Source organism: Symphalangus syndactylus, chromosome X, assembly GCF_028878055.3.
Source record: "Symphalangus syndactylus isolate Jambi chromosome X, NHGRI_mSymSyn1-v2.1_pri, whole genome shotgun sequence".
Taxonomy (NCBI): domain Eukaryota; kingdom Metazoa; phylum Chordata; class Mammalia; order Primates; family Hylobatidae; genus Symphalangus; species Symphalangus syndactylus.
In genome coordinates this window covers 113,396,898-113,541,076 of record NC_072447.2, presented here as the reverse complement: position 1 = coordinate 113,541,076, position 144,179 = coordinate 113,396,898, and the positions used below count along the sequence as shown (strand labels likewise).

The 144,179-nt window shown below is 39.2% G+C and overlaps 1 protein-coding gene across 6 annotated transcripts; it reads left to right on the top strand.

Moving 5' to 3' along the window:
* The first annotated feature begins 59,393 nt into the window (after positions 1-59,393).
* Positions 59,394-138,643, top strand: ACSL4 (acyl-CoA synthetase long chain family member 4). 6 transcript variants are annotated; one of them, XM_055267150.2, is made up of 16 exons: positions 59,394-59,920; positions 92,157-92,209; positions 104,970-105,209; positions 105,450-105,627; positions 106,964-107,073; positions 107,198-107,336; positions 109,916-110,066; positions 110,216-110,339; positions 113,853-113,924; positions 117,667-117,806; positions 118,569-118,741; positions 121,413-121,487; positions 123,498-123,689; positions 125,246-125,360; positions 127,379-127,536; positions 135,788-138,643. In XM_055267150.2, the coding sequence occupies exons 3-16, from the start codon at positions 104,982-104,984 to the stop codon at positions 135,943-135,945; spliced, it is 2,013 nt and encodes a 670-aa protein (XP_055123125.1). In that variant the 5' UTR covers positions 59,394-59,920; positions 92,157-92,209; positions 104,970-104,981; the 3' UTR covers positions 135,946-138,643. The 6 variants fall into 6 exon arrangements, with proteins under 6 accessions (XP_055123125.1, XP_055123126.1, XP_055123127.1 ...); XM_055267151.2 differs by having other exon boundaries at positions 59,482-59,920; positions 104,973-105,209; XM_055267148.2 differs by having other exon boundaries at positions 59,500-59,920; positions 104,679-105,209.
* The last annotated feature ends 5,536 nt before the right edge of the window (positions 138,644-144,179 follow it).

Below are 144,179 nucleotides of genomic sequence, written 5' to 3'. Positions count from 1 at the left end.
CACTTATAACTGAGAACTGAGGTATTTGATTTTCTGTTTCTGAGTTAGTTCACCCAGAACAATGGCCTCCAGCTCCATCCATGTTGCTGCAAAAGACATGATTTCATTCTTTTTTATGGCTGCAAAGAAGAAATTTTGTGTTTTCGTGTATTATTTTTGCTTACTGTATTCTTTCTTCCTTCCTGATACTTCATGCTTCCTTCTTTTGTCATTTCCTTTCTGTTTAGAGAACATCTATTAGCCATTCTTTTAGGGCATGTCTGCTAGCAACAAATTCTCTTAGTTTCCCCACATCTGAAAATGTCTTTAAAAAATTTTTTCAGAGATGGGGTCTCACTCTGTATTTTTAAGTTCTAATATTTCCATATGGTTCTACTCTACGTTTTCTATTTTTTCTGAAATTTTCTATTTTTTCATTTGTTTCAAGCATGTTTATAATTGCATGTCACCCAGGCTGGAGTGCAGTGGCACAGTCTTAGCTCACTGCAGCCTTGAAATTCTGGCCTCAAGCGATCCTCCCACCTCAGCCTGCAGAGTGGCAGGAACTACAGGTGTGCACCACCATGCCCGGCTAATTAAAAAAAAAATTAAAGATGGAGTCTTGCTATGTTTCCCAGTCTGGTCTCAAACTCCTGGCCTTGAGCATTCCTTTTGCCTCAACCTCCCAAGTAGCTGAGATTACAGGTGCAAGCCACCATGTCCAGTTGAAAACTTGATTCCCCTTCATTCCTAAAGGATTTTTTTTTTTTTTTTTTTTTTTTTTTTGCTGAGTGTAGGATTCAGAGTTGACAATCCTTTTCTTTCAAAACGTGAAAAATATTGTTCCACTCTCTTCTGGTCTTTATAGTTTCTGATGAGAAACTGTCAGCTGTCATTAGAATTTTTTTTTTTTGAGACGGAGTCTCGCTCTCTCGCCCAGGCTGGAGTGCAGTGGCGGGATCTCGGCTCACTGCAAGCTCCGCCTCCCGGGTTCACGCCATTCTTCTGCCTCAGCCTCCCGGGTAGCTGGGACTACAGGCGCCTGCCACCACGCCCGGCTAATTTTTTTGTATTTTTAGTAGAGACAGGGTTTCACCGTGGTCTCGATCTCCTGACTTCATGATCCGCCCGCCTCAGCCTCCCAAAGTGCTGGGATTACAAGCGTGAGCCACCGCGCCCGGCCAGTTCATGCTTATTTTTATCTATCTATCATCTATCTATCTATCTATCTATCTATCTATCTATCTATCTATCTATCTATCGAATGCCATCTAAGGAAGCTACACCTAAGATCTTTTTCCCCTTTTGGAAGTGGAGATATTAGCAATCATTGCATTTACTTTAAAACTGTGCTCAACACTAAAGCAGGTACTTTGATGATAATGATGTGCTTATCACTAAATTTAATTACTAAGGTACAAACTGACTAGTATTTCTGCTCTATATTCTCTCATGCTGTAAGATGTGGTTGGAGAAACAATAGTCCAGCTCATGTTGCTAAATGGTATCTGCAAAATACTAGACACATTGGATACGTACCTGAAGCTCTAATTTTGAAAAGAGATAGTATAAAAAGTGCACTGAAAACAATTTCTAGCTTTCATCAGATTGCACTGCTTATGTGTATACTAGTTTTGCTATAAGAAAATGATACCATTTATTTAATTGGAAAAAAAGGGACAGTCATATGTCTGGTATTTTTTACTGGGCAGCAAGTTCAAATGTTAGACTGTCTTTGTCAAAACCAGACAGCTGGCAACCCTGGAACCTCACCAGGGAGAGCCAGACCCACTGGAGCAGCGCAGGCAATCTGGGAAGTTTCCAGGAAGTTAAATTCAATACACATTTATTGTGCAAAGATAAGACATCTGGACCAGTAGATAGCACATTGGTAAAGTCTAACAACAGGCAATAGGTAAATAAATAATTGGCATCAGCAACATCTAACTAGAAATTGTAGGTGGGTCCTCAGTAGCCTGGAAGAGCTCATTGATAGAGGCATTTGGCTATACCCAAAGCACTGGAATAGATAGTGAGTATTAGGAAATAAGTAGAGGAGATTGAAGTTCAAGCAGAGACAACATCAGGACAGGTATGGCAGGGCCCCAGGCCCAGATGAATCAGGATTCTGAGATTACCAAGTCTGATATGCAAGAATAAGGGAGCAAAGGGAGCACCAAGTTAAAAGAAACAAGGCAAGGGTCCAGTAATCAAAATCTGAGTACAAACAAAACAAAACAAGAAAAAAAAACAGACTCTTCCCTCTACTCAAGCTGTTTTATATGATTTTTGTATACAAACCCACTTAAACCTGTGCTGTGGCTGGGTTAAGAAAAAATGTGGAAGGCTTCTGCACTCACTTTATCTCTGGAATTTCTTCATGTTTGATTTCATTCACCCAATTGTCCTTTGTTTATTACTTTCTGGCTGTTCTTTGTTTGTATTTACTTTGTTTTGTTTTACCCAATTCTGATTCCAGACTTTAGCTCTTGCACTCATATATTAGAATGTTGCCCCTGTGACTGTACATACTGTCCTTTTGTTCATGGGATCCTCTAGGGCACCTCAAAAGCCTGGATATGCTCTCTGGCTTTTCGCACTGTAGCCACAGAGAAATTGTACTCTGTTATGGTTCCATTAGAGTCATCCACTTGGTCCTACACTTTGTCCAGCCCCCATCTGATAGGGGAGAGGGATCCAGTACACACTAACACCACAGTTGGCTTAATGTTGAGACTCTAGAGCTACCAGCCTAGGATTCCTTGTCTCTTTGACGAGGAATACCTTTGGTCCCTGGGACTGAGATGGGATTGTCTGCAGGTAGGGTCTAAATGACCCAGTCAGGCAGGTCATTTCACTTACCTCCTATATTTGAAGCTCAATATCAAATTTAAATAAACATCTGTGGAAATAATAATTATTGTTGAATCACTCTTAAACATTTCTATATATGACGATTACCAGATGATGATGATGATGATGATGATGACTAGAGACGGAGTTTCGCTCTTGTCGCCCAGGCTGGAGTGAAATGGCACGATCTCGGCTCACTGCAACCTCCGCCGCTCAGGTTCAAATGATTCTCCTGCCTCAGCCTCCCGAGTAGCTGGGATTACAGGCACCCGCCACTAGGCCCAGCTAATTTTTGTATTTTTAGTAGAGTTGGGGTTTTGCCATGTTGGCCAGGCTGGTCTCGAACTCCTGACCTCAGGTGCTCCACCGGCCTTGGCCTCTCAAAGTGCTGGGATTACAGGCGTGGGCCAACATGCCCGGTCAATTATCAGATTATTAATGCAATGTTACAAAACGTTTCTCATAGAATGCCCAAGACAGACATAAGACTGCATATGGGCTTTCGTCTTGGTATGTCCAAATGCTGGTAGTAAATGTTGGATGAATGAAGAAGGATAGCAAAAATTGAGGGGTGAGTGTTTATTAGGAACACCAAATGAGCAAAGCTAAAGTCTAAGAATCAGTGAATCAGTGAAAGGTAAATAATTAAAAGCCTGTGCTTTTAAATTCGCCTTCCTTGTCATGTTCCCTCAGCACCAAAGTGCCAGCCAGAATCTTGATTCAAGAAGCTATGCTTTATCTTGCCCACACACCCATATCTCAACTAGGGAGTCCCAAACAGCAACTCTCACCTACGAGACCTCAGTGAAATTTTCTGAGATTGATTCATGCCTTAAAAGGAATGTTAAGCTCTAAATCGCAGACAAACTGGATCGGCATCAAGCTATCATTTGTACCTTTTACCTGTTGCCAGGACTTCTTGCCTCTGTTCTAATCTTTGATCCCATGACTCCTAATCTGGTTTCTAATTCTCGTAACACACTCTTTGTCATCGTTCCAAGTTCATTCTGTCTGGTGGTGTTCCAGAACTGCTCTCTGTTCTAACCTTATACATTCCTAAACCTTCACTCTTGTCTGAATATCTTATTCTGGCCACCATCTTGCTCTGCCAACCTTGGTTACCTTGTCCTGATTCCAGACTTCCAATTTTGTCATAGCTATCTATTTCTGTGATCTTCATCAGATGTGAACCTCCTTGTGTATCCAGCTTTCCTGGACTTTGTAGCCTTGGCTTTCGTTTTCCAGTCCCAGACACTCATCCTGGTCCTTGATATTGTCAGCATTTATGTTCTTAGTTTTGACACAGGGCCAACCTGGATTTGGTTGTGCCATAGGTACATTGCATGTTTGGTACACTACTAAGCCCTTTCAGGATTCATATTGAAGACCTTTCCTCCTGTTCCGGGGAGTCTCACCTCACTCATACCTCACTGGTCCTTCCTGTGTCTGTACTCTTAGGGTATCCCTTGTTTCCAACTTTTCCAGATTGTTTTCTTCCAAAAAATTTTGTGTAGCTTCATGTCCTAATTTCTCACCTATACATTTTTATTCAATTAGTTCATATTAATAGTTACCTGACTATCCCTTTTCTCCCTGCAAATCTGTATGTAGTCTATAAGGGGACCTGATCTGGAAAATGCTTTTACTTGAAAGAGGAACTTTAATTGGATGTAGGGGGATTGTTAGGTACTAAAGTAGGTAGTTGTAGAGAGGCTGAGATGAGGCTTAGCAGATGGCTGAGGCTTTGGGGCCCCTATTTAATCATAGTAGCATATCTACTTTCTAAAAAATTAATTTAAACATTTTTAAGCTGAGCGCGGTGGCTCACGCCTGTAATCCCGGCACTTTGGGAGGCTGAGGCAGGAGAATCACTTGAGGTCAGGAGTTCGAGACCAGCCTGGCCAACATGGTGAAAGCCTGTCTCTACTAAAATACAAAAATTAGCTGGGTGTGGTAGTGCACACTTGTAATCCCAGGTACTCAGGAGGCTGAGGCAGGAGAATCACTTGAAACCGGGAGGCAGAGGTTGCAGTGAGCCGAGATCACACCACTGCACTGTAGGCTGGACAACAAGAGTGAAACTCTGTCTTAAAGAAAAAAAATGTATTGTGGTAAAAGAATACATAACAAATGTTAGCACCTTAACCATTTTCAGAGTACAGTTCAGTAGTGTTATGTATATTCACGTTGTTGTACCACACATCTCCAGAACTTTTTCATCTTGCAAAACTGAAACTCTGGCCAGGCGCGGTGGCTCACGCCTGCAATCCCAGCACTTTGGGAGGCCAAGTCAGGCGGATCACCTGAGGTTGGGAGTTCGCGACCAGCCCGACCAACATGGAGAAACCCCGTCTCTACTAAAAATACAAAATTAGCTGGGCGTGTTGGCACATGCCTGTAATCCCGGCTACTTGGGAGGCTGAGGCAGGAGAGTCGCTTGAACCTGGAGGCGGAGGTTGTGATGAGCCAAGAATGCACCATTGCACTCCAGCCTGGGCAACAAGAGTGAAACTCCGTCTCAAAAACAACAACAACAACAACAACAAAAAACAAAACAAAACTGAAACCATATAACCGTTAAACTGTAACTCCCCTTTTCCCCTTCCCCTAGCCCTGGGCAACCACCATTAGGAGTATACCTACTTTTGAATTGAGTTGGCCCTTGCTCACAAGAGGCTCAGTTGGGATATTAAAGGAAGACCACACTGTTTTTGTTGTTGTTGTTGTTGTTTTTCAACCCAAAATGATTGATAGGGTTTATGGTAGAGATCAGGGACCTGCTCTCCCAATTCTATTCCAACCGGCAGGAATAACCTAAGTAACCATGCCAGTTGGCAATAACTGAAATTTGATGAACTCTAGAGGCAAACATGAGTGCTGTGGAAGACCACTTAAAAAAAAAATGGCTCCTTTGGATCTTGCAAGTTCCATGATCTTTCTCTAAATTGTAATAATTCATGTAATTATCAACCCTGGTCTTCCTCTATTTATGTAGTTGGCATTTTCAGGATATAAATACAATAATAGGATTGACGGTGCTGAGTACATTTCAATAAGAGAAAATAACACAATTAAGTCTATTCAGTGATAGGCATTAACTTGATATAGCCTTTCTATAGGTATTTTTCAGTTGAATTAAAAAGAAGATAAATATCTCTTAATTAGTACATCAAATGCCTTCAGCATCAAGTAAAGAAGAAAATCCGAGAAGACCAAGGGGAAGTTTGCTTGCCCAGAGGGCTTGGCTTTTGAAGCATTAATCTCCTGAAGGAAGCTCTGAATCACCTACCTGTGTGTTTTACCATTCCAGAGGAATGTGAGCACACCTCTAGAACTAAGAAAAGGCTTTAGGTCCATAGGTTTCACTTGCTCATACTTGCCCTGTGGTAGTCTGAAAAAAAGTCCTCTGTCAGGTGTGTTTGTTTTGTATCATTTAAAATAATATAGCTATGACTTGCCTATCATCCCAAGACAATTTTCAGCAATAAACTTCCATATATGATTCTTGTCCATATTAATTTTTCTACCAGCCCACACATTCTTCAAGAGGCTCATTCTGACTTCATCCAAAGCAAAGGCACAAGTGCACTCCAATGTCTATTGTGTTTTCACCATGGAGTATTCAGAGACCTGAAGACTGCCTCCCATGGCCTACACTTCGGGGCATAGGTGGCATCAGGGCAGGGGTCATGCAGCAGAGCAGGAAGGTGAGGGATAAGATATTAAAAGTCAGCAGAGAGAATGGGTTAGAAGACCAAGAAGTTAGACAAGGTGTGAGGGCTTCAGCCATTCTTGGGGGAGCAAGTGGGGAGGGGTCCTAAATCCAGAAAGATGGAATTTAAAGAGCAGTGACTGTGGGAACTTCATGACCTTCTTGTGTCTCATTTTATTATCAGCAAAGTAAAAGAATTAATCAATGTTATAGGTTAAGTTGTGCCCCCTCCCAAAATAATATGTTGAAGTCCTAACTACTAGCACTTCAGAATGTGACCTTATATGGGACTAAAGTCATTGCAGATGTAATTAGTTAAGATAAGGTCATACTGGAGTAGAGTGGGCCCTTAATTCAGTGTAACTGGTGTCTTTATTAGAAGAAAAGAGAATCACACAAAAAGAACTCCACGTAAAGCTAGACACAGAGATTGGAGTTACGCAGCTGCAAGCCAAGGAATGCCTGGCGTTACCAAGAGCTGGAAGAGGTAAGAAAAGATCTACCCCCAGAAGCTTCGAAAGGACTGTAGGCCGGCTGGCACCTTGATTTTGGACTTCTAGCCTCCAGAACTATGAGATAATAAATTTCTGTTGTTTCAAGCCATCACAGTTTGTGGTGTTTTGTCATGATAGTGCTAAGAAACTAATACAGTCAACATCTAAGTTTTCTTTCTGCACTAACGCTTTCTGACCCTGATTTAGAAAAGAATTTCTGATGGATATTGCAGTTTAATTGTGCCAGGCGTATTTAATTTTCAGTGAAATATAGATGACTATTCCAGGTAGCCTGATGAAATGTATGTTGACCGTAAGTTTTCTTTTCTTTTCTTTTTTTTTGAGACAGAGTCTCGCTCTGTCACCCAGGCTGGAGTGCAGTGGTGTGATCTCAGCTCACTGCAACCTCCACATCCCAGGTTCAAGCAATTCTCCTGCATCAGCCTCCTGAGCAGCTGGGACTACAGGCGCGCACCACCATGCCTGGCTAATTTTTGTATTTTTAGTAGAGACACGGTTTCACCATGTTGGCCAGGCTGGTCTCAAATTCCTGACCTCAAGTGATCTGCTCGCCTCAGCCTCCCAAAGTGCTGGGATTACAGACAATCATAAGTTTTCAAAGTTCATTCTGGAGAAAGCCACATCTTGCCTAAAAGGTGACATTTTTATTTGGCTCCCTGTGGAAAAAGCAATGCTTCCAGTTGGAGATGTCATGCTGGAAGATAGCATGGTTGTTCTGGCTCCAAAAAATTAATGAGTTTTCAAAATGCCTATTGTAGTGGGGAAGAAAAAAGAGTAAAAGTCTATATGATGTCTCAGGCTGAAGTAAAATAGGAAGCAAGAGTGAGAGACGCCTCAGTCTGCAGTCAGGAAAAGGAAATCAGAAGCGGTAAGGGAAGAATAGTCTTTTTATTTGAGTCATTAGGTAATTCCTCAAAAGATCAATTCAGGGTCCAGAGAAAGAAGGTACAGCATGTAATGTGTGCAGATAGAAACAGGGACAAAAGATAAGTCATGTTTTACTCTGGTTCATAATAGTAGGTGATAATAATAACAGTTGTGAGAGGCAATCTGCCATGGTCCCTGAACATCCCTGCACGCTTTTGTTGAGTATGCAAAGCCTTGCCTACTGTTTACCTGGGTCATTTCTTCTCTTTCCCTCTCCCCACCTGCTTCTCAAGTTTCCAAGGAAGGGCCATTTCTAAGACATTTGTTTCCAGTGTGCATCAGAGAGGAGACAAGATCTTAAGGGACAAAGAGCAGGCTTGCTAACTGCCCATTGTAAAAGCTATAAATTCTCCAAGCTCAGTGTTCTTCCACTCTGATGCAAACCCACTGTGTACTCAGCATCTACTTGGGTTCCCAAGTGTCAAGCCTCTGGAACTTGAGGGCAACGGGGAACCAATGCAAATATGCTGATGCTCATGTTACTTGCTGTGCTGTGAGTAAAATGCTTTACTCCTGAACTCTCATGTCTTCTGCCATCATCCATTAAACTGTAGAAAGCTAATTTGTTAGCTTGCCAGTGGCATAAAATCCCAGATCCTGACAACAATAAGTTGTCTTCATGTACTCTGATTAATAGTAGTAATAGGTAATAATAATTTCAAAAACAGTAATTATTCCATTTATTGAGGGCTTCCTATGTGCCAGGCACTGATTTATGCACATTACATAAATTACTCATGTCATACACAGGATAATTTTACTAAGAAGTTAGATGACTTTCCCAAGGTCACATACTCTATTTATTTATTTAGAGACGGAGTCATACTCTGTCACCCAGGCTGCAGTGCAGTGGCATGATCTCGGCTCACTGCAACCTCCACCTCCTGGGTTCAAGCGATTCTCCTGCCTCAGCCTCCCGGGTAGCTGGGACTGCAGGCGTGCACCACCATGCCTGGCTAATTTTTGTATTTTTAGTAGAGACAGGGTTTCGCCATGTTGGCCAGGCTGGTCTTGAACTCCCAACCTCAGGTGATCCACCCACCTCAGCCTCCCAAAGTGTTGGGATTACAGGCGTGAGCCACCGCGCCCGAAGGTCACGTACTCTCAAGGCATCCTGACCATTATCATTATTCTTTTTTCCTTGCCAACATCCTTTTTGATTCCCGAATTCTACCTTCTTCCTGTAATTCCGTGTTCACACAATCAAAATGATCATCATGTAAATGTAATGTAAAAATCACTGCCCCAGAGAACTCTTTTGTGTATTTCCTTTCTTCTTCTCAGTACAGTTGTTAATAGGCCAGACCCTGGAGCCAGACTTCACTCACTAGCTGGGTGACCTTGGGGCAAGTTATTTATTCTCTCTGTGTCTCAATTTCCTTATTTGTAAAATGAAGGATAATAACAGTACCTACCTTACAGGGTTCTTGCGAGGCTCAAGTGGGCCAATATATGTAAAGGTTTACAACAGTGTCAAACACATAGTAATAATTGAATAAGAATTAGCTATTCTTCTTCTCACTTTTTTGAAGGTAGAATAGTCTTGAATCATCTTTTCTACCATATAAATGCCTGATTGATGGTGATGGTACCAATCATCTTGAACTTCATCATCATCATCTTCAACTGAGTGTGTACTATTTGCAAGGCAGGTGTTGTGTTTACAACAGAATAATCTATTTCGATCAGGTGCGGTGACTCATCCCTGTAATCCTAGCACTTTGGGAGGTCAAGGCGGGTGGATTGCTTGAGCTCAGGAGTTCGAGACCAGCCTGGGCAACATGGTGAAACCCCATCTCTATAAAAAATGCAAGAAAAAAAAAAAGTAGCCAAGTATGGTGGCACATGCCTGTAGTTCCAGCTACTCAGGTGGCTGAGGCAGGAGGATCGCTTGAGCTCAGGAGGTTGAGGCTGCAGCGAACCGTGGTGGCGCCACTGCACTCCAGCCTGGGTAACAGAGTAAGACATTGTCTCAAAAAGAAAAAGAAAAAAGAATAATGTTCTATTTCAATCAAATAATCCCTCTTACCAGGGACCTAACATTGCCAGATATAACAAGGAATGCACGTGGTGACTCACACCTGTAATCCCAGCACCTTGGGAGGCTGTAGCCAGTGGATGATCTGAGGTCAGGAGTTCGAGACCAGCCTGGCCAACATGGCGAAACCCTGTCTCCACTAAAAATACAAAAATTAGCTGGGTGTGGTGGCAGGCACCTGTAATCCCAGCTGCTCAGGAGGCTGAGGCAGGAGAATTGCTTGAACCTGGGAGGAGGAGTTTGCAGTGAGCCGAGATTGCACCACTGCACTCCAGCCTGGGTGACAAGAGCAAAACTCTGTCTCAAACAAAACAAAACAAAACAAAAAGACAAATAACAAGGAATGCAAGGCAAGTTTAAGGCACTGCCCTAGCTCTAAAGAAGCTTATAATATACCTGAAGAGATGAAATTAACACACATGAAAGCATAAATAATGATTGGTAGATATTGCTCATATAAACTTATATAAGTACAATATAAGTTCAGAGAAGGGTGACAGGAGTGTGGCTAAAGCAGGCAAATACACTTTCATATGGTAGAAGTTAAGAATGACACTGTCTTAAAGTGTGGGCAACGTTTACTTCAGCAGAGGGGGAAAAGTTGAAGAGTCCACATTTGTTTAACACTTTCCAGCTTGTAGAATTCTTTTTTTTTCTTTTTTTTTTTTGAGATGGAGTTTCGCTTTTGTTGCCCAGGCTGGAATGGAGTACAGTGGCACAATCTCGGCTCATTGCAACCTCCGCCTCCTGGGTTCAAGCAATTTTCCTGCCATAGCCTCCCAATTAGCTGGGATTACAGGCATGCGCCACCATGCCCAGCTAATTTTGTATTTTTAGTAGAGACAGGGTTTCTCCATGTTGGTCAGGCTGGTTTCGAACTCCCAACCAGAGGTGATCCGCGTGTCTCGGCCTACTAAAGTGCTGGGATTACAGGCGTGAGCCACCGTGCCCAGCAGCTTATAGAATTCTTTTCCATATATTTATCTTATGTCAAGCCCTTAGGGTAGACAGAGAGGGCATTATTCTAGCCCATAGGTGGACTCTGATGTACAGAATGGTTAAGTAACTTGCCCAAGGTCTACCACTCTGGCTCTGGCAAAACCTCTGCCTGGAAGGAGCCTGCACCTGTTAATCATGACTCTGATAGAGATATAAAATAAACATTTGTTAAAGATTTTATTAACTTACTATTAATGAGAGAGCTTGTAAGATGTTATAACCAGTTCAAAGGAGTAGTCAAAGGTACACATATTTATATGAGGTAATGTTGAAGTGAATTTACAAATGGATGGGAAACTGGCTTTTTCCATGGTGGGGGAGAGAAAAGTCAGTTAATTGAACCCACACCAGACAGAGTTTATATGCATGTATATGGACAATAATTATTTTGCATTACTATCAGCTAACTATAACTTACAGAGTTTTAAAATAACTCAAAGAAAATAAAAGACTGGAATTGGATAACCCAGAAGAATCTGTTCTAAATAATGCATAGTTTCCACTAGGGACACTCAGTAATCTTTTTTGCTTTTTCCAAATTTCCCTATACACTTCAGTTAGACATAAACAGAATACAAACAAGGTAACAGCAAGTAGTACATAATCCCAGGGCTGAGGTGGGGGTTAGGAATACGTGACACCAAACTTTGTACTCCCAAGCTGGTCTGGAGCTTGTGAGGAACCTAATTAAGCACGAGGAAAGCAGTTTAATGTGACAAAGAGTCATTCAGAGAGAACTTCTCTAAGCCAGGCCAGTTGTGAGTTCAAGGAAGGTTCAAAGAAAGGTGAGGTTTCCAAGTTGCTAAGTGGTAGATGGTGGTGGGTGCATTTTAGGCTGGCCAATTATATACCACCCAGATTCAGATCACCATTTAATTAAATTTATATCTAGCACAGCTTTTTTTTAAAAAAAGAAAAAGAATAGGAAGAAAGTAGGCCAGGTGCAGTGGCTCTCACCTGTCATCCCAGCACTTTGGGAGGCCAAGGCAGGCAGATCACCTGAGGTCAGGAGTTCGAGACCAGCCTGACCAACATGGAGAAACCCCGTCTCTACTAAAAATACAAAATTAGCTGGGCGTGGTGGTGCATACCTGTAATCCCAGCTATTTGGGAGGCTGAGGCAGGAGAATCACTTGAATCTGGGAGGTGGAGGTTGTGGTGAGCCGAGATCGTACCATTGTAGTGCAGCCTGGGCAACCAAAGTGAAACTCCATCTCAAAAAAAGAGAAAAAAAGAAAATAGTAATTAATTTTATGAGATTAACATGGATACATTTTCCTTACTGCCAGAAACTGTAAGTACTAGGTAAGCAGAGAAGATGTTTTATTGAGGTCCTAATTAGTGGTTTGTACAAACATATACTTATGAAAATTGCATTCATATCCATATATATGAATAGGTAGCTCATCTTTTTAAATATAATTATGTACTTATATACGGTGATACAAATATTAATATATAGACTTGGCCTTCCATATAGGCAGCCACCTACATGGTGTGATCGTTAGGGTGATCAAAAGCCTCCCTACTTTCAGATGTCCCTTAGTGATCTGTTGTCATTTATGACATTCCCACCATTAATGTTACTTATTTGGGTTAAGAGTTAACTCCAGAAGGCATTTGTTAAAATGCAACAAGATTTTTTTTAAAGAAGATAACAAAAAAGTCGGGGGAAAATGTCTACAATGGGGGCAGAGAGGGCAGGCGTAAGAAGGATGCTATGTGGGTAGCTCTGGAAAGCCCTGGAGGTGCCATGGGAGCCTCTAGGCACCTGGAAGGACTATCAGTGACAAGGAAGGCAGGAAATGAATGCTGGAAGCATAAGAAGAAAAACTTGAATGTACCACAAAGTTGTGATGTCCCTACAACAGTATCCAATAATACAAATACATCAAGAATTACTCCAGCCAGGCACCGTTGCTCACACCTATAATCCCAGCACCTTGGGCGGCTGAGGCAGGAGGATTGCTTGAACCCAGGAGTTCAAGACCAGCCTGGGCAAAATGACAAAACCCTGTCTCTACAAAAAATATGAAAATTAGCCAGGCCTGGTGACACATGACTGTAGTCCCAGCTACTTGGGAGGCTGAGGTGGGAGGATCTCTTGAGCCCAGGAGGTTGAGGCTGCAGTCAGGTGAGATTGCACTACTACACTGCAGCCTGGGTGACAGAGCGAGACCATGTCAAAAAAGAAAAAGAATTACTTCGTAGAATAACTGAGTTTCACAAAGCCAAGTCATGTATTGTATAAGAGACATTTAATTTTCCTAATATTACTATGTTGTTGAAAAGCATTTGGCTGAGAACTGATGCTCTGGAACCAAAGTTGCAAATCAGGTATTACCAGAAAAGAAGAGTGAAAGTGGGAAAACTGGTTTATCATCCAGGGTTAAGGAGCTAAACGCAAATAGCCAAGAGAGATGTTTGTACTGCCATTTGCATCTTCATCATCCTTGGGATTAAAGCAGTCATTAAATACCTATTGGTGCACTGAGCTGTAGCAAATGAGTAAACATGTGCATGATCTCCTGCCAACATGGGATTTATAATGGTGTAGACAGTTCTGTGGTGGAAGTATAGTAAGCACATGTAGAATGTGAAAAATTAATAACTTACATTAATTTAGTAAATTACATATTTTCATTGAGTGCAAATAGGAGGGAAAGTGCATTTACCAGAGTTGAGCAAAGGAGCTAGAACAAGGAATTACTGCCACTTTTTCAAGGCTTGTCTTCTGGTGATAGATTTCAAGAGCTGTTTAAATGATGGGAGAAAAAGCTGGTAGAATTGGGTTGGGTGTGCTTTTGTAGAATATTCGGAGGTGGGAATTAAATAAATGGTTAAATGACAACTTAGGGGAACCAACATTCCCTTAGCCTTGCATGTCCTTGAGGGAATACACTAGAGGGACATAGTCTCTCTCAGTGCCCCTCCATTACATCCTACCGAGTGAAGAAAGACTTCTCTGAGTAATGAGTTTTTGAGAATAAATTGAGAATGCTCTGCCATTTTCATGTAGTCTTTCTAAGGATTTTATTGTGGTCCGCTGTTAGCTTGTGAAGCAGGCCTTAGCTTGTCTCTCTGTTTCCTAATTTTCTCAGAATCTTGTCCCAAATTTCTCAGAGATTAAATTTGGTGAATAGGTGTATGAGGCTCCCTAATTCAGAGGTGAGGGAGGTATTAGAAAGACTGTTGAGGTTGCACATTCTCAGCTATGTCCGCCAGTTCTGTTTTATAACTGACATTTTGAGCTGCTATCTGATTCTGGTGTTCTTGTCTCAGTTGCTTTTAAATAAGAAAGAGGAAAGGGGATGTTACTGATCTCTTACAGCCCAACAGAGAAATGAGCAGATTTATCAGAAAGAAGTGGAGACGGCTGATAAGAAAGACAGAAAACCCCCATGAACCTCATGAAGAAGATCAAACTTCACTATCTTCCATTTTCCTTTCTCCAATGGTCATCACTAAGATATATTATTTAGTCCAGTGCTTCCCAAACTATTTATAGTGAAGGAACAGTTTTCCTTTCTTTAAAATAAAATTCCAATCTGTCATAGACTGATACTGTATTTTAAAAATAATAAAAATAAGTTATTATTATAAAATATTTAATAAAAACCAAAGTTGTAAAAATACAAGCTCAATTTTTTTAAATAATTAGGTTCAACAGACAAGAATATTCTGTTACATTGCTATACATTTTTTAAAAGTCTAACTCTCAGTCTCTGACTAATCTCATCACCGATCAGCACTGGTCTGTAGCACACACTTTTAGTATGATTGATCTGGTTAATTTAAGTTCACAGAATCTTCATCACTGTCCTCTAAAAATGGGACACAGTGGTTAAGGGTACAGGTTCTACTAACAGACTTTCAATTCCCAGTGAATGAGTGGTGAAGTCAATACTTGCCTCATAGGGTCGGTATAAGGATTAAATAGGAATTTGTCTAAAGCACTTGTCTATGTTGAGCCTCTTGTAAGTGTCAACAACTGTTATTATTATTCTGGACCAACATGCATGTTGGGAGGTACACTTCTGCTTAATGTTTGTACCTCAATGGGTACAAATAAATATTTCCATACCCTGTTCTTTAAATGAGTCAGAGAGTATTATCTTCTAATAATTGGGGCAATTGGTCTTTGTGTTTTCTTTCACCCAGAAGCTGACTAAATCTGCGCAAGTGAAGCCAGGGGCTTGAAGACTTTTGCTTTCAAGGCTCTATTGGTTCATCCTTGAGATACAAACATGACTTTTCCAGATACGTTCTAGATCCCACATAAGCTAAATAGTCATAGTCAAAGGTCTAGCCTCAGTAAGATCACTGTCTGTCTCTGTGAACATTTGCAAAGCTAGTGTTGCTAAATACTGCCTCCTAAAATCTCGGTTATGTTTCCTATAAGAGAAGAAGGCCTGGAAGGCATTCAAAGTACTGGAAAAACTTGGAGTTGGGAGGGGTGGGTTGGGGGGTGCCCTGGAGCCCGGAATGTACCTGCTGAGTTGGATCAGGAAGCAAAGTGTGCCAAATGGCCTTGTAACAGGGTTAAGCAAAGATTTATACTTGTCAGAGACGTGGCTAACTGTTCTAACCTCCACCCCCATCTTGGCGTTTCCTATTATGCAATTTTCCAGTTCCAGCTAAATCCACTTCTTTTGATTATAAAAAAGTAATAATAAACCTACACCTGAATGGCACAGAACATTAACCGATTGTTTCCCCATATCAAGCAAACCTACTTTTCATTAAGGCAGAGCTCATAAAAATCCAATTCACTCTCACTGCTCTGGTCTGTTCAGGCTGTAGGGCCAAAACTGAGGCAGTTTGGGTCACGGGGGCTGTTTAGAGCATTGCCTCCGGCCTCACTAGGGTACTGAGTTTCATTCTCTGTGGTGAACCAAACTGACTTCATTTTTTTCCAGTTTAGTCTGGTAAAGCTACAAGTTTCATGTTCCAAATTTACTTCAAGTTGCTGCAAAGTCTATTCCTGTGTAGTTGTAAAGGGAATACTATCTATTGAGAAAGGCAAACCAAATTTCTCAGAGGTTCAATTCGGTTTTTAACAGAAGGAGTAGGCTCAACCACATTTGCAGGGGAGAGGGTGGTTGTAAATTCAGAGCATCAACCGATGATATATTATGTTAATCTCTGAATTTAACAATTATGAGGCCCCATGATTTCTCACCAGTGGTGGGTGTGTGCGGGGCAGGGAAGAGGCCATAAAGGCTACTAGAACGGAAGGAGTTTTGTTAGATTGTTATATTAAAAAGTAAGCTGAGTGATGAGTAAGACATCCTTCCACCTCCAGAAACACGGCCATCTGGCAGGTCCTTGGCAGAATTGAAAATGAAACAAAGAATGTTAATTCTCAAGTCCTCGTTCAAAGTTAAAAGCTATTTTGTTCCTCATCTAATGAGTAAAAATGATGCATATTTACCTGGAATATAAACTGCAAATGCCTGTCTCACTGCCCTTGGATTTTTTGAAATGGGTAGGGAGGATTGCTATTTTAACAATTGAAATTCAATGACTCTGATGCTGCTCTGACCCTCTTGCTGTGTGGTTTATCATGCATTCACGTCGAAATGATCCACTTGTTGGTGGGAAGCCTCACCTGGGAAATTGTGCTCTCTGTAGTCACATAATCAAACGTAGTTACAGAGACAATGAGAAATGTTAGAAGATTCGTTTGAGGAGGAAGTCAGTCTATTGATAAGGCAGAACCAAAGAATGTTCCCCAGGAGGCATCACATTTCCTTGTGTCATTTTCTTTTTTTTTTTTTTTTTTTTGAGATGGAGTCTCGCTCTGTCACCCAGGCTGGAGTGCAGTGGCGCAATCTCGGCTCACTGCAAGCTCCGCCTCCCGGGTTCACGCCATTCTCCTGCCTCAGCCTCTCCGAGTAGCTGGGACTACAGGCGCCCGCCACCACGCCCGGCTAATTTTTTGTATTTTTAGTAGAGACGGGGTTTCACCGTGGTCTCGATCTCCTGACCTCGTGATCCGCCCGCCTCGGCCTCCCAAAGTGCTGGGATTACAAGCGTGAGCCACCGCGCCCGGCCCCTTGTGTCATTTTCTAAAACTGCACAGCGTAGCAAGCCACTAGCGAATGAGAAAATCTTGGTTCTGATTCAGTAGTGTCCTTGGATAGCTTAGGCCGCAGTGAGAAAATACTTGGCTAAAATACCTTTGAAACCTAGAGCTGCTGAGTGCACTGTCAAAATCACTAATGCTCCCATGGCATTTAGCCCCCACCTACACCCCAAATTCCATATGCCACAGTGATGCACCTGGCTTTGTTTCTCCCACAACTTAGGTTTTTTTGCAGGGGAGATGGGGTTCATTCATTTATGCTTCGTAGTAAGTGGCATTTATTTGTGTAGGAATCCTTCTGGTTAACGTGTGACAATCCCCTGAAGTCTTTCTAGTCTTATTTATTTTTGGTTGTTTGAATCTTCTTAGTAAGGAAGAGTCAATGGTTTTAATACTCCTCTCTCTCTCTCCCTCCATACCCCCGCCGCCCCCACCCTGCCCCCTGCTTGCCACTTCTCTTTTGGGTCTGGATATTCTGAAGTTCTCTGAGAATTAATCCAAACCAAACTGCCTAGGTGCAGGGTGAGCCCTCCAGATAGGGTAACTATAGTAGAAAGTGTTCCTAAATCTAACTTGACTTCCAGAGGAAATTTAATGATTTTTTAAGCTATTCTTGGGCCCAAGGATTTGGGATGAGTATATTTAGCGCTCTAAAAACGATTGCTGGAAAACAGAGGCTAACCACCATATTACTTGGATGTAGAGAGAAAATATTTATTGTATGCAACACTTGTATAATGATTTCATTGTGTTTAAATATTGTATTATTAAATCCCCTCAAGCTGTGTGGTGAGGGAGTTGATGATATTCTCACAAGGAAACTAAAGTCAGAAGATTAAATAAGTTCCTCAAATGTAGTATGCCAAACTCTTTCAACCAGAAGGGTGACTTTAGCACCAATGGGAATTTTTTCACATGACTGCATGATACCTGGCAGAACTGAACGGAGAAAGTGTTGCCAGAAACCTGGGGTTCAGAGATTTTAATAAGGATTCAAAATTGCCAGAACATTCTCTCTACTCATCTTTATTTTTTCTTGTCTCTGCTTGGATTCACTCTGTAGACAGTCTCCCTATATATGGTAAGAAAGATGGTGGGTGGTAGCCTACTCATGTACCCTTAGGATTCATGATCAAAGTGAGGGCTACCTTTACTTCAGACACTTTTGGGTAAGACTCAAATTCACTTAGCTTAGATCATGAAATCTCTCTCTTGGACCAATCACTGTTTCCCAGGAGGTGCAGTGCTACTATCACCGGAGGAGGGTGTCCAGGTTCTTGGTGTCTTGAACAAAAAATTGGACAAAACGCACAAAAAAACAAGGAAGGAATGAAGGGATTTATTGAAAATGAAAGTACACTCCACAGTGCGGGAGCTAGCCTAAACATAGGGGCTCAAGGGCCCTGTTGCAGAATTTGTAAGAGTTTAAATACCCTCTTGAGGATTCCATTGGTTACTTGGGGTATGTCCTATGTAAACGAAGAGGATGAAGTAGAGTTACAAAGTTAACTCAGCCTACGCCCTATGGAGAGGATATTTCCTGTCATAGCTGAAGTGTGAATTGGCCTTATGTTCCCTGCCTCCAGACCCTATTTTCCTGCCTCACTATGGTTGGGCCAGGCCTGAATCATGTGCCCACCCTTGTAGTCGGATAAGGGCGGGTGCACCATGATTGCCAGCTTCACCTGGAAGACAACGAATGGGGAAAGAGTTCTTCAAAGGGAAAGGGATGATGTTACTGGACAAAGAAGAATGTATGTGAGGTAGACAAAAACACCAAGTATTGCAGCCCACTACACCCAAATTCTGGAAAGTCCAGGTGGCTCTTTCTAAAACACCGTGTGAAGAGAGAATGAGGTGAAACAAACTGGTCAAACACAAAGGATAGCATTTAAGGAGTTTTAGAAGTTTGTTTTAGAGGCCTTATTCACTATTTTTGAGAAGTCACGAAGAATAGCTAGACCTAGTGAAATGAAAAGTCTGCATACAACCCATAATTGAAAAGAGTGATGTTTGGAAAACTAAGACAGCAGTAGTTCTCAAACATTTTGGTCTAAGGAGTCCTTAGTACCCTTAAACATTATTAGGGACCCAAAAGATATTTTGTTTCTGTGCTATAACTATCTATATTTATCAAGTTAGAAATTAAAACTAAGACATTTAAAAATATTTAGTATATTATTTAAAAATAAAAAACAACCCATTGTGTGTTAAATAGCATTTTAATGAATAATAATTATAACTTCTTCTGCTTAATCAAGGACATTCTTAAGTGAGATGGCATTTCTTTTTCTACCAATATGTGGTAATAAAGCACACAATAACCAGTAGTATAGTTTGGTACCCCTGCCTTAATCCATGCTACAGCACCAGCAGTTTTACCCACCATTGCTTTTTCACTATCAATACAATTACCAACACTCTGGAAAAGGCAAATAATATTTTAGTATTATTTTGAAAATAAGTTCGATCTCTTCAGCTCCCTAAAAGGGTCATAGGAACCCCCAGGCATTTGTGGACAACATGTCGAGAACCAGAACTGCCACAGTGGAGATCATCATGTAATTCATTTACCCATAGAGAGTAGCATCAAGTACTGGATAGCAGTCAGCCCAGGTTCATATAAAGCAAATAATCCTATGACTTTTTTTTTTTTTTTTTGAGATGGAGTTTCACTTTTGTTGCCCAGGCTGGAGTTCAATGGCACGATCTCGGCTCACTGCAACCTCCGCCTCCCGGATTCAAGCGACTGTCTACCCTCAGCCTCCCGAGTAGCTGGGATTACAGGCGGCTGCCACCACGCCCAGCTGATTTTTGTATTTTTAGTAGAGACGGGGTTTCACCATGTTGACCAGGCTGCTCTCAAACTCCTGACCTCAGGCGATCCGCCTGCCTTGGCCTACCAAAGTGCTGGGATTACAGGCGTGAGCCACTGCGCCCGGCCCATCCTATGACATTTTAATTTTCTTCTTTGAAAGAAAAAATAGACCATGGAGTTGAGTGAAATAGTATCATTGTAACGAAATCAAAGCTGTTTAAAAGTCTTGTTAGGTTTTCACAATCAACATGGAAAAGCATTTGTTAATCTTGCAATTCCCCAGAAGAGTTTTCTGCCACTTCTGAGTTTATAATGGGGCCGGGCGCGGTGGCTCACGCTTGTAATCCCAGCACTTTGGGAGGCCGAGGTGGGCGGATCACGAGGTCAGGAGATCGAGACCACGGTGAAACCCCGTCTCTAATAAAAATACAAAAAATTAGCCGGGCGTGGTGGCGGGTGCCTGTAGTCCCAGCTACTCGGAGAGGCTGAGGCAGGAGAATGGCGTGAACCCGGGAGGCGGAGCTTGCAGTGAGCCGAGATTGCACCACTGCACTCCAGCCTGGGCGACAGAGCGAGACTCCGTCTCAAAAAAAAAAAAATAATAATAATAATCTGGCATGATGTTTCACAGGCTGAGTACTGGGGATCTTATATCAAATCCACTCATGATTGCCAAAAAGATATTGATAGAGTAATACATTTGAATGTAGTTTTATTGTTGTTGTTGCTGTTTTGTTTTTGTTTGTTTGTTTTTGAGACAGAGTTTCACTCTTGTCGCCCAGGCTAGAGTGCAAGGGTGTGATCTCGGCTCACTGCAACCTCAACCTCCCGGGTTCAAGCGATTCTTCTGCCTCAGCACCCCCAGTAGCTGGGATCACAGGTGTGCGCCACCACGCCTGGCTAATTTTTGTATTATTAGTAGAGATGGGGTTTCACCATGTTGGCCAGGCTGGCATCGAACTCCTGACCTCAGGTGATCCACCCACCTCGGCCTCCCAAAGTGCTGGGATTACAGGCATGAGCCACTGTGCCTGGCCTGAATGTGGTTCTAACATGGGCACCTTGTTAAATTGGGACTGCATTGTGGAAACAAACCAGGTAATTTTTTAAAAAAACAAATCAAGCCACTGGACAGAGTTTTGGGACATAAAACTTTTTTTTTTTTTTTTTTTAACAGAGTCTTGCTCTGTCACCAGGCTGGAGTGTAGTGGTGCGATCTCAGCTCACTGCAACGTCTGCCTCCCGGGTTCAAGTGATTCTCCTGCCTCAGACTCCCGAGCAGCTGGGACTATAGGCGCCTGCCACCACACCTGGCTAATTTTTTGTATTTTTAATAGAGACATGGTTTCACCTTGTTAGCGAGGATGGTCTCAATCTCCTGACCTCGTGATCCGCCTGCCTCAGCCTCCCAAAGTGTTGGGATTACAGGCTTGAGCCACTGCGTCCAGCCAGGACATAGAACTTCTAAAGGCAGAACTTTGTAATTAAAGATTTGAGTGTTTATTTGTTTAATGTCTGCTTTTCTCATTCACCACAGTATCCACAGAGCCTGATGTAGAGTAGTGTTCAGTAAATATTTGCTGAATAAATAAAGCATTGATTGCTGCCATGGTCCTTTATAGTCTGACCTGTGCCTATCTTTCCAGCCCCATCTCTCACCATACTCTGTCTGGATCTCTGGACTCCAATCATAGTGATCTTATTTTCACCCCTTGCATGCACCATCCTTTCTATTCTAAAAGAACATACGCTGTTCCCTTTGCTCCGAATAGTTATTCTATTGCCTAATAGAGCAACTCACTTGTCAGATCTCAGGTCAAGTTTTAGGTTCACGTTTCTCAGGGAAGCCAACCATGAGCTCCATAACTAGAGCCATCCTCCTCTTATAAGCTTTCGTAAGGTCTAGCATAGGTACAGGTTTAAGTTTGTTCGTGTGATTTTTTGGCTGATGTTTATCCCTATCCCTATCTGATTAGATTGTAAGTTAGGTGAAGGCAGGGACTAGATCTGTTTTCACTCTGCATCATAGATCACAGCACAACGCCTGGGGCATAAGTGCTTCACAATTATGTGTTAAATGAAGGAGAGAATAAAGGAAGTTCACCGTTCCCTTGTCATCTAAGGCATCTACTACTATTTGGGATAGGAGAGGAAGGGCATTAAATGACCCATTGTTTATTCTTACATTTATTGAATTATCCTCATTCCTTATATTCTCTTCCCTAATGTATTTGCTTTCTGTGATTACTCAGCTTAAGTGGCCTTTAGAATCCTGATAGACTAGGATCATCATTTGGAGCAGAGGTGGGCAAATAATGACCCACGGGCCAGCCCACTGCCTGTTTTTGTAAATAAAGTTTTATTAGCTATGCCCATTCATTTACACATTGCTGATGAGTGTTTTCGCCCCATGGCAGCAGAGTTGAGTAGTCACAACAGACATTGTCTGGTCTGTAAAGCCTAAAATATCTCCCATACGGTCCTTTATAGAAAAAGTTTGCCAACTCCTGATTTACAAAAATGTATGGGTTTTTTGAAAGCCTTGTATCTGTGTTTCCAGTATGTTTCTGGACTTCCTAGTTATAAACTTAAAATGGTCACTGTGTATGAGGGCTTGACACAAAATGATATTGAGTAACTGTTAGTCTTTCCACCATTTTCACATAAGAAGATGTTCTTTGATTTGCAGCCAGAGTTGCCTTTTTTAGACTCTGCAAATTTTGAGTCCCTTGTGCAATAATAGCTAACACTTATTGAGCATTTTCAATTCACCAGGTTCAGTTCTAAGCACCTTACATGAATTACCTCGTTTATTCCTCAAAACTCCTCTGTGGTATACATTTATTATTATTGCTTTACACATGAAGACAGTAAGGAACAGAGAGGTTGTACAGCATGCCAGTGTCACCAGCTTGTGGAAGTTCCTGAGCAGGAATTTGATTTGAGCACTCTGACCTCTGACTCCAGACAAGACCTATGCTCTTAACCATTCCACTATTCAGTTTGCATGAAGTCTTTACTTCAAAAGTGCCATCTTATTTCTGATTTCTAAATACAAAGACAGTTTATGTGCCATTGTTTCCAAGTGAGACCACTTAAAGTTTTGCGGTTGGGGGTAAGATATAGAAAGGTTATTAAAATCTCAATGCTTGCCAGAGTGCCAGATACACACACAAAAAATCAATCAACAAATGTCTTTTTTGTTGTTAAAAGTGAGATGATGTCAAGGAGGAAGAGGATGAAGACAACGAAATCTCTACCAGGAGTTTTGTCTCATCCTAGGTCATTGCCAGTGAATGAGGACATAGTTCTAGGTATTGGTTATAGTACTTAGGGATCTGGCTCCCTCTGAGCCTGGAAGAAGTAGTAGAAATATCTGAATATTTTAACTATTTATTCCTTGTAAACAAAAGAAGATAGAAGCAGGCAGTAATTAATTAACTATAGAAATAAATCAATAAGTTATACTCCATAGAGTTTAAAAAGAATAATACATTTCATGAAATGAAATGTGACTGCAAAATCTGACCTATTTTATTCAGTTTTCTGATGTAACAGACTTCATCAGAACAGTTCTATCACAACTACATCCACAGCAATTGGTTAGCTCTATTTTTTTCTTTCTATGTTTTTTTCATTGTTCTTATGAGCTCTGGCTAGTTCAGTAGTATACTTATGTTCCGTCATTCTTTTATTCAACGGCTATTTATCATGTGCCTACTATGTGCTAGGCTATATTATAAGTGCTAAGTATACAGCTGAGGAACAAACCAAACAAAAATATCCTGTTCTTATAAAACTTACATTCTTGTTGGGAGGAAAACTGAAAAACAAATATTGGATGTCAGGTGGTGATTAGTGCTATGCAAAATAATAAAGCAAACCTAAGAGGAGGGAAACAGACACATGGGTGGCAAGCGTTAGGGGTATGTGCTACTTTAGATAGGAGTATTTAGGGTAGTTAAATAGGGTAGTTAGAGAAGGCCTCTGCATCGTATCTTAGGCCGCTGAGACTCAAATGAAATGAAGGATGTCAGGAGGAATTGATCGCACTCTAAGTGAATAGCAGCAATACAAAGGCCTTTGGGTAAGACAGTGCTTGGGTTATTCAAGGAACAGCAAGAAGTCCAAAAAGGCTAAAGCAGAGTGAGGGAAAGTCAAGGATGAGGTCAAAGACATAGTTGGGAACTAGATAATGTAGGGCCAAGTGGGCTAAGTCAAGACCTTTGAATTCACATTATGATAAAAAGTAATCTAGGTTTTTACATTTTTTGTTGCAGAGTTTCCATTTGTAAACTGGAACATTGATTAATATAACTGCTTATTTAGACACTTTGATACTAACTTTGTAGTGGTAGAAGCAGCTAGCTAGAAAAATAGAACAGGAATTAATACATCAATCATGTAACAAAGTTATATCAAGACAGACTAGCTCTTGGTGGATGGCTTCCTTTTTGGCATGATAATGTCGACATTTAAAAAATGCTTTCAGATCTGTGATCTCATCACACTCTCATAACAACCCCAAGAGATACGGGGGACAGTTGGTATTACTGATATTGAAACGGAGGGAGTTTGCTGGCTTACCCGAAGGTCACTCAGCATATGAATCATTATCAGAGGCACAGACTCCTGACTCTGAATGCATTACCCCCTCATCGCCTGCTAAAAGGACTATTGGGTAATCTTTTGACTCAGAGGTCAGAAGGTTGAATCAACCAAATTATTAGCTCATTCCTCCCTTCCACTTCCTAAGGGCATAAAAGTATGCACTACAGAATGAAGTGAACAAAGGTGGAGGGGAAGCCCTTGCTTTTTTCTTTTCCTTTCTCGCTCTTTCTTCCAGAACAGCCTTTATACTTAGAAAGCATAGCTGTATTCTTAGAGAATGGCTAGGCATGTAGGACCACAACCATCTTGAAGACCATAACAGTTGAGGGGCCATCCTTCTTCCCACCACTCTAGAAGGGTACAGCAGTCACTGTGAGTCCTACTTGTTTTGCTCAATATTCTAATAAGTTAAACCTCTCTTGCCATATGCTCAATTTACAGTATATTTATGATCATCTTCCTAATGATATTTGGTAAAAAGCTAAAGTACTCCTCAAAAATGACACAGTTCCCTTTGACAACTGGAATGCTGATTTAAACAGAGGAGAGTTGTTTTGGGGGATGGTGCCAAGTAATTGAGTGGCCAAGCCAAAAAAAAAAAAAAAATTCAGGGTTTCTGAATTCCAGAAGTAGAGAAATAACCCATGTATTGTTGCAACTTCTTTCCCATGACAAATGCTGGCTTTTCCTAAGGTCCAGTCCTCAGTTCTCTCCCATCTCACTCTATATTGTCTCCCTAGCAAGCTCACCCATAACCACAGTTTAACTACCACTGGCATACAGATGAGCCCAATCTATATTTCCATCTCGGACTGCTCCTCTGACTTTTAGGACTGTATATCCAACAGCCTACTTGATCTCTCCTGTAGGATGTCTTAAAGCCCCCTCAAACTCAACTCACTCCCCAAACCTGGTACTCTTCCAGCCTTCCTTATCTTAGTGGCTTGTGCTACCATTCCATCTAGTTGTGCTTAGGAGTCTTTTGATACCTCCCGTTCCTCCCCTCAACTTCACACTTGTGTTTTGCGAAATTCTGCTTATTCTACTTCCTAACAAAATTCAGAATCTATCCACTTCTTTCCGTCTCCATTATCACTATTGTACTCACCTCTCACCTGGAGTACTGCAGCATTTCCTAATATCTACACAGATCTACTCTGGCTCCCCTCCAATCTATTCTGATTATAGTCAGAATGGTCTTTTTGTAAGAAATGCTTTATCATCTTCATACTTAAAACCTTTATGGCTTCCCACCACCCTTCAGTAAAACACAAAACTCCTTAATGTGGCCTACAAGGCCCTGTGTGATCTGGCACCTGTTTAGTTTCCAACGTCACCTGAAACGCCATTACTGTCCACACCACAGCTACATTAATCTCTAAGTTATTCATATCACCATGCTTCCTCCTGATATGGGGAGTTTGCATATTTTGAGTTTTCTTTTTTTTTTCAGATGGAACCCTTTCTCCTTTTTTTCTCACCTAACATTTATTCATGCTTCAGATCACATTTTGAGCAATCTCTTCAGAGCAGCCTTCTTGATCCTCCTCACTAGGTCAATCCAGCTGTTACAAAGTATCATAGCACTGTGTGCTATGCCCTTGGAGCATTTGTCACAGTTGCTTTTTACATTTGTTAGCGTGATTACTTGATTATGTTTTTTCATGAAAAAAATATTTATTGATCAACACCAGGGAGTGACAGCCTGCATGGAAAGTGCCCTAGCCCTCTTCCTTTTCAGGGGCCACAACACTGATTCCTTAGCAACCACCTCCCACCCCCACCCCCTATTTTATATAGTCAGGGTCTTGCTCTGTTGCTCACACTGGAATGCAGTGGTGCAAGCATGACTCACTGAGACATGGCTCACTGCAGCCTCTTACTCCTGGGCTCAAGTGATCCTCCTACCTCAGCCTCCTGAGTAGCTAGAACCACAGGTGCACACCACCACACCCCACCCTTTTTTTTTTTTTTTTTTTGTAGAGGTCTCCTTATGTTGCTCAGGCAGGTCTCAAACCCCTGGCCTCAAATGATCCTCCTGCCTTAGCCTCCCAAATCACTGGAATTACAGGCATGAACCACAATGCTTAGCTTGAAGCCCTTCTTTCTACGTGGCTTTGGGCTTACTCTCTGGAAACATCCAAAGAACAGAGCAATGGGGTCCCTCTGTTATGAGGACTCCTTGCTGCCCCTCCAGCCTGCCTACCACTGAGGGCTTCTTGACTTCGGACAGTCAACCTCCCTTCGGAAGGGCTGACCTTCCAAGGGTATGCCAAGGAGCAGCTGACCTCAGAGACTAGCATCCCAGTTCCTGATTATTTGATTATCATCTGTCACTAAATTGTGAGTTCCTTGAGAGCAAGAACTCACCATGGTATTCCTAGTGTTTACCACAGTGCTCAGCACATAGTACGCTCTTTTTTTTTTTTTTGAGATGGAGTCTCACTCTGTCGCCCAGTCTTGAGTGCAGTGGCACAATCTTGGCTCACTGCAACCTCCGCCTCCTGGGTTCAAGCAATTCTCCTGCCTCAGCCTCCTGAGTAGCTGGGATTACAGGCACCTGCCACCTTACCCGGCTAATGTTTGTACTTTTAGTAGAGACGGGGTTTTGCCATGTTGGCCAGGCTGGTCTCAAACTCCTGAGCTCAGGTTACCTACCCACCTCGGCCTCCCAAAGTGCTAGAATTACAGGTGTGAGCCACCTCGCCCAGCCTGCACATAGTACACTGTTTAATAGATATATGTTGCATGAATGACTGAACATGTTTAAGGACATTAGGTCAGTAATTTTTTTCTCTGGGAGCAAAGTACTAAACATTTTCAGTTTTCTCAACTTCTTTTTTCTTTTTCTTTCCTTCCTTCTTTCCTTCCTTCCTTCCTTCTTTCCTTTTTTTTTTTTTTTTTTTTGACAGAGTCTCACTCTGTCACCCAGGCTGGAGAGCAGTGGTGTGATCTCGGCTCACTGCAACTCCGCCTCCCCAGTTCAAGTGATTCTCCTGCCTCAGCCTCCCAAGTTGCTGGGATTACAGGTGCCTGCCACCACACCTAGCTAATTTTTTGTATTTTTAGTAGAGATGGGTTTTTGCCATGTTGGCCAGGCTGGTCTTGAACTCCTGACCTCAAGTGGTCCTTCCACCTGGGCCTCCCAAAGTGCTAGGATTCCAGGCGTGAGCCATCGCGCCCAGCTGTTTTCTCACCTTCTTTAAACCACTGACTGGATTCCATATCCATGCCCAAGTTCAAATAGTTGTATACATTTTATAACAGTATGTTCTATGATGGTAGAAAAATAGATCTAGTCATGGCTCCCATAAATTTAAATACCAGTTTAAAGAGAAGAATAAATAGAGTTTTGCAGCTGGCATTTCTGATGTGAATCTCTGAAACGAAAGTCACCTTATAGTGCCACTAGAATAATTTAAATTTTAACATTTTTCCATTGTGTTTTGTTTTTCCATTTTGGTTTCCTTTTTTTCTTTTTGGGAGTTTTGTTCTGTCTCCCAGGCTGGAGTGCAGTGGCTCAGTCATGGCTCAATGCAGCCTGGACCTCCCAGGCTCGAGCAATCCTCCCATCTCAGCCTCCCGAGTATCTGGGACCACAGGTGCATGCCACCACACCTGGCTAATATTTATTTGTAGAGATAGGGTCTCATTATGTTGTCTGGGCTAGGCTTAAACTCCTGGGCTCAAGCAATTCTTCTACTTCAGCTTCCCAAAGTGCAGAGATTACAGGCATGAGCCACCACGTCTGGCATTTTTTTTCTATTTTAAATAGATTTTATTGTTTAGGGCAATTTTAGGTTCTCAGAAAAATTAAGCAAGAAAGTACAGAGAGTTTCCATATACCCCCTGACCACCCTGACCTCAGCCTCCCACTATCAACATCATGAGCCAGAGTGGTACATTCGTTACAATTGATAAAGCTATGCTGACACATCATTATCACCCAAGGTCCATAGTTTACATTAAGGTTCACTCTTGGTTTTGTACATTCTGTGAGTTTGGACAAAGGTATAATGACATGTACCCACCATTAGCATAGCATACAGAATAGCCTCACTGCCTAAAAATTCTCTGTGCTCTGCCTATTCTTTCCTTCCTCCTCACTATCCCCTGGCAACTATTGGTCTTTTTACCATGTCCATATTTTTTTTTATTTTCCAAAATGTCATACAGTTGAAATCACACAGAATGTAACCTTTTCAGATTGGCTTCTTTCACTTAGCAATATGCATTTAAGTTTCCTCCATGCCTTTTCATGGCTTGATAGCTCATTAGTTTTTAGAGTCAAATAACATTTCATTGTCTAGATTTGCCACAATCCATTTATCCATTCACCTACTGAAGGACATCTTGGTTGCTTTCAAGTTTTAGCAATTGTGAATAAAGCTGCTATAAACATCCATGTGCAGGTTTTATGTGGACAAAAGTTTTCAATCATTTGGGTAAAAGTCAAAGAGCACAAGTGCTGGATTTTATGGTAAGAATATGTTTAGTTTTGTAAGAAATCACCAGATTGTCTTCCAAAGTGGCTGTACAACTTAGCATTTCCATCAGCAATGATTGAGAGTTCCCGTTGCTCCACATCCTCACCAGCATTTAATGTCAGTGTTCTGGATTCTGGGATTCCAATAGGAGTGTAGTGGTATCTCATTATTGTTTTAATTTGTATTTCCCTAATGATATAAGATGTGGAACATCTTTTCACACGCTTATTTGCCATCTGTATATCTTCTTTGACTAGGTGTCTGTTCAGGTCTTTTGCCCATTTTTCAACTGAATTGTTTGTTTTCTTATTGTTCTGTTTTGACAGTTATTTGCATATTTTGGATAACAGTTTTTAAATCAGATATGTTTTTTCCAAATATTTTCTCCTAGCCTGTGTTGTGTCTTGTCATTCTCTTAACAGTATCTTTTGAGGAGCGTATGTTTTTTATTTTAATGAAATCCCATTTATCAATTATTTCTTTCATGGACTGTACCTTTGGTATTGTATCTAAAAAGTCGTCACCATACCCAAGGTCATCTTGATTTTCTCCTATGTTACCTTCTAGGAGTTTTACACTTTTGCATCTAACATTTAGCTCTATGATTCATTTTGTGTTAATCTTTGTGAAAGGTGTAAGTCGTGTCTAGATTCTGTTTTTTGCATGTGGACGTTCAGTTGTTCAGGCACCATTTTTTTCTTGTTTTTGTTTTTAAAGATGGGGTCTTGCTCTATTGCCCAGGCTTATCTCAAACTCCTGGGCTCAAGCAATCCTCCCTGCCATAGTGCTGGGATTACAGATGTGAGCCACCATGCCCAGCTGAAGCACCATTTGTTGAAAAGACTTTCTTTGCTCAATTGTATTGTCCTTGCTCCTTTGTGAAAGATCAGTTGACTATGTTTATCTGAATCTATTTCTATGCTCTTTAGTCTGTTTTATTCAATTAATCTCTTTGTCTTTCTTTTACCAATACCATACCATCTTTTTTTTAAATTTTTTATTTAATTTTTTATTTTTTATTTTTTGAGATGGAGTCTCTCTCTGTCGCCCAGGCTGGAGTGCAGTGGTGCGATCTCTGCTCACTGCAACCTGCTTCCCGGGTTGATGCCATTCTCCTGCCTCAGCCTCCTGAATAGCTGGGACTACAGGCACCCACCACCACTCCTGGCTAATTTTTTGTATTTTCAGTAGAGACGGGTTTTCACCGTGTTAACCAGGATGGTCTCGATCTCCTGACCTCATGATCCTCCTGCCTCGGCCTCCCAAAGTGCTGGGATTACAGGCCTGAGCCACCGTGCCCAGCCTACCATACCATCTTAATTACCATTGCTTAATAGTAAGTCTTGAAGTTGGGTAGTGTCAGTACTCCAACTTTGCTCTTCTCCAATATTATGTTGGCTATTCTGGGACTTTTGTCTCTCTTTATAAACTTTAGAGTCAATTTGCTAATATCCACAACATAATCTCTGGGATTTTGATTGGGGTTGCATCGAATCTATTCATTAAGTTGTTGGGAAGAACTGATATCTTGACAATATTGAACATGGATTATCCCTCTTATTTAGTTCTCTGAATTTCCTTCATCAGAGTTTTTTTTTTTTGACAGAGTCTTGCTCTGTCACCCAGGCTGAAGTGCAGTGGCACAATCTCAGCTCACTGTAACCTCCGCCTCCTGAGTTCAAGCAATTCCCTGCCCCAGCCTCCTGAGTAGCTGGGATTACAAGCACCTGCCACCACACCCAGCTAATTTTTTTGTATTTTTGGTAGAGACGGGGTTTCACAATCTTGGCCGGGCTGGTCTGGAACTCCTGACCTCATGATCCACCCGCTTCGGCCTCCCAAAGTGCTGAGATTACAGACGTGAGCCATCGTGCCCAGCCTCATCAGAGTTCAATAGCTTTCCTCGTATAAATCTTGTACATATTTCACAAGATTTATACCTGCATATTTCATTTTTGAAAATGCTAATGTAAATGGTATTGTGTTTTTATTTCAAGCTCCACTTGTTTATTGCTGGTGTATGGGAAGGTGATTGACTCTTTTACATTAACCTCACATCGTACAACCTTGCTGTAATTGTTTATTAGTTCCAGGACTTTGTTTTGTTTTTGTAGTTTCTTAAGGATTTTCTACATAGATGATCATGTCATCTGCAAACAAAGTTTTATTTCTTCCTTTCCAACTTATGTATCTTTTATTTCTTTTTCTTGTTTTATTGCTTTAGCTAGGACTTCTGATACAATGTTGGAAATAAGTAGTGAGAAAAGATGTCTTTGTTCCATACCTTTGCAAACAAGCTTCTAGTTTCTCACCATAAACTCTGATGTTAGTTGTAGATGTTTTGTAAGCTGTAGGTTTTTGTAGATGTCCTGCTATTCCTATTCTGCTGGGAGTTTTTTTTTTTAAATCATGAATGGGTGTTGGATTTTATTAATTGCTTTCTCTCTGTTTGTTGATATAATTATGAGACTTTTCTTTTTTGCTTGTTGATGTAATGGATTATATTAATTGATTTTTCAAATGTTGAACCATCCCTGTACACCCGGTATATCCCACTTGTTTGTGGTGAATGGTTTTTCAAAAATTCTTTGTTGGATTTGATTTGGTAAAATTTTGTTGAGGATTTTTGCATCTATGTTCACGAGAGTTGTTGGTTTGTAGTTTTATTTTCTTTTAATGGCTTTGTCTGATTCTGGTATTAGGGAAGAGCTGGCTGAGTTAGGAACGAGTTAGGAAGTATTCCTTCTGCTTGTATATTCTGAAAGATATTGTAGATAATTTGTATACTTTCTTTCTTAAATGTTTGGTAGAATTCACCTTGATAGAATTTACCATCTGTGCCTGGTGCTTTCTGTTGTGGAAGGTTATTAATTATTGATTCAATTTATTTAATAGATTAAGAAATTCTCTATTCTTATTTAGATTGTCTATTTCTTCTTGTGTGAGTTTCAGCAGATTGTATCTTTCAAGGAATTGATCTATTTCATCAAGGTTAACAAATATCTTTTTCGTAGTATTTCTTTATTATCTTTTTTTTTTTTTTTTTTGAGACAGTGTCTTACTCTTTCTGTCATTCAGGCCAGAGGGCAGTGGTGTGACCACAGCAGCCTTGAAATCCTGGGCTCAAGTGATCCTCCTGTCTTAGCCTCCTAGGTAGCTAGGACTACAGATGCATGCCACCACACCTGGCTTCTTCTTTTTTTCTTTCTTTCTCTTTTTTTTTTTTTTTTGTAGAAACAAGGTCTCTCTCTATTGCCCAGGCTGATCTCAAACTCCTGGCTTCAAGTGATTCTCCTGCCTTGGCCTCCCAAATGCTGTGATTACAGGTGTGAGCCACAATACTCGACCTCCTTTATTATCATTTTAATGTCCATGGGACCTTTAGTGATGGTTCCTCTTTCATTTCTGATCTTAGTAATTTGTGTCATCTCTTTTTCCTTAGTTTACCTGGCAGGACGTTTATTAATTTTATTGATCTTTTCAATGAGCCAGCTTTTTGGTTTTGTTGATTTTCTTTATTGATTTCCTGTTTTCAATGTTATTGATTTCTGGTCTAACTTTCATTATTTATTTTATTCTACGTACTTTGGATTTGATTTGCTCTTCATTTTCTAGTTTCCTTAGGTGGAAGCTTGGATAATTGCTTTTAGATTATTCTTTTTTTTTCTTTTGAGACGGAGTCTCGCTCTGTCTCCCAGGCTGGAGTGCAGTGGCGCAATCTCGGCTCACCACAAGCTCCGCCCCCCGGGTTCACGCCATTCTCCTGCCTCAGCCTCTCCGAGTAGCTGGGACTACAGGCGCCCGCCACCACGCCTGGCTAATTTTTTTGTATTTTTAGTAGAGACGGGGTTTCACCGTGGTCTCGATCTCCTGACCTCGTGATCCGCCCGCCTCGGCCTCCCAAAGTGCTGGGATTACAAGCGTGAGCCACCGCACCCGGCCTGGGTCTTGTTTTTTTGACTCATTCTTACAGTCTCTGTTATTTAATTGGTGTACTTAGATCGTTGACATTTAAAATCACTATTGATTAATCATCTAGATTAATATCTGCCATATTTATTACTGTTTTCTATTTGTTGCCCTTTTTATTTGTTCCTATTTTTGTCCTCTACCCTTTTCCTGCCACTTTTGGTTTTAATTGAGTATTTTATATGATCCAATTTTCTTTCTTCTCTTAGCCTATCAATTATACATTTTTCGAAGCTTTTTTTAGTGGTTGCCTTAGAGTTTTCAATATACTTTTACAATTAAATTCAAGTCACATTCAAATAACATTTCACTAATTCACATGTAGTGCAAGTACTTTATAATAAATTATCCCTAATTCTTCCCTCCTGTCCCTCACATTATTACTATCGTTTATTTCACTAATACACAAGTGTATGTAACTATATATCTATATACACGTAAATGTGCATATGTAATCTAACCCTTGTTGCTCTTATTATTTTGAACAACTATTACCTGTTAAATCAATTAAAAATCAGTAAATAAAAGTTTTCCTTTACTTTTTTTTATTTCATCTCTAATGCTTTCTCTTTCCTTATATAGATCCAAATTTCTGATCTATATAATTTTCCTTCCCTCTGAAGAACCTTTAAAACTTCATTTATTTATTTATTTTCTTTGAGACAGTATTGTGCTGTCACCCAGGCTGGAGTGCAGTATAGCGAGCTCGGCTCACTGCAACCTCCGCTTCCTCGGTTCAAGCAATTCTCGTGCCTCAGCCTCCCAATTAGCTGGGATTACAGCCATGAGCCACCACTGCCAGCCTAAGCCTTTTTTTTTTTTTTTTTTTTTTTTAACAAAGCAAATCACTGTCAACAGATTTTCTCAATGTTTTCTTGTCTGCAAAAGTCATTATTTCTCCTGCACTTTTGAAGAAACTTTTTACAGGATACTTAATTCTAGCTTGGTTATTTTTTTTTCTCTCAACACTTTAAATATTTAACTCCACTCTTCTTGCTTGCACAGTTTCTTAGAAAATCGGGCTGGGTGCGGTGGCTCACACCTGTAATCCCAGCACTTTGGGAGGCCGAGGCGGGAGGATCACGAGGTTAGGAGTTTAAGACCAGCCTGGCCAATATCGTGAAACCCCGTCTCTACTAAAAAATACAAAAATTAGCCACGCGTGGTGGTGTTCACCTGTAGTCCCAGCTACTCAGGAGGCTGAGGCAGGAGAATCACTTGAACCCAGGAGGCAGAGGTTGCAGTGAGCTGAGATTGTGCCACTGCACTGCATCCTGGGCACCAGAGTGAGACTCCACCAAAAAAAAAAAGAAAGAAAGAAAGAAAAAAGAAAATCAGATGTCATTCTTATCTTCACTCCTCTATAGGTAAGATGTTTTTCCCTCTGTCTTCTTTTAAGCATTTTTCTTTATCTTTGATTTCCTGATAATATATGCCTACATGTAGTTTTTTGTTTTTTTTTTTAATATTTATCCTGCCTGACGCTCTCTGAGCTTCCTGGGTCTGTGGGATGGAGTTTGACATTAATTTGGGAAAATTCTTTTTTTTTTTTTTTTTTTGAGACGGAGTCTCGCTCTGTCACCCAGGCTGGAGTGCAGTGGCGCGATCTCAGCTCACTGCAAGCTCCGCCTCCCGGGTTCACGCCGTTCTCCTGCCTCAGCCTCTCCGAGTAGCTGGGACTACAGGCGCCCGCCACCACGCCCGGCTAATTTTTTTTGTATTTTTAGTAGAGACGGGGTTTCACCGTGGTCTCGATCTCCTGACCTCGTGATCCGCCCGCCTCGGCCTCCTAAAGTGCTAGGATTACAAGCGTGAGCCACCGCGCCCAGCCCAATTTGGGAAAATTCTTAGTCATTATTCCCTCAAATATTTTCTGTTCCTTTCTCTTTTACTTCTCCTTGTTGTACAAAGGGTCTTCTAAAAGTTCATGGAAAGTGTGTATTATAAAAAACTATACATGACTTAAAAATTATTTGCACCAAAGTCATGCTAACTTGTTCTAACATGTCTGAACAGGTTCTAGTTTGAAGAACTAAGAAGAGTAAGACATCAGTTTGAAAACAGTCTTTATCAGAACAATATGAATTCTGCTAAAATTGAAGCAAGAACTAACATTACATTTGTGATGAAACTTGGGTGGAATAATGGTGATATAATTGATGTTTTATGAAAAGTTTACAGGGACAATGCCCCAAAGAAATCATCAGTTAACAAATGGATAACTCATTTTAAAAAGAGAGAAGATTATATTGAAGATGATCCTGCAGCAGCAGATCATACACATCAATTTGTGAGGAAAAAATTCATTTTTTCGTGCCCTAATTGAAGAGGACCAACGATTAACAGCAGAAACAATAGCCACACCATAGACATCTCAGTTGGTTCAACATACACAATTCTGACTGAAAAATTAAAGGTAAGCAAACCTTCCACTTGATGAGTGTTGAAACCATTGCACCCAGATCAGCTTCAGACAAGAGCAGAGCTTTCGATGGAGATTGTATTACGTTTCTTTAAAATTATTTTTAATTATTGTAGGTACATAGTAGGTGTACATATTTATAGGGTACATGAGATATTTTGATACAGGCATACAATGAGTAATAATCACATCATGGAGAATGGAGTATCCATCCTCTCAAGCTCAATGGAAATTTTTTTTTGACATTTTCATCATATACTTTAATCCCTTCATTTTACTAATGAGGAGAATGCATTGCCTATGTTCTCATAGCAAAGTGAGGACTAGGTTGGGACTAGAACCAGTAAAGGTTGGGGCTACAACCAGGTGTTTTGACTAGTCCTGTATGCGTCCAAGTGCACCATACTTGGTGGTTTTGAATTCTTAGAGCTGAGTCTTGTGTGGTTAAGGGGTCGTGTGCAACTTTGCTAGTAGGGAGTTCGCTTCTTAAAAAAATTTTTTTTCAGCTCCCCACACATCTAAATATTTTGTGAGGAGACGCTTTGAAAGGGTAAGTCTGGCTCCATGAATGTCCCATCTGTATAGCTGTGAAGTATCCTGATTCAGAAGGGTCCTGGGCTCTGGCTCTGTTTACTTTTCTGTTTGTTTGCTTGTTTTTTTTAAATTATACTTTAAGTTCTGGGGTACACGTGCAGAATGTGCAGTTTTGTTACATAGGTATACACGTGTCATGGTGGTTTGCTGCATCCATCAACCCATCACTACATTAGGTATTTCTCCTAATGCTATCCCTCCCCTAGCCCCCCACCCCCCGACAGGCCCTGGTGTGTGATGTTCCCCTCCCTGTGTCCATGTGTTCTTATTGTTCAACTCCCACTTATGAGTGAGAACATGCGTTGTTTGGTTTTCTGTTCTTGTGTTAGTTTGCTGTGAAATTTTAAATAAGTGGGATCAAGATCCTGAAGCATGTCTTTGAAGAATTGTAACAGGAGATGAAACATGGCTTTACCAGTATGATCCTGAAGACAAAGCACAATCATAGCAATGTCTACCAAGAAGTGGAAGTGGTCCAGTCAAAGCAAAAGCAGACTAGTCAAGAGCAAAGGTCATGGCAGTGGGTTTTGGAGATGGTAAAAGCGTTTTGCTTGTTGACTTTTTGGAGGGCCAAAAGACAGTAACATCTACTTACTATGAGAGTGTTTTAAGAAAGTTAGCCTAAGCTTTGGCAGAAAAATTCCTGGGAAAGCTTCACCCGAGAGTCTTTCTTCACCAGAACAATGCTCCTGCTCATTCCTCTCATCAAATAAGGGCAATTTTGTGAGGGCTTTGATGGGAAATTATTAGGCATCCACCTTACAGCCCTGATTTGGCTCCTTCTGACTTCTTTTTGTTTCCTAATTTTAAAAATTCTTTAAATGGCACCTATTTTTTTCTTCCGTTAGTTATATAAAAAAGACTACATTGACATAACTAAATTCCCAGGGCCCTCAGGGATAGACTAGATAGCTGGTATTATTGCTTACAAAAGTGTCTTGACATTGATGGAACTTGTATTGAGAAATAAAGTTTATGTATTTTTATTTTTATCTTAAAAATTGTTTTAGACAGGGTCTTGCTCTGTTGCCTAGGCTGGTGTGCAGTCGTGCATTCGAAGCTCAATTAAGCTTCAAACCCTTGGGCTCAAGCAAGTTCTCCTTCCTCAGCTTCCCGAGTAATTACTACTATAGGCATGCACCATCACCCCTGGCTTTTTAAAAGAATTTCTTTTGTAGATACGAGTCTTGCTATGTTGCCTATTTTTATCTCTTAATTCTATTTTTTCCACAAACTTGTTGAAGTCTCCTTGTGTTTCTGTTATGCATGTGTTATGTCTTTGTTTCATAGTTCTTGGACATTCTGTTTCTTTTTTTCAGTGTTTTTTTTTCTCTTTGCTTTTCAGTTTTGAAAGTTTCTATTGACATATACTCAAGCTCAGAGACTCTTTTCTCAGCTGTGTGCAGTCTACGAATGTGTCCATTAAAAATATTCTTCATTTCTGTTAACAGTGTTTTGATCTTTACCATTTCTTTTTTTATTCTTTCTTAGAATTTCCATATCTCTGCTTACATTACTCAGCTGTTCTTGTGTATTATCTACTTTTTAAATTAGAGCCCTTACCACATTAACCATACATAGTTTCTTTCAATCTACCAACTGATAATTCCAACTTCCCTTCCATGTATGAGTCTGGTTCTAATGCTTGCTCTGTCTTTCAAAGTGTCTTTTTTTTGTTTTTTAGTATGCCTTATAATTTTTTGTTGAAAGCTGGCCATGATGTACAGGTACTGGGTGAAAGAAACTGTTCAACAGGCCTTTAGTGACATGGTGCTAAGGTTTTGGGAGAGGGGAAGCATTCTATAATTTTATAATTAGGTCTCACTATTTTAGTGATGCTGTGCCCCTGGGCTGTAAACTTCCAAAGCGCCTCTCTGTGTCCTCCCTTCCCCCCACCTTAGATGGGATAGAATGGCTGGAGGGGACTGGAGCTGGAGTTGGGTATTTCCCTTCCTACAGGCAGAAGGGTAGAGCAGACTGGAGTTGGCCATTTCCCTTCAGCCAGGTCAGTTAGGCTCTGATGAAACCCCAATAGGTTAGGTTCCAGTAAAATAGATTCTCTTGATGGCAGGCCTTGTTAAGAACAGAATGCTCTGGCATATTTCAGAATAATTACTTTCCTCTCGCTACTTGAAACCCTAAGGAGTTCTTCTCTGATCTTTACTGTGAGAACCTGGTAGAACTCCCAGGAGGTAAAACAAAGAAGTTTTCAGCTCACAGGCTTGTCCACACTGAGCCTCCAGCAATTCATCAATTACATTCTAGGTTTTCCTACCCTGTGCTGGTTCCTGTGGATGTTTCTGCTCAGGTAAGTAAGTTGTGATTCTCTGGATTCCCCTGCCTGTTTCTCCAATTCTGGGGGCAGCAGTTTGCACTGTGGCCTTACTTCCCCGACAGATGTAAGAAGAGTTGTTGATTTTTCAGTTTGTTCCGTTTTTTACTCAGTTAGGATGGAATGGCAACTTTCAAGCTCCTTACATACTGGACAGGAAACCAGAAATGTCTGTTGGGTGTTTAATGCCACTTTTCAATGTAGATGTTATCTCTGCAACTCTTAGATAAACATTTAAAACACAAAAGACAGTAATCTGATCTGCGTTAAAATGTGAATTGCTTACTGAAATATTGGCAAGGTAGAAAGGTAGGCACTTAATTGTGTACTAACTGTACAATAGATTAAATAGCTATTATTCTCCACAGGCAAAGGTTAAGTTTTTTTGTAAGAAAAGAATTTCAACCTCAATAGGTGGAGCATGCAATAGTGGTTTGCTTTCAGAATACACAGACTACACCCCAAAACATTACTTTTTATGTTTACCCAATTTCTACATCATCATCTCTTCCTTTTGTATTATTCAAAGAGACACTATTGGCAGAGACCTCCGCATGTGAAAGAGTGACTTGAAGGGTCTCATTAGTGATGCAGCCCTCTCTATACCAGTGTGCGTAAGAACGTCTAGTAATCATTTCTGTGGTTTTTCAGGGTTTACAGCTCTGAAGTTCTATTTCAACTTGCAGACTGTCTCTCCCAAACTTCCTTATCATTCTTCCCTGACAAGAATCCTCTGCTCCTTTTAGTCTAGTTTCTGGACTCTTCCCAGTGTGCCCTCTTTATTCCCAGTCTCTATCCTTGCTCATATTGTTTCTTCTTCCAAGGATGCATTCTGCCCTACTCTGTGCCATCCAGCTCAAATCCAGACCTCTGTGAAACTCTCCACTATTCTGGCCTTTTTGGACTTATCTTGACTCTTCTAGTCTGCTCCACAGCATTCAGCCTTTTTGTTTTGTTGTATGGCTTCCTTTGTCTGATGTATTCAGAGCCTGTCTCCTCAATAAGAGATTATATCTTGTCTCTTTCATATGCCCCACAGCATTTAGTACAGTGGAAGGCACATAGCAGCTTTTGCTTGTTGATGACTTGCTTAATTGTTGTCTGACACATAGGAGTGTTTACTGCCATGGATGTCTGAAATTCTATAGTTATGAAAAAATTGTCAAAACTTTGCTTTACTTTGACTATATGGCATTTTCTTGGGAATAGGGGCTACCTGTATATAGTTACCCAACTTGTGCTTGCTATGTGAAACCTGTTGGAATGGGTATCAAAACTATTATAATTCCACTTACCTTCATTCAAAGACTTTTCTGGTTTGTCATTTGATTTTTTTAAAATTATTTTTTATTTTTGTCAGGACATAGTAGGTGTATATACTTATGGGTTACGTGAGATATTTTGATATAGGCATGCAATCCATAATAATCACATCAGGATAAATGGGGTATCCGTAATGGTGTGAAGAGGCCTATTTTCTTTTTTTCTTTTTCTTTTTTTTTTTTTTGAGTCGGTGTCTCGCTCTGTTGCTCAGGCTGGAGTGCAGTGGCATGATCTCGGCTCACTGAAAGCTCCGCCTCCCAGGTTCACTTCATTTTTTTTTTTTTTTTTTGTATTTTTAGTAGAGACAGTGTTTCACCATGTTAGCCGGGATGGTCTCGATCTCCTGACCTTGTGATCTGCCCACCTCAGTCTCCCAAAGTGCTGGGATTACAGGCATGAGCCACCGTGCCCGGCCTGAAGACGCCTATTTTTATTGAAAGAAACACTGGTTATTGAAAGGAGCATGTGGCTCCCTATGATAAGTGTTTTTAAAGGGATATTTAGAGGCTCCCAAGGAGGTTAAAGTAAAAATAAGCTACATTACTTTTCTGAAGGAGAAGTATCCTTGTTTAACTTAGGTGACTGAGGAAGGCTAACTGTAGGGAGCTTCCAGAGAATGAGACCTATAGCCAGTTACTATGCTGTTAGACAAGATTGCTCAAAGGATTCTCAGTGGAAACTATTATAGTGTGTCTTTAGACTTGGGAGGTAAATGATGGCTCAGGTATGGAGTAGTATTCTTTTAAGATGGAGACAGGTTTAAGAAATCTCAGATCTTATTAGAATTGAATCCTAGAAAACAAAAATTATATAACCCAAATATTCCAGATTTTTCCTGCTGGTAAAATGAGATCACATGTACACTTGTATCCAAATTTCATCAGCTGCAAGCCCTCACCTGCTCACAGAGGAATTTAAACCCCTTCCAAGGACTCTCTAGTTATTTCTGGCTGTTTTCAGAAGAGTTGTTTGCCACATGTGTTTGTAACAAGTTCACTTACATTCTTATACTCTAGTCTGCTAGGCAAAGCACCTTATCACTGCCTCTGCTGCAGATGCCCTTTGTGAAAACAGCATTGTCTGTGCCAAGGGTACTGGCTCCCTATTTTCACAAAGTTTCCAGTCCTTGAGGTACTGGGATCTAGGCCCCTCACCCAACTCTACAATAATTTTCTAACTTTGTACCTAAAAAGCATTATTTCAGCCCAGAATCACATAAACTCCTTCAAGAAAATGACTTCCTCAGCTTTGGCCATATACCCTTCTCCTCTATCAGGCCTCAAATCCAAAGATTCAGCCATAGCACCAGCACTCTACCTTACCTTCTTTTCTTTCCAGCTTTCATTATCTTTTGCTGTGTGCTCCAGCAAATAACAACAAATGAAAACCAACTTATCACTCCTCCTTCAGCCCAAACCCCAGTCTGCATGCATATAAACTTATGCAAATAGATAAAAGAAGGGATGGGAGAAGTGTCATCTAATTTCTCTCAGACAAGGTTCTGGCACTACCTTCAGCCCAGCCAAGACACTGCTACACATATAATAAAACATAGGCTATGTTTCTATTAGAGCTGGGTGGGAATAGGAACAGCAATTCAGAGGAAGGAAATAGTGGTATAAAAGGAACCACCACCTCAGAAAGAGGATTACACTTTGAAAATGTTAGTGGTGGCCGGGCGCGGTGGCTCATGCCAATAATCCCCGCACTTTGGGAGGCCAAGGCGGGCCGATCACAAGGTCAGGAGTTTGAGACCAGCCTGACCAACATGGTGAAACCCTGCCTCTACTAAAAATACAAAAATTAGCCAGGCGTGGTGGTGCGTGCCTGTAATCCCAGCTACTCAGGAGGCTGAGGCAGGAGAATCGCTTGAACTCAGCAGGTGGAGGTTGCAGTGAGCTGAGATGGTGCCATTGCACTCCAGCCTGGGTGACAGAGCGAGACTCTGTCTCAAAAAATAAAAATAAAAATAAAAATAAATTACGTTAATGGCACCACCTGTCTTTCTTTTTACTGGTATCTTTAATTTTTTCAGGTTTAATTTCAATATTGGGTCAAACTCTTTTGTTTCTTCATATTTAGACCCGGAAGAAGGCAGAAATTCATATTCATGGCTGAACAACTACTAGGTAAAATTTTTTAAAATCACAAAATGCTATGGAGAGTGACTGACAATGTTGGATTTGGCAGACCATTTTGCCTTAAAATAATTCTATTTCATATCTGCAGCTGAAGCCTCTGTTCCATATATTGGTGGAATATCTTTTCAGGGCAAAGCAGTCTTAATATTAAGACAGTATCACTCTTGAACGGAAGTTTTTGCAACACTGATGAAGTGCAGGTAGCCCTTTTTAATGTAATCACAATGTGCAGATTTTCAAGCTGAAAAAAGTAGTTTAACTATTACCTCATGTCTTGAAGTAGAAGAATTTACAGACTTGATTTGTCAGATAGCATTACCTATGAGGGAAATGACATTGAACTCCACTTTAATTGGTATGTAGTGAATAGACAGACAAAAGTGGAGAAGAAGAAAGCTCTGGAAGCTGTGGGTGAGAACAAAGGAGATCTTAAAGTCATAAGAATTCTTGAATATTAAGAGTTGCTGACAACATAGAAGAGAGCTGGGAGTTAGTAAAAATATTATAAAAGGTGGAAAGTGTTATAATGATAAAGCAAATGACTAGATTGACCTAGAACAGTGATTCTTAACTGAAGGAGATTTTGCTCCCTAGGGGAAGTTTGGCAATATCTGAAGACTTTTAAAAAATAAACTTAAAAAGTTTTTACAGTAGTTTTAGAGTTACAAAAATAGTTGCAAACATAGTACAAAGACTTGCATGTATCTTCACTTAGTTTCCCCTATTGTTAACGTCTTATATTGGTATGATGTATTGTTACAACAAGAAAGAGATATTGACACATTATTATTAACTAAAGTTTATACTTTATTTCCGTGTCCTTATGAGAGGTGACAGAGTGCTGGCAGCCCTTGCAGCCCTCGCTTGCTCTCGGCGCCTCCTCTGCCTGGGCTCCCACTTTGGCGGCACTTGAGGAGCCCTTCAGCCCACTGCTGCACTGTGGGAGCCCCTTTCTAGGCTGGCCAAGGCCTGAGCCAGCTCCCTCAGCTTGTGGGGATGTGTGGAGGGAGAGGTGCAAGCGGGAACCGGGGCTGCGGGCGGCGCTTGCCGACCAGCTGGAATTCCGGGTGGGCATGGGCTTGGCGGGCCCCGCGCTTGGAGTGGCTGGCCGGCCCCGGGCAATGAGGGGCTTAGCACCCGGGCCAGTGTCTGCAGAGGGTGTGCTGGGTCCCCCAGCAGTGCCAGCCCTCTGGTGCTGTGCTTGATTTCTTGTCAGGCCTTAGCTGCCTCCCCACAGGGCAGGGCTCGGGACCTGCAGCCCACCATGTCTGAGCCTCCCCCACCTCCGTGGGCTCCTGTGCAGCCCAAGCCTCGCCGACGAGCGCCGTCCCCTGCTCCACGGCGCCCAGTCCCATCCTCACCCGGGGGCGGAGGAGTGTGGGCGCGCAGCGCGGGACTGGCAGGCAGCTCCACCTGCGGCCCCAGTGGGAGATCCACTGGGTGCAGCCATCTGGGCTCCTGAGTCTGGTGTGGACTTGGAGAACCTTTATGCCTAGCTAGGGGATTGTAAATACACCAATCGGCACTCTGTATCTAGCTCAAGGTTTGTAAACACACCAATCAGCACCCTGTGTCTAGCTCAGGGTTTGTGAATGCACCAATTGACAGTCTGTATCTAGCTACTCTGATGGGGACTTGGAGAACCTTTATGTCTAGCTCAGGGATTGTAAATACACCAATTGGCACTCTGTATCTAGCTCAAGGTTTGTAAACACACCAATCAGCACCTTGTGTCTAGCTCAGGGTTTGTGAATGCACCAATCGACACTCTGTATCTAGCTGATCTAGTGAGGAAGTGGAGAACTTTTGTGTGGACACTCTGTATCTAGCTAATCTAGTGGGGATGTGGAGAACTTTTGTGTCTAGCTCAGGGATTGTAAACGCACCAATCAGCACCCTGTCAAAACGGACCAATCAGCTCTCTGTAAAACACACCAATCGGCTCTCTGTAAAATGGACCAATCAGCAGGATGTGGGTGGGGCCAGATAAGGGAATAAAAGCAGGCTGTCCGAGCCAGCAGTGGCAACCCGCTCGGTCCTGTTCCACACCCTGGAAGCTTTGTTCTTTTGCTCTTTGTAATAAATCTTGCTGCTGCTCAGTCTCTGGGTCCACTCTGCCTTTATGAGCTGTAACACTCACCACGAAGGTCTGCAGATTCACTCCTGAAGCCAACGAGACCACGAACCCACCGGGAGGAACGAACAACTCCAGACATGCTGCCTTAAGAACTGTAACACTCACTGCGAAGGTCTGCAGCTTCACTCTTGAGCCAACGAGACCACGAACCCACCAGAAGGAATAAACTCCGAACACATCCGAACATCAGAAGGAACAAACTGTGGACATGCTGCCTTTAAGAACTGTAACGCTCACCATGAGGATCTGCAGCTTCATTCTTAGTCAGTGAGACCAAGAACCCACCAATTCCGGACACACTTAGTTGGTACTTAATGTCCTTTTTCTGTTTCAGGACCCCATCCAAGAAACATTGTATTTAGCTAGACTTCTCTTGGCTATCACAGTTTCTCAGACTTTCTTTGTTTTTGACAGTTTTGAGGAGTACTGATTAGGTATTTTGCAGAGTATCTTTTAGTTAGGATTTGTCTAATGTTATTTTGCTCTGTTGCCCAGGCTGGAATGCAGTGGCATGATCTCGGCTCACTGCAAACTATGCCGTCTGGGTTTAAGCGATTCTCCTGCCTCAGCCCCCTAGTAGCTGGGAGTATAGGCGCCCACCACCACGGCCAGCTAGTTTTTGTATTTTTAGTAGAGACAGGGTTACGCCATGTTGGCCAGGCTGGTCTGGAACTCCTGACCTCAGGTGATCCGCCTGCCTCAGCCTCACAAAGTGCTGGGATTATAGGTGTGAGCCACCATGCCTGGCCAATTTATCTAATGTTATTCTGATATGGGATTTGAGGGGAGGCACCATAGAGGTGAAATGCCATTCTCATTATATCATATCTAAGACTATCAACATGACATCACTGATGATGTTAATCTTGGCCACTTATCCAAGGTAGTGTTTGTGAGATTTTTTTTTTGGGGGGGAGGGACAGAGTCTTGCTGTGTTGACCAGGCTGGAGTGCAATGGTGTGATCTCGGCCAACTGCAACCTCTGTCTCCCAGGTTCAACCAATTCTCGTGCCTCAGCCTCCCCAGTAGCTGGGATTACAGATGTGCGCCACCACACCCGGCTAATTTTTGTATTTTTAGTAGAGGTGGGGTTTCACCATGTTGGCCAGGCTGGGGGGGGGCCGCTCGAACTCGTGACCTCAGGTGATCTGCCCCCCTCAGCCTCCCAAAATGCTGGCATTACAGGCATGAGCCACCGCACCTGGCCGAAGTTTCTTCATTGTAAAGTTATTTTCCTGCCTTTCCATACTCTACTCTTTGAAAGCAAGTCACTATGTGCAGCCCTCACTCAAAGGGTGAGGAATTATGTACTACCTCCTTGAGGAAAGTGTATCTACATAAATTACTTAGAATTCTTCTCTGTGGGAAATTTGTATCTTCTCCCATATCTATTCATTTATCCATCATTTCTTTACATCAGTATGGACTCCTGGATATTCATTACAGTTTTTTTTTTTATTTTTGCAAAAGGACTGGGGTGGGTGCTTCTGGCATCCTGTGGGCAGAGACCAGGGATGCTGCTCAATATCCTATAATGCACAGGACAGATCCCCACAAAAATAATTATCTGGCCCCAAATGTCAATGGTACCGAGAATGGGAAACCCTGCCCGAGAGTCTCTGACTACTCTCTCTGCTACTCTCACAGTCTCATACTCTGTTAGGAGGTGCTGCTTACGGAAATGCAACTCTAAGTTTACAATTGAAGTCAGTGAATAAAAGTTGCGTTTTCAGAAAGCTTTGTTGAAATTTAAAAAGCGAATAATTCTTTTGGTGTTCTGTAGACATCCAGTAGGAGATTTTGTCTCTTTAAGGCTCTATATAAACAAAATGAGCTGAAAAGTTGAGGCAGTTATCCAGACTACTCAAATCCAATGGTATCCTCCACCTACCACCCTGTTATTGAAGAAAAATTTTGGCTCAGTGTGTACAGATTGGCAGTCGGTATTGGCAGAATTTACTGAATATTTACTTAACACCAGTGTATGTGTTCCAGAGGCTGGGGAATCAGGAGAGGCTTTGGAATGAGGCTGGAGGTGGGAAAGGCGAAATTAAAAAGAAAATGCCGCCACCTTCAAAGTCTACCTCCCTACATGGCATCTATTCACTTTCCTGCCTTGCATTAGAACAGTTGTACCCTACCAAGATCAGTTTTGCTTCTATAAGACATTTGGCAATCTCTAGACATGTTTCTTGTGGTCACAGCCTCGGAGAGGGGTGCTACTAGTATTTAGCAGGTAGATATCAGGGATGCTCTTAAACATTCTGCAATGTACAGGGCAGCTCCTCCCAAAATTATCCAGCCCAAATGTCAATAGCGCTGAGTTTGAGAAACGCTGGGCTAGAAGGAAAAGAAAACAATCTTTCAGGTTGATCAAATTAATTTCTGACAACCAAAGGGAAGTATATGTTTTGGTATATCCCCTCTTAAATGTGTGTGTGTGTGTGTGTGTGTGTGTGTGTGTTGTTTGTGTTTCACCAATCCCTTTTATCTACTGCTTTGACCAGATTACTCTTGGTGTTGTAAACATTTCAGAGCATAGGTGAACTTAAATAAAATCAGACTTTTACCCTGGACTATACTACCCTGAAAAACCAGTTCCTCCTCACCTCTCTGACTTCTTTCCATGTCGCCTCTGCCCTTAGTTCTCTAGTTATCTACGATCCGTCCAGTTGTACAAGGCCCAAGCCCAGATTGCCAGATTGCCAGATTGGCTTTATAACTTTTGCTCTTGATGATGTTTTTGTTTTTTTTTTGTTTGTTTGTTTGTTTTTTGAGACAGAGTATCGGTCGGTCTTGCTGCTCAGGCTGGAGTGCAATGGCGTGATTTCGACTCACTGCAACCTCTGCTTCCCAGGTTCAAGTGATTTTCCTGCCTCAGCCTCTTAAGTGGCTGGGATTATGGGCATGAGCCACCACACCTGGATAATTTTGTAATTTTAGTAGAGACAGGGTTTCACTATGTTGATCAGACTGATCTGGAACTACTGACCTCAGGTGATCCACCCACCTCAGCCTCCCAAAGTGCTGGGATTACAGGCATGAGCCACCATGTCTGGCTCTTGATGATCCTTCTGACTAGACCATTCTTCCCCCGACCTGGGCCTGACTGGGTCCCTTTTATTATTCACATCTTAGCTCAAATGTTGACTTCGCAGCTAGGCCTTTCTAAATCACCCTGTTTAAAGTACACCTTAAGGCTAGGTGCAGTGGTTCATGCCTGTAATCCCAGCAGTTTGGGAGGCCGAGGCCGGTGGATCACTTGAGGTCAGGAGGTGGAGACCAGCCTGGCCAACTTGGTGAAATCTCGTCTCTACTGAAAATACAAAAATTATCCGGGCATGGTGGCACCTGCCTGTAATCCCAGCTACTTTGGAGGCTGAGGTGGGAGGATTGCTTGACCTGGGAGGCGGAGGTTGCAGTGAGCCAAGATTGCACCACTGCACTCCAGCCTGGGCGACAGAGCAAGACTGTGTCTCAAATAAATAAATAAATAAGTAAGTAAATAAAATGAATAAAAATAAAAAATATACCTTGAGGCTTGTGCAAAGGTAGTAATTTATCTCAATTGATTGTTCACAGTTAGTTACAGATCAAACTCCTTGTTCTACTCTTTCCCACCTTCTCACTACACTAGACTAAAAAAAAAAAAAAGTACAGCTTTACACAAAAATGCACCTTTAATCTCATAGTCACGTTTTATGTTGTCTATGACACATCATTTTCTGAAGTTATCTCATTTGGTTGTCTTATACATCAACATACAAGCTCCCTAAGGGAGGTGACCTGTCTCTTGAGTTTGGCACCATATCTGTGTTCCCCACTCCCAGTTGGTCACAAAGTCACAGTTAAATAAATATTTGTTGAATGACTGAATGACTGCATGAATGAGTTTGAGGTAAAGATTTAAAATTTCTTGAAATTCTAAATTTGTGGAACACATTTTTTTGTTGTTGTTTCCTTAGCCTCTTAAAAATGGAAATTTGGGGGCCGGACACGGTGGCTCACGCCTGTAATCCCAGCACTTTGGGAGGCCAAGGAGGGCAGAACACGAGGTCAGGAGTTCGAGACAAGCCTGTCAAAAAAAAAAAAAGGGAATTTAAATTTGGGAGTAAAGTTGTAGAATATGTTTGTTTGTTGTTGTTGTTGTTTTGTTGTTTGTTTGTTTTTTGCCACAGAGTCTTGCTCTGTCACCCAGGCTGGAGGGCAGTGGTGTGGTCTCGGCTCACCACAACCTCTGCCTCCCAGGTTCAAGTGATTCTCCTGCCTCAGCCTCCTGAGTAGCTGAGATTACAGGTGCCTGCCACCACGTTCAGCTAATTTTTGTATTTTTAGTAGAGATGGGATTTCACCATGTTGGCCAGGCTGGTCTTGAATGCCTGACCTCAGGTGATCTGCCCACCTTGGCCTCCCAAACTGCTGGGATTACAGGCGTGAGCCACCACGCCTGGCCAGAATATGGAATTTTTAAAAGAACCATTTATACTTTTAATGCCACACCATTTAGGAACACATGACTTAGTATGCAAATGTGGTTAGATCACAAAATGATGTATTTGTTTATATTGCATGTAAATAAAAATTTATTCAAATAATTATAAATTTAAATTAATAAAATAATTAAAATTTTATCCCTATATGTTGCCCATTAGAAGCAGAAAAACCCTTGAGGACAGATAAAAATATTGATGCTATAGTAAAACAAATTAAGATGTTATGTCTTAACACTTAGGGTTCTAAGCAGATATAGAAAATATTCATTCTGGCCTGGCGCGGTCGCTCACGCCTGTAATTCCAGCACTTTGGGAGGCCGAGGCGGGTGGATCACAAGATCAGGAGATCAAGACCATGCTGGCTAACACAGTGAAACCCAGTCTCTACTAAAAATATAAAAAATTAGCTGGGCATGGTGGCGGGCGCCTGTAGTCCCAGCTACTCAGGAGGCTGAGGCAGGAGAATGGCGTGAACCTGGGAGGCGGAGCTTGCGGTGAGCCCAGATTGCGCCACTGCACTCCAGCCTGGGTGGCAGAGCGAGACTCCGTCTCAAAAAAAAAAAAAAAATCATTCTTAGAAAATTAGCCAAGTTAAATGAGCGACAAAAACACCTCATAACTCTTCAAACCTAAATTTTACCCCAAGGGAACCTGGTCTACTCCGTTTTATTTTCTGAGATATTATTTTCTGCAGTATCTTCTCTAATGCTTCATTACATGAACTTTTGAATATTGAAAGTTTACAATCTTTTGCTTCATTCTTTCGATGCAGTTTATTTCTTTTTAATAATAACTTGAGGTGAAATTCAAATAACAAAATTAACCATTTTCAAGTGAACGATTTACTGGTATTTAGTACAGTCACAATGTTGTGCAATCACCACCTTTATCTAGTTTCAAAACATTTCTATCTCTCCAAAATAAAACTCCTTATCCACTAAGCAATGTCTTCCCTCTCCTTAGCTCCTGGCATCCACTATTCTGCGTTGGGTCTCTACGAATTTATTTTCGAGATTTTGTTTAAATGGAATAGTACAATAAGTGATGTTTTGTGTCTGACTTCTTTTACATAACATATTATTTCCTTTTTTTTTTTTTGAGACAGAGTCTTGCTCTGTTGCTCAGGCTGGAGTGCAGTGGTGTGGTCTCAGCTCACTGCAGCCTCTGCCTCAGCCTCCTGAGTAGCTGGGATTACAGGCACGTGCCACCACACCTGGCTATTTTTTTTTTTTTTTCATTTTTAGTAGAGATGGGGTTTCGCCATGTTGGCCAGGCTGGTCTCGAACTCCTGATCTCAGGTTATCCACCTGCCTTGGCCTCCCAAAGTGCTGGGATTACAGGTGTGAGCCACTACGCCTGGCCTAATGTACTATTTTCAAGTTTCATCCATGCTGTAGCGTGTATCAGTACTTCATTCCTTTTTATGGATGAAAAATATTCCATTGTATAGATGTACCAAATTTCTTTGTCTAGTTATATGCTGATGGTCATTTGGAGTGTCCCACCTTTTGGCTTTTGTAAATAGTGCTGCTATGAACATGAGTGTACATATATTTGAGTACTTGTTTTCAATTTTTTTTTTTTTTTTTGGACAGAGTCTTGCTCTGTCACCCAGGTTAGAGTGCAGTGGCACAATCTCAGCTCACTGCAACCTCTGCCTCCTGGGTTCAGGTGATTCTCACGCCTCAGCCTTCTGAGCAGCTGGGATTACAGGCATGTGCCATCACACACAGCTTTTTAAAACATTTTTTTTTAAATTTTTAGTAGACATGGTGTCCGCCTTGTTGCCCAGGCTGGCCTCGAACTTCTGGTCTCAAGTAATCTACCTGCCTTGGCCTCTCAAAGTGCTGGGATTACAGGCATGATCCACCACGCCCAGCCTCAATTATTTTGGGTATATACTTAGGAGTAGAATTGTTGGGTTATTAGTAACTCTATGTTTAACTTTTTGAGGAACTGTTGAAGTGTTTTCCATAACAGCTGCACCACTCTGCATTCCCACCAGCAATGTAGGAGGATTCCAATTTCTCCATATTCTTGCTAACGCTTGTTATTTTCCAGTGTTTTTTTAAAAAATTATCATTATAGCCATCTTAGTGGGTATGGAGTGATATTTGTGTTTTTGATTTGCCTTTGCCTAATGACTAGTAGTGCTGAGCATCTTTTCATGTGTTTCGTGGTCATTTTTAATGTAGCTTATTTCTTACATTTGGGTATTTCTGAACTTTTACAGCTTCTGTTATATAGTACAGAAGATGGAAAGATCAGAAGCAAATAAGAATGAGAAAGCTGTTTTTACGAAATTATATTTGTCAAATGCCCCAAATGGCTTCCTGGCCCTAACCCCTGAGAGTGTTACATTTTCTGCTACACTGGGAAGTTCCTTTTTGATACCAAGTCTACAGGCTTGGAATATTTGCTCATATAGTAAAATGAAATAGCAAGAATGTCATAAAAGTGGCAGACAGGGGCCGGGTGCGGTGGTTCATGCCTGTAATCCCAGCACTTTAGGAGGCTGAGGCAGGTGAATCACCTGAGGTCAAGAGTTCGAAACCAGCCTGGCCATCAGGCGAAACCCCATCTCTACTAAAAATACAAAAATTAGCCAGGCTTGGTGGCGCCTGTAATCCCAGCTACTCCGGAGGCTGAGGCAGGAGAATCGCTTGAACTCGAGAGGCGGAAGTTGCAGTGAGCCGAGATCACACCCTTGCACTCCAGCCTGGGTGACAGAGGGAGACTCCCTCTCAAAAAACAAACAAACAAACAAAAAGTGGCAGATAGGAAATAAGAAAAGCAAGCTATCAACTCCATCAGCACGTTGTGTAAGGAGGAGTTTGCAACCTGGAGTAGACATTTGTTGAGGGGTAGATTAAGCACATCCGGATGATAACAAATGTATTGGAAAAGTTTAGACTTTTTTCCATAACAAATTATGTAAAGGAGAAGAAATAATCTTTCTCTGCAAAAATTCCAGTTGCTTCCTCAGACATATTCCACATAAATCCAACAGATCATCTTTTTCTGTTTTCCTTAGATATTCCTGTTGATTTTTTAATCCAAGCAAATCAGGGCACTTTAGAAAGTGTGGTTATGAAATTTTGTTTATGGTTATATTGTAAAATCTCTAGGAAATGGTATGAGGTAGGCAACGTGGCAAAGTGGGGTGATCACTGAACTGAGAGTCAGGAGATCTGTGTTCCAGTCCCCAGTTCTGAAATAACAAGTTTTGTAACCTTGGGTAAATTATTTAACCTCTTGGAGCCCCAGTTTCCTCATTTTTAAATAAATAAGTGACTGGACTTTTGATGATCTTTGAAGTTCTTTACTGCTCTATCATTCTATTTGAAAAGTTCTTGTGTTAGGTACTTTAAATTTCACAGGCACATGCATATCCTTTCTTTGTTTACATTTACAGAAAGTAAAACTGTTGCCTTGATCAAACCTGTATCACAAATAGTTTTTTTTTTTTTAAACAAAGAGGCCCAAGGACACAGACTTCGAAGTGCTGAAGCCATGCACCTCTTTGTGTACTGGCCAAGTGCCTGGGTACACTTGTACGTGTGATGATCTGCCCTCTGCCCTGAGGTTTCTTAATCTAGGTTTTGCAATGTGTGTCATGGATGTTTGTTTTTCAAACATGGTGCAACGGGCTCAGACAGGACATAGCACTGTCTCCTATTCAGTAGCTAAAACACTTTTCATCTTCTGCATTTTTCCAGTCTTTCATGCTGTAAATTCTGTGATGATCTCAAATGAGGACACTTTGACTTTCACTTAATCTGATGATGCATTTTATTTTCTACAGGAAGGTACTCGGTTTTGAAACTCCCTCCCCCCCTTTTTTTTTCCATTTGTAGGAAAAGTCATAAATAAATGGTGAGGTCATTCTGCCCTGCCACTATAGGGGTTTTCTTCTAACATAGGCCCCAGTGAGCTCTGGGTCATCTCATTGCCATAAGAGTACAACTGGCAACTTTAGTCTCTGATGGGGAGTCAGGAGTTCAAGATCTACCTGGGAAGGATTATGTTGCATTTAGGTACAGCACAGCATGAGTTTGTTCATAATCCTGGGATTAATACAAAACGCCAATGGAAAGGGAAAGGCTAGCAATCTCAGATGAATGTCGCTGACATGGTAAATACATTAGTATTTTTTTTTTCAATTTTAGAGGTTTTCTCATCTTGAACACTGTAGCACATAAAGGCTTTATTAAATTTCACTATCAGATAACTTTATCAGGGAATTGATCCGATCTGGATTATCTGAAAATCTGATTTTGATATTTTTATTACCCCATGGCTATTTCTTTTTTGTTAATTTACAAGTGTACTTTGCATCAGTGCTTTCCTTGTGTATCTGTATTTAGTCTTTCTTTCAGCCTTAGGTTAACTTGTTTATTTTTTTAAAAAATAGCAGCTTCTGCAATGCTGGGAAACAAGGTATAGTATGGGGTGTGGGGAAGGGAGGTATGATTGAAGCTGAAGGGTCTTTTTTTTTTTTCTTGAGACAGAGTCTCCCTCTGTCGCACAGGCTGGAGTGCAATCTCGCTCACCCCAAGCTCCGCCTCCTGGGTTCACGCCATTCTTGTCTCAGCCTCCCCAGTAGCTGGGACTACAGGCGCCTGCCACCACACCTGGCTAATTTTGTTGTTGTTGTTGTTGTTGTTTTTAAGACGGAGTCTCCCTCTGTCGCCCAGGCTGGAATGCAGTGGCGCAATCTCGGCTCACTGCAACCTCTGCCTCCCGGGTTCACGCCATTCTCCTGCCTCAGCCTCCCGCGTAGCTGGGACTACAGGCGCCAGCCACCACGCCCGGCTAATTTTTTGTATTTTTAGTAGAGACGGGGTTTCACCGTGTTAGCCAGGATGGTCTCGATCTCCTGACCTCGTGATCTGCCCGCCTCGGCCTCCCAAAGTGCTGGGATTATAGGCCTGAGCCACCAAACCCGGCCAAAGCTGAAGGGTCTTTTAAGTTTAATGTGTTCTGTTCAATTAAGCTGTCTCTCCCCCCTCTTTTTTTCCCAATAGAATGTTAAAATATTGTTCTCCTACAAAAAAAACCTCCCCAATTTCAAATACCAAACAAAAGAAATGACCTCTCTCTACCCAGAATCAAACCCAGGGTGAACTTCTCCCATGAGAAGACATTTATAGCAAATACCTTGAAGGTGAATCACAGATTTTAAGAAAATCATTTTTAGCTATTATATGTATCTAATACAGACTGTCTCTATACAGACAGCTTCCAGAATCTGTGGCTAACTTCAGCTCTTTCTTTCCTTTCTTTTCTTTCTCTCTTCTCTTCTCCTCTTCTTCTCCCCCTCCCCCTCCTCCTCCTCCTCCTCCTCCTCCTCCTCTTCTTCTTCTTTTCTCTCTCTCTCTCTCTTTTGGAAAGGGTCTCACGGTGTTGCCCAGGCTGCTGCAGTGATAGGTCATTGTAACCTTGAACTCCTGGGCTCAAGGGATCTTCCTGCCTCAGCCTCCCAGAGTACCTGGGACTCCAGGTGCATGCCGCCACACCCAGTTAATAGTTTTTTTTTTTTTTTTTTTTTTTTTAGAGATGACATATCACTATGTTGCCCACGATGGTCTTGAACTCTTGGACTCAAGTGATCCTCCTGCCCCAGCCTCCCAAGTAGCTGGGATTTCAGGCATGGGCCACCACACCTGGTCTTAACCTCAACTTTTTACAAGCTTGTTTCAATGGTATCTATGAAAGAGTTCAACAAATCTAATTTTGTTGCCAAAGGGCAAAAATTTAGGTATGATGATCTAGAACAGCTTAGGAACTGGCCCTCCCTAAGACTATACTCTCTTTATTGAGCCATGGTGCAAATAGGCCCTATGTGAAGGTTTCCAAATTCTCTGTAGCTGTACATCACTGCACATAAGCTAAACACATTCCAGAAAGGCTATTTGTAAAGCAAATTTTCATTCAGTAAGGCTCATTTTTCCACTGATTGTCTCTTTATTCTTATTTATATTACAAAAGAAGTGCCTGTTCACTTCACCTCTTTTGCTCAAATAGAAGTAAGTATATAAAGAAGTCTCTGATCCCTTTCTGTAGAGATAACAACTGTTCATTATCTGGTATAGATCTGGTATAGATCTTTCCAGATGTTTGCTCCACACACATACTGTGACATATACTTATTTTTTTCAAAATGAGAATGAATTATGTGTATCGAACTGCAAATTGCTCGTATTCACTTAATAATATATCACAAACATCATTTCATGTCATTATGTTTGCATATAGATATTTAAATAATTGTGCCTCATTCTTTTTTTTTTTTTTAACCTAACACAGTATTCCATAGTATGGATATACCATAAGGTATTAACCACATTCCTATTAATGAACACTTGGGATTTTTAATTAATTTTTCACTATTAAAATAATACTCTGGTTACTATTCCTGTGCATATATCTTTGTGTATTTGTTCAAGTTTCTCTGTATAGTAGAGCCCTGTACATGAAAATGTCAAAGAGTATATGCATTTTAAAATTTAAAAGATACTGCCAAATTGTCTTTTAAAAAGGCCAGGCCGGGTGCAGTGGTTCACGCCTGTAATCTCAGCACTTTGGGAGGCCAAGGCAGGTGGATCACCTGAGTTCCGAGTTCGAGACCAGCCTGCCCAACGTGGTGAAACCTCATCTCTACTAAAAATACAAAAGTTAGCTGGGCGTGGGGGCGGGCACCTGTAATCCCAGCTACTCAGGAGGCTGAGGCATGAGAATCTCCTGAACCTGGGAGGCAGAGGTTACAGTGAGCTGAGGTTGTGCCACTGCACTCCAGCCTGGGCAACAGCGCAAGACTCTGTCTCAACAATAAACAAATAAAATAAAATAAAGGGGCCAAACCAATTTACACTCCTACTTAGAATATATGAGTGCAAGTTTCTTCATCTTCTTGCTAAAATTGAATATTATCAATCTAAAGATCTTACCAACTTGAAAAGAAAAATTAAAAATATTTAATAACCTTTTATATCTATTTCTAAAAGTAATAATTATTAATTCAAACATATTGTTAAAAATGTTTTATTTGAATAACAGTAATTTGGCTTGTATCAGGTGCCATGTAGGGTCCAAGTGAAGCAGACCGTTTTATTACAGAATTTTGGTTTGAAGAGGGATGCTTTGAATAAATATCCAAAGGTTTAATCAGTCCAATAGTCCCAGTGGGGACTATTCACTCAGTTTCAGAGTGAAATAGTCCCATAATTATTTAAGCATAATTATGGGGTTTGTCTATTTCATAGAAGGCATTAGCAATAGGAATATTTATAGGATTGATGGGAATGGAGATTAACTTGGAGGTCAGATAGTGATTTAGTGAATGAAGTGGCTGTAGACCACTTCTCAAGGAATTTGTCCTTAGTTGTAAAGAAAGTTACTGAATAAGTAGGAGAATCTGGAGAAAGATTGTTCTGGTTCTAGCTTCCTTTTTCTCATCTGTGAAATGAAGAGGTTGAACTTGGTGATTAATAGCCATCATTTTATACACACTTGCCATAAATCAGGAATTTTATAGGCATGATTTCATTTAATCCTCCCTCAGAAGAGTCTTATGAATGAGGTACCATTATTATCCCCAATTTACAGAAGAGGCTGAGGCTCAGGAAAATGTTATATAACTTGGTCTAGGGTGGTTGGCTTAAGTCCAAACCCATATGGTTTCCATCCTGCTACTCTACATCTAAGTGGCTTCCCAGCACTAATAGTTGAAGAATTTAAGTAAGGGACACTTTAAAATTTTGTTATTTTACTGGTCTTTTAAGAATAGGACATATTGGAAGCTTTTTGTATGTTAAAGGGAAAGGATAATAAAAAGAGATTTAAGGCAAGTTATGATATTGATGACCTATCTTTTTTCGTAATATTACTGGGCTAGAATCACTACAGAGAGTGGGCAAAAATATACCAAAGGCAACTTTCTTATAGATTCAATGACAACCACAGCAGATTTTTCACATACTCATGGCCTTATGGAAAATAAAAATATTTTGTTATTTTTGATTATTTATGGGAAGGTTGCACAAACAATTTCAAGGATAACTGTGGAGGATTTTATTTAGAGGGTGTTGGAGTTATCTTTAAAAAGGACAAATAAGGAGTTTCATGAGAGAAACTGAAATTAAGTTCCATTAAAATCCTGCTGTGATTTTGATGTGGACCACACTGTCTTGATGGATTAATCTGTAAAGACTTGACTCCATACAATACTGTGTCTTCCTATCTGGGTGCACTAGATGTCTATTTGTTTTGGTGTTTCCATTAATTTAAAAACCTGAAAAATGTGCCAGAATGAAAAGAAATAGTTATTTTGAAAAAACAAATCATTTCTCAAAAATAACATTTAGATGTAGCTACTATGCCTTTGATCATTTTTGAAAGGAGTGGCTTAGGTTATTATGTATGTTCACAGTGAGATCATCTTCTACCTAGGTTTCTGATTTCACCGGTTGTTTAACACAAGCCACTAAAGACAATATTTGGCCTGGTTGTTGGGTCTGCAAAAAATAAGGTTTGTTAATGACAAAATCTAACACAACTTGGCAGTGCAAATATTATTATGAAGTCCTGCTGCTTGTATTTAGACCACAGGAGAAAATTATTATTATTCTACAAACCCGTGAAGTTTAACACGCAAAGGCTTGTTCCACGGTCAATGAAGAACAGTTGTTTTCTGCCCTTCCATAAATAACTAATGCCAAGAGCAGCCTGGCTATCTGTTTCAGCTTCTTGTTACAGAATAATAAAAGAGGCAAGGCCTAAATATCAGTGCCTGTTAACAGAGCTGTCCTTTAAATTCTGTTTAGCTTCCGACAGACTAATTCTCATGATTTTAGTACTTATTACATTGTATTTTGAATCTGTTAATTGCATTGTACATTTCCCTAACTCTTCCATTTCCATACGTTTATCCATTCCATTTCTAATTGGGTTGGTAGTTCTGGGTAGGACTCATTACAGAGGCAGCTTGATGTAGCGGCAAGCACCCTGGTCTAGGAGTCATAAGCAGTGTAGTAGGAAATTCAGGCTCTGTTACTACTTAGTTGTGTGACTGGACAAGACACTTAACCTGCATCTATTTCTTCATCTGTGAAATAGGGATAATAATACCCTATCTTCCTAACTAATAAACAACGTTGCAAATGTTCTCTTTAAAATGTCAGACGGCTGCTTGGGAAATATTTTGCTCCTGGGCAGTAATTTCTGGAAGGTTTCTGATGACAAGAAATTAAGCAAGGTTTGTTTTGACTCCGAAAAAGGAAAGCTGGAAATAGCGTGGTTATACTTGGTTTCCTTTTTGGAGGTATAGTTCTTCTTTCCTCTTCAACTTGGGTACAGTTAAATGTGGAAGAAGGTGAGATGTGGTAGGTGATGAAGACAGCCAGAACTGTACACACTAATGAATAGCTTAAGTAATAAGAGATCTTGAAAATCCAAGTAGTTTCTTGGTCTGATAAACATATCTATATGTATATCATACACACATTTGTATACCAAAAAACGGATAGTTTCAGGCTATAGTGATTTCTTTCCTTTATGTCTTGTAGAGCTGGAGGAACTTCAGTAAGCTGAAGACTCTGTTCAGAGGAAATTACCTAATTGAAAATGTCTGGGCTAAGAGACTGACAATAAAGGAAGCTGGCAAAAGTACTCTTTAATTACAAGTTCTTTTTCATCTTCATCCAACACATTGATTTATGTGCTACACTGGGTTTGTATTATATCTATATTTTAATTCCACAACTAGACACTAACTTTATTGAGAGCAGCGATATTCATTTCTTCAATTTCATTTGTGTTAACCCAACTGTAGGTGATAGTGCTCTGTACATCATAGTTACCCAGTGAATTACATACCTGACATATGATTGCTTATTTCTGGTATTAAAACAAGATTTCATAAAATAAACATGACAATTAAACTCGTTTGAAGTACTGAACTTTGTAGGTCAATCTTGAAAAAGGAAGCTACATGACTGTCTTAGCAATATTTATAGGTATATTATATATAAGTGGGTGGGTTTCTTGGAAATTGAATTGGTAATATGGCTTTAGTAACACAAAAACTATAGCTCTGTGCTCTCAGCTAACCACTTTTAGTGTCACCTGGGCTGCTTATTAAAAATTCAAATTTCTTATCCCTACCCAGATCAGAATCAAAATACCTGGGGGTTGTAGCTCCAGGTACCTACATTTTAACAAGCACCCCAGATAATTTTGATGCACACTGAAGTCTAAGAACTACTGTAGCCTGTAATCTCAGGTGGTAAGGCATTTTATATATACATATATATATACACACACACACACACACACATATACACACAGACAAGCACAAATGGTAATTCTATGGGAAAATGGAAATCAGCAAGTGAAGTGAAATGTCGATTACCATCAGGAACAGGAAGCTAGTTCACCATTACACATCAGGAAACTGGAAGAATTCTTGAGATTTATTTTTTTGGGTGATATATTCTTGGCAGTTTATCAGGCCTCATTTGCAATTATGGTCTGTCCCTTTTGAAGCCCTCAGATAGTTCGCTGGCATTTTAATTTTAATGGCAATTTCTTGCATCTGTTGGAATAGCATTCGTATGACCGGCTTATAAGCAATGATCAGGGCTAGTAAGATGTCACAAAGCTGCGGTGACTTTTACTTATCAGTTGGGGGTTCTTTTGCCATGAAACCATCGTGGAAATGAAAGACAACGTGAAAATCCTGCGTCCTTGTAATATTTCATCAGTGGGAGTAAGCGGGGATCTTAACGCAGTGAGAGGCAAGATAAATGGATGAGAGGTATTAGTTCAGGCTTACAGGAGCAAGATGCTTTTAGTCAAAGTGTTTAAGATAGCTCTCTAAACGAGGAGTAGTGAAACCCAAAAACGAGTGTCTTTTGAGGGCAGCTGGAAGATGACCCGAGGGGAACTTTTATCTTGGGGTGGAGTCCTGCGAAGCAAGCCGCAGGTGAGGGCGTGGGCCAATTCTGCGCCTCACTGCTGTTAGGCGCAAGGACCTTCGGAAACGCACTCAACAGCTGACAGAAGCGGATCGCCAGCGGGAGCAACAACTTGAGGCGAGCCGTTAGCCGCCTCGCCTTCGCCGCAGCGCCCCTCCCGCGCCTCGGGAAGCCCGTTCCGCTCCGCCTTTTCGGCTGACGTCCCGGGCGAGCGGGGGCGGGCGCGTGGGTGGGCCGAGCAGTCTGCAGCCAGCGATTCGGCTGGCTCTGCCACACCACCGCGCGCCCCCGCTCCGCCCGCCCCTCCGGGCGCGTCTTTTCCGGGCTCGCTCTGAGCCCCGCCTCCGCCGGCTGTCCGGGTGCGCGCGCGCCGCTGCGGCTTTTTCTCTGGCCTCCGCGGCGCGCTCCTCCTCGTCCCAGCGCTAGCGGGCACGCGGTTCCTTTTTGCGAGCTTCCCGAGTGCCAGGCGCCGGCCGGCTGCGAAGACGCGGTGGGCCGCCCCTCCGGTGAGTATCCCTGGATGGGGAGGCTGCGGCCCCGGCACCCCTGCCCTGTCGGTACCAGGGCCCCATTTCCAGGGGGGGACTGGCGTACCTCACCTGAGCCGGGAGGAGGTTGGAGGGGCATTCCAGCTCCTGGAGTCGGCTGGCTTTTTTCCTTGAGCCAGGGCTATTTATCCGCTCGCCTCCGCTGAGGTCGGGAAGATTCCCGAGGTCACTGTATCTGCCCCTGTGATGGAGTCTGGGGTCCTCGGAACCCCAGCCTGCCTCTTCCTGCCGCTCACCGCATCCCGAGGGCCAGAAGTCATCTTCCTGATCGGGGTACTAGGCTTTGCCACGGCCCTTTCTAGAGGAGACCATGAAGTGCTTGCTAGACCTCCAAACGACCTTTAGGGTGCCCCTAAACCTCAACTCCATTTTGTCCCCTCCCAGTCGCTCTGTAACTGAGGGCTAGGGAGCCTCTCTAGCCCTAGAGGCATCCGCCCTCTCGAATTTGAGGGATGCCCTCGCTTCCGATATCTTCCTTGCTTCCGATATCTTCCTAGCTTCCGTAGGCTTAGGTATGTTAGAAAACAGCTGGATCCTGGCGAAGCGTGCTTTCCTTCCTTCCCCCACCCCCGTTCTTTCTGTCTACATCCCTGCCTTCAGTGGGTGCTATATATTTAGTATGAGCTTTATTCACTTCCTCTTCCTCTCGTTTGAGTGCCCGAAAGAACTGTGGCTGATGTCTATAGACATAGAAAAATCTAGGAGAATATGATTCATTGTCTAACCCCATCAAGGGGTTACATATTTTAAATAAGACGTCATTTCTCCTCTTCACTCCAGCATCTCCTCCTTCAAAGGCATTTTTCACCCTCTTGAAATTAATTTGCTGTATTCGCTCTTTTCACCTAAAAAAAGGTCAATCGTCGCTCTGAGAAACAACAATGAGATGCAGAATAAGGGTAAAATGGCATTGAAATGAATCCCTTTGAAAAAGTAAGCGGTTTGCTTTATCAGTTAATGGTCTCATCAGCGCTTCAGTTTCCTCTTCTGCAAAAATCAGTCTGTTGAACTAGAGCGTATCAAAGGTTCCTTCTAGTGTTTTGATTCTAGGACCTCTAAATTCATGCAGGCTGCGTAATGCAAATTTAACCTGATTAAAGCCTTATTTCTCATAGTCGCTTGTCACCTTAGTTTTTCTTTTATTTTGTCTCTAACAAGAAAGACTTTTAAATGTTCTTGATACATAAGGCAGCAGGTGGAGATTCAATGATGGTACTGCCATTGAGCATATCAGTCAAGATTTTAACAGTGTAAGTCCTCTTCCTTAAATTGTAAAATAGCTCATCTTTTGATTGAAACTGCTAAAGTGTAAGACATGTAAGACTCCTGTTAGAATTAACACTCTCTACCATTTAGGTGGGGGATGAAACATTAAACCGTCAGTATACTTGTACCTTAGAATAAAGTACCTTATTGTCCTGATATAAGAAATAATTTGACAACTAAAAATCCATGGAAAGTGTAATACAGCAATTGAAAGCTTGAGTAAATTCAGTTTTGTGGGGTTTTTTTTTTTTTGAAAACCCCTATTTAAAAACACAAGTGATTTAGATTAAGATATTTCTTTCAGTATTTTTGATAGGGGTGAGATGGGTAAAGAAAGAAGAGTCTTGTTCAATTCAAAGACAAGAGAAATGAATTGGAACTCTGGAGAGGCTCAGGTTCTAGACCCAGCTCTAGATATATATATAACCTTGAACAAGTCACTTCACCTCTCTTAGTTTTTGCATCTGTAAAATAAGTGTCTTTATGGTTGTTGAAATGGTCCACAAGTCCCCCAATTTGAATGATACATTCTTATAATGAATATATATGATAAATATGTATACACACATGTGTGTATATATATGTATACACACGCACATATAATGCAATTTGCGTTAAGGCTGTCATAAATCCTGTTATACCAGTTGACCAGATGTTTTTCTCAAAGGTTTGTGTATAGTGGTTTCAATTTAGGTATACTTAGTTCTTAATTAATCCTGATTAAATAAATAATTATATGTGAAAATCTATAAACTCAGAAGCATTTTACAAATGTTGGGTATTATGTTAATTTCTGCTTGCAAGTGAAATGTGTGTTATACCGCACTATTTTTTAAAAGTCCATGGCTTTTAGAAATTTATAAGGGAATGGCTAGGTGTGGTGGCTCACGCCTGTAATCCCAGCACTTTGGGAGGCCAAGGCTGGCGGATCATGAGGTCAGGAGATCGAGACCATCCTGGCTAACACGGTGGAACCCCGTCTCTACTAAAAATACAAAAAATTAGCCAGGCGTGGTGGTGGGTGACTGTAGTCCCAGCTACTCGGGAGGCTGAGGCAGGAGAATGGCGTGAACCCGGAAGGCGGAGCTTGCAGTGAGCCGTGATCGCGCCACTGCACTCACATACTGCCTTACAACTGTAATTGGCTAGGAACTTTAAAAGAATATGTGGGCATCTCATTCATTTATTAATTCATTCAACTATCTTCTTCCTTCATCTGTCACATATGTCAGGCCCTCAGGACATGATGGATAAGAAGACAAACCCTACTCTATGAGTTTATATTTGGGCTGATGGAGATGGTTGGGGGGCATGTGGAGAGACAGATGTACATCCAGTTTATTTTTATTAAAAACAACAACAATCAAATCAAGGACAAACAAAATTCTGGAGAAGTTAAGGCTCCATAGGGGAGGAAGAGATGATTCTATTAATTGTAGCCTGTAGACTCTTTGACATTACCTTTTTCTCCATCCTTTCACTTTCAATTGCTGGGCCTTTAGCAAAAATAAAAGCTTTGTTTTTCCACTTCTACCATTGGCTGGTCTTATATACTCTTTCTTTCCCTTTTAACTTTTTATTTTGAGATAGTTGTAGATTCCACATATAGTTGTAAGAAATAATACGCTTTATCTAATTTCCCCCAATAGTAACCTCATGCATAAGTATAGTGTAACATCACAACTACAAAATTGAAATAGATACAATCCATCAACCTTACTCAGATTTCGTCAGCTTTAATGCAGTCATTTGCATGTGTGTATTTAGTTCTACATAATGTTATCACGTGTAGATTTATATAAGCACCACCACAGTCAAGATACAGAACAATTGCATCACCACAAGGATCCTTTTTGTTGTCTTTTTATAGATGTAGCCATCTCCCTTCATCCCTGACTCCTGGCAACCACTGATCTGTTTTTCATGTCTATAATTTTGTCATTTCAAAAATGCTTATATAAATGGAATCACACAGTATATAACCTTTGGAGACTGGCTTTACTTCACTCAGCATAATTCCTTGGAGATTAGTGCGAGGAATATACCCTTTGTCAATGGCTTGTTCCTTTCCATTGCTGAGTAGTATTCCATAATATGGATTTACTGCAGTTTGTTTAACCAGTCACCTGTTGAAGGGCATCTGATGTTTCCAGGGTTTTTGTTTCATTCATTTATTTATTTATTTATTTATTTATTTATTTATTTATTTTTTGCCTATTTTGAATAAAGCTCATATGAACAGTTGTCCACAGGATTTTGTGTGAACATAAATTTCTGTTTCTGAAATGCCCAAGAGTGTACTTCTTGGGTGGTATAGCACTTGCATGTTTAGTTTTCTAAGGAACTGCCAAACCATTTTCCAGAGTGGCTGTACCATTTTACATTCCCACCAGGAATGTGTGAATGCTCCTCATCCTTGACAGCATTTTGTTTTTTATTTTAGCCATTCTCATAGGTGTGTAGTAATATATCCTCCTAGTTTTAATTTGCATTTTTCTGATGGCTAATGATGTTGATCATTTTTCCATGTGTTTATTTGCCATCTCTATCTTCAGTGAAATGTCAGTTCATGTCTTTTGTCCATTTTCTATTTGGATTTTTTTTTAACCTGGTGAGTTTTAAGAGTTTTATTATTATTATTATTATTATTATTATTATTTGAGACGGAGTCTCGCTCTGTTGCCCAGGCTGGAGTACAGTGGTGCAATCTCACTGCAAGCTCTGCCTCCCAGATTCACGCCATTCTCCTGCCTCAGCCTCCCGAGTAGCTGGGACTACAGGCACCTGCCACCATGCCTGGCTAATTTTTTTTTTTGTATTTTTAGTAGAGACAGGGTTTCACCGTGTTAGCCAGGATGGTCTCGATCTCCTGACCTCGTGATCCACCCGCCTCGGCCTCCCAAAGTGCTGGGATTACAGGCGTGAGCCACCGCGTCCAACCTTTTTATTCTTAATACTAATCATTTGTCAGGTAGTGGTATGAAAATATGTTCTCCCAGTCTATAGCTTGTCTTTCCAACCTGTTCATGGGGAATTTCACAGAGCAAAAGGCTTTAATTTGGATGAGGTCCAGTTTATTAATTTTTCCTCTATGGACTGTGCTTTTGGTGTCAAGAAATCTTACAAACTTTTGTTATTTAATTTGATTCCTTTCTGTTCTGTATAACATCCATTATTTCTGTAAACTATTTGAGCATTTTCTCTTTCAACAATTTTAGAGCTCAAATATATTCTGTGAACAAGTGGCCTTAATGGCTTAGAATGTTAATACATATTCACACGTGCTCTCACTATATTAAAATGGCTGCCTTAAAAATATAATGTCTACCTCACCAGGCTGTCAAATGCAACATTAAAATTTGTATTTTAAAATTAAATAGACGCATGATATGCTAAAGAGGTTTTTGGTTTCACTTTCTAAATTAAAAATATTTTGGCAAAACTGTATCATTTTCCATCAAGGATTTTGGTAAGTAATCCAAAAAACAAATTTGTGTTCTTATTTAAATGTACTTTGAAAGTCTACTTCTGCATTTTGAGTAGTGAAGTTATGATTCATGACCATGTATTTAGCAGACTTTTCTACTCACTGATTATGAGAATAATGAATAAAAGATCATTGTATTTGACTGTCTAGACTGCATTTTTCCTTTTATAGCAGCTACATGACACTCATTGTAACTGTCTTTTGAAATAAATATTAGGTTCAAGGTGATGTTTACAGTTTTATATTTTGAAAAATGTATGTGCTCATATGAGAAGGACTTACAGGAAAAGGTTAGTGATTAATTTTGAGAATATTCATTTCTGTAAGGCAGTACTGAAATTATTATTTGTCCCTTCAGTGTTGCTATATTTACTCAAATATGTGTGCAATGAGGGAAGTAGATTGTTATTTGAAAAAGATAAAACATTGGTATAAGGCAGGGGCTGGCAAAATATTGCCTGTGGCCAAATCCTGTCCACCACCGGTTTTTGTAAATAAACTTCTCTTGGAATATAGCCACATCCATTAATTTATGTGTTTTCTGGCCGCATTCACAATACAACATCAGAGCTGAAACAGAGCCCTTATGGCCCATGAAGCCAATTTTCTCTCTGGACCTTTACAGAAAAAGTTTGCTGACCCCAGAGATAAGGTAACCTTATAAATTGTTGATTACATTTACACACACACACACACACACAATTTAACAAACTACCCTGACTTTTTATACCTTCTGGTTACATTTCCAGGTGATATTGTGATTCAGGAGAGTGCATTCATTTTCTTTACTAAGTCTCCAAAGCACTGTGGTCTAGGAGCAGCAATAAGGAATGCATAGAGAGTTGAGATGGTTGATTTTGTTAAGTGTGGGTTATTTAAATGTGAATGTGAATTTACATGTGTGGCAATCAGTAAGCTGCAGATAGACTTCTATGCAGCCTATGATGTCTTTTGGAGACCCTGTTGTGAGCCGTAGCGGTAATAAGAGAGCCAGGCATGGTAGTGTTTTTGCTCCTGAAACTGCTATGTGATCTTTAAGTACCATAGTAGTAAGAGCCTATCAAACTGAGCTTAGACTGTTGGTTTATTATTTTGTTTGTACAACTTCCTTTTTTATAATGAAGCAGTTGACACTTTAGTTCTTTTAAGTGTTCTAAGTGTGATGTTGAAAATGGAAATTGAGTAAAGACAGGTGGCTGTGTATTTAGAAAGTAATAAATCTCCATCTCTCATCATACACAAAAATAACTGAAGAATACATTTTAAAAATCTAAGTATATATTTAAAAAAATCTTCTGGAAAGTGTAAGACATCATAACCCAGTTAAAAAGACAAATGATGGCCGGGCACTGCGGCTCATGCCTATAATCCCAGCACTTTGGGAGGCCAAGGTGGGAAAATCTTCAAATAGAGTTGAGCCCAGGAGTTTGAGACCAGCCTGGACAACATAGTGAGACCCTGTCTCTACAAAAAAAAAAAAAAAAGCCAGGCATGGTGGCATGTGCCTGTAGTCTTTGCTACTCCAGAGGCTGAAGTGGGAGGATCCCTTGAGCCTGGGAGGTTGAGGCTGCAGAGAGTTATGATTGCACCACTGCACTCTGGCCTGGGTGATAGAGCGAGACCCTGTCTCAAAAAATAAATAAATTAAATAAATAAAAATGAAAAAGCTTCTACATATGCATTAGAAGCTTTAATTGACCTCCACTTAATTGACTCACTACATTGAATAATTTTTATTTCCTTTGTAAAATACAGTGTACGCTGAATACTTGGTATTAGTTGGTTGATCTCCAGTTTTACAGTGTGCTTGTTTACCTACCAGTACAGTAAATGTTTTTTTATTACTAAACCTGTATATGTTGGTTGTATTTGTTTTTTTGTTTGTTTGTTTGTTTTCGAGATGGAGTTTTGCTCTTGTTGCCCAGGCTGGAGTGCAATGGTGCAATCTTGGCTCACTGCAACCTCTGCCTCCTCGGTTCAAGCAATTCTCCTGCCTTAGCCTCCCGAGTAGCTGGGATTATAGGTACCCACCACCATGCCTGGCTAATTTTTTTTGTATTTTTAGTACAGACGGGGTTTTGCCATGTTGGCCAGGCTGGTCTCAAACTCCTGACCTCAAGTGATCTGCCTGCCTCAGCTTCCCAAAGTGCTGAGACTACAGGCGTGAGCCACCACGCCCAGCCCAAAAAATACAAAAAATTAGTTGGGCATGGTGGCATGTGCCTATGGTTCCAACTACTGGGGAAGCTGAGGTGGGAGGATTGCTTGAGCCCAGTAGGTGGAGGTTGTAGTGAACCATGATCACTCACGTCACTGCATTTCACCCTGGGTGACAGAGTGAGACCTTGTCTCAAAAAAACAAAAACAAAAATTAGCCAGGCATGGTGATGCACACCTGTAGTCCCAGATACTTGGGAGGCTGAGGCAGGAGGATAGCTTGTGCCTGGGAGGCAGAGGTTGCAGCGAGCCATACCAGCCTGGGCATCAGAGCAAAACCCTGTCTCAGAAACAAACAAAAAAAATCCAAACAAAAAAGCCCCCCCAAAATAAATCAAAATCACACACACAAAAAGTTTGTTGAATGAGTATATATATACCACTGATGAAAGAAAGGTGAAATGTTTGCCATACATATTTTTAATTATCATTTACCTGAAATTAACCTTTTAAATTATGTAACCAATTGTTCCAAATCACATTAAAGGGTTTCTACTGCATAATATCCATAATATATAAAGAGCTCCTACAGATCAATAAGAGAAAGGTACCCACTACAAAAAGCAAAAAGTGGCAGAAGATTATACATGGGCATTTCCCAGGAAAAGAAGTACTGGTGAATAAAAAAGAAAAGATGTTCAAATTCACTCTGGTTATTAGGGAAATGTAAACCATTTTTCACCAGACAGATTGGCAAGAACTTAATATCCACTTTTAACAAATAGGCATTTGCATACACTGTTAATGAGAGTTCACATGTATAACTCTTTGCTGAAGAATACTAAAATCATCTCATTTTTAAATGTGCATACATTTTGACCCAATAGTTTTATTAGAAAACAATTCTAGGGAAATATTACATGTGTATAAAACTATGTATAAGTTTTTGCTGCAGTGAAACTGTTTGTAACTGAAAATTTGGCAGTGTCCTAAATATCCATCAGTAGGGGAATGATTTAAATAATGATAAGTTATACTGTGGAATACCATTGAGTTATTACATAAAAAAAGAAGAAAAGCCTCTCGGTTAGACGTATATACACTGACATAGGAATTCCAAAGTATGCTATTAAGCAGGGGAAGAGAGGGGGAGGGAGTCAAAGAACAGTTGTATACCATAATTCCACTTATCTAAAAATAAACCCTTATCATGTGTATGGGTAATACAAAACAATCTGATTGATACACATCAAGAGTAATTATCCCTAGAGGAAAAGAGAGTGGTGTTAGAGGAGGACAGTATAGTTTTACTTTTTCCCTATACAATTCTATATTATATGTTATAATTTACAATTACAATTTTGATAGTAGGTATGCAGATTACTATTATAGCAAAATACAATTACTATTTTGACCGTAGGTATGCAGATTACTCATATGAAACATTTGCACACTGGAGGATGCTTATAATAGGATTCCTTCATTCTACAACAACACTCTACTATAAATGTAATTAATGCCTTGTACTGAACACTCAGGTTTTTTAAAAATGACGTTTTCTGCTATCGATGAAGTATTATTGGTATTTTCTAAATTTTTGACACCAAAAATATAAGTATAAAAAAGAATAAGAGCAGTAATTTCACACCCAGAAACATCCATTGTCAACTTTTTGGTATATATGCTTGTGCTTATATGTATGGACACTTGCATGCACATGTGCACACATATATCACCTTTCTACAAAAATGTGTTTTTACTGTGCATACTGATTTGTAACTTGCTTCTTTAACTCGACACTACATTGTGAGCATCTTGCAGGATCAGTAACTCCAAGTAAGTGAAAAAGACATCTGGTGGGAAAAGGCCAACATCGTGCCATGTAAATACAGTGTTTTAGTTAAAATAACTGGTTTCTAGGACAAACCATAATTAAAAAAAAAAAAAAGTCATGGTCACCAAAGTAAATAACCAAGGAATTTTAAAGTCTTTAATGTTGAATCAGTTCAGTTCTGTTTTGAATTTAACTATGAACATGTTATTTACATTGTAGTTATCAATGACGATGTAAAAGTGCAATATATTAAAATGTCATTAGGAAGCTTTTTTGGGTGGAGTTTGATTTTAATGAAGAATTAAACACTGAACCTGAATGGTTATTTTTGTTCAAAGAAAAACCAACTGCTGTGGCTAGTTTTTGGTAGAGGTGTGTGTAGTTGTATTCTTTTACAACGTATAAAAGTAAAGAAAATCTAGGTATCTGTGGCAACATTAACCTTTTTCTATGATATCTCAGTTTGTAGTTTATCAAATTGATTATTAGGAGAACTGTGTCAGAGAATTAAGTTTGATTTGGACAAGTATGTGTGTATGCTACTTTCTCTTGTCATCTAGAAGTATTTCTTAAACAAATTTGCTGAAGACCCATTATAATTTCCTCTGGGTTTATGCTGTAGGACTTAGAGGTGAAAATATCTTACTTTTGTTGAAGGGTTTTCAAACGTTACTTACTATTTTCCATGAATTCAACAGTGCATTTTACAAGACAAGATTCTACCTGGTAGACAATGGTGTTAATGTGAAGGCCCAACATAGCTATACTCAGGTTTTTGTTATGATTGAAACAGTGTCCCTATTCTCCAAAGCCATTTAAGCCTTTTTGGAATTGATTTCACAGTACAGAGGATTTTAGGTGCTATCAGGTTAGCAGATTTTAAAGGGAATCAAGATAGATTTTCTCTATTTCTCACTTGGTTAATGAGAGGGCATGTGAAATTGAACTTTTACAGAGGCATTGAAAATGTTAATGGTGGATTCTTATGGTAGGTATGAGGTTAATACAGTGGGGAGGTATGGTGAAATACCTGTTTTTTCTTTTTTCTTTTCTTTTCTTTTTTTTCTTTTTCTTTTTTTTTTTTGAGGGAGTCTTACTCTGGCACCCAGGCTGGAGTGCAGTGGCGGGATCTTGCCTCACTGCAACCTCTGCCTCCCAGGTTCAAGCGATTCTCCTGCCTCAGCCTCCCAAGTAGCTGGAACTACAGGCATGCACTACCATGCCTGGCTAATTTTTGTATTTTTAGTAGAGATGGGGTTTCACCATGTTGGCCCGGCTGGTCTCGAACTCCTGACCTCAGGTGATCCTCCTGCCTTGGTCTCCCAAAGTGCTGGGATTATAGGCATGAGCCACCACGCCTGGCCCCTGTTTTTACTTAGGTATTCTGTTTTATTACCTTTAATGTGGACTTAAAGTATTTTAATACTATAAATAATGATAGGGTTTTGAAGGACCACCTCTCCTGGGGAATACCTGAATGATGTTTTATCAAAGAAAACCTGGAGAAATAGGCAGAGCTGCCCTGCTAAGATGGTGAAAATTCACTGTGCTCAGGATATGTTAGTAATTTCTGCTTTTCAGATGAACTGAAAACTGAAAACTCCCTCAGTCAGGAGACAGGAACTTGGTGAATGAGCATAAGATTCAGTCATGGTTTTGAGAAGAAGAAGAACTAGCACTAATACCACATGGGATGAATCCAAGTAAAAGATCCTATGTTCCACATGACGACTGAAGATACTAAGTTGAGAAGCAGCTTCAAAGAATAGTTGAAAAATCACAACTTTACTGAAGGGTAGAACTGGGCAGAAGTAGCTGTAGCAATTGTTAGATGAATATGTTCCAGACAAACAGAGCAGAAAAGAGAAGAGAAGGCCTAGGATAATGATATTTCTTCACCTGGAACCATGGAAACTTTCCTAATTTGGTCAACAGTCAATTGCAAGGTTAGTCTAGGATGGTTTAAAGTCTTTAGTGGAATATTTCGGGTTCAGAAAGTGTCAGGAACCAAGGCAAAGACCCATTTTGGAAGGCACTAGGGTCCCTTCTGTACCTAGACAATTCCTTATAGGAGTAGGTTAGAATTTCTGTGAAGCAAGTTGTTTTTCCATAACCTGGAAACTACAAAAGGCAGGGCTCAGGCACACAGTATTGGTGAATTATAGCAACCTGTAGATGGGAAGCTATGTAGTTTTTTTATTTCCTCAAGTAGAAATGTGAGTATTAGCATATTCATTCAAACAGAGTTACATGTTATAAATTTTTAAGCAAAATAACTGACCTAAGTATGTTATACAGCTCAAATTTCCCCCCAGAAAATTTTGGACTGTTTTACTAAGATTTTATTTTTTAGTGTCAAGTATTAAGGCCAGGATTTTTTTGTGGAAGCAGGTTTTTAAAAATTTATATACACATTGATTTAATTTTAATATCCTCTTGATCATCAAGAGATTAAGTATTAAAATGTTTGTAGGAAAGTTGCTTTTTTTTTTGAGTCTCGCTCTGTTGCCTAGGCAGGAGTGCAGTGGCGCAATCTCGGCTCACTGCAATCTCTGCTTCCTGGGTTCAAGTGATTCTCCTGCCTCAGCCTCCCGAGTAGCTGGAATTACAGGCCTGTGCCACCACGCCCCGCTAATTTTTGTATTTTTAGTAGAAGAGGGGTTTCACCATGTTGGCCAGGCTGGTGACAAACTCCTGACCTCAAGTGATCTACCTGCCTTGGCCTTCCAAAGTGCTGGGATTACAAGCCTGTGCCACCATGCCTGGCCAGGAAACTAGCTTTTTTGTTTTTGTTGTTTGTTTGTTTTTTGTGAGACGGATTTTTGCTCTTGTTGCCCAGGCTGGAGTGCAATGGCACGATCAAAGCTCATCTGAACCTCTGCCTCCCGGGTTCAAGCGATTCTCTTGCCTCAGCCTTCTTAGTAGCTGGGATTACAGGCATGAGCCGTCACGCCCGGCTAATTTTGTATTTTTAGTAGAGACAGGGTTTCTCCATGTTGGTCAGGCTGGTCTCGAACTCCCGACCTCAGGTGATCCGCCCACGTCAGCCTCCCAAAGTGCTGGGATTACAGGCGTGAGCCACCATGCCTGGCGGAAAGTAGCTTTTTAAAGGAAACATTCCCCCAAAGAATTGACTTTATTATAGGTGGTATCCCTTAAAATACAGACTTGTTTCAGAAGAGACAGTAGCAGAATGAAAACTTTCATGGTGAATTCCCCACCTTTTTTTTATTCCTGTTTTGAAATGGAGTTCCCCAACATCACCATTACAGCTCAGCCATATCTTTGCATTTCTTTGTGGACTTAGTTAGAACTGAATGATTGATGATTTTCAGCGTGAGGAGTACAAAATAGGGGAGTTGACACTTGCACCAGCCCTGCCAGCTGCCTTGAATCCTAGCTCAGTAGGGGTCACTCTTAAGCTGCCACAGGCATAACAACTTTTACATAGGTGGCACTTCTGGCACTTTGGAGAACATTCTAGTGGTGGGATAGTTCCCTAACCCCTGTCTTATCTCTGTGGTACCCTGCATCTATGCCATTGTTGTTTGGTTACATAAAACGTTTCTGTGGAGTGATTGGCCTATGATTGCAGCGATAACATTTAGTAAAACAGAAGATTTGTCCCTAACACGTTTTACAGAGCTGATCTTTTTATTGAAAAGTCCCTAACCCTAAAGACCATAGTTTTTTGTTTGTTTGTTTGTTTTGTTTGTTAGCCTCATAGGGATAAAGTGCTTCCTTATAATCTTGTTTCCAATTGTCTTCAACTGAGGAAGTCTGTTGACTGTCTCCCTGCAGCCCCTCTGATTGAAGGATCACCTTGCTTAGGGCACTGCCAGCTTAAAAGAGGAGGTGGATGCCACACTAGGACATTACCAAAGATGAGGAGGAGTGGCAGTGAACTTACAGTCTATAGCCAGAGTGTACATTGAGTTTTAAAATCCAAGAATCTGAGATCTAGTCTGTACTTAAGAGACATATTTAAACAACAAATTGTAGACTATGGGATTTCTTTTCTTTCTTTTTTTTTTTTTTTCTTGAGACAGGGTTTCACTTCTATCACCCAAGTGCAGTGGTGTGACCTCAGCTCACTGCAACCTCCACCTTCTGGGCTCAAACGATCCTCCCACATAAGCATCCTAAGTACTGGGACCACAAGCTCATGCCACCATGCCCAGTTAATTTTTATATATTTTGTAGAGATGGGGTTTTGCCATGTTGCTCAGGCAGGTCTCCAACTCGTGAGCTCAAGCAGTTCGCCTGCCTCAGTCTCCCAAAATGTTGGGATTACAAGAGTAAGCCACTGTGCCTGGCTGACTATGGGATTTCTTAAGCTGAGTAGTATATTGAGAAGTCTGCGGTATTTCATTTGATGATCAGTCTCCAGTGAAAATCTGCAAAATTGAGTCAAAACTGAATTTGTCTTTCTTTTTCAAAGTTGAGATTATTGTTATATAATACTTACATGGTACTTAATGACTTCAGTGAGATGTAAGTAACACATTTTGAAGCAGCTGACTTCGGTTGAAAGAATTATTTTTCAACCTAGAGTTGATTTCTTCAATTTCGCATCATTCCTAGCAAATTGTAACATTAAGGTCATATTATTTGTCCAGTCTTTTCTAAATGCTGTAATGTTTTGTCATGAAATCATGGGAAAATGTTACTTTTGCATTGTGAGGAGTGAGTAGGAATTTGTTTAGGACAGAAAACCAGATCTTAGAATTGTGGACTTTGCTTATGACCTCTACCTCTTTAGTTAAAATCAAAGTTGCACAGTTACCTGTTTGAGTTGCATAAAACAGTTCTGTGGAATGATCCTCTAAACCATGGTTATCCAACCTTTTGGCTTCCCTGGACCATGTTGGAAGAAGAATTGTCTTGGGATACACATAAAATATGCTAACACTAATGATAACTCATGAGCTAAAAAAAAAAATTAAAGGTGTGTACATAATTTTCATGATATCTACCACCAGACATAAGCGAAAATGTCCTCACATTCAAAGGGTTGGACACGGCTGTGAGTATAAACTATTGGAATTTGTGTTGAGTTTGATTTTTGGCCAGGACTGGGGCCATGTCCTGCTATTGCCAGACCATTTTTTTCCCTTGCTCTTACCGGCACTGCCCCATTGCTGCTGAAAGACCAGGATGCTGTCTGGGCTTGGCACAAGGCTCTGAACCTCAATGTCATTTCCTTCTACTTCAGGCATTAGCAGCCCTGAAAACCATGAGATGGGGCTGTTGAAAGCATTTTGAAATTAATCTTTTCTTGTTCTTTTTTTTTGTTTTGAGATGGAGTTTTGTTCTTGTCACCCAGGCTGGAGTGCAATGGCGCTATCTCGGCTCACTGCAACCTCCACCTCCTGAGTTCAAGCAATTCTCCTGCCTCAGCCTCCCTAGTAGGTGGGATTACAGGTGCCCGCCACCATGCCCAGATAATTTGTTGTATTTTTAGTAGAGATGGGGTTTCACCATGTTGGTCAGGCTGGTCTTGAACTACTGACCTTAGGTGATCCGCCCGCCTCGGCCTTCCAAAGTGCTGAGATCACAGGCGTGAGCCAATCTTTTCTTATTCTTAAAAAAAAATCTGGCTTGTAAGACACGGTCACATAGCCATCAATCAGAGTTAAAGATGTATGGTAAGAGAGAACAGGTTTGTTTTCAAAACTGTCCTCTGTGTTGGCCTTAGTTTTGGCTTTGATGAAAAAGCAAACTACCCTCTTATATTTTATTGCTATTCATATTGGTTGCAGATGCTTCAAGGAGGATTGAATTACTGCCTAGTTTAAAGGTGATATATCTTAAATAATCATAGAAATAACTGCAAAAGGATATCTTAAAGGTACATTACATTGCAGATGCAACAGAAGCTAAATGCATTAGGGATACATGGGCAATATCTACTAGTAGGAAATATCAACACTGTTAGGATTACAGCCATTTTCTTGGCTGACCTTTGTATGGGGATACGTAACTCTCCTTCCTTAAATAGTATTTCATTGAGATGGGAAAAAAGACTCCTGCTCTGCTTGGGCTTTTTTAGTGCTCTGGCTCTTCTCTTTAAATCTGTTCTTAGAGTTCTTGTTTTGGCACTGTGCAAAAGTGCCTTATACTGAGGCATTTTAAGTACTTAAAGAATGAAACCTCCATTGGCTGTGTTCCACAGTGGAACTAACCTATTCCAAACTTTACGCTTGCTGGAGTATTATAACCAGACAGCAGTGTTGTTTGTAACAGCTGGCTAGTCTGTAGATGAAATTGATCAAGATGTTTTAGTTTCTCAGTTGGTGCTTTTCGACTTTGCATTTTTCTTCCTCTATTCTTTCAGAACCTCACTTTCATCCTTTGGCTTTGCATACTTTTCCTTGCCCCAATATTTGAAGGAAGTTTTAAATAATATTCATTTTCAAAGCAAGCCAGGTGATACTTAAGTAGTAACAGGTATAACTGGTTAATTCCAGAGGATAACTATTATTTTTAACTTTTAAAAAGCATATAATTGTCAGGCTGGGCAATTATAGGGTTGAGGATTGCCTCATGTGTGACCTTCCTTTCCTATTCTACCTACATGTCTAGTTCTCTGTGTTAGTCTGCTGTCCACTTAAAATATCAGTTGAACAGTAAGCTCCACAAAGGCAGGGCATAGTATATACTTACTGAGTATTTCTTGAACAAATGCATGCACATGTACCTGTAACTACCCAGGGTTTGGGAAACTAGGTTTTAAAAAATATTTTGAAGGAAAAGGGTTGTTACTGGCTATACTTAACTTTTAATTATCTCCCTCCTTAAATCAACATGTTATTCTTCAGCAATGATGTTTACAAAACCAAATAAAATGAGAATTAACCATTTGTTTCCCACTTCAGTGAGTCCGTACCCAGTGGGGTGATGTCACCGTCATGTTTAGGAGAGGCTAGATGATATAATTGCCTTTATAACTTTCTGTTGCAATTTAAAAGAGCATAGTGACTTATTACCAGAAAAGCTTTATACCATCATATTCTTGTTTATATGTAGGGACCACTTAACCAAGTGGATACTTTTGTTTAGATTTTTAAAAGTTTTAGTTTCATGCCTTCTAGATTTTTAAAATATCATCTTATTATATGATTTATTGTTTTGATCTCTTTATCTCTCTCTATATATATTTTATTTTATTTTTTTGAGATGCAGTCGGAGTGCAGTGGCATGATCTCATCTCACTGCAACCTCCGCCTCCCGGGTTCAAGCGATCCTCCTGCCTCAGCCTCCCAAGTATCTGGGATTACAGGTGTGCACCACCATGTCTGGCTAATTTTTGTATTTTTTGTAGAGACAGGGTTTCACCTTGTTGACCAGGCTGGTCTCGAACTCCTGACCTCAGGTGATCCTCCCACCTCAGCCTCCCAAAATGCTGGGATTACAAGCATGAGCCACTGTGCCTGGCCTGTTTTATAATTTTAAATTACAGAAAATTTGTTTAAGATAGTTCAGAGGTCCTGTGTAATGTGCACCCAGCTTCCCCTAATGTTAACATTTTATATAACACTAGTGTGATACTATTAACTAAACTAAGGAATTTATTTGGATTTCCCTTGTTTTTCTACCAAAATCTTTTTCTTTGGTTTCAGAATTCAAAATTATTATACATGTTTATTTTAGAAAACGTATGTATATAAAAACATAAAACAAAATACAGTAATCTTCCTACCCAGAGACAACTACTGATATTTTTAGTGTATATCCCGCATTCCTGGTCTCAAACTCCTGAGCTCAAGGGATCCCCGCTACCTCAGCCTCCCAAAGTGCTAGGATTAGAGGCATGAGCCACTGCACCTGACCCACATTTTGCTTTTTTTATACTTAATATAGCATTTACTTTTTTTGTGAACCTCTTGCCATGTTTGCTGTTTTTAATACATGTAAGTTACATAGTCATAGGTTGCTTAATGACAGGGACATGTTCTGAGAAATGGGTCGTTAGGCAATTTCATCATTGTGAACATTGTAGAGTGTACTTACAGAAACCTAGATGGTATAGCCAACTATGCACCAAGACTGTATGGTACGGCCTATTGCTCTTAGGCTACAAACCTGTACAGCATGTGACTGTGTTGAATACTGTAGGCAGTTGTAACACAGTGCTCAGTATTAATGTATCTAAATATATCTAAACATAGAAAAGGTACTGTAAAAAAAAAACGGTATAAAAGATTATAAAATGGTTCAGCTGTATAGGGTGCTTACCATAAATGGAGCTTGCAGGACTGGAAGTTGCTATGGGTGAGTCAGTGAATGAGTGGTGACTGACTGTGAATGCCTAAGACATTACTGTACACCACTGTCCACTTTATAAATACTGTACACTTACGCTACACTAAATCTATAAAAATATTTTTATTTCTTCAGCAATAAATTAACTTTAGCTTACTATAACCTTTTTAGTTTATAACCTTTTAAAATTTTTTGACTTTTTGATTCTTTTATAACATTTAGCTTAAAACACAAACACACTGTACAGCTGTACAAAAATATTTTTTTCTTTGTCCTTATTCTATAAGCTTTTATATATATATATATATATATATATATATATATATATTTTTTTTTTTTTTTTTTTTTTTTTTTTTTTTGAGGCGGAGTCTCGCTCTGCCGCCCAGGCTGGAGTGCAGTGGCGCAATCTCGGCTCACTGCAAGCTCCGCCTCCCGGGTTCACGCCATTCTCCTGCCTCAGCCTCCCGAGTAGCTGGGACTACAGGCACCCGCCACTACGCCTGGCTAATTTTTTTGTGTGTTTTTAGTAGAGACGGGGTTTCACCATGTTAGCCAGGATGGTCTCGATCTCCTGACCTCGTGATCCGCCCGCCTCGGCCTCTCAAAGTGCTGGGATTACAGGCGTGAGCCACCGCGCCCGGCCGCTTTTTTATATTTTTAAAATTGATTTTTTTCTCTTTAAACTTCTGTGTTAAAACTAAGACACAGTCTCAAAACAAAAACAAAAACAAAAAACTAAGCCACAATCACAAACATTAGCCGAGGCCTACACAGGGTCAGGATCATCAGTATCGTTGTCTTTCACCTCCACATCTTGTCCCACTGGAAGGTCTTTAAGGGCAGTAACATGCATGCAGCTATCATCTCCTGTAAGAGTGTCTTCTTCTGGAATACCTCCTAAAGGACCTGCCTGAGGCGCTTCTTGAGAAGGTGTCATTCTTTTTAGAAATATTGATATGTCCATGGTGGTTTGCTAGTATTCATGAATAATGTGCCCTGCTGTGACTTCACTAGTCTACAGGAATTTTTCAGCTCCGTTATATTCTTATGGGACGACTGTATATGCAGTCCGTCATTGACTGAAATGTTATGTGGTTCATGACTGTAGTTTATTCCCTATTTTTAGATATTTTGTTGTTTCCATCTCTTTGCTCAGTTAATTCTTCATGATTTTAAGTAAAAGGCCAACTGTGTGTGTCTTCTCAATCTTTTCCCCCCTAACAAATGAGAAATATGACACTCTCATCATGACAGTGGCCCAATAAGCCAGTGATTCTAAATGTATGTATATTATGTTGAACCACTTCACTTGAAATTGCCTTTTTTTTGTCTATAGCAAATTTTTTACTATTGGCAATTTTATGTGGTTCAACCTAATAGCTTGAAAAAGCCTTCTAGGTTATTCTGACCACCCTGCACCCCTGTCCCATCTCTTACTTCCCTGAGAATCTGCATTTAGAATAGTGAGCTGTTTCTGAAGCCTTTGGACTAAGCAACAATGTTGACAAACTCACCTTCCAGGAGTCGCTGATAAACACAACATCCTGAAGACATATCCTTGTGTTGATGACATATGCAGAGAACTTTAACTATAGTGACTTGCATCTGTGTGTCAATACAATAGAGATAGACTTCTGAGTTTTCACCTAAGCTCTGCAAGAGAGCCTGATGGTCCTCTATCCTGGTTCCATATCTGTAGTGACTAGCTAAGGACAGTGGTGCCACCCAGTGGCACGTTATAGACAAGCTGCTGATGTTGCTCTAGCATTCTTCACCGTATCAAATTCTTTCCCATCCCTTTCCTTTCCCCTTCCCTTCTTCCCTTCTTCCCTCCCTCCCTTCCTTCCTTCCTTCCTCTCTCCCTTTCTTCCCTTCCCTTCTCCCTTCTCTCCTCCTTCCCTCCCTCCCTTCTTCCTTTCTTTTTGTTTTCTTTCTTTTCTCAGGGTCTCACTCTGTCTCCCAGGCTGGAGTGCAGTGGCGCAATCTCGGCTCACTGCACCCTCCACCTCCCAGGCTCAAGCGATCCTCCCACCTCAGCCTCTGGAGTAGCTGAGACTACAGTCGTGTGCCACTACGGCCTGCAAATTTTTGTACAGATGAGGTTTCCCCATGTTGCCCAGGCTGGTCTGAAACCCCTGGGCTCAAATGATCCGCCCACCTCAACCTCTTGAGTAGCTGGGACTACAGGCACATGCCATGGCACCTGGCTTTCTTTTTCTTTCTTGTATGCTCTTCCACATTCATGGTCTCATTTTCTTTTTATTTTCCCCACCTATGCCACTGGCACTTATGAGCTTCATTTCGGCCAGCTGATAATATTCAGGGACACTAGCCATATAATTTTGCTGTGATACCCTTATTTTAATAAAGCTTTGGAATATAGGATGTGAAATAGTAAGTGTAAACACACTGAACACACTGTCACTTACTCTGCTTATGAAGTCATGGTTCTTACCCAGAATTGGCATCAAGTTTGTACTTGGTCAGAATATGGCACTTCTTGGCCAGGCATGGTGGCTCACCTCTGTAATCCCAGCACTTTGGGAGGCTGAGGTGGGAGGGTCGCTTGAGCCCAGAAGTTTTGAGACCAGCCTGGGCAAGATGGTGAGACCCTGTCTCTACAAAATTTTTAAAAATGAACCAGGCATGATGGCGAGTGCCTGTAGTCCCATCTACTCAGGAGGCTGAGGTGGGAAGCTTGCTTGATCCCAGGAATTTGAGGCTGCAGTGAGCTGCGATTGTGCCACTGCACTACAGCTTGGGCGACAGAGCAGGACCCCATCTCTTAAAAAATGCCACTTCTCCTGTTCAATGATGAGACTCCTAATATATGAGAGGAGGCCCTCCTATGTATTTCAAATGTGGAGAGGCATATACTTCTACTCAGATTGAAAGATTTATCTTGGAAATACTGTTTTGGTTTCCTTTCTACATAATATGACTTATTTCATTCCAACTTAATTCCAAAAATATTTATCCAGCACCTACTGTGAACCAGTACTGTGCTAGGCCCCAGGTATTACAGTGGTACTGTGCTAGGCCCCAGGTATTACAGTGGTACTGTGCTAGGCCCCAGGTATTACAGTGGTTATCAACACAGACATGACCTCTGCGTCTAAGGAGCTTACAGCCTAGCAGGGGAACAGAAACTTAGACAAATTTAAGTGCTGTCCTGTAGGGTACTTTGAGGTCAAATAGTAGAGGCACCTCACATAACATAGGAGGTCAAGGAAGGCTTTCTACACATTTCATTTAAATGAAAACCTAAAGGGAAGCAAGAAAAGGCAGAAGAGAATGTTACTGGCAAAGGGAAAAGCAAGTGCTAGAAGCAGAGATGAGAGATTAAGCTTGATGCTTTTGAGAAATTAAAAGAAGTTCAAGTTCGTAATGGCTACAGCTGTAAGATCAACTCTTTTAAGCCTCATGACAGTACCTGTAAATAATAATATTATCCCCTCCATTTTTATGGTTGTGGCAAATGAGGAAAAGATGTTAAATATTTTGCCCTAGGTCATCCATCTCTAGTAAGTGGCACAGCCAGGAATTGAACCCAGGTCATTTTGGCTGTAGCATATTGGCTCCTAACTACCATACTGGATTGCCTCTCAGCTGGGGCATAGTCTTCCTTAGTAAATGGAAAGGTCTGTGTCTGGTACTACCTACCATAAAAAGAGCTGGAGCTTATAGGATCTGGATTAGTTTAGAAATACAGGTTTGCTTTAGTCTTTTATTCTTGATTGGGAATGAAATGCTTCATTTGATATGCAACTCTGAGGCTGTTGACACATATTTTCCAGAAAATCAGAGATGGGAAATTATAACTGGTTACATATTTTATTACAAAAATAAAATTAGTGTGAAATATGTATTTCCTGCAAGGCCGGGGTTTTTGTTTGATTGTTAAAGTTAACTTGGCAATATCCTTTTCTCTGATTTTTAAAGTTAGGCTGAGTGCAGTGGCTCATGCCTGTAATCCCAACCCTTTGGGCAACCAAGGCCGGAGGATCACTTGAGCCCAGAAGTTTAATACCAGCCTGGTTAAGATAGTGAGATGCTTACTCTACAAAAATAAAAAAATAAGTTAGCTGGATGCAGTGGTGAGTTCCTAAGTCCTAGTTATAGGAGGCTAAGGCAGGAGGATCCCCTGAGCCTAGAAGTTCAAGGCAGCAGTGAGCTATGATTGCGCCACTGTACTCCAGCCTGGGTGACAAAGCAAGACCCCATCTCTAAACAAAAAAAATTAAAAATTAAAAAATAAAATTAGTTAAAGGGTGAACGTAACTTATTAAATAGGACTATAATTTTTTAAAGTCACAAATTAAATACCTATACACGGAGATATTTTCTTACAATGCATCTGATTTATCCTATATGTGTTTAAGATACAAGTGTGTTTTTTGTGAGATGAGAAATTGACTTCAGTTTGAAGTCATCAGTTAAGGTGTTAATCTAGATTCTAAAAATTGGATTATAAATGTTGCACATAAACTAAGATTGTAGTAATTTGATATCATTGAAACACTTGGAATAAAGAGTCTTGTGTGTTTGTGTGATTAATGGTGTGCAGCTGGTGCTTTCATTTACTTGCCCATTGTATATGACTGTGGATTCAAACAGGAGTTTTTACTTGGAAGTGTTTTTCCAGGAGTGAAGGTTGGCTTCTGCTAATATACCCATACATTCTTGCCTTGTTCTCTGGGGGACGAAAGTTAGGATACAACTAGGGTCATCATTAGGATATTTTTGCAAAAGAAAGAGGGGTTTGATAATTATACTGGGACAACCACAGGACAGTCCTCAGAAAGCTGGGAAATGTGTTCACCTTCATTTTATTTTATTTTTTGAGACAGAGTTTCACTCTTGTTGCCCAGGCTGGAGTGCAATGGCGTGATCTTGGCTCACTGCAACCTCCGCCTCCCGGGTTCAAGCGATTCTCCTGCCTCAGCCTTCTGAGTAGAGGGGATTACAGGCATGCACCACCAGGCCCGGCTAATTTTGTGTTTTTAGTAGAGAGGTTTTCTCCGTGTTGGTCAGGTTGGTCTTGAACTACCGACCTCAGATGATCCGCCTGCTGCAGCCTCCCAAAGTGCTGGGATTACAGGTGTGAGCCACCGCACCCGGCCTCGCCTTCATTTTAACCAGTTTATCTGGGGATCAAGTTTGTGACTCTAGCTTCAGAAGTACTGGTTCAACCCAGTTTAGCGAACCATCAATGACAGAGAGATTTCCCTTTACTTTGGAGTAAAAATGTTAATTTTTGAGAAAATATTCTATTGTATTATTATACTGGAATTGTCTGCGTAGCAGCTGTATTCTTTTTATACTTTTTAGCATTGTGAACTCCATGCTGCCAGACCCTGTTGGGGTTATTGCAGGACATATTTGTAGATGTGTGGGCCTTACAGGAAGTGAAATTACTTAATGATACTTTACCACTGCTCGAAACATTTTGAAATAAAAACTTTGAGAGAAAGAAATGATTCAGCCTTTTCTGCCTCCTACTTTTTGAAGTCAGCTAGTACACATTTGTAATGTGATAGCACAGTTGTTTGGAATGTCTGAAGCTAGACAGGTAAGATGATATCCTCTGAAGTTTGAGTATTTGGTCCCAGAACCAGGTTGTAAAGAAGAAAGTACTGATGGAAAGCTCACTTCTGAAATCCCCTCCTTTCACAGGCCCTCTGATCACCCATGTGGAAAGTAGCCCTCTGGGTCTACTAATCACAGACATCAAAGGAATGATATTCATTTGGTTCCTTTTGCTTGAGTTACCTTCTCCTGGGGCAGGCTTCGTTTCCTGTAGGGGACTGATTCTGGTCAGTTGAGTTGAAAAACATTTTCATTATGGGGCAGAAGGTTGCAAGTATGGCATGGTACCTATTCTATCTCATGCAGATGTAATCTGGCATTTGAGTTCCCATTTGTTTGAATAGGATAAGTAAGCAGAACTCTTAGCTTTAAAGAAATTATTTCTACTTTCATTTGTGCAGAACCCCTCATGATTGTCTGGCTTTTTGATATTGTCTGTTCACTTGCTGTTACAGGTTGAGTATCTCTTATCCAAAATGCCTGGGGCCAGAAGTGTTTGGATTTTGGAATTTTTCAGGTTTTGGAATATTTGCATTATATACTGACTGGTTGAGCATCCCTAATCCAAAAATCTGAAATATTCCAGTGAGAATGTCCTTTGTGTGTCATGTTGGTGCTCACAACGTTTCAGATTTTGGAGCATTTCAGATTTTGGATTTTCAGATTAGGGAGACTCAGCTTGTACTAGTCAATTTTTGTTAGTCACGTTTTGACATAGGAAACACCAGAAGGTTGCTTAGCTTCAGAAAACAGTTAACCATGGTAGTTATAGTAAGGAAGAAAACCCTCATTTTATTTAGCTTATAGGTTATATTACATGAGCAAAAGAAGAGTTTATTTTGCTTTGAGCCTAATTTAAAAACAGAAGATCTAACCTGCTTTCCTTAGTACAAATAAAGCCAACTTTTAGCTCCTTTTACAGTGTTACTTTGCCACTTGAGTAGGGCTAAACACCTTTTGGACCATATTCATTATTACTATCAATACATAGACACACATTAGAATTAATTGAAAGGCTGGTGCTATATTTTCTACTTTATTATTAAATGATAAAAGTAACATTCACTGTAGAAGTTTTAGAAAATGTAGGGAAATTGTAAGGATAAAACTAAAAATAACCTCTAGGTGGGTGCAGTGGCTCATGCCTATAATCCCAGCACTTTGGGAGGCTGAGGCAGATGGATCGCTTGAGCCCAGGAGTTGGAGACCAGCCTGGGCAATATGACGAAAACCTGTCTCTACCAAAAATACAAAAAATTAGCCTGGTGTGGTGGTGCATGCATGTAGTCCCAGCTACTCAAGAGGCTGAGGTGGAAGGATGGCTTGAGCCCAAGAGGTCGAGGCTGCAGTGAGCCAAGATTGCACCACTGCATTCCTGCCTGGGTAACAGAGCAAGACCTTGTCTCAATTAAAAAAAAAAAAATCGCCTGTAATTCTACAACCTAGAGATTAACATTTTGGTTTATAGCCTACATAAATTTGAGGAAGTTGATCTTGAGTATGAAGTTTCATCTTAAACCAATTTCACTTCATATATCTTAAACATTTTCTCATACTCTTAAATACTCTGGCAATGCTGCATTTGATGGCCGCATAGTATTTGATCACATGGATACATTATTTTACCAATCTCCTATTGGGCATTTGAAGTTGTTCTTATTTTCTTTTTCTGTTATCTGTACCACCATGATGACTGTCCTCTATTTTTTTTGTCTGAATCTCTAATGATTTCCTTTAAGATAGGGGTCCCCAACTCCCAGACCATGGACCACTACTGGTCCATGGCCTGTTAGGAGCTGCACTGCACAGCAGGAGGTGAGCGACAAGTGAGCATTTCTGCCTGAGCTCCACCTCTGGTCTCTGGTGCCCAAAAGTTTGAGAACTGCAGCTTTAGGACATTCCCAGAAATAGAAAGTGAAATTACAAGTGCAGGAAGTATAACTGAAGGCCTGCTGTCACATATTGCCAAGTTGTTTTCTATTTAGCATGTACTAATTTCTACTTCTGTCAACAGTATATAAAGTGCCTTTTTGTATACTTTTGGCAGCACTGAATAATTTCTTTATTCTTAATTGGCACTAGTTTTTATGGACCCCCAGTGCATTGCTATCTGTTTTAGTAAATAAAAGTTATTCATGGCAGGAATGAAAGTAAGGATGCAATATTATAAGTAGTAGTACTGCAAGGAACTGGTAACTCCAGCTGGTACTTTGAGAATTGTCTAAACAGACCATATTTTAACTCTAAGGGTCTATGTTTCTAAAAATATATTTTTCCTTTCTGAAATACCTTATCAGTCTCTAATGTAGAGGAAAGTGCTATTTTTTTCTCCTAAAGTTATAATTCCAAATGTACTTTCTGCTCATTACGTTAGGCATTTCTCTGTGTGTAAGACTTATGTTTTTGCCACTTTAGAAAACAAAAACAAAACATACCTTCTGGCAAAAATTGTACAAATTTTGTGGGAAGTCTTGATTGTTACACAGAAGTACTTTCTGGTTAAGAACACTTAAGGTAACAAACACTTTCTTCAAGTATTGTTCAGGTCTCTAGTATTTTAATGAATGCCTTTTAAATTCAGATTCATCCATGTATCAACACACTTTTTAACTAAACTTGGAAGGGAGAGTTGTGGTAAGGTCAGTGTTTGCTGTTATGTAATCTATTTGTCCAAAATATTTAAAAATCAGTAACGTAAGATTCTTGATTCAGAGTCAAGAATTATCAGTGTGACAGCAATTTTCACATATTGAAAGTTTTTTCCCCAGTAGTTGTTTCATAATAATCAAGCTGTGTCTTAGGTGTGGCCCTCAAAAAGTATGATCTGTTGATTTTTATGACTTTGAAAAATTCTAACTTAAATGCAATTGATATATTGAGAGTTCATAAAGAGAATGTGCTTTCCCTGTTGATACTACTGCTAATTTAATTCTAGGTAACTGAAAGAAAAGGAATGGTGTACTTTCTTGTTGTTTTTTCACATTCTCACATTCATCTTTTATCTAGTCTCAAGATGATCTTAAGAGTAAAGCTGTAATTACAACTGATTAGAAAGAATTTCCTAACTTTAGTATAGAGGGAAGCACATAGGGTGCTTTCTTAATGTTCTAGAAAGCAGACCCTATTTTAGCTTCTTAGTCATGGAGTGGGGGGAACTGTTTCTTTCTTTTTAAAATTATTTTATAGTTATCATTATATTCAATTTTTAAAATTCTTACAACCTCTGTGAGGAAGGTAAAGAGTAGATGAATAAATTTTAATGTCAACCTAGAACTTCACTCCATAATTTATTTGTGTTATAGTAAGTTATTTTAAGCTAGTATATACCCCTATTCAAAAGTCAAGACTTAAACATTGTTGCTAAAAAGTAAATGGGGCCTGGCGCCGTGGCTTACGCCTGTAATCCTAGCGCTTTGGGAGGCTGAGGCGGGTGGATCACCTGAGGTCGGGAGTTCGAGACCAGCCTGACCAACATGGAGAAACCCCATCTCTACTAAAAATACAAAATTAGCCAGGCGTGGTGGTGCATTCCTGTAATCCTAGCTACTCGGGAGGCTGAGGGAGGAGAATCGCTTGAGCCCGGGAGGTGGAGGTTGTGGTGAGCCAAGATCATGCCATTGCACTCCAACCTGGGCAACAAGAGCAAAACTCCACCTCTCAAAGGAATTTTCTGGCATTTAAAAAAGCTTTCATTGGATCAGATATTGAAAATCCCTCTAGTGTTTTAATAGCTTCTATTTGTCACTAAATATGAGGGATGGGTGGGTTTGTGGTTAAAAAAATAAATAGCAACAATTTCCCAAAAGGTACATATTTAAACTGAATTTCAAAGCTGAGATTAAAAGTATGGTTCAGAAACTGGAGATTTCAATTAAGCCTCAGGTAAAGGAAGCAAATAGGCAGAATAACCACACAGACAAAATGTCAAACCAGGCAATGTTTGTCTTTGAGCATCTTCCATTTTTTATTTTAGTAGGCATCTCAGTGGCTCCCTGTGTCTTTTACCCTGCTCTCTGTCACTGGTAGCAGAACAAGCTAAACTTCCTTAAGCAAAACTGTCCTAAGAAATGTACACTGCAGAGACTTCCTAAAGACGGATGGATTCATTTGGAAACCTTTGTGTGCACACTCTAATTTGTATTCATTTTTCCCTAGAGAATGATTACACCTATATAATTAAAAAGTTGCCTTTGAAAACTATTGGCACCAAAAATGGACAATAATTAACGACCCATCCCTCATTTTTTCAAACCATTTTATTGTAGTATGATTGACATACAAAAAGCTGTAAAGATGGAATGTATACAACTCAATGAGTTCGGAGAGAATCATCACCACAATCTATGCCATAAACCCATCCATCACCTCCAAAAGTTTCCTCCTGCCCTCTTATGTATTGTTATTTGTGTGTGTGTGTGATGAAAACACTTAATGTAAGATATACCCTATTAGCATATTTTAAAACACACAATGCAGTATTGTTAACTATAGGCACCATGCTGTACAGTAGATCTCTGGGAGTTTTTCATCTTTCATAACTGAAACTTTGTATCATTTGACTAATACCATCCTGTTTCTCCCTCTACCCAGCCCCTGGTCACCACCATTCTGCTCTCTGCTACTAGGAGTTTGACTATTTTAGTTTCCTCCTATAAATGATGTAATGTAGTATTTGTCCTACTGATTGGGATTACAGGTGCTCGCCACCATGCCCAGCTAATTTTTGTATTTTTAGTAGAGACAAGGTTTCACCATGTTGGTTGGGCTGGTCTCGAACTCCTGACCTCATGATCCACCTGCCTCAGCCTCCCAAAGTGCTGGGATTATAGGCATGAGCCACCGTGCCCAGCCCTGAATATTTTAAAAAACTTTTTAAAAAAGTTATCTAACTTTTCCATGAAGCAACATACCTAGTTCATTCTGTACATTGCACAGGCTAGATTTTGGGTAGTTATACTTATGTTATAACATTTATTTAATATGTTTTAATATTTACGAATCAAGTGACTCAATCTTATGACCACTTAGTCGTCCTGTGCTACACATTCACATGTATTCTTTTTTTTATTTTTATTTTTTTATGAGACAGAGTCTCACTGTGTCACCCAGACTGGAGTGCAGTGATGCAATCGTGGCTCACTGCAACCTCCGTCTCCCAGGTTCAAGCAATTCTCATGTCTCAGCCTTCTGAGTAGCTGGGGTTACAGGTGCGCACCATGGTGCCCGGCTAATTTATTTTTGTTATTTCTAGTGGAGAGGGGGTTTTTCACCATGTTGGCCAGGCAGGTCTTGAACTCCTGATCTCAGGTGATCTGCCCGCTTTGGCCTCCCAGAGTGCTTGGATTACAGGTGTGAGCCACCGTGCCCGACCACATTCACATACATATATATACATATATATATATATACACATATACATATATATATACACACATATATACGTATACATATATATATACACACATATATATACACATATACATATATATATACATATATATATACATATACATATATATATATATATTTTTTTTGAGACGGAGTCTCAGTCGCCTAGGCTGGAGTGCAATGGTGTGATCTCAGCTCACTGCAACCTCTGCCTCCCGGGTTCAAGTAGTTCTCCTGCCTCAGCTTCCTGAGTAGCTAGGATTACAGGCATCCACCACCATGCCTGGCTAATTTTTGTATTTTTAGTAGTGACAGGGTTTCACCATGTTGGTCAGGCTGGTCTCGAACTCCTGACCTTGTGATCTGCCCCCCTCAGCCTCCCATAGTGCTGGGATTACAGGTGTGAGCCACTGTGCCTCGCTCACATATATTCTTAAGGGGAAAAGAAAATATTCTCCCACAGCTTAGCATGTGAGTGATACCTTCCAGTAGTTTGACTGGCTTACAACAGTTTTTTAGTACTGTTTTTAATGAGACATTTTCTTGTTCCTTTATGATTTTTAAAATAAATTTTAAGTATACAATTTTTATTTTTGAAAATTTTGGAAGACACTAAATCAGCAGGAAAAAAACAAAATATATGCAAATATTAAAACAATTCACCTCTAATCCTACCACCCAGCAATAACTGTTAGTATTTGAAGTACATTTTGCTAATTTTTCTATGAATATGTAACACTCAAATATATGTACATATTTAGAATGCAGTCATACATACTGTTTTTGACCTGCATTATTTCTTGATAACAACATTTCTAAACACTGAAATGTATTTTAGTATGGCAGTTTTAATCTACTATTTACCAATATGTGATTTATGTATACTTATCTAAAATAAGACCTATCAAGTACCATTGCTTAGGGAATTGTTTTGAAAAGGACTTGGCCAGAATTTGCTTTTAGATTTGAACATTAAATGCTAAAAACTTTCTTAATGTTTTTCTTTTTTTTCTTTTTGTTTTTGAGACCGAGTCTCACTCTTTCACCCAGGCTGGAGTGCAGTGGCGTGATCTTGACTCCTGGGTTCAAGCGATTCTCTTGCCGCAGCCTCCCCAGTAGCTGGGTTAATAGGCATGCACCACCACACCCAGCTAATTTTTGTATTTTTAGTAGAGATGGGGTTTCGCCATGTTGGCCACACTGGTCTCAAACTCCTGAACTCAGGTCATCTGCTCACCTCAGCCTCCCAAAGTACTGGGATAACAGGCATGAGCCACCGCACCCGGTCAAAAGCTTTCTTAATATTTTTCCACTGTTTTCTGAAACATTCTATTTTAAACTTATTAAGATCGATTTTTGAGACATTAAGTACAGGACGATGATTTTTCGTGCTTGAAACATTTCCAACAGATGCTATCACAAGTTTAGTATGGACTTTACTTGTGGAAGAATGTTTTCAAAATATTGCTTAACAGACCAACTTATTTGCAGAGAGGGCTAGAGCCAAACACATTAATGATTTGTTTTAAAGTCTGTCCCCAAATATGAGGGTAGTCTGAAATTGAATGACACTGCCTTGTATTTGTATCAGTTTTTACTTTTTTTATATCACTTTTTGCTCTCCTACTAGCTGCATGGACTTTGTTTTGCTCACTGGCATTTGGTGAGTTGGGCTTTCTCAGTGCTGCCTTCTTTTCTAATTGTAAGATGATAAACCCTTGATGCTGTATTACCTCTTTTGTCTTTTTTTTAATGCCACCAGGTTACTGTTAGTTCGAAACAAACAATATTATATGCTTCAGTCTGTTAAAAATTTGCTAGGCTAAGACTTTCTAACTTTCTTATATTACAAAAACCTTGCATATATCTGAAGTGAAAGAGTCTAAAGTTTGTTTTACAATTTTAGCTAAATCATCCCAATTCCTGATCATCTGTAAATGCAGCCCACATGGTGGTAATCTGCTTAGTTTTTTATATTAAATTCTTTCTTCAATTTGTTTTAATATAATGACTTTAACAGGGAGATGCTATTTTGTAGGAGGAGACTAGGAGAGAGGAGAGTGCAGGGTCAGTTTTTCTGTTGTATAGAACTAAATTAGGATAGGTTACAAAATGTGATTTGGTTTCCTTTTCTTTCCTGGGTAGCTGCTACTTTCATTTTTTTTGTGATGAAAGAAATGGCTTTTAAGGTGATAGGCATTGAGAAAAATTACTTCCTTCGCATTAGAGAACCTCTGAGAGTTGCTTCTCCTGCTCAGCCAGTTTGGGGCTACGAGAATGGAGACGAGTAGAAGGTTTAAACTGGGGCTCTCATCCAGCTTGGAGAATTCCCTGACACTCTCTAGTACCAAGGGTCACGAGTTGACTATCCTTTGCAAATATTTATTTATGGAGTTATTTTCCAAATTAAGCAAACTAGCGGATAGTTTTGTATTTTCCCCTGTCCCTCTCCCCTGCAACTTCCACCTTTAGATCTTTAGATGATTTTATAGAAGGATGGGTTTTTTTTTTTTGGTCATTTTTAAGTTATTGGAATTATCTATGGGGGAAATGTGTATGTTTTTATATAGAAGTATGAAGATTTTCTTCTCCATTCTCCTCGTGAGCTCTTTGGATCTTATTTTAATATCTATATGCAAGTTCCCTGCCCCCCCCCCTTCATGTTAATAGCAAATGTTAGCCTTCTGGAAGAAAAATAAGAACATATGAAATAACCTGACTTCTGTTTATAAGTAATCTTAACCATTTGTGTTAAGACATATACTGATACTGTCCCTGGTAACCCCTCAACGAAAGTAGATTGTGGATATTAACATAAAGTTGAAAGTAGTTCACTATTAGTAACCAGCCTTTGTTAGTAATAGGCTTGGGTATAAATCATTCTTTTCTTCATCTCTTTAATGGTAGCAAGGAGAAAATTAACTGTCTGAATTAACACCAGCTAGTTAGTGTGATGATTAGTTATGTGGATGTTCGTTTATATGACTTCCATGGGGGCATCTAGACTAAAAAAACAAAACAAAACAAAACAAAAAAACCAAAACTCGAAGGGTTATTCTCGTAACATAATCATATGCAAGTAGTAGTGAATACTGCTGGATGGAATAAAGCCTCAGTTCTTCAGAATATAGCATCATGCCCAGGGGGCCCCAGCTCTGTAGAAAGCACTATCAAATTACTGAAGGGCCTTATTTTACTATTCCAAGTATTCAGATGGTAACTAGTTTACTCCTGCATTGTCCAAAATAGGTCAAACCCTCAACCCTAAACTGACAAACATTTCTGGTGTATATATTTTTTTTCTTTTTCTTTCTTTTTTCTTTTCTTTTCTTTTCTTTCTTTCTTTTTTTTTTTTTTAGACAGGATCTCACTCTGGTTGCACAGGCTGGAGTGCAGTGGCGCAGTCTTGGCTCATTGCAGCCTTGACCTCCCAGACTCAGGGGATCCTCTCACTTCAGCCTCCTGAATAGTTGGGACTACAGGCATGCACCACCATGTTCGGCTAATGTTTTGTATTTTTAGTAGAGATGGGGTTTTGCCATTTTTCCCAGAGTGGTTTTGAACTCCTGGATTCAAGGTATCTGCCTGCCTTGGTCTCCCAGGGTGCTGGGATTACAGGCATGAGTCACCATTACCTGGTCCTTTTGGTGTATATCTTGAAAAATGTCACAAAAATGATGTGTTTACAAATTGAAAGAAGATGGAAATATATTTAGGTTTCTACTTAGACCAATGTCATATTTGTATTTGGGAAGAAACCTCGTGTTGTTTCAAGGAACTTAGTCGTTTTTGGTTTTGATGGGAGGATAGATGCCTACAGTCATCTGTGTGTGGGGATGGCTGTCTTGTGTGACTGACTAGTTTGCTGTGGTCAGACATTGTCTCTGTCTGAACATGGCTTTGGTCCTGACCATGGGGGATTCAGAGATACAAATAAAACCGTTAAGAACATGGCTCTTGCTTCTTGTCATTTTTCCATAGAGTTTCAACTACTGTCACTTTTAGAGTCTGGCTCAGTTACTTTCTGAGATCCCAATAGCACTAATTCTAGTCAGACACTCATCTCTAGTCATTTCTTGCTTTTCCTTTAGTACCTGGCATATCAGCTAAGGTGCACAGATAATGTGAACAAGCACTCGATATTTCTTTTAAAGGAAGGGGCACTTTTCTCATGTCACTGTACTCATAAATGCTGTCTCTTACTGCAGATTGAAATCACAGAAGATATTCGTGTTCTTCTTAAGAGAAAAAGAGGACATTTGTAAGTATTTGTCCTTTAGAAATTCTAAATGTGTAATTTTATTAGCTTTTTGAGAAAATTAAGTAACCATACTAATAGGCATCTTGACCCTTTTTATAGAGGAAAAACTCTACCAATATTTATGATTGTGTTTAAAAAGGCACTATTTTATAGAGCAAAATAGGAAAACATTTTACCCTGTGCAGCTTCTAAAATTTAAACCATTTGCCACTCATTTGTAAAAGAACAAGTGGTAATTAAAATTCAAACAACGTCTTTCTATTTGAGTCGTACCCAAAACTGGAGTCAGAGATTGGAGTTCCAGTTCTGACTACTGAGGCTTATAGAATATGTGTCTTTGGTAAACTACTTAGTCTCTCATTATCTCAGTTTCCTTATCTTTAAAATGGGTTTAACAGTAAGTACACAATCAGGGGTTCATTATTATTATTATTATTGTTGTTGTTGTTGAGACAGTCTTGCTCTGTCTTCCAGGCTTGAGTGTAGTGGTGCCATCTCAGCTCACTGCAACCTCCACCTCCGCCTCCCCCTCCCGAGTAGTTGGGGTTACCGGCACGTGCCACCATGCCCAGCTATTTTTTTGTATTTTCAGTAGAGACGGGGTTTCACCATGTTGCCCAGGCTGGTCTTGAACTCCTGGCCTCAAGTCATTCTCCTGCCTCGGCCTTCCAAAGTGCTGGATTACAGGCGTGAACCACCGCACCCGTCCTCAGTGGTTGATTATTATTGATGAAGTTAAATCCATAGCAGTTTATGCTTGCCCCGATACGTTGAAGCTTATTCTTTTTTTTTTTGCCCCAAGATGGAGTCTTGCTCTGTCACCCAGAATGGAGTGCAGTGGTGTGATCTTGGCTCACTGCAACCTCTGCCTCCTGGGTTTAAGCAATTCTCCTGCCTTAGCCTCCTGAATAGCTGGGATTATGGGTGCCCGCCACGGCCCCTGGCTAATTTTTGTATTTTTACTAGAGAAGGGGTTTCACCATGTTGGCCAGGCTGGTCTCAAACTCCTGACCTCGTGATTCACCCACGTTGGCCTCCCAAAGTGCTGGGATTACAGGCATGAGCCACCATACCAGCCTGAAGCTTATTCTTTGAGAGACAGCCACAATGTGTACTTGCGCCGCAGCTTATTGAAGAATAAGCTTCAAATGTATCGGGGCAAGTATACATTGAGGCTGTCTCTCAAACTGATCTGCGTATATTTCTGATCTTCATAAATTTTTAAGTATATATTTCATTGAAGCATCTATTCTAGACTACAATATGGAGTAAAAGAAATACAACAGAGCACCTAAAATTAAAATCATAGTGTTTGAGGCTTGGACTTTGAAATTTACCTAGTCCTATAGTCCCCAATTTTTGATTTTTAGACCAGTGCTGGTTAGTGAAAACGTTTTTACTGGTCCATGGTGAAGTGAGAAAAATAAGGACAGCAGATCATGAGTTTTTAAAAGCTAAACATTTTCAGTTTAAAGGATTGCTTCTTATAGAATATATCTTTCTAATTTAGGGGAATTAAACATGTTGTTTATCTCATGAAATTATGGTGATAGTAAATGGTAGGGCTTTAAAAAAATTCATGCCTGGCAAAACAACGATGACAACTTGGTAGCTCTGTGTCATTTTCCCCCACTATTCTTTCTTTTACATTTTTTACTGTTTTGTGATATCTTAAAATGTGAACCCAACTTTCTCATTTTACAGATGAGGAAACAGACATTGAGAGGTTAATTTGTTCCAGGTCTTACCGCTCAGCAGCTTGTGAACCAGGACTAAAACCCTATATCTGATACTGTCTCTCTAGAATTTCTGGTCTTCTGAAAATTGCTTTCATTTTAATAGGTTATAAATTTGAAACTGAAGATATAGTAGTTCTTATGTGCTAATAACTATTTTTGATTTCCAAGTATAAAGAAATTCAAAAGGCCATGTTTTTGTATAGCTAAGTGCTGAAGTCCACTGATTAGCCTGCACTAGAAGAATCTTAAACATGGCCAAAGATTTGTATCAGCAGATCAGAATTAGCTGTCACCGAATTCAGCTACTTAGGTGTTACACGCTACCCAGTGGCTGACAAAGAAGTTAAAATATCAGCAAAGTTATTACTTCCTTTTGGAAGTTGACAGACTATACTGCCACTGTGAAGAGTGGTAGTATTCAAACTTCTATAGTTAATTTAACTACAGAAAGTACTGTTTTCTCTCTCGCAGATACACACCTACACACACACGTACATATTTATAGCAATCAATCTGCAGCCCATCTAGATTTGGAAGGGAAAAAAACTACCAAGGTGAAGAGTAGGAGTTACCAGAAGCATTGGCATGAACATATCTGGCCAGTTGTGTTCAGGAGATTGCAGATAGTACTCTGTGACACTTTGGAGGCCCCCCATCAATTGCCTTTGTCTGAACTTTCCCAAAATATGTTTCAAAATGGAAATAATTAGCTCCCTTATCACCCTTGTCTCACTCACCTTACTGAAGCATAAGCCAGAAAAACAAATGAATGTGGAGGGAGAGAACAGAATGGAATGTATTCCCAATCCTAATGTGGAGATATTAACTCTAGGGGTACTTTTCCATGGCTTCTTATATTTGGCTTTGTGTGACTTCCTTCTTTAGGTAGGAATTCTTTAATTTCTGAAATGTCAGACATACTCAAAATGAAATGCTAATAAGGATAAAATGCATTTTTGAATTATCTGCTGTCTTTAGAATATGTGCCCTTCTCTTCTTTACTACGGCTAATATGTGAGCATTGACTATATGGCCATAAGATTTCAATATTCAACAGTTTTATCAGTCTTTGAGTTATTTAATTAGAATCACTTCTAAGATCTATTTAATACTGAAAAGCAGAATGAGTTTTTTTTTTTAATTACAATACAATTTTGTATTATGGTGGTCAGGCAGCTGAATTATAGTCATTTATTTGGCCATTTTATAAGAAATGGTTTAAGACTGCATTGTTGCATAATTTATTAACAGTCTGACATATTGAAAAGAACATTGGCAAACTAACCTATTAAACTGTTTCCTCCTCTGGCAGATGGGGAGGGCAGATCATGTGGCAAAAAAAGGCATAGTTGTAAAATTCTCCCTGTAACATGAATATATTCCTATGGGAACTATTACTGCTGCTTAAAGACTTTTTTGGAACCTACACTCATGGTTGAAAGCCCTAAGTTGTATTACTTTATTATAATAAATATGTAAGATGACAGGAGATAGAGTATAACCTATAGATATTTTGTATATTCTTCACTTGAACAAAACACATTTATTATAAAAGTTAACTTTAAAGTTAAATTCTATAACCCAATTACTTTTGGTTAACTTATGTTAAAATCATCTATATATCCCAACAGAGAAAAAGCACCCAGGAAATCGAAGACTTTGTAGATAAAATAAAAGTGCACTGTGGTACAATGGGCAGTTTAATTTAGCGGCAAGGTTTTGTGTACAGGGACCTGCAGCAGTTACTCTTTAGCATCAGTTGTGCAACATTGACATTGTCATTATGCTATCTGCTGCCCTTCTACAGCAATGAACCATTTGTATTGCTCTCTAAACACATATCACCCAGAACTTAGTTTTTCTCCCTTTTTCATTATGTTTATTAATAAAGTTTGATTATAGCATCATGCTTAGCCAGTAGGTGCCACTTCTAGCCTGATTTATCCTCAAGATTCCTTAAATGTAAGCTTTGGATTAAATTATTTACAACCAATTATTGGATTAAATTATATACAACCAATTCCCAGCTTTAGAAAGCTACGTTTTTAAAAATCAAGTGTATCTTGATCACTTAAAATGAGGAATAGATGTATAATTATACACAGTGTATGTGAAGTGTGTAGGCAGCAACATTGACTCCTAGAGCTCCTCATTTTAACATAGATAGGATACCGATTATAACATCCTATGACCTAGAAACAACATTATCTGATGCATGCTGGGGATCTTCTTAAGGCATGATGGGAGGGAACTCACTCTAGAGCATTAAAAGTATCTTCAACATGGCAGCTGAGGTGCTTTCTTTGCTGGGAAAAACTGCAAAGAAACTGGCAGAATGGCGACTTCAGGAGTTAATACCTCTCCAGGTGATGAAGTAAACAGGTTCAGTTTATCTTGTGAGAGACGCACCCAAAGATCAGTCATAATTGTGAAAAGCTTTCAGTCATACTATCCAGGCACAGGTGTAATGTGTTGGTATATGGCATCTATATAGTCATCTTAGGTTTTGTTTTGCTTTTCTTGGTTTTAAAATGTATTTATTATAATTACTGTATATTTGAGCTTAAGGTTTGATTGCACAAGTTATTTCATATTGAGTAGACTGCTTGTTATTTGCAATATAACAATTTGAATCAGATGAGACAAGTGCCGTAATGATACATATATTTTACCTGATTATTTCGTCTTGCAGACTGATGAAAGATCTTGTTAGCAACTCTTAATGCTTTTATTTTCTTAAGGTATTGGCATTCTCTAAGTTTTAATGTTAAAGTATAAAGTTAATTGTAATGTCTCTTGTAAAGTTTGATTTCATTTACAAAGTGAAACCATTCTGACTTAACCTAGTTGAGCTTTCTCTTGTATGTTTTACAATCATTTGGAAGTTTTTAATAGTGTATGAAAGAAAATAAGATTTTAAGGAAGCACTCCACCCCTTTACAAAAGTCTTTGTGATGCAACATCTATTTAGAAATAGGATCTTTTAAAGTACAGCAGGTATTCTTATCTGTTTAATCTCTTGGAACTTTTATAATTGTTTTCTGATTTAATGTTTACTAGTTACAACTAATCTTTTTCAGAAGGCAAATTGTCTCTTTATTTGGTGTTTAAATTACTCTTAAATAATGTGTAACTTGAAACGAGACTTCTAAAAAAGTAACACTTATATAGTTAATTGTTGATTTTCAAATTGATTTAAAAACTATTTTTGTAAGATCTTATGTCAAGGACAAAGTTAATTTGTCACTAGTGTATGTTTCAACTTGGCAGATGCATGGATCCTTGCTTGGTTTAGTTCATTTTCTAAAACTTTTGAAAAAATATTTTGGCATTAACCAACTGCAGTTCAGTAGTTTTTCTCTGTCATTCTCAAATTGGTGTTGTGTCACATGCTTCTGGGTAAGACGATTTCTTCTTTTAAATTCAGACTTTAATTAATATGTAGTGTTTGTTTACTTTGCGTACTAGAGCTTAATGTATCACTAATGCTTTCTGTATTTAACCTATCTCGGAGTGTTTGAAGTAACTGGAATGAAATACTTACTAAATCTCACCTCAGAACAAAAAAATAAAATAAAATTGAATCTAATTTTTCACTAAAACTTCTAGTACTTACTGGACATCTAGAGAGCCCCCCCCCCCCCAACAAAATGTCTTAGGATGTAGGACAGATCAGTGCTCAAAATTGTTGCCAGCATTTCTTCATACCCAAAGTTTGTCACTCTCACTTATTTAGGATTATAGCAGTATGACTAGGATCACAGACAATTGAGCTAAAAACATGGACTTTAAAATCAAATCGACCTGGGTTTGAATCTCTACTCAGCTGTGCTATCTTGGGCAACTTAATCTCTCTGAGTCTGTTATATCTTTAAAATGAAGGTACTACCTCAAAGGAGTTTTCTGAAAGATTAAATGAGATAATATATCTGAAGGACTTAGCACAGTACCTTGCCTGTAGTAAATGCTCAATACCTGGTTATTACTATGATTCCCATATGGAATGGTAAAGTTCAACAGGAGCAATTAACTATCCAATGACTGAAGATAATGCCCTGCCTTTTTCTGGCTGACATACAAATACATGATCTCAAGGAAGCACCACTCAAAGTTCATGTCCTCCTAATGGTGGGATAGCAGTATCACTCTTCATACATGGAAGGACAGCATACCTTTGTGAAAAGTACCAGTGAAAATGCACATAGTGCAAATTGTGTAACCTTCATGCTTTTATAATACCAATCTTTTCCAACTCTGTGCAACAGGCAGTTTTTCCAGTTTCATATTTTCTATTAAGCAACTAACAACATGTTCAAGTTTATTTTAATTACCAGGGATTTTAAGAGTATAGTATTTCCTAGGATGTTGACATGGACAAATGATTGTTTTTTAAGATGATTAAAGTTAGCTACCTTCACATTATTGTACTTGCATATATTTTTACCTTAGAGATTCAGAATAATTCCAGTACATTCTTAATTCAGTAAACAATTTGATTGAAGCCAACACACGAAGGCACTGTTCCAGTCACAGATTCAGCAGCAAATGAGACAAACTCTCTGCCTTGTGAAGCTTATATTCTGCTGGGAGCATAGATAGTAAACATGAAAAATAAAACATGGTATATTAGTGAAAAGTACTCAGGAAAAAAATAATGCAAGTAAGGGATAGAAAGTGTGGGGAGTACAATTTTAAAAGAAGGTGGCTGGAGAAATGCCTCATTGAGAAGGTGTTCTTTGAGTACAGAAAAAAAAAAAAGAGGCAAGAGAATAAGCTACGTAGGTGTCTTGGAAGAACATTCCAGGCAGAGAGAACATCAAGTACAAAGGCCATGGGCAGGAACAAATGGGATTGCAGAATAATGTTCCAGGGAAAGCGTACTAGGAGGTGAAGTCAGAACCTTGGGGTAGGAGAAAGATTCTATAGTCTTGTAGGTTATAGTAAGTACTTTAGCTTATATTCTGGGTGAGTCATATGGGAATTCTTTGAAAGATTTTGAGCAGAGGAATGGTATGATCTAACTTACATTTTGAGAATAGTACTCTGGCTTCTGAGTTTAGAATTTATTTTAGGGGTATGAGGTGGAAGCAGGGAGACTAGATCGGCTATCCCATTTATCCACTTGAGAGATGATATTGGCTTAAACCAGGAATGTAACAGTGGAGGTGGTGAGAAGTAGTTGAATTAGATTCACCTTTTTCGTAAGTCAAACCATTAGGATTTGCTGGTGAATTGCCTGTGGAATGTGTGAGAAGGAGAGGGGGGTAAAAGGGTGAATCTAAAGTTTTTGGTCAAAGCAAGTGGAATATATAGAGATGGGCAAGACTGGGTGAGATAGGATTGTGGAAGGATGATCTCAGTTTTGAACATGCTAAGTTTGAGGTATTTAACTGACACCTAAGTGGATCTGTTGAGGAAACAGTTGGATATACAAATCTAGTGTTTAAGGCAGACTTCCAGGCTTGAGGGAGAAATTTGGAAGTCATCACGACATATATGTGGTATTTAAAATTGTGAGGTTCAAGGACCAAGCCCCATACCATTTAGAGGCCAGGAATATGAGGAAGAAGCAGAAAAAAAGAAAAAAAGACTGAAAAGGAATAGCCAGGGAAGTAGGAAGAAAACCTGAAGAATATGGTCTCCTGGAAGCTAAGTGAAGAAGTTTAAAGCAGAAGAGGGCTCAGCTGTGTTAAAGGCTGCCAGTGGGTCAAGGAAGAAGATAACTGAGCTTTAATTGACCTTTGGATCTAATAGCATGGAAGTCATTGGAGACCCTGATGAGGAGAACAAGTTTATAGAGTGGTAGGAGACATAAGCCTGATTGTAGTGGGTTCAAGAGAAAATAGGAGAGAGCCATAGACACCTCTTTCAAGGAGTGCCAAAGAGATAGAAAATAAATGGGCTATAGCTGAAAAGAAGATGCAAGGGAGGGAATGTTTTTTAAGATGAAAGAAATAACAGCTGGTTATGATGCTGAAGAGAATAGTTCAGAAGAGCAGGGGAAATTAATGAGGAAGGATGAGAGGGAAGAATTGGTAGAGGAGCACTTCTGTGTCCTTATAAAGACAGGGTGTAATGCATAAGTGAAGGGGTTGGCCTCAGCTTGGAGCATCAACAGTTCATCCATAGTCACAGGAGAGAAAACAGCATGTGGCCACAGATTTGATTAGGTGGGTAGATGTAGCAGTGAGAGTCTGTGGAAATTATCTTTGGATTGTTGCTGTTTTGTCTGCAAAATAGGTCAGCTGCTGAGAGTGAGTCTGGATGAGGAATGTTGGTCTGAAGAGAGTAAAGTATGAAATCCAGAGGAGTGGGCCAGTGAGTGGACTAGTGCAGTGTGGTGTCTCTGCATCAGGGAGAGTCCATTTGAGGTAGCAATCACAAGTTTAAAGTGAGACATTCAACACAGTTGTGTGTTTCTCACAGCAAATTCAGCTGCATAGGTACAGGTACAGATTAGGTGGAGAATTGGATAGGACAGAACCAGGCTGTGGTTGAGATGATTAAGTACAACCAAGTGAGACAACCAAGAGGGACTGAGTATGATTGCCTATGGAATTTAAGAGGAAGAAGACAAAGGTTTCTCCCCAAAGCACTATAAAGTAGGTAATATAAGCAGTATTCCTGTTTTACAGATGAAGCCACTAATATAGAGCTTTCTTTTTTAAATTATGCTTTAAATTGTGGGATACATGTGCAGAATGTGCAGGTTTGTTACATAGGTATACACGTGCCATGGTGGTTTGCTGCACCCATCAACCCGTCATCTACATTAGGTATTTCTCCTAATACTATCCCTCCCCTAGCCCCCCACCCTCCGACAGGCCCCTGTGTGTGATGTAACCCTCCCTGTGTCCGTGTGTTCTCATTGTTCAACTTCCACTTGTGAGTAAGAATATGCAGTGTTTGGTTTTCTGTTCCTGTGTTAGTTTGCTGAGAATGATGGTTTCCAGCTTCATCCATCTCCATGCAAAGGACATGAACTCATTGTTTTTTATGGCTGCATAGAACCGCATTTTAAACCCAGATCTGTTAGCCTAGAAAATTTCTGTTGTTTCTCTTATGAGACATTATATTCTGCCTAATGATGGGTACGATGCTCAGCATCATACCCTTACCACCAACTCTTTTTTTTTTTTTGAAGTGAAATGAAACGTTTAAATCTTTTTTGAAATGAATTTATCAATAGACTGAGTATAACCCCTGACAAGGAAGTATTATAGTTGAAGATGATAGGCAAAACTGGGCAGAGGCTGGCTAGTGTACTTGAAAGAGCACTGGGTGCTCAATTTGTGCTCTACCATTCATTTGCTTCTCTGTAAGATGAGGGATCAGACAATATCAGTGGTTCAAATATTCAGCTCAACTGGAAGTTCCAAGGAGTCCCTTCAGGGGCTGTCATAGCCTCCGCTACCAGAGCAGCTATGCTTTTTGCTTTCATCTATGCTTGTGTTTTTATATCTATATAAGATTTTATTCAAATGGATGACCCATGACCCCCTCGCTACCTGCAGAAAGAATTTGAAAACCTCTAGACTAAATGATCGCTCTGGTTTCTTCTCACCTGAATGTTCTTTGAGCCTTGCCTACTCTGTGTGTGTGTGTGTGTGTGCATGTGTGTGCATGCATGTGTGTGTGTCTGTACTAAGCACTATGAGGATTACCTAGAAAGCATTTCTCTTTCTCCAAGACTTAAGGCAAATATGTATAAAAGATTAAATTTATGTAACATCAATAACTAAAAAACATACAATGCATTTTAAATCCAACTAAAGTATAGGCTCTTCAAAAGCTATTTTCTATTTCTTTATATATCTTCAGCCTTAAGTCTGAAGATTTCTCAATTGAGGGTAAGGTGGTACTCACCCCTTAGGGGCATTTTATAAATCTGAAGACATGCTTTTATGTCTGCTAATATTGTCTCTGAGAATGTATGTATTGAAACAAGTATTTTGCTAAATTTTAAATTAGTTTCTTTATGGTACTCTTTTATATTACCAGTAAGAAATCATTTTTTAAGATGGTGTGTTGGTAGATTATGGCTATCCTTTGATGTTTATGAAGAGGTATCACAAAATATTTGTCATAAGAAAGAGGTACTGGGTTTGATATGGTTGAGAACTACTGGTCCATGTTCTATACTGAGGTACCCAGAAGTTTGGAAGTGATGGTAGTATAATCATGTATCAGATTGAGTGGTAGATATTGCTAATGATATGTGAAATTAGAAAAAGTAAAGATTGTTCTGGACTTGGGTAGCCATGAAATCTTCAGTGGGAGGAGAGGATTGTTAGAGGGGATCTTACATTCAGCATTATGATAAACCCTTGACCTGACATACCTTATCTTGAAGAAATGAACGACCTGACTTGTCCAAGAAACTGAGAAGGTACTTTCCAGGTAGAGTAAATCATAGAATTTAAAGCTGGAAAGGCCCTAAGAATCACCTAGGCCAGACATTTTTAGTTCAGGGTTGTTGCCCTTTGAAGTTCATGGATGGATTTCAAGGAACTTGTGAATCACTTGAAATTGTGTGTATCATTTAGCATGTCTTTCTGAGGGGAATTGGGTTCCTCATTCTCATTCTCAAAAAGGCCCATCATCTCTAAGAGGTTAAGGCCTACTGATCTAGTGTGGTTCCAGACTAAGGCAGATGGTTTGCTCAAGGTTACACAGCCAGTTAGGGGCAGAGATGAGGATTTTGACACCCAGTGACTTCCAGTTTCTTGCTCATTTCACTGTACTCAACTAAATTACATGAACAAAGGCACAGGCAGGATTAAGCTACCATTTTATATTAGATGGTATAACAACAATCAACTAGCCTGGGGTCAATTGAATTAAGTCTGTCAGTCTGTTTCTACAAAAGTTGCAGAAGGATAGGCTTCAGTTTGTCTCTTCAAAGTGAACTAGTATTTTGATTTTTCTTGTTGAAATATGCTACAACTCACCAAAATAACTTTCTCAGTTGAAGGTAAGCTCCTTGAAAAATATTACTATTCTTGGGCCGAGTGTGGTGGCCCCCGCCTGTAATCCCAGCGCTTTGGGAGGCCATCGAGGGCAGATAGCTTGAGCCCAGGATTTTGAGAACAGCCTGAGCAACATGGCGAAACCCCATCTCTACAAAAAATGCAAAAGAAACTAGCCAGGCATGGTGATGCACATCTGTGTTCCCAGCTACTCGGGAGGCTGAGGTGGGTGGATCTTTTGAGTCCGGGAGGCAGAGGTTGCAGTGAGCTGAGATCACGCCACTGCACTCTGGCCTGTGTGACAATGTGAGACCTTGTCTCAAAAAAAAAAAAAAAAAAAAGAAAAAGAAAAGAAATACTACTATTCTTGAGCCTGTTTCTGCGGTTTCTTTCCAATGGCACTGTTTTTCTAACCTGCAACAGCCCCCAGCTTTCCGCGTAATCCTATCAAAATTACTTTGCCTGATTTGTTAGATTTTGTAACTACCGTAGCGTATTTAGTCAAGCATATTTAGCGTATTTAGTGTACGCTGTGCCCCAGTCAGACTAGTGTCCTTGCTATTGGTACTTCCTATTCTCCCAAAGTCCTTTCATTCCCACCTTCGTATCTTTTTTCATATGGGCCCTGAGCCTGGAATACCTTCCATTCCTCTTTCATTTCTAGATGCCCAACATAAGGTCCAGCTTAAATCTAATCTCCACAAAGCCTCTCCTAGTTACTCTTGGCCATTGTGCACTTCCTCTGAACTCCTTTTGCATTTATTGCTTATACTACTGCCTACACTGCACGTGGTAGTTATGTATTAGTTATGTATTACCACAAGGCTTTTCAGTGGAAATGCTTTAGTGGTCACCTTGGGAGTTGGGATTCCGGGAATTCTGGGGCAGGACTCTGGACATCCCCAAACCCTGTTTTGGCCAGAGCAACTCCACTTTAGTGTTATATATGGGCAGTCTGCAGTAGTGTTTATTAGAAGAGATGGTTTAATTGCACCCCCTGTCCCCATTCCCCCAGTTTCCAAAATACTGGGTCTATCTTGTGTGATAGTTGACTCATAAGTATTAACTTATAATGGCCAAGGGCCAGGAATTAATACTACTTCAGACTTGTATTACCACTCCTAGGCAACTGGTGCAGTTTTGAGCACAAAGTGAACATGTAGGAAATGATTTTACAATTGTATTGCTCCCATATGGGAAATAGTAGATAGCAAATAGCATTACCTGAGAAATTTACCTTAATGAAGAACTCAGAATAATGTTTCTGGGTTGACCTTTGAGAAATAAATAAAGTTGATAGTTTCTGCCCCACCCCCCACCCTTTGGATATAAACCTAACACTATTTAAAGATGTCTAGTTTACATGCACATGTTTAAGAGAAATCTCATTGTTGGCATACCCTATTCTACCAAAGTTTTGACAAACTTAAATACCATATTCATGCATTTGTGTAAGCATTAAGGTTGTTATTCAACTCACAGAATGATATGCAGAGTACCAGTACACCTAGAAACCTAGAAAAAATTAAATTCAGAAGTTGATGTGCTCAAAGACATTTACATCAATAATGATTACAAATGGAAAATGCCAGCCTTTCAGACCAGTTATTTCAGCTTTCTGTAATTAACTGTGTAAACTAATAAAGACCTGAGTATTTAAATCAATTGTGCTATCAACTTGTTAATACTCTTGTTTTTGTTTTTTGTTTTTTTGTTTTTGTTTTTCCTGCCCTCTGCTTGGTTCATTGTCATCACCTACAGGCATACTTTATTGTCGGCTTCCAAAGATTACTAACTTTTATCTGTATCACTAAGATTGAACTGCCTTGGCTCTACTGCTGTTCTTACTGCTGCTTCTATTATTGCCTTCTTCAGCACAATAAGGCTTTCAAAAGCCAAAGAATAACAAGAAATAAGTACCATTTTAGAAGCCTTTCCACTATGAAACTTAAGCTAAATGTGCTCACCATTATTTTGCTGCCTGTCCACTTGTTAATAACAATATACAGTGCCCTTATATTTATTCCATGGTATTTTCTTACCAATGCCAAGAAGAAAAACGCTATGGCAAAGAGAATAAAAGCTAAGCCCACTTCAGACAAACCTGGAAGTCCATATCGCTCTGTCACACACTTCGACTCACTAGCTGTAATAGACATCCCTGGAGCAGATACTCTGGATAAATTATTTGACCATGCCGTATCCAAGTTTGGGAAGAAGGACAGCCTTGGGACCAGGGAAATCCTAAGTGAAGAAAATGAAATGCAGCCAAATGGAAAAGTTTTTAAGAAGGTAAAGTATTTTGGTGCTTTTCATTTATGTTTTAAAGAGGAAGACACATTTGTTTTTATCATAAATCAAGTGTGTTTTAAATATGCTGGCATTCTATTATAGTGCTGTGTAAAACTACTCAGAAGCCGCTCGTAGCTTCTGTATGTTCACTTAAGAGCATTTTTAGAGTTTTATGCTTTGGATAGTATTTTAATTGCTTGTTTGAATATACTAATATTAGAGAATGTATCACTTTAACAGTTAATTCTTGGGAATTATAAATGGATGAACTATCTTGAAGTGAACCGCAGAGTGAATAACTTTGGTAGTGGACTCACTGCACTGGGACTAAAACCAAAGAACACCATTGCCATCTTCTGTGAGACCAGGGCCGAATGGATGATTGCAGCACAGACCTGCTTTAAGTACAACTTTCCTCGTAAGTGCCTTGTGTTTTTGGAGGTGGGGAGAGAAGGGTCTTTGCTTGCATGTGAAAATTGTTTTGAGATGCTCTTGTTTTCAAAGTAGGTGTTGTTTAGGCATTTTACACATAAATTATGTCCATAATACGGTATCTAATATTGTGGCTAAAAGATATCCAATAACTCCTGTTAAATACGGTAACTTGTAAGAACTAATATGGGAATTGGCAGCTTTAAGGGATGTGATTTACGCTTTTATTTTCCAATTGGAAATGAATTGTAACTGAAAGAGTTGGAGTTTGGGGGTATTTTGGGGGGGGATGTACAAAGAGTAATGATTAAAACAAAAAAACCATTTCTCAGGATAATTCAAGTTCATCGCTTCACTTTGAGACCTCTTATTTGACTTATTCCATTTTATGTGTGAAATATGCATGTGACAGCTGGAATTGGCATTAGATATGTTAGAAAGTAAAATTGAGTATATTTCTAATACTCAAGCATTTGTCGTTGCCATTAAGAAATAAACAATATATTGTCACATACTAAGTACTCTGTTGTTTGTTGAATGAAATATAACACTGTAAGGTAGGATTATAGAGTTTAAATTTCAAACAAAAAATAGATAATATGAAAATGATCCCCTATGTACCCATTACCCACTTTCAACGATGAACAGCTTGTGAAAAGTGGCTATTTTTAACTACATTGTTTCTGGTTACCAATCTAGAGCTGAATTTTCAGTTCTTTCTAAGTTTAGCAGATGTCCTTTGATTCTAACTGATCTTGGTTTATGTTATCTCTGGTGGCTCCTAAGGAGTAGATCTCCTTGATCTCTCTAATTAAGGTGTGGAGGTCACCAATCACATTGGACATTGGACTCACTAAAACAGCTTCTTAGAAGGAGTAAGAACATTATCTGTGGCTGATCTTATGACTTAAGATCCTCAAGATTTTCAAGGACTTATCCATTCTTTGGAGGCTATGGCCAGTGAAAGTGTATCAAGAAGAAGCCCTAGCTGGGCCAATCTGACCTGAATTAAGAGTTCAGCCAGTAGCTATTGGCCTTGAGCATCTAAATTGACAGATTTTTGATCAGCTGTGGCAGTGCGAGTGTTTCTGGGTTTCTTCAGGTTTAGGAAGTGAAAGTTCTGGGAATTTGTAAGGAAAACTTTGGGCTCCCAGGGAGTTTGAAGCAAGGTTGAAGGATGGTAACAGAGACTATGAAATCAAATTAAAATATACAATGTCTTTGTGTCTCTAAGTGTACCTATTATTAAAGACTGACTTCAATAATATCCATTTCTAATAGATGTTTATTACTTAATATTTGTGTTTATTTTTATTATGTAGTTGTGACTTTATATGCCACACTTGGCAAAGAAGCAGTAGTTCATGGGCTAAATGAATCTGAGGCTTCCTATCTGATTACCAGTGTTGAACTTCTGGAAGGTAAACTTAAGGTAAATATGAAATTTTCTTTTAATTCATGGTTGCATTGTCTGGCAGGACAGAAAAGTATTCAGTAAGTGAATTTTTGTTGCAGGCTCAAATTTAATAGCTGGTTTTTTTCTTTCTGTTCAACAGACTGCATTGTTAGATATCAATTGTGTTAAACATATCATTTATGTGGACAATAAGACTATCAATAAAGCAGAGTACCCGGAAGGATTTGAGATTCACAGCATGCAGTCAGTAGAAGAGTTGGGATCCAACCCAGAAAACTGTAAGTAAAGCAGTAAAAACAATTTTATTTACCTATTCCAAGTTTGTTATTTCAGTAGGTTAGGGAAACAAATGACATGAGTAAATCCACAAAAGTTCTTTGACTGAAAAAAAAAGTTTAAAAATCTTTAAAAACCATCAAGACCATATATGATTAAGATTTTCCCTCCATTTCTCCTCAAAAAAAGTAAGTTAGTAAATTTCACTAAATGGTTGAGATGTAATCTGTGGTTCAGACTTTATGGCAGTTGCTGCCAAATGTTTCTTCATTTTTTAAATAACCCACTATAACCTTCCAATTTGAACCTCATAAAAGAAAAATATTTCAGGCCTTCCATTCAGTAAACTTTCTGAAATAAATTATCTTAGTTATCTTAAGGATGTTTCAGAGGATGCAAAGCTGTTTACCAAGATTAATGCTTGGATTTATTTTACCACTGAGGTGGTAGTTGGTATTTCATTTGAAACAAGTAAGTGTACCTTGTAGCAAAATGTCAGTTGGCCATCAGGGCAGAGAGTTGAGGAAATTAATACTCCATTTGAAGAGTTTTCTTATCATGTTTAACACGATGGTCATAATACCATACTATAATGAGGAAAGGATTCATTTTTGCAGGAGAAAATGTTGGTCGAACCTCTACTCAGCTTCTGAACATTTTACCATTAGAGAATGAGCATGCGTTTATAATAACAGGTGTAGATTATAGCTTTCTGCCATGTGTCCAGAATGGCAGAGAGTCCGATTTTACCCTGCTTGCCGGCAAACAGATGAGCCTGCAAAACTTCCTGGGGCCATAGACTTTTGGGTCTGAGATGAGGGACAGTTTTTTACTCACAACAATAGCAGTAGCCAGAGTATCATATCAGCATTTGTGTCATAAGAGAGGAACTCTGAGCTTAAAGAGCCTGAATGTCTTATTATCTTATTGTACTGGACAGTAAGCATGCCTGCTGTTTGCTCTGGGGAGAGACACTATCTCTGCGCAAATATCCTTGTAAAGATAGTCTGGAACAAAGTCAATGTCTCTGCTTGCAAGATGTGCGGAACATGAGACCCATAGACAATTGTTTTTCTACACTAGGTTGACCCTGTAAGATTGGGATAAACTTGACTGAGAAGTCCTGATTGGTAGGGATGAGTTACAGTTCTGCTGATTCACCAAAGGGTGTTGGCAGCAAGCTAAGGGGTCAGCAGTCTTCATAATTTTGTGTGAGCAATAACGTAACAGGCCACATATCCCACTTAGTTCTACTCATCTCTGCAATAGATAGGATACATATGTTTTTGTGGTACAGACAGTTATTATGATGCCACTTTTTTGCATATTTACTTAAAAGTGGGCAGAAGCAAAGTATCACATTATGTGCTTAGATTAAGAAGAATTTAGCTACTGCTGTTGCTTTGGTTAATCATCAGAGGAAATGTGCAGTCCTTATTTGCTTGGTTTATAAACTATGACTATATCTTTAAAAAGCATTAAAATTAGCCAGTTTAAGTATAACTATCTTTGTTTCAGTGGTATAGCTCACTGTTTTAAAAAAATGTTATTTTAACTGGTGTATAAAAATGTAAATAATTTGTGTAAAGATTTTTAAATGTGATAGTCCTGCTAAACTTGTATTTAATTCTGTTGATATATCTGTGGCTTCTTAGCCATTCTGGTATATTCTTGGAAGGAAAAGTGGTTACTAGGTTAGCACTATACACTGTCTTGAAAGTGGAAGCTCCAGGGTGCTGTTTAAAACTTATCACCTTTGGATTTTAGCATTGGAGTCACCTTAAAGATCAGTTCCAGTGGCTTTCAATCAGGGCCATATATGAGAATCACTTGTGGAGCTTTGTTCTATCCCAGACATATTGAATCTGAATTTTCAGAAAGGGGGTTCAGAAATAGTATTTTATTTAAGTTCTGCAGGTGATTCTGATACCCACTAGTGGTTAGTAACCACAATCTGTCCAGCTGTCTTGTTTTAGAGATGAGAAACTGAGGCCTAAGAAGTTTATACGTGATACTCTGTCCTCCTGATACTCCAAAGTCCCAGAAATCTTTCCACAACATTGCTCTGTATACAACACTGGAGAGGCAATGCACAGACAGGGATTAGGTTATACATCCAGAAAATGGGCCAAATTGAGTCCAAAATGCTCACTGTAAGCAGAATTTGATAAACATTTTTGTTTTCTAGCCCAGGCTGGAGCACAGTGGTATGATCATAGCTCACCATAGCCTCAACCTGCTAGGCTCACCCAGTCCTCCTGCCTTATCCTCTTGAGTAGCAAGGACTGCAGGTGCATGCCACTGCATCCGGCTAACTTTTTTAGTTTTTGTAGAGACAGAGTCTTGCTATGTTGGCCAGTCTGGTCTCGAAATCCAGGGCTCAAGTGATCCTCCCACCTTGGCCTCTCAAAAGTACTAGGATTACAGGCATGAGCCACCTCACCCAGCTCGTTTTGATGATTTAAAGCAAATACTGTCTATTGATAGTTTATCATTATGCAAAATCTAAATATCCTATTATTGTTTAGTAATTTAACTTTTGAACTGAAGTAAATGTGGTGTTTTTCATTCATTCATTTAGTGGGCATTCCTCCAAGTAGACCAACGCCTTCAGACATGGCCATTGTTATGTATACTAGTGGTTCTACTGGCCGACCTAAGGGAGTGATGATGCATCATAGCAATTTGATAGCTGGAATGACAGGCCAATGTGAAAGAATACCTGGACTGGGGTAAGATAATTCTTTAACTTTCTTCTTAGAAATCAGAGTTCATGTTCAGCATTCTCTAAACTCAATCTATATTAAAATGATAAAGTTCTTGGTATTTCTAACTTCAAATGCCTTTTCAAGAATGGTTAAAATATTTTATTTTGTTTTAGACCAAAGGACACATATATTGGCTACTTGCCTTTGGCTCATGTGCTAGAACTGACAGCAGAGATATCTTGCTTCACCTATGGCTGCAGGATTGGATATTCTTCTCCGCTTACACTCTCTGACCAGGTGACAAACTTTTCAGTATATTGGCATAATCATATGATGCTGCATAGTTTGGCTGAGAACATATTACTAGGACTCAAGATATTTTAATTCAGCTAAAGCTTTCTCCTTGACCTCAAAATAGCTTCCATGAACAATATGTAGCTATAGGAGATTACCCTAGATTTGTTAGCATTGCTTTAGCTATATATTTTTAAATTATTTCTTTTTTCTTTTCTTTTGCTCTGTCACCCAGACTGGAGTGCAATGGTATGATCTTGGCTCACTGTAACCTTTGCCTCTCAGGTTCAAGCGATTCTCCTGCCTCAGCCTCCGGAGTAGCTGGGATTACAGGTGCCCGCCACCATGCCCTGCTATTTTTTTTTTGTATTTTTAGTAGAGATGGGGTTTCACCATGTTGGCCAGGCTAGTCTCGAACTCCTGACCTCCAGTGATCTGTCTGCCTTGGCCTCCCAAAGTGCTGGGATTACAGGTGTGAGCCACTGTGCCCGGCCTTAAAATTATTTAAAAATGAATAATTACTTTTATCTTTTTCTACTAGATTTTTACTCTTGAGAACTACGATAGAGAATATAAATACAATAAGCCTTTTTGACACACTACCCGTGAGCATTGGTGGGTTTCTGGGGAGGACACATGTTAGGGTTTTGGCCCAGTTTTCCCGAGATTTTTCTAGAGCAGTACCGTCTGATACAGTAGCCACTAGGCAGATATTTAAATAAAAATTAAGGGCCGGGCGCGGTGGCTCATGCCTGTAATCCCAGCACTTTGGGAGGCCGAGGCGGGTGGATCATGAGGTCAGGAGATCGAGACCATCCTGGCTAACACGGTGAAACCCTGTCTCTACTAAAAAAATACAAAAGAATTAGCTGGGCGAGGTGGTGGGCGCCTGTAGTCCCAGCTACTCGGGAGGCTGAGGCAGGAGAATGGTGTGAACCTGGGAGGTGGAGCTTGCAGTGAGCCAAGATTGTGCCACTGCACTCCAGCCTGGGCGACAGAGTGAGACTCCATCTCAAGAAAAAAAAAGTAAAATTGAAAAACTTTTTTTTATTTGCTTTAGCCACATTTCAAGCTCTCAATAGCTACGTGTGACCAATGGCTACCATATTAGGCAGCAAAGATAAAGAATATTTTTATCATCACAGAAAGTTCTATTGGTAAGGGCTGAGGCGTCTCCAAAGGTAGTCTCAGCTCACCATACTAAGTTAGGATTCTTCCTTCTCTCTGCAGTTCATAGCAGAAATCCCAACAATGGGTGGGGCTAACTCATATATGTTATACCCATTTGAAATTACACACCTAATACTATTGTCCACAGTTCTGTTTTATGTCTTCTTTGGAATAGTTGCTATAGAAAAGCTTCAACCAGGCATAGGGGAAAAAAAAATAAGAGCCACTAAGGAAGCTGTGGGGTTCTGGATGCTGAAAGATAAAGTGAGTATAGGTAGGAATGACTTGTCTATATGTGGCTCTGCTCCTCCAACACTGGGGGCCCAGCTGTTGTTTTTCAGACCGCCTCCCACCAGGCAATGCTGCCTTTTGTTTGAGAGTCTCCATGGAGCATGTAGTTGGTAAGATATGTCCTCAGTGTTCACAGTTGGAAATTGTAATACTTTATTTGTAGAAATACCATTTTAGGGAGAGGCTAGATAGGTTGTATACTATTAAAACAAAAAAAGTTAGTTTTTTTTTTGGACTTGAGATTCCAATCACCTTTTTTTGTGTTTTTTTTTTTGATATATGACTTAAAGTGCACAAATATTAAGTGTACTGCTTGATGAGATTTAATAAGCATATACACATATAGACCTCTGTGATCATCACCATCTAGATTAGGAAAACAAAGAACATTTTCAGCACCCGTGAATGTCCCTTGTGTCCCCTCCTGGTCATTACCACATTGGGTTCTCTTTGAAAGAAGAATCCAGCCTTCTTTTAAAGTGGCTTTTTCTGTGAGAAAGCATTCTGTTCCAAACAACTCCTAGCTTTGTACTTTAAGAAACACAATCTTTGTATGACAGGGTGCTGCTGTGTTTGACTATACCACTCAGCTATAAATTCACACTTAAAATCTGCTAGAATAGTAATGGAATGAATAAATACACTATCCAATTGATAACAGAACTTGACCTGGTAAAATCAAAGTAGACCTATCAATAAGACTGAGCCTTAAACTCTAAAAAAAATTTAGTAAAATATCTGATTATTATGTTTTGTTGTCATGGGTTTTTCTTATGCTCAGAGGCATTATCAAAATGTAGAAAACATTTCAGTAAACTTTGAGTGTAATTTTTTTTTCCCTTTGTGAATTTGGAAGCCAGGACCAGCCACTTTTTGATTTTTCACTGCCTTTCTGAGAACAATAGCCTCAGTGTGGGAAAGGAGGGACAGTTGGAGTCTGTTGCTGGTCTGACTTAATTCTTGCTGTCTCTTAGGCTAAGCTAGTATATTAGAAGCCTGTTCAGTAAAATTCACACCTACTTTTTAAATGAACTTTACTGTAAAGACTCTCAATCTTACTAGGAATCTAAAACACAGGAACTTGCTTCACATAGGAAATCAGAAGGATGCCAGAGACTGGAAGCACCACATTTGGAGCCAACTGATGATAGCAATATTGTTATAACCAGGATTACTATGATCACAAGAAGACAAAATAACTGATAAAATTACTGAGAGTAAAAAAAACAAAGAAGGGCTTCTTGTGGCTTCTGCTATCCTGGAACTGCTCTCTGTAGCAAGAACTGGTCAATAGCATGCAGAGGGCAACTCCGACCTGAAGGACATGAGAGACCATTTTGTCCCTGCAGAGCAGCCCTCCTGTGTGTGGTGTACATGGTTTCTGTGTAGGTTTCCACTTGCAAATGTGCACATCCTTGCACATACGTAAAACAAGTTATTTTATCTCCTTTATCCATATTAAAGAAAAGTAGGAGAAAGGCAACTTAGTTCTGTCAGGAGAACCATCCTCTATACGGCCATTTGTGCACATTTATGTGTATCTCTACTTCGTCCCTGGCAGTGTTCTCTGTATCTTACCAACTAGAATATTACCAAATTAGAGTTTCAGTATGATGTTAATTGATGTTCATAGTGGTGTCTTTAAGATGTAGCTTTGCCTATTGGTTAATCAAAGAAAGTTAAAATCACCTTCGATTTTGTTTTAGTGTTATATCTGTCTTAATCAAGTTTTTTTGAAAATATACTAGTAGTCTGTGCTATATTTGATAGTATGTTATTAATAAGAATGTTTGATTCATCAAAATATCTCATTCTCTTGTTATCCTGGATCAAGGTTTCTCCTCTAATGAAGGTGAAATGTGCTAGAAGCAGTTATGTGTAGCACTGAAGTACTTACACTTGAGACTTGTAGGTTATAATAGTTGTTAACAGATAATCACAGAGCAATAAAAGCTCAAATTCCAAGTGTAACTTCTGTATTTGTTATTAATACTTGAATTACAACATGTTTTAAGGTTGGTTTTCCTGATCATATTTATTTTTTCTTTAATATAGTCCAGCAAAATTAAAAAAGGAAGCAAAGGAGATTGTACTGTACTGAAGCCCACACTTATGGCTGCTGTTCCGGTGAGTACAGAATATGAATATGAACATAAGAGGATCGTTTATATAATTTATTGATCGTACTTGGACCTTTTAAAAAGTAATACTCTTAGATATGTCTACATTTTAAAATAATTTTACCTTGTTGAAATCACAGCAAATGTGTTCATTAAAATCTTAGGTACCATACTGGGGAAGACAAAATGGCAAGATTTTGAAATGTACGCCTGTTTGAGTTTGCTGATACATGAAAATTAGGTGATGAAAATGACCTAGTTCAGATTACCTACTGTGAGAATTGGTCAGACCATTTTAAGGTAGAATATATTTTAAAGATCATCTTGTTTAATCTCTTAATTAAAAAAATGAGGAAACTTTAGGCCATCCTAGGGAGCTGAAGAATCCTATACAAGGTCGAGGATCTAAGCCCTCGCAACCCTCTTATGGTGATTAAGTAAACTGAAAATTGGAGAGAGCTCCCAAAGGAAAAAAGTTTAATTCTATATATTCGGAATCCTCATGTGAAATACTGCTTTAAAAAAAAAAAGATGTTACATTTTATAGCCTTGTAATGATGAATTTTGAAACATTTAACACCATGTTTCAGATTTGTGTAATCAAATATGTTCTAGCTTTTTTATGCTTCAGAAACTCCAGAAAGACTATGTATCACTACTGCTTATATTATGATCAGACTTGAAATCTTACCCCAATATCTTTCACAGAATTACTTTTGTATATGGAAAGTCTGAGATTAGATAAGAAAGTATTCAGTCCAAGTTTTTCTGAGAATTACAGATGGAAGATACTTTATGGTCCTTTTAGCTTCTAATTGCAAAATTACCAAATAACAAAGAAGTAGAATACGTCAGAGAAGACTTTGCCTTTTTATTTAGAGGTTCTGTATAATTCATAAAGTTTTCAAACAGAAAGAAGAGGCATCTGACTAAAACCATAAAAAAAGTTGCTAATAATAGCTAGTGCAGTGCTTCCTATGTGCTAGGTAGGCACTGTGCAAAATGCCTTAGATAAATTATCTCACTTAATTCTAAGACTGCAAGGTGGGCCCTGTTACCCTATCTTATAAAGAAGGAAAGTTGCCCCAAAGCCATGCAGCTCATAGGTGATGGAATCAAAGTTTGAACTCTACCAATCTGATACTGGTGGAGTATCAGTCTACCAGTCTTCTTAACCACTATGGCTGTCTATTTAGGACTGTTTTACATACAGAATTCCCTAGCAAACCTTATCAGATAACATAGGAAGAGGTAAGGCTGAGGTCTTAAAGAAGTAATCTCTGATTTTAGGCCTGAAGTTAGATAAGCACAGTTAGCACATAGGCTGCTTATCCTCTAATTGCCCATTGTCCGTTCTTCCCTGCTTTACTTTGTGTCTTGGGGGGCTATGTTCTGTGCACAAATTACCAGTGCGTCCTTGCCTTATGACTTCTGGTTGGGTTCAGCCAATTGGAGGGCGGGCCTCATGAGAGATCAGAGGGCAGAAAGATAGAGAGTCTGCACACTTATCACCTTTGCTCCTTTCCTGCTGGGCTGCAAATTTTAGCAGTTGTCAGGAGACCCTGCTGGGTAGTCTCCTTCCCGTTGGTTGTAACCAGGTCTTTCCCATGGCTAGAGTCCTCATCCAGGTTCCAATGACATTTTTCTTATTTCTTGACGCCTTGAGATAGTAATGGTCTCCTATGTTGCTAGTCCATTGGCACCTTATCAAATATTATTGGGTTTCCTTTTTAGCCTCTCCTGTTTCTCCAGAAATAGGCCATTTAAAAAAAAAAAAAACTCTTTTTATTGAAAATTATTTTTGGTAGAGTCTGTTTTTTGAGTTTGTTTCTTTCCTGGGTCAGAATGAAAAATTGATTGAATACTATAACATTCACAATGAAAATTCAGAATAAGTCACTACTTATCAGCTGTGGCTCCATTGAACATCATGTAATGTTAGGTTGAGATAAAGGGTGACTTAATGTGCTAACAATAAACTCTGCCAATATGTTACAACTGTATTATGTTCCTTACTCATCAAGGCCTTGCCGACGTCTATGATTAGTATCCAGTGCTGGAAGGAGGAGTAGACATGGTTCTCACACATCTGTCTCATTCCCAAGCCCCTACCCCCCTCCCCTCCGCACCCCCGCTTTTTTTTAAGATCTCATATGCTTTTTAGGAAAGATAGTTATAGGACGTTCAAGTCCTGCTGGGGAATGATTGGGGATTCTGTCACAGATGTAGAGAAATATTTCAGTTCTATAATAGTGATTCCTTTTATGGAAATGGAGAAAACAACATTGTACATGCTTGAGTGCTATGGTAACCTTTCTTTTTTTTTTTTTTTTTTTTTTTTTTTTTGAGACGGAGTCTTGCTGTGTCACCTAGGCTAGAGTACAGTGGTGTGATGTCGGCTCACTGCAACCTCCACCTCCCGGGTTCAAGCGATTCTCTTGCCTCAGCCTCCCGAGTAGCTGGGATTATAGGCGCCTGCCACCGCGCCCGGCTGATTTTTGTATTTTTAGTAGAGATGGGGTTTCACCATCTTGGCCAGGCTGGTCTTGAACTCCTGACCTCGCGATCCACCCGCCTCAGCCTCCCAAAGTGCTGGGATTACAGGCGTGAGCCACCGTGCCCGGCCTGTGGTAACCTTTTTAAGGGATGGTTCTGCTGTCTTCATTTGTGAGTGGCTCTATTCCAATATTGAAAGAACTGCCCATTAAGTTATTCATTATAGCATACCTTAATTTGTACTGATAATTGATATTTTAAGTATTTGGAAACACGTATTTATAAACAGATGTGCTTTATGTAATAATTCTTAATTTGTGTTAAGTAATTTCAAGAAAACATCATTTAGTGGTAGTCTGGGCTGTTTGTTTTTTTTGTTTATTTTGTATTAACCTTGGAGTCGGTATATCTTAAACCTGGTCCTACCTCCAGTTTTCCAAGTTTGTGTGAGCAAGAATCGTGTTCTTTGCTTCTGTTAAAATGTAATAGAAATGCTTAAACTATAGAAACTTAGGATTTTAAGAAACTAATGCTTTCTGCCATGCTGTAAGAAGGTCACAAAGTTGTAGTAAAAAAAGAGAAAAGCATCATGAATAGATTCAACATAGTCAGATATTTTGGTACTGTTTGAGAATAAGTGAATATATTGTAACAGAGATTAATTTTTTTTTTCTGTGACAGCTGAGTGAACTCTCTAAACTCGAGCGAACATTTCTTAAAAATTTAGATTAAGTTGGCTGGGCATGGTGGCTCACGCCTGTAATCCCAGCACTTTGGGAGGCCGAGGTGGGTGGATCACGAGGTCAGGAGATCGAGACCAGCCTGGCTAACACATTGAAACCCTGTCTCTACTAAAAATACAAAAAATTAGCCGGGTGTGGTGGCGGGCGCCTGTAGTCCCAGCTACTGGGGAGGCTGAGGCAGGAGAATGGGATGAACCCAGGAGGTGGAGCTTGCAGTGAGCCGAGATCCCACCACTGCGCTCCAGCCTGGGCAACAGAGTGAGACTCCGTCTCAAAAAAAAAAACAAAATTTAGATTAACTTAATGTATAGAACTGAAGAAACCCTTATATCTGTCCTTAGTCTTTTTGAAGTAGTGAACAAATAGTCAGTGAAATTAATTATATAGTTAAAGAAACAAATGTGTCCATTATGCTAAAGACTTTTACCCAAGATGTTGCAAGTAAGGTATCTTCAACTGAAGACTGTCTCCATTCTTTTCAGATTATTGAATGTTTTGTTTAACTTTCAGGAAATTATGGATAGAATTTATAAGAATGTTATGAGCAAAGTTCAAGAGATGAATTATATTCAGAAAACTCTGTTCAAGATAGGGTATGATTACAAATTGGAACAGATCAAAAAGGGATATGATGCACCTCTTTGCAATCTGTAAGTACATTTCATAGGCTTTGTGGTTTGAGCCTTTAAATTTTTTTATGCTTTTAAATCCAGAAGATGAATAAATAAATGACAAGTTAATTCATTTGAATATCACCACCATGATCATAAGGTTGAATTTCTCTTTTATTCTAAGTCTTATTGTTTATACAGCAAGCAGAGGACTCTCATCTTGGCAATTTAACAAATTTTAATAATTGAGTATATATTTAAGATTTATTTATAAAATTTAGTCTCATGAAGAAAAACTAAAATAGACTTTTGAATCAAGACACTTGAGCTTAAAAAATGTCATTTCTAACTAAAAAAAGTGATCTTCATTGCATGAAGTTTTCTGATTTATTGTATTCATAAAATCGTGTAGTAAGTATATGAATATAACTGTTATTTTAAATGTGATGCTGAGGAGTGGGGATGGGGAAGCATTTTTTATTGGAAGTGAGATAAGATAGGTGATTAAATGTTCCAAAGATAATTAAAAATTTTTTTCCTCTGACATCTGTTTTCTTTCATTTACTTGTGTCAGCATAGTTTCCCGATACTACACATTATCTTTCTTCATTTTTAAAGAGTTTTTTCTGGCATTTTTTCAAGGCGTTACTAGTTGTTGCCTTGTTAACCTCTCATTCTCACTGTGATTCTGACATTGAGATGTTCAACCAGTTGAGGAATCTTTCCCAGAGCTTATAAATTAGTGTGTTGCCAAGAATAATGTATGCATACATTAAAATCATTTATCCTTCCTTTATTAAGGTTACTGTTTAAAAAGGTGAAGGCTCTGCTGGGAGGGAATGTCCGCATGATGCTGTCTGGAGGGGCCCCGCTATCTCCTCAGACACACCGATTCATGAATGTCTGCTTCTGCTGCCCAATTGGCCAGGGTTATGGACTGACAGAATCATGTGGTGCTGGGACAGTTACTGAAGGTAAGCATTATTAATGTGGTAAATATTCTGTATCAGCTGCTACTAATGAAATATATTTGCATTACCTTTGGAAACCATGGTAACTTTAAAATACCTCTTAACCAATATCAGATTCACTGCAACTTTAAAATACCTCTTAACTAATATCAGATTCATTGCAAATCAGTGTAGTTTTAGTTTATGAATTCTTAATTAAGTATCATGTGGACCCTTTAATTTTAAGCCTTATAATTTTTTTTTTTTTGAGATGGAGTTTCACTCTTGTTGCCCAGGCTGGAGTGCAATAGCATAATCTCAGCTCACTGCAACCTCCACCTCCTGGGTTCAAACAATTCTCCTGCCTCAGCCTCCCAAGTAGCTGGGATTACAGGCGTGTGCCACCATGCCCGGCTAATTTTTGTATTTTTAGTAGAGATAGAGTTTCTCCATGTTGGTCAGGCTGGTCTTGAACTCCTGACCTCAGGTGATCTGCCCACCTCGGCCTCCCAAAGTGCTGGGATTACAGGCGGTGAGCCACCACGCCCGGTCGCCTTATAAATATTTATGCCACACAGTCAGTCCTCAAAATCCTGTCACCCTAGTCCTTTAGTCTTCTTTCTCTAAATGATCACTTCTTTGGAGAACTGTACTATTAAAAATGAAGTATCACTTTTATGCTCCCTCTTAAATCTGTGTTCCTGTCCTGACTTCTTCTTTGCTTTCCCTTTTGTTATTTTCAACAGCCTAAAGCAAGGTTTCCCAGCCCTGACACTGTTCAAATTTTGAATCTGATAATTCTTTGTTGTTGAGGGCTGTTGTATGCATTGCAGGATATTTAGTTGCCAAAGCAGATGTTTATGGGCTCACCCTAGCTGTGACAATGAAACATATCCCCAAACATTACCAGATATCCCCTGGGGGGCAAAATCACTTTAGGTTGAGAAACACTGGGGTATAGGAATTGTTTTTTTGGATAATCTTATTTTCGCTTTAAACTCATTGTGTCCAAAATCAATGCCATTATTCTAAACTGTCTCTCTATTGACAAATTATTTGTTTGTGTCAATGGTAATACCATCCTTAAAGTCATTCCAGGTATCAGCTTTGAAGTCATCTGAGTGTTTATTTTAAAATATCTTTAAATGTCATCAGATCATTCCTTCATTAGGTTTCTCCTTTCCCTCCATACCACCGTTGTCGTCCAACTTTTTATTGCTCCATTCTGCTCTGACCTAACAGCCTTTTTATTTTTGAGACAGTCTTGCTCTGTTGCCCAGGCTGGAGTGCAGTGGCACAATCTCAGCTCACTGCAACCTCTGCCTCCCAGGTTCAAGCAATTTTCTTCCCTTAGCCTCCTGAGTAGCTGGGACTACAGGTGTGCGCCACCACACCTGACTAATTTTTGTATTTTTAGTAGAGGCAGGGGTTTCACCATGTTGGCCAGGCTGGTCTCGAACTCCTGACCTCAGGTGATCCACCCACCTCAGCTTCCCAGAGTATTAGGATTACAGGCGTGAGCCACTGCGCCTGGCCTGACCTAATAGCCTTTTAACAGCTGTGTCTGCCTACATTACATCACTTCTAGTTTATCCTGTATCCTTCTATTAGATACATCCACCTCACCCACTGCTTGATACCTGATGTATCAAATCTAAACACCTCTTTACCTAGCTTTGACATCTTTAATCTGATGCTAGTGTACTTATCCAACATCATTTTCCATTATTCCCCACATATGCATATGCCTGGCTGTTCTCTCCAGACCCGCCAATCTTCTTACTGTTTCTCATAAAGGCATTCTTGGTCTCACCTCTCTGTATTTTCTTTTCCCTTCTCTTGGAATGTCCTTTTTGCTAATTGATCACAACCATCTTTTAATGCCCACTTTTCAATAATGTCTTTCCCAACTACTTCATTTTACATTCATTTTTGAGTCTCTAAGCTACTATTGTGCTTACCTTCAGTGCCATGCAGTTTAGTATTTAAATGTTCTCTGAATTGTTTCACATGCATTTCTTCCCAGTTCATTTGTAAGGTCATTGAGTGCAGAGTCTCCTTATCTCTCATGTGTTTTCTTCACAATAGTTAATATGCTGTTTACATAATAGGCTGTCCATAAATATTTGTTTATTGCTAGCAATAATCACAAATTGCAAAGGGATATCATCATCATGATGATGTTTGACAACAGCAGCTAACATCTTTTGAAGGCTTAGCTTGTGCCAAGAAGTGTTAAGCATTGTCCATGTATCATCTCATTTAATCCTCACAGCATATCCCTGTATGAAGTAGCTTTTGTTACTATCTCCATTTCATAGATGAGGAAATGGAGGCTTAGAGAGGCTAAGTTACTTGTCCATGTTACACAGCCAATGAGTGGTAGAGCAGGAATTCCAATCAAAATCTATCTTATGACAATCTTAGGTAGATAACGGTGGAGCCATCTCTCCTCCTTTAACAGATATTTTTGTACTTAATTACATAAAATATAGCCATGAAAAGCAAAAATGATGTAACAACAATGGAATCCATTGCACTATTGAAAAGGAGTTGAAATACTGAAAAATGATCACACTTTGCACTCCTTCTTTTGTCATTTTTCTGACTCTGGCTCTAACTCTAATATTCCCAGTACATTGGTACAAATCTGGAATGTGGTATGCTAATATCTCTGTTACTTTTTCCCTCACAGTAACTGACTATACTACTGGCAGAGTTGGAGCCCCTCTTATTTGCTGTGAAATTAAGCTAAAAGACTGGCAAGAAGGTAAGAATTTTATGAAAAGCTCTAGTGATTCAAGATGTGCTGAAAACTACTGTCAGCTTTATGACTTTCATTTCTTTAAAGTCTGGGGAAGCAAATAATTCTCTGCTGTTTTGCTGTTGCCTGTCCCCATGCATTCTTTTTTCCTCAGTGATATCTTTAGGTTCCCAAGAGGTAAATAAAATCTCTAGAATCTAGGATTAATGATTCTGAACTTGACAATACTTGAAGGTAAAGAGAAAAAAAACTCTTACTGGAGCTTTCTGGGTTTGGAGAAGGTGAGGATCCTTGAAACTTGACTTTACTAGTGAGAGTATTTGGGCTGAGAAAGAAACCCCAGATTTTTAGGGGATAGAATGATGGGTTGCACACATATACACACCAACTTCTTAGATCTTGACCCCAGAAAATATTTTCATAGTTGAGACTCAACTGTCCAGCTATTTGTATAGTTGAATTTTTATATGTACCTGCAGAGACAAGCCACTTAGAAGAAACCTAGAGACATTGATGGTCATCCTTTCTATAAATTAGCAGAAGGCAAATATCAACCAGTCTTCTTAATGAAAGATACTAAACATACACAGTAACTACAATAAAGTAGATTGTTAAATAAAACAAATAATTAACAGCCTGGCCATGTCAGATAAAGGAAGAATAATTAAAATGCTTAAGATTTTACAAGAGAATATTTACCTTAGGATGGAACCATGGACTAAAAATTTAAAGTACAAGTTACCTTGTAGGACGCAACCCTTAGGTTGTCCAAACCCTAAGAAAATGAATGCGTTTTTATCTAACATAAAGTTTCTAAAGCATTTTTTATTATGTGTGTTATTGTCAGTGCTCTATGAGCAAATGAATATTTCTTTTTTAAAAACACATTTTAAAAAGCCAGTTGCATTCCCAAGAGTTTTACACCTTGGGACTTAGTCTTCCCTTCTTCCATGGTAGTGGCATTCCAATTTTACCGTGAAAATCTGAAGAAAATAGTATGTGTGTATGTGTTTTGGACATCAACATCAGAATTATTTTATTCGGTAAGTTTTTATTTGTTAGGCAGTGGAATCAGAGAAATGTTTAAAGGCAGAAATCTCCTTACCAAGTTTTACTATAATTTTTATTTTCTGATTTCCTGGTACTGGGCCCTAATGTCGGTTTTGGGGAGTAGGTCCCTTGTTGAACATGTATTTGGAGTTTTCCTTGCTGTGAAGACTCTTTGGCTTTATACTGTATGAATGATCTCAGTTTTTTTTTAACATACAATGGGTTTTATCATGTTGAAATTTTGAATATTTTTAAGTTTATCAGAGCAGCTAACAGCTGAAAGGAACCCTGATTTTAATCCTTTTATGACACAAAATCTAATCTGTATCTTATTTTGCAAATTTAGATTTTTGTATATTTTCCTTAAAGTAAGCTTCCTTCAGTAATACAGAGGTAATGAGTAGTGATAAAATATATTAGTAGTTATTGTCAATTAGTTTAGCGTTTGAACTTCTAAAGTCATGACTGGCCACAGGCAAAATTAATACAATTTTCTTCCTGTTTCCCATAGTCCCCCCCCTTTCCCTCTCACTTTATGGTGCTACCATTTTTGGGTACTTATTGCACGTTCTTTTTGGTTAAAACCTCCTTAGAAAAAATTTGAAATGCATTGATATCAGTATGTCAGTAATTTACTTATAACAGCTTCAAGTGTTACTCTTCCTGGGGGTGATTTTATCTTAACAGAACTCTGAACACTAAGCTCTAATGGTGTTCTAAGTGTGAAATGTTGGGAAGGTTTGAGATGGATGATTGTTGGTGGTGATTATCATTGAGCCTTTCTTGGTGTTTTTAAAATCACAGTCACCCAGTATCCTCATGTAAATTTTAGTAAATATAAACTAATGTTCTCTCATAAAGTGATATAAAATTTGATCAGCAGAAAAATACTAACATACATATAAACTTTAAGAATTAATGAAATTTGTTGTAGAACAATAACTAATGTACTTTTATGGTTTCCAGGCGGTTATACAATTAATGACAAGCCAAACCCCAGAGGTGAAATCGTAATTGGTGGACAGAACATCTCCATGGGATATTTTAAAAATGAAGAGAAAACAGCAGAAGATTATTCTGTGGATGAAAATGGACAAAGGTGGTTTTGCACTGGTGATATTGGAGAATTCCATCCCGATGGATGTTTACAGATTATAGGTCAGAATGTTTTCTTTTTATGGTTTTAGTTTTTATAACTTCAGTATATATGAAAGGTAATATTGATCAGTCATTAATAAAGTTGATGGTTCCATTAGTTCAAACTCTGGACAAGTTATTTAACTTATGTATGAGCTTCTCCATCAGCAAAACAACGACAATACCAACCTCATAGGGCTGTTGTTAAGATTAAATGAGTTGATATATGTAAAATATTCTAAACAGAGCCTGAACCTTAGTGTAAGTACTAGCAGCACTAGCAACAGCAGCATTGAGTGTAGAGAGAATGGGCAGGGAAATAGCAAATTGGTAATGAGAAAACAAAAAGAGCTCAGAGGACGTCTTTCTTGGTCAACCACATGTGATTTTATATAACTATTTCCTATAACATACTCTATGCTAGGCCTTCCTCACTGTTTACCTCTCCACCCAAGGGGCAGCATGGGCACATATATTTTTTTTTTTACTGTTGGCTATTTATATGGGTCTAACGAGGCCTGAACCTTAGAAAATTAATATCAATCCTTAGCACTAGTTGGTTCTGAGAATGTCAGTTACTTTGGCATTGTCGTCATTGAGTCTACTGAAGTGGACCTTTATGTTCAAAAAATGACTCCAAAATGGGCCCTTGTGCTATTCAATTGGATGAGGCAAAAGTTAAAACTTGCTGATGAGGACCCCTCAGCAAGTCTTTTTTAAGACATAGAGTTTCCTCACCTATATCTAGTGACTGATTTCAATCCATCGCTGGACCTCATGATATCTGACCTGAATATAGTTAGAGATTTCCTGGGAAAATTGGTTCTTCATCTAGAAATTTGAACCAGGAACCGTGGTTCAGTTGAGAAACAATAAGCTTTTTTCCCCCTTGTTCCTTAATTGCACTGGAATCAAAGGTTATTTCTGTAGAGTGGGTTCCCAGGCTACGGGTAGGCAAATTAGCCCTCATACAAAGGTTCCAAGGCCATGTGATGATTATTCAAGCTGTGCCATCCTGTGCGAGCACTTTCTTAGAGAACTGTCATTTTAACAAGATAATATCAAAAGTGGAAAAGGAGAATTAACATATGTTAAATGTGTTCTATATGCCAGACATTGTGGGATATGTCTGTATGAGGTAGGCATCATTATCCTGATAAAACTTGAGGATTAGGAGGTTAACTGACATGCCCAGGATCACTTAGCTAGTACCAGGCAGAGTTACCATTCAAATCGAATGTTCCAAAGTCCTAGTTCCCTCTATTAAATTGATTATAATATTTAAGATTATAATAAGATGCTTAAGCTTTGGGTATAAGGTGTAACTTTTAGCCAATACTTATTTAACTAGGCATTTTCTTTTTAACTGGTGTGTATGGGCAAGCATTATATATATGCAGTTTTTGCCATTTTAAAAGTAATGGCAAAAACCACAATTACTTTTGCACCAACCTAATAATAATTTTAGAAGAAGTAGTTTTGTAAATAATGATTAAGGCAATGATATTGAAAGAAGACAGTCAGAATTACTTAGTTAAACAGACTATGGATGACTTAACATTCTTTATGACTTACAGATCGTAAGAAAGATCTAGTGAAGTTACAAGCAGGAGAATATGTATCTCTTGGGAAAGTAGAAGCTGCGCTGAAGAATTGTCCACTTATTGACAACATCTGTGCTTTTGCCAAAAGGTAACTTTCCAAAGTTGTATTTTTTGTTTCATAAGTCAAAAGATATTTAGAAAATAATGTGATTACATATTATCATAAGGGTAACATAGACTTCTCTTAAAATTTTCATCAGATCTGGGGAATTGTACATTTATGAAAGTTAGTGAATTCAACAGCTTGAAGATCATTTTAGATAACTCAGACATGTTAACTATTTATTGGACACCTGCATCTTGCTAAATACTTAGCTATGCGACAAGTTATTTCATTTAACATCCATGACAACTGAGACTTAGCATAAGTAATTTTCCCAAAAATGTAACACAACTACTACATGTTGAGATGAATTTTGAACCCAAGTTTTTCTAAATCAAAAGCCTAAGAGACTGAGCCATTTTCTTTATATGTTGATATGTCTTATTTTTATGGGTTTTATTCTTTTTAAAAAATTGCAATTGTGGTAAAAAGCATATAACGTAAGATTTACCATCTTAACCATTTCTAAATGTACAGTTCAGTAGTGTTGTGTATATTTACATTGGTGTGCAGCCAATCTCCAGACCTTTTTTTCTTGCAAAATGGAAACTCTATACCCATTAAACAACAACTCCTATTCCTCCTTCCTCCTTCCCCTGGGAACCACCATTCTACTTTCTGTTTCTATGAATTTGACTTCTCTAGAAATCTCACATAAGTAGAATTATATAGTTTTTGCCTTTTTGTGATTGGCTTAATTCCCTTAGTATAATGTCCTCAAGGATTATCCATGTTGTAGCATATGTCAGAATTTCCTTCATTTTGAAGGCTTAACAATATCCCATTGTATCCATATAATGTATTTTGTTTATATATTCATTGTCAGTGCACATTTTGGTTGCTTCCTCCTCTTGGCTGTTGTGAATAATGCTCCTAGGAAAATGGGTATGCATATATCTCTTTGAGATCCTGCTTTCAATTATGTGGATAGATACCTAGATTTGGAATTGCTGGATCATATGACAGTTCTATTTTTAATTTTTTAAGGAACTGCAATACTGTTTTCCATAGCAACAGCACCATTTTTACATTCCTACAACAGTACACAAACATTCTAGTTCCTCCACTTCTTCACTAGCGCTTGTTTGTTTTATATAATAGTCATCCTCATGGATGTGAGGGGATATTTTGTTTTGGTTTTGATTTGTATTTTCCTAATGATTAGTGCCACTGAGCACCTTTTCCTATGATTGTTGGCCATTCATATATTATCGCTGGAGAAATGTCTATTCAAGTTCTTTGTTCATTATTTAATTGAGCTATTTGGTTTTTTGTTATTGAGTTGTGGAAATTATATATTCTGTTTATTAACCCCTTATCAGATATATGATTTGCAAATTTTTTTTTCTATTCCATAGATTGCCTTTTTACTCTGCCAATTGAGTCTTTTGATACACACAAGTTTTTAATTTTGATGTAGTCCCAGTTATCTGTTTTTTACTTTTGTTGCCTTTGCTTTTGGTGTCACGTCCAAGAAATATTGCCAAATCTATTCTCATAAAGTGTTTCTTCTGTTTTTTTTTTTTTCTAGCAGTTTTATAGTTTTATTAGATTGGTGCAAAAGTAATTTCGGTTTTTGCCATTAATGTCAATTACTTTTGCACCGACTTAATAGCTCTTCAATGTTTAGATTTTTGATCCATTTTGAGCTAATTTTTGTATATGTTGTAAGGTAAAGGTCCACCTTCATTCATTGCATGTGGATATCCAGTTTTCCTAGTACCATTTGTTGACGAGACTGTCCTTTCCTCATTGAGTGGTCTTAACACCCTTGTCAAAGATCATTTCTCCATAGATACAAGGGTTTACTTCTAGTTTCTCTATTCCATTGGTCTATATGTCCTTCTTTATGCTGGTACTATGGGTTTTATTATTTCCTAATGAAACTTTAATAAATAAGAGAAATATATATTTGGAATTATCTGTACTGTACTGTTTCATTGACTAGTTTATGAATAACTTTTCTCAATGTTTTCATTTCTATTTTATTTTCCATTTTTTAGTGATCAGTCCTATGTGATCAGTTTTGTGGTTCCTAACCAGAAAAGGTTGACACTTTTGGCACAACAGAAAGGGGTAGAAGGAACTTGGGTTGATATCTGCAATAATCCTGCTATGGAAGCTGAAATACTGAAAGAAATTCGAGAAGCTGCAAATGCCAGTAAGTAGGAAATTGCTAGACTGGTATAGTCCCTAAAAGTCATCTAATGATGTCTTTTGCATTAGGCTCTTCAAGACGTTTGCTTTAACAATAAAATACAGGATTTTAAGAAACCTATTTCTTAAATATGTATAATGGATTTTCATATTGGAAGGATCCTTCAATGTCATATAGTAGAATAACCTATCTAGTTCTTTACTGCATGTTTCAACATCTTTCCCAAAGTGGTCATCTAGCCTGTGTTTGGAATGGTCCATCTTTGGGTAGATCTGTTATATAAATCTACTTTGTGTCTGTAAAGCAGAAATTAGTAACTCTAAGTTTAGTAAATAGTGTTATAACCGTGATTATGCTTTGTGTGTATACTTTGGCTCTGTAAATGGACTATCTCAGATGGTACATTAATAACCAATTGGAGAAAATCTGCTTATATAGTATATGCCAGGAATTGTGTTACACACTAGGAATACAGAAAGTAGTAAGACTCATTTCTTGCTCTCATGTAGTTCATTATCAGGTGAGAGGGGCACATGAGAGAGACAACAATCTTAACAGCAATAGAGAGATGAACAGAGAATCATGGTACCACAGATGAGGGTACCTAACCTACTTGGGAGGACATGGAAGAGATGTCACTTAAGCTCATTCTTAAGGGTTAATTAGAAGTTAACTAGGTTGGGCATTCTAGGCCAAGAAGCAACATGAGAAAGGCAAATAGGTATGAAAAGGATGACGTGTGCGGGGAACTACAAGGAGTCTGGTGTTACCCGTACAGTGCAAAGTATGAGGTAAGGCTGTAGAGGTTAGCAGCGGCCAAGTTGTGTAGTACCTTCTATGCTGTGTTCAGAAATTTGGATGTAATCCTGTAGACAGTGAGGAGCCATTGGCAGGTGTTACTAGGTTAGTGATGTGGTCAGGTTTGCATTTTGGAGAGATGCAGTCACTCTGGAGGCCATGCTGAAGATGAATTTGAAGGGGACTGGACTGAGGCAGAAGGCCAGTTGAAGAAGACTGTAGGAGATACCTAGACTGGGGGTAGTGAGTAATGAGTGCCTGAAGCAGGGGATCAGGAAACGTTTATGAAGCAAAATTGGCACACTTCAGTGATTAATTGGATAACATAGATAAGGGAAAAGAGGAGTCTAGGATAGGCCCCAGATTTGTAGCTGAAGCGACAAGGTAAATACTACTACTGATAGAGCTAGAAAATACAAGAGGAAGAGCTGGCATATACAAGAAGATGATGAGGTCAGTATGGGACACATGTAGTTTGAAACACGTTTTGACAACCCCATCAAAAAGTGGGCAAAGGATATGAACAGACACTTCTCAAAAGAAGACATTTATGCAGCCAACAGACACATGAAAAAATGCTCATCATCACTGGCCATCAGAGAAATGCAAATCAAAACCACAGTGAGGTACCATCTCACACCAGTTAGAATGGCCATCATTAAAAAGTCAGGAAACAACAGGTGCTGGAGAGGATGTGGAGAAATAGGAACACTTTTACACTGTTGGTGGGACTGTGAACTAGTTCAACCATTGTGGAAGACAGTGTGGCGATTCCTCAAGGATCTAGAAGTAGAAATACCATTTGACCCAGCCATCCCATTACTGGGTATATACCCAAAGGATTATAAATCATGCTGCTATAAAGACACATGCACACGTATGTTTATTGCGGCAGTATTCACAAGAGCAAAGAGTTGGAACCAACCCAAATGTCCGTCAATAATAGACCAGATTAAGAAAATGTGGCACATACACACCATGGAATACTATGCAGCCATAAAAAAGGATGAATTCATGTCCTTTGTGGGGACATGGACGAAGCTGGAAACCATTATTCTCAGCAAACTATCGCAAGGACAGAAAACCAAACACTGCATGTTCTCACTCATAGGTGGGAATTGAACAATGAGGACAGTTGGGCACAGGAAGGGGAACATCACACACTGGGGCCTGTCGTGGGGTGGGGGGAGGGGGGAGGGATAGCATTAGGAGATATACCTAATGTACATGATGAGTTAATGGGTGCAGCACACCAACATGGCACATGTATACATATGTAACAAACCTGCACGTTGTGCACATGTACCCTAGAACTTAAAGTATAAAACAAACAAAAAAACACGTTTTGGATAATCAAAGTTAAAATGTCCAGCAGGCGGTTGTGTATAGTCCAAATCTTATTGGGAAAGGCCTGGACTCTACTGTAGACTCAGGGATAATTGAAACCATGAAAGTAGATGGGCCAACCTTGGGTGAGATTGTAAAGGGAGAACAGGAGGCTGTGGATGGGTCTCTGGATAACACCAGCATATAAGGAATGGATGAAGAAAGAGATGTATGTGGGAAGCATGATTGGCAAGATGCCAGGAGAGCAATGCCCATGCAGACCACTGCTAAGAGAGTTTCAGGAAAGAGAGTAATCAACAGTTTTACATTAGCAGAAAGGACTGACAAAGCTTATTGGAACATTGATTGGAAAATTAAAGAGATTAAAAATTAATACTCAAGTTCAATAGTAGGCTTTTTTTCTTTTTTCCCAACAAGGGATTCCATGTGGGTGGCTGATTTTACAACCTTTTTTTAAGTTTAAATTTTATCAATATAACAAGTATATATAGTTTAAAAAATGTCAGTATTATGGACTTGCAACAAAAAGCAGCCCATATTGTATCCCTCTTTTCCCCAAGTCTCATCTATCTTCAACTTTAGTTGTTTTTTTAAAGTTTCTGGCATTCGTCTCAATTTTTCTAAAGAAAATGGTTATATTGCTCCTTCTTGAATTTTTCATTTGTGATGTTACGGACTTTTATGGACCTCTAACCATAGAAGATGATTTAGCTTTCTTATAACCATTCTCCTCGCCTTCCCCACCACACTTTTTCTTTTCCAATAGATAGTACAATTTGCATTTTATACCCAGGTTTCCGTTATGACTATGAAAATATTCACAGCTGAACTACATAGTGTTTTATGATTATATTTCCTTTCTTGGACAATTTTTTGTGTTTCCCTGGATCTTAAAATTTCCTCTCTTCATTAGTTTTTTGTATACCTATTCTTAACTCTTCCTCTAAACTCTGATAAAATTGTAAAAATTCTCCCTAATACAGGAAAGGATAGCATGTCTGTATTTTTGTTCTCGGAGACATACTTCTTAGAACCCTTTATCCTCGTGCTGAAATTTAGACTATTTGCTCCCCAAGGCTTCCCTTTACTATCATCCTGGGAATTTCCTTTGCTTCTCTCCTATGTTGGATCCTGTTTGCTGGATCTCATATCTGTCTTTTTCCTGGTTTACTTGCCGGTTTGGGTAGAGCACATCCTTCAGCAGCTTCCTGAGAAAGGTGCATGGGAGGTAAATTTTTGAGACGGTGCTTGCGTGTCTGAATATGTTTTTATTCTGTCCTCACCCTTGAGATGTGTCTTGGCATATTTTAGAGTGATAAATTCTAAATCATTTTTCCTGAACACTGTGCAGACTTGGCTTTGTTGTCTTCCAACTCCAGTGTTGCATCCTGATTCCCATTCCTTTGTGTATGCTCTATTTTATCTCTCCTAGCTTTCAGAGTCATTATGTTAATTTCTGGTGTTTTGATAGTTCATAATGATGTATCTTAGTGTGGGTCTTTGATCATTTATCATTGTGCATACTTGTTGTGGGCCCTTTCAGTATGGAGATCTCTGCCCTTCAGTTCTGGGAAATGTTAATTTATCTTTTGTTTGTTCATTTGCTTTTTTTCCCCATAATTCCCCCCACTCTGTGTGTCTGTTTCTGGGACTACTTTAATATGGCTGTTGGACTTCAGCTTTCATCCTCTAATTTTATTATCCTTTTTAAAATTTTCTATTTCTCTTTTTGTTTTATATTCTGGCAGAGTCTCTCAACTTTATCATCTCTCCTGTCTACTGAATTCCAATTTCCACTATCAGAATTTTAATTTTCAAGAGCTTGTTCCTGTTCTCTCAGTGTTCCTTTTAATAGCACCCTGTTGCTCTTTCATGGATGCAGTCAATGCATTGTCTCTTATTCCTCTGAGGATATTTAAAGGAATCCTTTTCATGTAGTTTTCTTCTCCTGTTATTGTCTCTTACCTCCAAGTTGCACTTTATGCTTGCCTTGGTCATTGAGTCCCAAGTATCTGCTGATCCTTGTATGTCCATATTTAAGAACCAGGTACTAAAAAACTGTTTGGAAAGCTTACTGGGCTTCACTGAAAAGGCATTCCAATGTTAGTGTCTTTTTCTCTTAAGTCATTCTGTTTCTCCAAGGGAGATTTCTCCAGTCTCTTGCCCGGGCGATACTAGCCTGACTGCCAGAATTCTGATAGCTGAAAGAGGTAAAGGAGTTACTTGGGGGATGGGAGAGCAGTGGATCTCACCCTCACTGAATCCTCCTCTTTTCAGCCTTACTCCCTCCTTCTGTTGTACCTAATGTCCATGAGTCCCGAGTCTCTGCTTCAGTTTTTCCAAAAAGTAGACCTGCCTACAAATGGCTTTGAGAAGAGCAGCATAGGGTGAGGGAGAACTATTCTCTAAACAGGCTGGAGCCCAGTGCTGCTGTTTCCAGCTTTACCCCTCATCTCTATCTTCAGAGGCACAGGCTTAGGGGGCACTTGCCCGGGCTCTACTGTGAGGGCAGTTTGCTGCTTGTTGGCAACCTCTTTTGCTGGTAGTTGCTTTGGCTTCCTCAGCCCTAAATTAATTACCATGAATTCCTTTGCTTTTTGTCTTCTAAGATTTTGTTGCACTTTCTCATTCAGTGCCCTTTTTCTCTTGTTTCACTTTTTGCCTTGTGGTTAATACCTTTTTCATTTTTAAATTATTCTAAACAATTTAAATTCTTTTTTAGGTAGAACAGAGAAAAACTATATACTCTTCGTGTTTTGTTGGAAGCTGTTAACCTAATTTTAACCCATTGTTTTTCTCTTACAAATAAAAATATCATTTTTCTGATTATAGGTTATCTATACTCATTATAAAATATTGGACAACAGAATATTACAAAGAAGGAAGTAAAAATCACTTGAGAGTAGTTTATCTTTGGGTGGCGAGATTACATTTTGGTATATATACTTAACCTGTCAACATAATTGAAGTTTTTCTATGTCTGTAAATAGAAAATTACAGTATCATTTTAAATACTAAACAGTCCCAGTGCATGAACAGCCATTTAAGTCCCTATTAGATTTTTAGGTGAGTTTCACCTTCTTCCCTATCACTGTAAACAAATATAACACGAATCTTGTATACTCAATTATTTTCTTATGTGATTATTTTCTTAGTGTGAATTCCTAGAAACAGAATTTCTGAGTCAAAGAGAATATATATTTTAAAGACTTTTCCTCATTGCCAAATTGCTGCCTCTCCCCAGGAAAACTGAACCGGCTTATATTCCTATCAGAGATACATGAATATACCTATTTCTCTAACTGGGCTTCTATTATTTCTATTTATTAAAAATATTAACTACTTAGGTTACATTTTGGTTTAAAAATATAGTTTATAATAATAGTTTTTCTATCTGAAAACTAATTTCTCCCCAAGAATAATTTTCTGAATTCTAGACACTGTAAAGTTTTAAATAACAATTGCCTGTTAACATAATCAGATTGAAAAAGCTTATTTATTTTATACCTATAAAAACAGTGTGACATAATATTTCCTTCTTCAAGGTGGTTTTGTTATAATATTACTGATATAACACACTTTTATATTAATGACACCAGGCTCCCAGAACCTTTTTTGATACAAAGCCTGATTTGCTTTCAATATAGTATTTCCAAAAATATACAGTATTTTCTTTAGGTATTTAAGTATAGCATTTCAAATATGGTATTTTCTTTAAATATAGTATTTCAAGAAATATATAGTATTTCAACCAAAAGGCTAATCATCAGAGGTGCACTGTAGTTATTCTTATTCATCCTCTGAATATATTAATGGATTAGAATGTGACTTGAATAATTTTCCATTGCATATTTAATTGTGTAGAAGCAACAATGGGGGAAGTCAAACTGTATCCCACTTTGTCAGAAGACAGAATAAAATCCTAGGACCCACTAGGTCCTCATAACTTTCCTGTGCTTAGAGTGAGGCATGTAACTCATGATCTGGATAATGAATGGTAATCATGAGCTAAATGTATAAATCATAAACCTTTTGTGCCACAAAGGATTTATCTTGCCAACATTTTGCAAATTATAATTTCAGAGACTTATGCAAAAAAGTGTAAAATAGTTTTGATTGTATTCAGCAAATCTGTCAGAAATCATACATCTTTCATAGCAGGCCTCTTCATATTTTAAGTATAATTGTGAGGTATACATAGTATCATAAGAATGCAAAATACTTGTTTTTGGGTGATTTGAGCAACTACTAATGGCTATGAGAATCGATATTTGCTGCCACCTGCAGGTCACATTTCATAATGTTCTAGTTAATTCGGATAAAAATGCCACGTTTTTGTTTGTTTTTCCTTCCCCTAACCTTTCTCACTTGTTGGCAATTTATTCTATTTACAGGAAACTGTGATAGTCCATTGCTTCCTATGGCTTGGAGTATTAGATAATGTTTAGGAGTTTTCAAGATGAAACTTCTATAGCAGTCTTTATTTTTTTGGCTTTAAAGTAGGAATTTAACTAAATAGATTGTTTTCAGCCTGCTTTCATTTGCTTGTGTGCAACTGAAATAATGTGTTTGCCTTGTCCCAATTTTGTCAGTGTTTCTGGACTAGGACCTATGTATGTAAGAAAAGTAAAATGAAATAAAAAATTTGGGGGCCAAATCTGTAGCTGAGAATTTAACTGTTTCCTTGAGTTCCAAATGTGACCTTGGGAGCAGATAAGCTTATGTTATGAACCTCTGTGTAACTGAGCTGTACTTTAATAACAGAGTAGACCTGGTTAATTCAAGCAAGTTTTATGTTCCTTTACGACCCATTCAGGCATTATTCTTAGGAAGTTGGTTCTAATTTATATTTAATTTTTCATACTCAACTTTATATTTTTCTGTCATTTTAGTGAGAAACTCGCTAGTTCAATCAGGCTTTCATAAAACGTAGACTAGTACTAGAAAAGAACTTTGGTGAATGTGAGTTCTTTGTGCTTGCCACTGAAACCAAATCATTTCTAAACTCAGCTAGGCTATTTTGTAGTAGTTTTTAAAAATGTGCGAATGTTTGCTTCTTGGCAATTGCTGTTTTAAATAATCACATAAAATAACATTTTATGTTGATTAACATAACATCTGTTGATTACCATTACTGTTAATAGGCCTCCATAATTTAAATAATTACCCTTGTAGTCCTAATAAATAACTTGATGGCATATAATTTATGGAATTTAAAAGTATTAATACTGTATTAATTACCTTTATGTCCTTCCGTATATTTTTTCCAATATGTATTAAGTTATCTAACTCAAATACAATATTCATTGCATCAGTTTTTATACCATTTAAAGATATGAAATTCACAATCCCCTTTTTAATCTGCATTTGAATACGTAGTAAAGTTTATAAAGAATATTTGTCTAGAGACTTTTCTGTAGAATGAATTAATAAACTTGTATGTATTTATGGAGGGCTCTCAACTGTATGGATGGCAGTGAAAAAAATCAAAGACCTTGCTTTTATGGAGCTTGCATTTTAGCTCCATGGTAAAACAAATATATAATATGTTGGGTGGTGATAACTACTTTGAACAAAGCATAGTGTTAAGAAGATATAGAGAGACAAAGGGACTTCTCTTTTGTTAGGAGTGGTCAGGGAAGTCCTCTCCGGGGAGGTGGCATTTGAGCAGACATATAGATAAAGTATGGAAGTGACACACAACTGTATTGAGAAAGACCATCTCAGGCAGATACAAAGTCTCTGAAGAGGAAGATGTGTGTGTGTGTGTATGTGTGTGTGTGTGTGTGTGTGTGTGTGTATAAATAACGTATATGTATGTATATTTTAATAACCACATAGACTAAAACTATCCAACTGAAACAACTTATGTATACTTTGAGAAATATAAAATGAAATTGTAAGGTAGAGGTAGCATTAATAAACTATCTAGTATACCATTAAATAAGTTTGTGGTGATTGGTGATTCAACACCCGAATCATCTAGGTAAATCTTGAAAAACTCATATTTTATTAATTGCTTCTCCTTCCCCTTCTTTCCCTGTCCCCACTCCTTTCTCCTCTCTTTCCCCCCCTCTCTTTTTCTCCCATCTTTCACTTCTAATTTCAGTGAAATTGGAGCGATTTGAAATTCCAATCAAGGTTCGATTAAGCCCAGAGCCATGGACCCCTGAAACTGGTTTGGTAACTGATGCTTTCAAACTGAAAAGGAAGGAGCTGAAGAACCATTACCTCAAAGACATTGAACGAATGTATGGGGGCAAATAAATTGTTGCTCTCTTATTGACAGTTGTGCGGGAGGTAGCCTGGTGGTTTTCAACTTCTAGAATTTTAAGCCTTTGTTGAGCTGTTAGAATGTAAAGTATATCATTCTAAAGATAGAGTAAAAAGAAAACAAAACCAAAAGTTATTAAAATTGTTGTCCGGTTTACTTTAACTTAGTTTTGCATAGTTCTAGTGCAGCTGAAATTGAAAAGTCATTTCCCTTTAGCTGTATTATAGAGCAGAAATTCTGTTTTTAAAAATTAGCCTAAGATATACTTGTTTTTGTAAAGAAAAATATTTAATGTTGAACAAAATAAATTGGAGTTGGAGTAGAATGTAGTTTGAGGAAATTTGCAGCTTCCAATGCCTCTTGTCTTCCTATTTCAGAAGTTTAAATATTAAGCATGACAGAAAATATGTATTAACACTACTCAAAGCAAAAGTGCTGCAGGGCTTTAAAATTCTCTTCCAACCATTTATCTTGAAGGAAAAATTCAATAGTAATATAATACACAAAATCAAATAATACCTTAGAAGGTATTAAGATTATAATGGTTGCATAGGTTAGATATAGAGTCATTGTAATGTTGTGAATAATTACAGTGCCTAAAATAAGAATAAAACAACATATACAACACCAAAAAATATCTAGTAATATGTTTAAAGGGAAATTGAGCTGCTTTTTTGAAACTTTGAGATCTAAAAATAACTGTAATTATTTGAATGACTTAAGAGGAAAGTACATTTTTTGAAATGCTGAAAATTGCCTTTCTGTGTTTATTCAAACTGAAAAGCTGAGACCAAGAGCAAAACGACAGGAAGGTAAAAAGTTAACTGGCAAACATTTTCTCTTAGAAAAGATGATAAAATCATAAGTATTTGGAATTAGAACCCTTGCACAGCACTGAACCTGGGAAAGAGATTTAAACTCTGAATTTATCTTTGATAACAGGGATTGATTTTAAAATGTACATGTATTAAATTACATTTGTAATTTAAGGTCTGTTTGCTGTTCCTGATTTGATTCTTGATCAGTAGTTTGCATTTCAGAAAGCCTTTCATTTTGCTTTAATGTTAGCAAAGCGGGTTATAATGAATGACTTCCCCAATATCTTGCTCGAACTTACGGGTGATTAACTTGGATGAGTTTTGGGAAGTTAAAGGGAAGAAAACACTGTTATCATTTTTTTCCTGTTTGGGAAGAGCTTAGAAACTGGAAATACTAGATTTGGGAGAAGGGCAGAGTTACTTGATAAGGGACTGATGTTTGTGCAGTAACTTGGGAGTGTGGTTTCTTTTTGAATCTTTAATTAAAACCTGGGATTATATATCCCTGATAAATATTCACACTTGAACCATAGTTACTGTAAAATGCAAAAAATCTTAATACTGTTATTCTTTGCACTTTTTCTTAATCATTTTTTATATATATGCATATATATGTGTGTGTGTGTGTGTGTTGCTTATGTTGTTTTGTACAGATGTGGGCCACCATTGCAACAAAATACATTCTTTTTGCTCTAAAATATTTATAAAGAAAATACTTAAATGTTATGTATATGGTGGTAATAAGGGAAAAATCAAGTATTATAAACAAGAATGAAGGTTTTTGTAAAGATTTCTGTTCAGTGTTTTGCAAGGTAAAATTTTAGGCAAGTTTTCCCTGAAGGTATGTGTATGTGAGTATTCTCATTCTTCCCAACTTGCCTTTGAAGAGTGAAATACCATTATTATCAAGTAGACTACTGTTCAGCTTTTATTCCTGCCCTGCTGTTTATCCCTTAAGAATGAGTTTCTTAGACTTTTCCAATATGTGATTTTTTTTTTCCCATTTAGAGTGGTGATTTTAAATGTGTGAGTGCATGTACTATCTTATCTCAGATATTTGCACCCCCAATCTGCCCCCAACTCCCAAAAGCTAGAACACTGCCAACTGATCTGTTATAGGTCCTTTAGAAACACATAATTAACACTTAAGGTTGGGTGCTGCTAATTCTTTGCAAAAATCCAAATATTGTTAAGGGACCAGGGAGATGCCACTACCCCTTGATTTTCCATCTAAAAATATACATGTTTATGTAAACAAATCTTTCCATATCCATAGTGACTTTTCAAGTATTTAAGCCTAAAGATTTTGATCTCACATTTTTATACCTGTTTAAATTGCTCACAATTATTACATACACGTCAGCCATCAACTAAAGTTGTACTTTAAAAATTTACTACAATATGTACATTTCTAAGTCAAACACTTGTGACTTTTGCTTTAATTCCATGAATGTTCCTGCCTCCTTGATATTTGTATTTATTCTTTTTTTCTCTAGAGTAGAGGTATAATTGTGTGATATTTCAGAAATACAGATAAATGATTCAAAAAGTTACAGTTAAGGAGAATCATGTTTCTTTGATCATGAATAACTGATTAGTAATTCTTGCCTATATTTTCCTGATAGCATATGACAAATGTTTCTAAGGTAACAAGATGAAAACAGATAAAGATTGTGTGGTGTTTTGGATTTGGAGAGAAATATTTTAATTTTTAAATGCAGTTACAAATTGTATTCATATTTGTACTTTCTGTTAAAATGCACGATTGCAGAATTGTTTAGATTTTGTGTTTATTCTTGATGAAAAGCTTTGTTTGTTCTTGTTTTTAAGTTTGCACTCAAATCTTAAGAAATAAATTCACCCATGTTATCAAGCCAATTTGTACTTCATTATGCATTGAGATAAAATCTCTAAGTTTGAAGATTATTAACCAAACTTTTAAACACATATTTTTAAAGTACTCATCTCCAGGTTTATGGAATTGCATTAAGCAGTTAAACCGGCTTGTATAGTCCCATCCATTAGTTCAGAGTATTTGAATCCCAAACTGTTACTTTGGTCCAGCCAATAGAGTAAAACCCCTTTGTAACACTGATACTTTGGGACAAAACACGGATTGTTAGTAGGTGCTACCAAATTGTAACTGCTACTTTTAGGCTAATTAATATTTTAGAGAGAAATTAATTTGAGTTATATGAGGGTGTGTATAAAATGGCATTAAGAGCTCTATTTCCTGGCTTTGCCACTGTAGTTGTGTAACTTTCGGCAAATTAATTAACATTTTGGAGCTGCATTTCTTCATCTGGAAAAATTGGGTTGATGGATAATAGGATCTGCCTAATAGGATTGTTGTGAGAGTTAAAATGTAAAGTGTTTAGAACAATAGCTTATGTTAGCTATTATTATAATAATTATTATTGTATCTAGACACTATTCATCAGTCAGTTGTTTAAAGTATTGACTAGCATACTCAGGGCCTTAAAGAACTGACTGCCCCTGAAGATTTTGTGAAAAAAGTTCTAGATCTAGAGGTCAGGAGACCTGGGCTTATTGACACTAGCTTTGTAACCATGGGCCAATCTCATAACCTTAGCCATAGCCTTAGTTTCTTCTTCCCATTAAAAAACAAAAAAACTTCAAAAATGATGCCTTTTGCAAAAAGGGAAAGACAAATGACAGAAGAAATAGGGAACATGATAGTCCTTATGGTCCATCATGTCTAGCTTTAGTGTTGTGATATTACTGTTCCAAGCTCTATTTTCTTAAATGATGCCCTAGGTTCTGAGTTTCCTATAGGGCTATGAGGCTATGGATCACAAGAAGTTAAGGATTCTACTAGGTGTAAGGAATCTGTGACTCTTTCTTTTTTATTATTTATGTATTTTTGTCTTGAGATAGGGTCTCACTCTGTCACCCAGGCTGGAGTACAGTGGCTTCATCATAGCTCACTGCAGCCTTGAACTCCTGGGCTCAAGCGATCCTTTCTCACTTTAGCCGCCCAAGTAGCTGGGACTACAAGCACGCACCAGCATGCCCAGCTAATTACTATTATTTTTTTTTGTAGAGATGGGGACTCGCTATGTTGCCCAGGTTGGTCTTGAACTCCTGTCATCAAGCAATCCTCCCACCTCAGCCACCCAAAGCGCTGGGATTACAAATGTGAGCCACAGTGCCTGATCCTTATGTTTTTTTAAATTTTAATCACAGTTTTGCAAACATAATGTAAAGGAGTGCTTCCAAACTTGTTCTTATTGTGATCCACAATGCTGTGCACACATATTTTATGAAAATATTTTGTGAAAAAACAATACTAATGAGATGCACACTGGTTTTCTATTCTATTTCATTTATTTAAATGTTGGCTGTTACTCACTAAATTTATTTAATTACCCTGTAAAATAGTGCTGTTCAGTAGAACTTTCTGTGAAGTTGAAAATATTCAGTATCTGCACTATCCACTGTAGTAGCTGCCAGCCACGTGTGGCCGTGGATGATTTAAAATGTGGTTATTGTTGGCCAGGCCCGGTGGCTCACACCTACAATCCCAGTACTTTGGAAGGCTAAGATGGGAGGATCGCTTGAGGCCAAGAGTTTGAGACAAGCCTGGTTAACGTAGTGGGACCCCAGCTCTAAAAAAATAAAAATAAAATAACAAAAATTTAAAAGATCTTTAAAAAATAAAATGTGGTTAGCATGAGGAACTGGATTTTTATTTTTATGTCCATATTGGACAGCATCACTCCAGAGAGATTGTAAGTCACGGTTTGAAAAGCACAGGTTTAAAGGCAGCTATTCTACAAAGTCTCTGAAAAACAGCTATCCACTGCCTTCATCCTCCCCATTTCCTCTGCCTCAGAGGCAACCACTTTTAACTCTTAATTGATTGTTTTGGTGTTTACCGTCTTGTATCTAAATAACATGCTTGTATCCCTGCTTCTTGATTTTATCAACTTTTCAGTGTACACAGGGACACTTCTCATCCTCTCAATATAAATGCATAGTTAGATCAATAAGTCTTTACATTATAATAACTGCTATTCAGAGCTGAAATGTAGTGGGAAAACAATGATTCATTTTCTTCTGCGCTTTTAAACCACTGGAGCTAATAATTGTCTTTCTTTCACTTGCTTGGTTTTCTATGTACTTACCGCTAATTCTACCGCAGGCTCTCCAACTAATTGCTTAAATCTCTCTAGACTTCCAGATAACAAGAATTCTAACAATTTCATCTGGAAGAAATCTCTCCTAGAACCAGATGATTTGCCCTCCTTTCCCTGCTGCAGGGTCATTATCTTGGCATCTACCTTCACCGTCATCCTGAGACTTACCTTTACCTTTGTCATGTGTTGGATCTCCTGTTTTCTGTATCCCACGTCTTTTTCTCACTTGGATTATTACTTCTCCTTGATAGAATACATTCTACAGTAGCTTACTGAGAAGGGATAAATGGGAAATAATTGGAGACCTTAATTGATAATTTGGTTGGGTATAGGATTGAAAATTTCCTCTCCGTGTTGAAAGCATTATTCCATTGTCAATAAGCTTTCCGTCTTCTCTCTCCAACAGGAACTTTCCATTCTAGTTTCTTTCTTTCTTTTTTTTTTTTTTTGGCCTTTAGACCAGTTTATTTTATATCCTTTTAAAATATCATCCAACAAAAAACAATGAAGTTTACATCTAGGGCAGATATACGTAACTCAAGGCACTTGTAGTCCATCATGCCCATTGAATAACAACTTTGCTGTTGAAATTTCTTAAAACTTACCAAGTTAAAAAGCTGAGTGATGCAGAAGGAGTAGTATTTTAGTGTAATCTGTAAATTGGCTTTTCTAAGAAAGGAAATACATCCTGTTTCCCCAGATGGGTAAATAAGCAAGAGCTACATGCAGCAGTGTCAGTAGTAAAACATTTCTCAAGTCTTTTCAAATGAATCAAAGGTGGGTATGGGATAGGAGAGAAAATTGATAGAAAAACATTGACACTATAACAATATATTTAGATGATTTAACATTTGAAAAGGCAAGAGGTGGAATTTCAGCAGCAAAGTGCTTAATAAAGAGTACATTGTAGAGAGCCATACAAGAAAGTATCTCATGCCAGTCAGAATGGCGATTATTAAAAAGTCAGGAAACAACAGATGCTGGCAAGGCTGTGGAGAAATAGGAACACTTTTACACTTGGTGGGAGTGTAAATTACTTCAACCATTGTGGAAGACAGTGTGGTGATTCCTCAAGGATCTAGAACCAGAAATACCATTTGACCCAGCAATCCCATTACTGGGTATATACCCAAAGGACTGTAAGTCATTCTACTATAACGACACATGCACACATATGTTTATTGCAGCACTATTTACAATAGCAAAGACTTGGAACCAACCCAAATGTCCATCAATGATAGACTGGATAAAGGAAATGTGGCACATATACGTCATGGAATACTATGCAGCCATAAAAAGAATCAGTTCATGTCCTTTGCAGGGACATAGGTGAAGCTGGAAGCCATCATTCTCAGCAAACTAACACAGGAACAGAAAACCAAACACTGCATGTTCTCACTCATAAGTGGTAGTTGAACAATGAGAACACGTGGACACAGAGAGGGGAATATCACACACTGGGGCATGTCGAGGGGTGAGGGGCACAGGGAGGGAGAGCATTAGGACAAATACCTAATGCATGTGGGGCATAAAACCTAGATGACGGGTTGATAGGTGCAGCAAACCACCATGGCACATGTATACCTACGTAACAAACCTGCACGTTCTGCACGTGTATCCCAGAACTTACAATAATAAAAACAAACAAAAAAAGGGGCTGGGCATGGTGGCTCACGCCTGTAATCCCAGCACTGTGGGAGGCCAAGGTGGGCAGGTCACGAGGTCAGGAGATTGAGACCATCTTGGCTAACATGGTGAAACCCCGCCTCTATTAAAAGTACAAAAAATTAGCCGGGCGTGGTGGCGTGCGCCTGTAGTCCCAGCTACTCGGGAGGCTGAGGCAGAAGAATTGCTTGAACCCGGGAGGCGGAGGTTGCAGTGAGCCGAGATTGCACCACTGCACTGTAGCCTGGGCGACAGAGGAAGATTCCGTAAAAAAAAAAAAAAAAAAAAAAAAAAAAAAAGGCACATAAATGGTTCAGCAGAGGGCTAGGTAAAGGCCCCAAAGGAAAAATGATGTCCTCGGTGTCATTGTTCTGGGAGGAGTAACACATTCTCAATCTTTAACTGTCTGGAATACATTTAGTTCCCTTGTGTTTACATATTTGAAGACAATGACTGAAGCAATATTTCCACAACAGGAGCAGTAATTAGGAAATGTATAGCCTTTGTGTAACAGAGGTGTATATAGCACCTCTGTAGATGTGCTCAGCAGAAGAGTTTTAAGTTGTTGATATAAAAAATTCATTGTGATCTTTACTCCAGTATGTTCTCCAGTATGTTAAACTCATCTCTCCCAGTGGTTCTTCACCCTGGCGGCACTTAGGAATCACATGGGGAGGTTAAAAACAACAACAAAACAGAAAAACAATTTCCATACCTCATCCTCCCTCACTGGCCAATGGAGGCCATCCTGCTAGATATTTCAATTCCTTTATTAGCATTTATTTTTAGGATTAAATAACAATAATTCACAGAGGAGTGGACAGTCTTCACGGTTAACCAAGGAAGGAGGCTCCTAGTTAACTGTTGGCTCTTCTAACTCTTCCTTCTTGGTAGGATCATCTTTTCTTTCACTTTGGCAGGTGTATTAGTCTGTTTTCATACTGCTATAAAGAGCTACCTGAGACTGGGTAATTTGCAAAGGAAAGAGATTTAATCGACTCACAGTTCAGCATGGCTGGGGAAGCCTCAGGAAACTTAAAATCATATCAGAAAGTGAAGGGGAAGCAAGGCACCTTCTCCATAAGGCAGCAGGAAGGAGAAGTGCCCAGCAAAGGGGGAAGAGCCCCTTATAAAACCATCAGATCTTGTGAGAATTCACTCACTATCACGAGAACAGCATGGGGGAAACTGCCCCCATGATTCAATTACCTCCACCTGGTCTCTCCCTTGATCTATGAGGATTATGGGGATTACAATTCAAGATGAGATTTGGGTGGGGACACAAAGCCTAACCATATCAGCAAGTTAGCTAGCTATTTCCTTTAACACTAAAAAGAATGAGAGATTCTGAGAGGATGAGATATAGAATCAGAACATTTCTTGGAAGACACTCCTAAGGGTATCACAAATTAAAAATGGGCTCTAGTGGTGGTGGAGGGACACTTGGGAGTGCTAAACACTAAGTTTCCCATTTCATATTTTTGCCTTGAGGTTATAATAAATCAATCAAACAAAAACAAAGGGAAAAAGGAAAAGAGAGAGTATGCTGAAATTCACCCACGCATGTGTCTCTCCAGAATGACT

Excerpts from the sequence above, each read along its gene's own strand:
- ACSL4 (XM_055267149.2), top strand. The coding sequence starts at position 104,859 with ATGAAACTTAAGCTAAATGTGCTCACCATTATTTTGCTGCCTGTCCAC. Across the intron at positions 110,067-110,215 it reads GAAAGAATACCTGGACTGGG|ACCAAAGGACACATATATTG; the intron begins GTAAGATAATTC and ends ATTTTGTTTTAG. Across the intron at positions 127,537-135,787 it reads TCGAGAAGCTGCAAATGCCA|TGAAATTGGAGCGATTTGAA; the intron begins GTAAGTAGGAAA and ends TTCTAATTTCAG.